The sequence below is a fragment of the Eptatretus burgeri genome, chromosome 17 (assembly GCF_056783735.1).
Source record: "Eptatretus burgeri isolate ZD-2024b chromosome 17, Ebu_testis_v1, whole genome shotgun sequence".
In the NCBI taxonomy this organism is placed as follows: domain Eukaryota; kingdom Metazoa; phylum Chordata; class Myxini; order Myxiniformes; family Myxinidae; genus Eptatretus; species Eptatretus burgeri.
In genome coordinates, this window is record NC_140977.1 from 36,969,021 (window position 1) to 37,075,463 (window position 106,443).

The window sequence follows — 106,443 nt, forward strand, 5'->3', positions numbered from 1 at the left end:
AAATGAATGGGGGATTTTCAGCGATTCATATTTTTTTCCCTAAAAAAATAAACCCCCTTTTTATCCCAAGGTATATTTATTTGTCTCCCCTTTTAACCTGGGGACACTTTTTTTCAAATGACCCATGCAATAAGATAAAGATTTGTTCAAGTAGCAAAGTAGTAATGTGATTTGTTAAAGGTGATTCTAAAGAAATATCTGAAACGTCGAAGCCTCAGGACACTTTATCAAATAACCAATGCATATTGTTTAGCTCACTCATTGAACCGATAAAGATTTGTTCATTCTCAAATTCCTTCAATAGTTAAATTTTCTTTGCACAATAATCGCTATCTAAAATATTGAAAAACAAAACATTTGAATCTTTATATTTTTTAAGATACCCCTTTTGTGCCATTACGAAATGATAAACTTCTCTTAATGCCCTTGTTTGACCACCTCCTGAGCCACATATCATTTTGAGATTATAGTAAATTGTTTTTTCATTGTTCAATTGATAACCATCAAAGTTTTCAGTCCATTCAAGGATATTCATTTTTTTCTTTACATCCTCTAACTTACTAGTTTTTAAATTGATTCGCTTATTTGTTTTATTTACCTTTGTTTTAGTTATTTTTTCAATAAGACTTATTTGATATTTTTCACATTCATTATGTTTTCCATTTATATACCAAGACTGAGATTTTCTCCACTCTTTAGTTTGATTAATACTTGGTTTGACCATTTATATATTGCGAAAAAACGCGGCGGAAGCCCTTAAAAAACCCTAACCCAATCTATTTTATACACTCTATCATACAATATCCATATGGAACACAATCTATTCCATTATCTAAAATAAATCTCTTATCATCAAAGGCTCCTAATGCCTTTTTATTTACTTCTTCACTATATATATATATATATATATATATATATATATATATATATATATATATATATATATATATATATATATGTTATGTTTATAACTCCTTATTGTATTCATTTTCCTATATTCTTTCTTATTCATCAAACAATTATAATAATTTCTAAAAGTTATTGATTTCTTTATTACACATTTCTTTATTCCCTTTAACTTCTTATCAATCTGATCACCAGACTTATAAGCATATGCCTTTGCTCTCAATCCAATAAACACACTCATGACTTTTCCACCCAACTCATCCTTAAACTTACCAATAACCTTTTCATTCTTTTTGGAAAATAACTCACTCTTCTTGCTGAAATTACTTTTATCATATACTCCAATAATTTTCTTCATATCTTTATAAACATCATCAGTTTTTATATCTAGGATAAAACTAGCAGTGTCCATATACAACAATGAAACATTTTCACCATACTCTTTCTTTAAGTCATTATACAAATAATCATACATCAATATCTTTGATAAATCAAGAACTGCTGTTCCAATATAAATTGGTTTATCCATTACAATACTTTCCTTTTTCATATGAATTGCAGAAAAGTTCTCTGAAAAAAACCTCTTCTCTCTCAAAACTTGGTTTATTTATCAATCTCGAAGCTTCCTTCCAAGATGTTGCGAATCTAATGTTTTGCCTGTTTCTAACATTTTCCATAGTCTTTCCAAATACAGCATTATTCATTAATTTATAAAAGTCCCCTTCAAATTTTACTTTTGTATTTGCTCTCATATCTGTATTGAATTGAATATACTTTTTCACCCAAGGACTTTGTTTAAATTTTAAAACTCAATGAATTTTAGCGACTCTCAATCCTTCTCTCATGCAAAACATATCCCTCTTTATCATAGAATGTTGTTAATAACTTTTCTGTTGATTTGCCTTTAATATTAAAACTTTTATGATAATCACTGAACCATTCTTTCTTTGGGGTTTCTTTCTCACATGCAAAAGGAAGGTCTTTATGCTTATTATGCAGATCACTCGGGTTCCTCAAATCAACTTCAAAATAATAACCTTCTTCTTCGTCATTCAATTCCTCTTGAGAAGAAATAACAATATTCATCAAAGCCTTTTCATAATCCTTTTCTTCCACCCACTCTAATTTACCATAAGGCAGAGATTGAGACATTGCCCATCCATACAAATTATTAGCATCAAAATACATCAAATAATTTCTCTCTTTTTCACTATCATAATTTGGAAGATATTTATTATTTGCTTTAGCATATCTTTTTGAACATACTTGTGATATTCCACCTCTCTTGGACTTCTCAATCATCAAAAGCATATCAACATCACTGATTAAATCTATATCTTGTTTTGTCATTTTCAACAATGCACTCCAAGCTAAACCAGGAGCTGTGAAATAGTGGGCAGGATCTAATCCATAACAATTTTTATTATGACAGAGTGATCGAAAAGCTTCAAACACATCAGCTAACAATAAAACATCTATTTTTAGATGTAAATCATGATATTCTCCAAGGTTCTTTATCTTAAATATTTTCCATATTTCTTGTGCGTGTTTATATTCCTTATCACTTATCTCTTCTTCATAAAGGTTATTATAGAAACTTTCTTTTGAAGGAAGTTGTGTTTCTTTAAATCTCATAAATGAATCCATATAATCATAAGGATAAATTCCCTTACTTGTAAGAATTTTCTCTTTACTTTGAATTTCATTCCTTGTTTGAATTTCCTCTCTCGTGAGAATTCCTTCTGTAATCAGAATTTCATCTTTAATCAGAATTTCCTCTTTAGTTCGAATTTCATTCATTGTTCGAATTTTCTTTATAATTAGAATTTCATCTTTTGTTAGAATTTCTTCATTAATTCGAATTTCCTCTTTACTTTGAATTCTCTCTTTAATCTGAATTTCCTCTTTTGGAAAGAATGAATTAAGATTTGGAAAAGAGTCCGTGGAGCTTAGATTTGATGCGAGGTAGGCTAGTGGTGTTCCCATAAACTTGTAAGAATCTAGAAACCTAATACGAGTTAAAGGTTTTGTGAATATCATTTTTGTAAATGAAATATACTTTTGACTTGTGTTTGTTATGGCAGAAATATTCCCTGGTGTTTTTGAAAGTTCATTTATAAATAGATGTGTATCATAGTTGGCGCTGTTGTGAAGAAAGACTGGAATAAAAGAAGGTAATTTATAATTAAGATTACAACAGGAATGAGCGGGACCTCTATATTTACCAGTAAGATGACAATGATCCCGAACTTTAGACTCCTTAATTTCCCCCTCACAAATATGACAGATATTGTTCTTTCTAAATTCTAATTTTTCTTCTTTGGTTAATTTCATCGGTTCATTTGTTTCTTTCATTAATTTAGTGAGTCTTATACAATCCTTTTCTAATCGTTTTACAAACTCTTGTGAAGCTTTTTTTCCACTATAATGTTCAAGTTTGTTATACTTTTCTCCAACCGATGATTTGATATAATAACAGAAACCACAAGGAATATGTTTTTGATATTTATTTGTATATGATTCTCTTGGATTAGGAGAAGCAGTATTTATCTTTTTAAGGATACACTCAAAATCAGCGTATATCACAAATGGGTGCATGACAGATTTATTATAATCTTCAAAAGAAATCTTTTCACCAGGTTTAGGCATTGTAATTACAGCTGATTTATGATTACTACAATATTTTGAATGTTGTTATAATCGTTCTTTTGTATGAAATGAATTAAGACATCGCTTACAAGGATATATTTTGTTTGCTGTTCTGAATACCTGAGAAGAGATTAATCTTGATAAATTATTGATGTATGTGTAATGTGAATTATTTCCAACACTAAAATATAAAAGATCAATGTGTGTTTCTTCATTTTTATAGTTGTTTGAAATTTTTCATATTTGAACTTTGTTTGTATCTGTTAATCCATATACATTAATAGAAAGATTATTCTTTTTCTCAAATTTAGGAATATCTGTGAGTGGCATTGGGAATTTAAAATCTTTAATGTCCAAGGTATTCTCATATTTCATATATTGTTTTACTCTTTCTGAATTACATTTTGGTCAATGAAAGTGAGCAAGAACAGACCAGAGAAAACATTTATTATCATTGTTCTTAATATTAACAACTGCCTTCTTTAGTTTTATTTCTTTTGGTAATTCAATATAAGAAGAAGCTTTAAGAGGGTTTGATTTTAGAATGTGTATATCTAAAAAGATGATTTTTTTTTAATATTGAATCCACTTCCTACCACTGTATTATCAACATCCTCCTCTTGTTTTGATAGTTCTTCATAAACCCCACTATTCAAAAAATCTTGAAATGTTATAAAATGAAGATCTGTTCTCATATAAGGAGTTTGCTCTTGTCTTTTCATATTCATTTTCACTCCCATAGAAAACTTTAAAGTTTTCATTTCTTTTAATGTCTTTTTAATAACTTTTTCAACATCAGGTTTCACTATTTCAATTGATTCTGCTATTGATGATGGACCGGGTTCTCCAAATTGAAAAATCCTTATTTTTATATGCCCTTTAAATGCCCCATCAGTGTTTTCAATATAATAGTCTCCCTTTACTTTAAACTCATTTTTCTTGTGTTTTTGTGATTGAAGATGTTGATTATAACTTCTCTTCAAAACATCCTTTGAACAGATATCACAATGTTTTCTTTCTAACTCAAAAGGAGATATTTTATGAAATAGATTAAATGTGTTTGTTGGTTCGGAGGTGTTTTCTATAATGTTTATATTCGTGATTACAAACATCGCAGTATGTTGTATTCACCATATTTATATGATAAATGTTTGCTTAAACTAAAATTTTCTTGATGAAAATTTCGTTTATTTTACAGGTGAATCTGTGCTTAAAACCATTTTATCCTCCAACTTTTTCACTTAATAAATACAATGTTTCAAGACACAAAAGACAAGTTTCAATCAATCTCTTCATTTGTTAAAGATACTGAGAAATATGTCAAGGATGTAAAATTGAACAAAGATAAATATAACAACTATTGGATAAAAACAATTATGGTGGATATGATGAGTTCTTCAATTTCCTTCAGTGGAAGGGCTTTTAGTATACCTGGTAGAACATCAATTAAAGTATCTCTAACAAAAGTTTCTCCTCTCCTTCTGGTAATATATTCAAAAGTAGAAAAAGCAATGAAACAAGAAAAAGTATCAAAAAACAAAAACCTTATGGATGAAACTTTAAAAAGAAAAGATAAGACCATCTGTAATATGCAAGGAGAAATTTGTATTTTTTTTTCAACAACCCCAAAGATGTAAATCCTGATGAAATAAAGGATGTTAATATATCAGGTGAAATGACATTTCGTTCAAGAATAGTTAACGATCATTTTAAAATTACCTTTAATATAAAAAATGTTGTCGTTGAATCTGGTAATGAAAAAAAGTATATCGATATCGATGGTAATATTATTAAATATGAGTCAATATACAACTGAAAGTATAGATGAATTTCAGTTTAAGTAAAGTTTTACTTTATAAATATGCTAGACTTTCCTGATTCTCCATATGACAAATTTGAGAATTGTCCTGCGTGTGAAAGATGGGGATTAAACACAGAGTAAAAAGCCTATAAACAATGTATATTCTGTGATTATCTTCTAATTAATGATAATCAAAAATATAAAAAGGAAAATAATTCTTTTAGATTTACACCAAAAATGAATTACTTTACAAGATTGATTAGAGAAATGAATGTAAAGTATGAGGGTGATAACACACCTTTCCTTACAAGGGAAGAAACTGAACGTATTAGAGAAATGTTCAAAGGATTGTTGTTATATATTATTCATGGATTTGATTTTCAGGGAAAATGGATGAAACTCTTATTATCTCAAACTCCACTAAAAAAGAAGATTACTTCAAGGTAAATGCAATAACTGGAACAGACTGGAATACGAATGGTCCAAAAAGTTTTGAAATAAATAAACAACAAACGTATTTGAATCTATCCGAAAGTTTCTTGTTGTGTAAATTTAAATTCACTACGGCTGGGAATAAAACAAACGCACACTATCAAACATTTTCCAGAAAAAATCATTTACGAGTGTAGCGTTTGTGTTATCAAAGATCAACAGGGAAATTTTCCTTTTCTTCATCATTCAAGTAGATGTGTTCAAATAAATCCTTTTCTGGAAATATTTCATCAAATTCTTTATTAACATTAATGCGAGTTGTAATTTCTTCTTCACTAATACTTGCATCTCTGCTTTTCATACGTTTGCGTAGAGTTTCTTCATCAACATCAAAACCGAATGATAAAATCTTCACTCCGCTCAGATGTTTAATAATTTGTCTCGTTCCTTCTGGATTAGTTTCTAATATCCCAAGACCACCAGATTTTAGTTTCCTCAACTCACTCTTACAATGTGAATATTTTGTTGTACCAAGAGAAACCTCCTCAAATATTTGACCTTCATTCCTCAATCGCATATGTTCCTCTACTGAAATATAGTGATAATCTTCACCTTTTACTTCTCCAGGTCTTATTGCTCTAGTTGTTGTTGATACAATGCGTATCACGGGGTGTTTTTTTAAAGTAAATTTACAACTTCTCATTTGTACTACACAAGAACCTTGATTTATGAAAGTTTTTTTTCCAGAAGCAGATTTACCCACAAGATTTATAATAATAGTTGTCATTTATATATGTAATTGTTTGTAAAACAAAAAATATATCCCTTAATATCTCATCTTGTTTCACAACAATATATTTATATTTTTCAGTCGTGTGCTTCATGTAATCCTAAAATTTATTTTTACTACATAATGTAGAACAATTCTCTCTCCAAAAATTATTGATATCTATTGAACTTAACTTGAATAAAATAAAAGTATTAGCATTGTTTCTGATGGAACGACGAGGAAGTTGAAAGTACGATTGACTAAGATAAATACAATTACAAGAAGAATGTCTCCCTCTTGTGTAGTAGCTGCCCATTACCGTTTGGTTTCTCTCATTAACACAATCAAAGATAACGAGGTTCTTTTTTGATTTATCCAAATCTTGGGGAGACGGTATATCATCCGTATTATCACTAAGAATACAAGTTATAGGATTTGATTTCTTTTTACATCTCTGTGTATCACAAAATAGTTGAATTATATCTTCAATGTTATAATCATTTAGGTTTTTTTGAAGTTTAAATAAACCGATTATATCTTCTTTTTGAAGACCAGCATTAAAACCTTGTGAGAGTAGTTGATACTCTGGTTGAAAACTCGACTTTGTGAAAATTATTAACCTATTAATTATTAAACACACCTTGTAAGGAAAGGTGTGTTATCACCCTCATACTTTACATTCATTTCTCTAATCAATCTTGTAAAGTAATTCATTTTTGGTGTAAATCTAAAAGAATTATTTTCCTTTTTATATTTTTGATTGTCATTAATTTGAAGATAATCACAGAATATACATTGTTTATAGGCTTTTGACTCTGTGTTTAATCCCCGTCTTTCACACGCAGGACAATTCTCAAATTTGTCATATGGAGAATCAGGAAAGTTTAGCATATTTATAAAGTAAAACGTTACTTAAACTGAAATTCATCTATACTTTCAGTTGTATATTGACTCGTATTTCATAATATTACTATCGATATCGATATACTTTTTTTCATTACCAGATTCAACGACAACATTTTTTATTTTAAAGGTAATTTTAAAATGATCGTTAACTACTCTTGAACGAAATGTCATTTCACCTGATATATTAACATCCTTTATTTCATCAGGATTTACATCTTTAGGGTTGTTGAAAAAAATACAAATTTCTCCTTGCATATTACAGATGGTCTTATCTTTTCTTTCTAAAGTTTCATCCATAAGGTTTTTGTTTTTTGATACTTTTTCTTGTTTCATTGCTTTTTCTAGTTTTGAATATATTACCAGAAGGAGAGGAGAAACTTTTGTTAGAGATACTTTAATTGATGTTCTACCAGGTATACTAAAAGCCCTTCCACTGAAGGAAATTGAAGAACTCATCATATCCACCATAATTGTTTTTATCCAATAGTTGTTATATTTATCTTTGTTCAATTTTACATCCTTGACATATTTCTCAGTATCTTTAACAAATGAAGAGATTGATTGAAACTTGTCTTTTGTGTCTTGAAACATTGTATTTATTAAGTGAAAAAGTTGGAGGATAAAATGGTTTTAAGCACAGATTCACCTGTAAAATAAACGAAATTTTCATCAAGAAAATTTTAGTTTAAGCAAAGATTTATTATATAAATATGGTGAATACAACATACTGCGATGTTTGTAATCACGAATATAAACATTATAGAAAACACCTCCGAACCAACAAACACACATTTAATCTATTTCATAAAATATCTCCTCTTGAGTTGGAAAGAAAACATTGTGATATCTGTTCAAAGGATGTTTTGAAGAGAAGTTATAATAGACATCTTCAATCACAAAAACACAAGAAAAATGAGTTTAAAGTAAAGGGAGACTATTATATTGAAAACACTAATGGGGCATTTAAAGGGCATATAAAAATAAGGATTTTTCAATTTGGAGATCCCGGTCCATCATCAATAGCTGAAATCAATTGAAATAGTGAAACCTGATGTTGAAAAGGTTATTAAAAAGACATTAAAAGAAATGAAAACTTTAAAGTTTTATATGGGAGTGAAAATGAATATGAAAAGACAAGATGAAGAACAAACTCCTTATATGAGAACAGATCTTCATTTTATAACATCATTTCAAGATTTTTTGAATAGTGGGGTTTATGAAGAACTATCAAAACAAGAGGAGGATGTTGATAATACAGTGGTAGGAAGTGGATTCAATATTTAAAAAAAAATCTTTTTAGATATACACATTCTAAAATCAAACCCTCTTAAAGCTTCTTCCTATATTGAATTACCAAAAGAAATAAAACTGAAGAAGGCAGTTGTTAATATTAAGAACAATGATAATAAATGTTTTCTCTGGTCTGTTCTTGCTCACTTTCATCCACCAAAATGTAATTCAGAAAGAGTAAAACAATATATGAAATATGAGAATACCTTGGACATTAAAGATTTTAAATTCCCAATGCCACTAACAGATATTCCTAAATTTGAGAAAAATAATAATCTTTCTATAAATGTATATGGATTAACGGATACAAACAAAGTTCAAATATTAAAAATTTCAAACAACTATAAAAATGAAGAAACACACATTGATCTTTTATATTTTAGTGTTGGAAATATTTCACATTACACATACATCAATAATTTATCAAGATTAATCTCTTCTCAGGTATTCAGAACAGCAAACAAAATATATCCTTGTAAGCGATGTCTTAATCCATTTCATACAAAAGAACGATTAGAACAACATTCAAAATATTGTAGTAATCATAAATCAGCTGTAATTACAATGCCTAAACCTGGTGAAAAGATTTCTTTTGAAGATTATAATAAATCTATCATGCACCCATTTGTGATATACGCTGATTTTGAGTGTATCCTTAAAAAGATAAATACTGCTTCTCCTAATCCAAAAGAATCATATACAAATAAATATCAAAAACATATTCCTTGTGGTTTCTGTTATTATATCAAATCATCTGTTGGAGAAAAGTATAACAAACTTGAACATTATAGTGGAAAAAAAGCTTCACAAGAGTTTGTAAAACGATTAGAAAAGGATTGAATAAGACTCACTAAATTAATGAAAGAAACAAATGAACCGATGAAATTAACCAAAGAAGAAAAATTAGAATTTAGAAAGAACAATATCTGTCATATTTGTGAGGGGAAAATTAAGGAGTCTAAAGTTCGGGATCATTGTCATCTTACTGGTAAATATAGAGGTCCCGCTCATTCCTGTTGTAATCTTAATTATAAATTACCTTCTTTTATTCCAGTCTTTCTTCACAACAGCGCCAATTATGATACACATCTATTTATAAATGAACTTTCAAAAACACCAGGGAATATTTCTGCCATAACAAACACAAGTCAAAAGTATATTTCATTTACAAAAATGATATTCACAAAACCTTTAACTCGTATTAGGTTTCTAGATTCTTACAAGTTTATGGGAACACCACGAGCCTACCTCGCATCAAATCTAAGCTCCACGGACTCTTTTCCAAATCTTAATTCATTCTTTCCAAAAGAGGAAATTCTCACTAAAGAGGAAATTCAGATTAAAGAGAGAATTCAAAGTAAAGAGGAAATTCGAATTAATGAAGAAATTCGAACTAAAGATGAAATTCTAATTATAAAGAAAATTCGAACAATGAATGAAATTCTAACTAAAGAGGAAATTCTGATTAAAGATGATATTCTGATTAAAGAAGGAATTCTCACGAGAGAGGAAATTCAAACAAGGAATGAAATTCAAAGTAAAGAGAAAATTCTTACAAGTAAGGGAATTTATCCTTATGATTATATGGATTCATTTATGAGATTTAAAGAAACACAACTTCCTTCAAAAGAAAGTTTCTATAATAACCTTTATGAGGAAGAGATAAGTGATAAGGAATATAAACACGCACAAGAAATATGGAAAATATTTAAGATAAAGAACCTTGGAGAATATCATGATTGACATCTAAAAATAGATGTTTTATTGTTAGCTGATGTGTTTGAAGCTTTTCGATCACTCTGTCATAATAAAAATTGTTATGGATTAGACCCTGCCCACTATTTCACAGCTCCTGGTTTAGCTAGGAGTGCAATGTTGAAAATGACAAAACAAGATATAGATTTAATCAGTGATGTTGATATGCTTTTGATGATTGAGAAGTCCAAGAGAGGTGGAATATCACAATTATGTTCAAAAAGATATGCTAAAGCAAATAATAAATATCTTCCAAATTATGATAGTGAAAAAGAGAGGAATTATTTGATGTATTTTGATGCTAATAATTTGTATGGATGGGCAATGTCTCAATCTCTGCCTTATGGTAAATTAGTGTGGGTGGAAGAAAAGGATTATGAAAAGGCTTTGATGAATATTGTTATTTCTTCTCAAGAGGAATTGAATGACGAAGAAGAAGGTTATTATTTTGAAGTTGATTTGAGGTACCCGAGTGATCTTCATAATAAGCATAAAGACCTTCCTTTTGCATGTGAGAAAGAAACCCCAAAGAAAGAATGGTTCAGTGATTATCATAAAAGTTTTAATATTAAAGGCAAATCAACAGAAAAGTTATTAACAACATTCTATGATAAAGAGGGATATGTTTTGCATCAGAGAAGCTTAAAACAGTTTTTGAGAGAAGGATTGAGAGTCGCTAAAATTCATAGAGTTTTAAAATTTAAACAAAGTCCTTGGGAGAAAAAGTATATTCAATTCAATACAGATATGAGAGCAAATACAAAAGTAAAATTTGAAGGGGACTTTGATAAATTAATGAATAATGCTGTATTTGGAAAGACTATGGAAAATGTTAGAAACAGGCAAAACATTAGATTCGCAACATCTTGGAAGGAAGCTTCGAGATTGATAAATAAACCAAGTTTTGAGAGAGAAGAGGTTTTTTCAGAGAACTTTTCTGCAATTCATATGAAAAAGGAAAGTATTGTAATGGATAAACCAATTTATATTGGAACAGCAGTTCTTGATTTATCAAAGATATTGATGTATGATTATTTGTATAATGACTTAAAGAAAGAGTATGGTGAAAATGTTTCATTGTTGTATATGGACACTGATAGTTTTATCCTAGATATAAAAACTGATGATGTTTATAAAGATATGAAGAAAAATATTGGAGTATATGATACAAGTAATTTCAGCAAGAAGAGTGAGTTATTTTCCAAAAAGAATGAAAAGGTTATTGGTAAGTTTAAGGATGAGTTGGGTGGAAAAGTAATGAGTGAGTTTATTGGATTGAGAGCAAAGGCATATGCTTATAAGTATGGTGATCAGATTGATAAGAAGTTAAAGGGAATAAAGAAATATGTAATAAAGAAATCAATAACTTTTAGAAATTATAATTGTTTGATGAATAAGAAAGAAGAATATAGGAAAATGAATACAATAAGAAGTTATAAACATAACATATATAGTGAAGAAGTAAATAAAAAGGCATTAGGAGCCTTTGATGATAAGAGATTTATTTTAGATAATGGAATAGATTGTGTTCCATATGGATATTGTATGATAGAGTGAATAGAATAGATTGTGTTTTAACGATGGGAAGATGGGTTAGGGTTTTTTAAGGGCTACCGCCGCGTTTTTTCGCAATATATAAATGGTCAAACCAAGTATTAATCAAACTAAAGAGTGGAGAAAATCTCAGTCTTGGTATATAAATGGAAAACATAATGAATGTGAAAAATATCAAATAAGTCTTATTGAAAAAATAACTAAAACAAAGGTAAATAAAACAAATAAGCGAATCAATTTAAAAACTAGTAAGTTCGAGGATGTATAGAAAAAAATGAATATCCTTGAATGGACTGAAAACTTTGATGGTTATCAATTGAACAATGAAAAAACAATTTACTATTATCTCAAAATGATATGTGGCTCAGGAGGTGGTCAAACAAGAACATTAAGAGAAGTTTATCATTTCGTAATGGCACAAAAGAGGTATCTTAAAAAATATAAAGATTCAAATGTTATGTTTTTCAATATTTTAGATGGGGATTATTGTGCAAAGAAAATTAAACTATTGAAGGAATTTGAGAATGAACAAATCTTTATCGGTTCAATGAGTGAGCTAAACAATATGCATTGGTTATTTGATAAAGAGTGTCCCGAGGCTTCGACGTTTCAGATATTTCTTTAGAATCACCTTTAACAAATCACATTACTACTTTGCTACTTGAACAAATCTTTATCTTCTTGCATGGGTTATTTGAAAAAAAGTGTCCCCAGGTTAAAAGGGGAGACAAATAAATATACCTTGGGATAAAAATGGGGTTTATTTTTTAGGGGAAAAAATAGGAATCGCGGAAAATCCCCCATTCATTTACATGGGGAAAAGTGAGCCAGAATCAGTATATTCACCCTACTTTCACCAAAAGTATTTACACCCTGGAAGATGTGAAGGCAGGAAAAAAAAAAACTTTGGATGCCAACAACTAGTTGATGTCTTGGTGGATCAGTGATGTGGCTGTACTTGTGAACGAGGAAAGGCAGGTCGATAATACCTCAATGACAAACACATGTTGGCAGAGCACATAAGCATGACATTATACATGTTATGCCGACAGTATCTGCTCTCCCATCTCCTTGAATACTCTGGGATATTTATCCGGCCCCCAAGCTCTTTCCTTTAATCAACTCCAACAGCCCAATTAATGTGAAAGGCATTAGCAACCAATGCTGGCAGATGGAACACCCAGTCTGACATCTATCCAAGGGACGGCACACACATTGATGAATCACCCTACCTGTGAAACACCCGGATGACAGTTTATAGCTGGGTTGGGATTCAAACCTAGGCTAAACAGTGAAGAGGCGTGCAAGTACCTCTCGGAGATCCTGCCAGCCCTTACCACATGGTAACAATTTTGTTTTAACTTTTAAAAATACATAGATTTGTCAAAAAACAGTGGTTGGAGACTAAATTGATCTGACTTTTTCTCAAAAGGGGATTCTTAATTGTGAGATGTTGTGAGATGTTCTGCCAATGTTGGCGTGAATGTTAAGTGTTTGTTTACCATGATAAAATTTGCATATTTAATTTATCAATCATGTTGGGGGCTTCAAATGCCCCCAAAAGCAAGTCATGTTAAACCCTAACAAGTCATGTTAAAACTTAATGTGATGGTTGACCTGGCAATGACTTCACAGCAAAAACATGTTTTTTGTTTTTTTTTACAAGGCTCCTTCATATGAGATCCAATACCTCAATATTTGGTTCCACACCACTGCTTATACTCTGATGTAAACTGCACAATCATTATAGTCCAGGGTAATGAGTGATCCAGAAGATCGAGGAATCCAGGGACTGCAGGTTCAAACCCTGACTCTGTTTAGAAGGTAAACAATTGTGTGCTCCGAGGCCTGAAATGCTTCAGCAACACTCAACCAGGCCGACAGACAGATTGAAGCCTTTTATCCAGCAAACCAACATTTGCATCAAGGTGCAATAATCAGGTCCTCAATCCCTCCATCCCCACCCAACTACTCAAAAAAAAAAAAGGGTAAAGTCAATGCCAAATATTCTTTATTTTTCTAACACACCAAGAAAAAGTTGGCTTGCTCATAAAGTACTTTCAAAAAAAATACAAACAAGGCCAATCACTGTGAACATTAGGAGCCCAGACCAAGCAAAAGCCAAGACACACTGAGAAAGTGAGAATATGGATTCAGATTGAAAAATCTCCACTTTTGGCAGCAGTATCTGCATGGGGCTGGTAGGCCATAACAGACTCTGGATGTAGTCCCAAACGTTCTTTGTAGATTCGCCTGAAAAAAAAAACATAGAATGTAAAAGTATAAATTTATTATTCCTTCTCCAAATGTTATTTTGACCACAAACAATAAATCAGCAAAAATGTACACAAATCATAACTACAATGGTACTTGGTAGAGCACATACCTTGCTAGGCTGAACAGTTTACATTTTTGTATCCCACTGATAAGCTTATCTGCATCCTGACCTGAGCCAAAATCAAATCAACTTGTTCTAATCACCAACCCAACTCATCCACCAAGTTTTGTCATAACTCGTCCCGAAGTTTTTGAAATATCATGCTATACATCATTTTGTCCCCCATCTCAATGGTGAAGAATCAGTTGATAATTAAAAAAAAAAAAATCTCGCATCCAGATCCAGATTCGGCTCTTCACCAAAATCTAATCAATTCGTCCTTGTCACACACCTAACCTATCCACCAAGTTTCACCGAATCCATCCATAACATTTTGAGATATCCTGTTGACGGCCAAAAAGTGGTGAAAGCACAACCTCTGTCCACCCTTGGATGTGGAGGAAAGAGCACAAAGCTCCTTAAAGAAAAATAGGAACACTGGACCTGTAGCTTATCAGGGTCCTGAACTAATGCTGCAACCTAAATTTGGTGGCATTCTGACTGGTGGGTCGAAAGAAGATTTTGGAAGCAATTTGCGGGTCCGCCATTTTGACACACTTACGGTAATGTGATCAGCATGGCCTCCGCAATTCAACATCCCTACCCTGGCCAAATGTTGCAACCAAAATTTGGTAGTCTTCCGGGTGGTGGGTATGGATAAAGATTTTTGAAGGAATTCACGGGATTTCCCCAAAAATTGAATAAGTCAGCCATTTTGACACACTTCTGGTCATGTGATCAGCATGACCTCCACAATTTAGCATCCCTGCCTTGGCCTAATGTAACCAAAATTTGGTAGCATTCTGACTGGTAAGTCTGGAGAAGAAGATTTTTGAAGAAATTTACTAAGTCAGCTATTTTGACCTACTTAAAGTCATGTGACCAGAACAAGCTTTACAAATCCTGTTACCAGTCAGGAGAGGAACGTTGCTGCAAATTTTCAGCCGGATCGGCCCAGCGGTTTGGCCGGAAAAGTCGAAATAGGAGACGGACAGACAGACGGTGCATGATGATTGACAATACCTTATCTGGAATTTAAATTCCAGATAAGCTAAACATTGACACCAAATGTGCAACACACCCATCAGCCCAAGTATTTGGGAATGGTGGTATGGACGAGACTCCAATGAGGTGATAAATACAAAATAAATAAATTTAAACAAAGATAAATCCAAATAAATTCAGACATTAAATGCTTCCTCTTCTCCATTGGCTTAATTTCCGATCATCAATTTGGTTTGAGACCAAATTGTGGTAGAGAGAGTGAAGAAGAGTGGTGTGGTCGAGAAGTGAAGAAGAGAGTGCAGGCAGAATGGAGTGGGTAGAGAGGAGTTTGAGGAGTGATTTGTGATAGAAGGGTATCTGCAAAAGTGAAAGGAAAAGTATATAAGACGGTAGTGAGACCAACTATGTTGTATGGTTTGGAGGCGGTGGCACTAGCAAAAACACAGGAGGCGGAGCTGGAGGTGGCAGAGTTAAAGATACTGCGATTCTCGTTGGGAGTGACAAGGATGGACAGGATTAGAAATGAGTATATTCGAGGGACAGCGCAGGTAGGACGGTTTGGAGACAAAGTAAGAGAGGTGAGATTGAGATGGTTTGGACATGTGCACAGGAGGGATGCAGGGTATATCGGGAGAAGGTTGCTGAGGATGGAGCCGCCAGGTAGGAGGAGAAGAGGAAGGCCAAAGAGGAGGTTTATGGATGTGGTGAGGGTGGCCATGTGGGTGGTTGGTGTGACAATGGAAGATGTAGAGGACAGAGCGAAATGGAGATGGATGATCCGCTGTGGCGACCCCTAACGGGAGCAGCCAAAAGAAGAAGAAGAAGAAGAAGAATTTCGTTTCAGACCAGGTCACTCTACTCTGGATATGCAGCTTCTGCTTTCCCAACAATGGATGGAGGTACTCAATGTCAGGCATGAAATCAGAGCCATATCCCGAGAGATATCGCGTGCTTTTGACACAGTCTGGCACCCTGCCCAACTCACCAAACTCTCTTCCTATGGTATCCAAGGCCATCTACACTCATGGCTCGCAGACTTCCTCTCCTGTTGCAGCCAACATCTGGCCCTAAATGGAGTTCTCTCATCCCCTCTTCCTGACCAGGCTGGAGTTCCTCAAGGCAGCGTTCTGGGCCCTGTTCTTTTTCTGGTTTTCATCAATGATCTCTCCGACTCTCTGGAAAATCCTCTTTATCTCTTTGCTGATGACTCCACCCTCTGCCGTACCATCTGTCATCCCTCAGACCAGCAAGCCGCAGCTTCTTCGCTCTCTGCAGATCTGGAGAAAATCATAAACGGGTCCAACACGTGGAACATGTCTTTCAATCCTGACAAATCTCACACTCTCATTATATCTCTCCGAAAGGACCGTTTTAGAACCCCCCCCCCCCCATCTACTTTCTCAACAATCCTCTGGAAGAAGTCCTTTTATTCAAGCCTCTGGGTCTCATTATCTGCCATGATCTTTCCTGGGAAAGCCACATTTCCAACCTGGCCTGCAAAGGGAGTCTCTGACTGGGAATCCTCCATTGTGCAAAGTCCTTCCTCGGCCCACCTGAGCACCTGACCACATAGAAAGCTTTCATCTGCAGCCTGATGGAGTACTGCTCTCCCCTCTGGGCTGGTGCTCCTGCCTCTCACCTTTCTCAGCTTCACGCTGTGGAAGCCAAGGTATTCAGGATCATTGGTATCTCCCACGATGAGGCTGAGTCGTTGGGCCTCTCACCCTCTCACCATAGGTAGGTCAGTGGTGTTTCTGTCTTCTACCTTCTCCTCTCTGGTCCCCCCCATCCCCCTGCTCTGTCTGAGATATGTCCCCACCATATTTCCGCAGGACACTCAAGGTCCGCCAACAACCCCCTTCTGGTAAAACTACCAAAATCACGAATCACTGCTCACCTTCACTCTTTCATTCCTCTTTTTTCCCCACCTTGGGAATAAACTCCCACACTCTCTTCAAAACCCATTCTTCCATCCAGGCCTTCAAAACAGCTGTTCACCACCACCTCTTCTCTTCCCCCTTCCAAATCCTCGATCTTTTCTACCCCCGTTAATCCACCACAAACCCACCTCCTTCAAATTCCCTGCTTTCCTTCCTGAAAGTCCCTGTAATGTCCATTTTGTATACCCCATGTTCCCCGACCCATCCCTCTCCCTTCCACAGATCTCCTAATGTCTCTGGTCCCCACCGTTTTGTCCTTCCCTCTCCCACCCCTCTTGTCCCCTTCCCCCCTTGCTGTGTGTTGTGTGTTCGCTCTCACATGAGCCTCGATAAAGTCTACAAAAAAAAATTAAATAAATTGTAGGCCTCATCTGGTGACATGCAACTATTTTAATGAATACCTAACACTGAGAATTAAGATTTTTTTTGGAAAAATAAAATAAACGGATGGATGCACAAAAACTTTGGGTGCTGGCATCTTAACCAGTGAAAGAAACATTGGTTAGGAATGGCATACTTGGATGAAGGTGCCACACAGGGGTGACATATAGGACGAGCAGAGTATTTATAAACATCTCAAAAGAGACAACTGTAGCAATCGTGGATTACTTCCACGCAAGCAGAAAAAAGATAGTCATAAATGATAATAAAATGATTATTTTTTTTTAATGATACAGAAATTGGTCTTGGGAACAGTTTCTTATTGGGCGAGGCATGATACCCTGACATCCGACAAAAACAGCAATATTTATGACCACTTCCTCCTTTTTGTCCCCTGCCCCTCTGACAAGGTCAGACGGGAGACATTAAAATGACCTCAGTCCAACCAAGCGACGAATTATCCATCCATGTACTTTTGTGTACACAAGATTTCAGAAACCGTTGAACATTTAGCTTTCATATTGCAGATATCTATTCCTCATGACAATCTCAATCTGATTAGATCACAGCTGAATTATGCTGCAATGGCAACCACCTTGGTAACTTGGCTTATGGATACGATATTTCAAAAAAAACAAAACAGCCAATGTTTAAGATTTAGCTTTCATATTACACACACTAATCTCCATATCACCAAAAAGGCAAGGGGGGGCCTAGAATATCAGCTCCTTGTTTCAGAAGCATTGATTGAATGTGTGACCTATTGATTGAATGTGTGAATGCTCGAGAGTCAGGGCTCGTCCGCGCCCCCGACCCCCGGCCCATAACAATATAAGAGTTGTACTCTCAGTCTCTACAGTTGGTCGGCATTCTTCCCAACGGTTCTATTCATTATACGAGTTTTGCGCAAAAGTCATATCCATCCATCCATCCAATGGGACCATACTCTGTGCAGAGCGTTGGTGCTGCCGAAGCAGTCTCCTTGGCTATTGGGCACAATTCTAGAGGTGGTCACTGACACCACACTCATATCCATGCCACCTGAAAAGGCACATCAACAGAAGATGGTGTCTTCTGTTCATGTGCCTTTTATAACCACAAGTTTATTCAACTGCCTCAATTACTCACCGATATATAGCTCAGAAACAAACATTATGGATGGGCAAGAAAAGGCCGCAAATTGGCCGAGCGGTAAAAAAAAAAAAAAAAAAAAATTATATGGAATTGGCTTTTAGAGTTCCATACAAAATATTTCTGAAGTTGCTCTAACCAAGAATCATCACTCACCCCACAGTGAGTACAGCATGCCTCTTCTCTGCGTCACTTGTCCACAGCGCGATACGATCTCCTTTGCTCCTCACACTCAACACAGAACCACAAATATCTCCGCTGCCTTCCTCGAACGCCTCCCCAATGAGACACAACAGCTGAAGACATGGAAACTCTTTGTCCAAAAATACACAATGTATCAATCGAACATTTTTTTAGACAGCAGATAAAGCAGAAGTGAAAATATAATTTAAAGGTGATTTTAAAAAATAAATAAATGGAATTAAAAAAAAACAATGATGGTGGATCAGCATGACATGCAAGTTTATGTCCATGCCACATTAAGACATCATTGGTCCATTCTTATGGACAATCAATCCAAGTTTTAGATATTGGGGTAGTAGGTGCGGATAAAGCAAAAGGAAGAGATGAAAAGGAGGAAGTTGTGAAAGGAGGTTGGAGAATTACATGAGTAAGGGATGTGAAAGCCAGGCAAAAATGTTACAGCTCGAACTATAGTATATGAGAGTTGTACTCTCATAGGACAATAATATATTGTTACGAATGTGGAAGCCATTTGCACACAAACAGACAGCAGTCCCTAAGCTTAGTTATTTCAATATGTATGTGTATAGTTAGATTCCTCCCTATGTCGAAAGGGAATTACATGTGTGCACTGCGAAGTTTCTTTCTGGTTAGATTTTTGGAATACCCAACGCCAACAAATCAATCCTTCACTTCTTTGCACCATCGACACCATTGCCCACGTGCGTTCGACCACGGACGTGGGTGGATGTTTCCTCACTTCAGAACACCGACCCCGCCCAGGAAAGGAGGGTTTCCCCCCTGTCCAATCACGGATAGCCAGCACATCAACCCACGAAACACTGTCCAATCAGGGCAAAGATTACCTCAGAGCTCCGACTCCGCCCCAGAAAGGCAGGGTTTTCCCCCTGTCCAATCAGAGGGGGACAGATATCACCCCACGAAACCCTGTCCAATCAGGGCAAAGATTACCTCAGAGGACCGATCACCCCACCCCACCCGGGGGAGGGATAAGAATCGCCGGGCTCCCCTTAGTGCTCGCTGGAGTTGGGTTGGGATTGTCGGAGAAGAAAGGGGTCGCTGTTGCTCTTGGTGTGCGTCATTGGTGGTCGTCGTTGCCGTGTCTCAAGCTGGTCCTCTGACTATTCCACAGCCGTCGACTTCCATCTCTCATTTTGTCGAGCAATAACCCGGAGTCTGAACCAGGAATCTCCACTGGCCCTCTGTGAGGAGCGACCCTGGCCCCCACCTGGACCCTGCTATACCGTGTCTGGGATCGCCGACGACCCCGAGTTTCACACCTGCAGTCGCGGGCCAAACCGCATGAGGCGGCCAGGTACTGACCAAACTCTGACCTCCAGCCTGTCTATCCCCTTGGCTGCGAGGGTCGAAATAAAGATAATCCGGGTCCATTTTCTTTTGGTATGTGTGTGTCTGTGGTGGCACCGTCCTTTAAGAAGAATTGTTAAGTGCTTTTGCTCACTGTACATTGCCTGCATATTATAGTCGTGATAACTCTGCTCTGTGTCTCCCTCCCTATTATAAATAAACCCATGTTAAATGTTCCAGTTCGTTGTTTGCGCTTTCTTTCATTGACCCAGTATGGTTCGGGCTTGAGAGTCAGGAAGGCCGATTGTGCCGTAAATTGACATTTGGACCAGTGCGGCTTTGGTAACTCCCGCTCGGTTACGCTGGATCCGAGTCAGTAACAGCGACTCGGTTTGGACAAAGTCAGCCGAGGGTGTGGCTTCCCCGGAAGCTAGACCGCGCAGCTAATTAGGTAAATTGGAGTCAGACAAAAAGACCCTAACTGCGTGGTTAAGATATTGGCGACCACGGTCCTTTAAGTGACCCATCAACTCCAGAGTTATCCGGGGTGACGACCTTCAATTCCGGGTGTTCATGTGGAGACGGCCAAACTGCTCCGTCTAGCAGTCACGTGCCCCCGACCCCTGGCCCACAACAATATAAGAGTTGTACTCTCAGTCTCTACAGTTGGTAACAGGTTCTACTACAGTCGTCTGCAGAGAATTACTACAGGAAAGGAGTGCTATTTTTGCCTGGGGGAGAGTCAAATGAATCATAGTTTGTGTATGTAATACGTAGATAACATTTAATATGACAAAAGCAGAACCACAGCAGTGGTATTGGACCCACTGGAAATCTGGGCATTGAAAGAAAAGTCCTTGGGGCTGGGTGTGATGGGTATGCAGGACCGACTGTACATTTGAAAGGCTGGGGGTTGTTGGAGGGGAGGATTTCCAACAATGCAACCCCATACCTTGCAGATATCAAAACAACACGAGTTTAACGAGCTGGCCCCGATTTGACAGTCCAACACAAGCACTCCTTCTGGGATCACAACTTCAAATCCTACATGTGGTTATATTTTGTACTTCCAGTCGAGGTGCGAATCAGCGATTCTTAGGCTCGACACTGCCCGTGTGTCGGTAATACATGTACGGTGCCTTCAGAAAGCATTCACAGCCCTAGACTTTTGTCACATTTTGTTGCGTTACAGCCCGAATTTAAAAAGTATTAAATTTAATTTTTTTGTCACCAATCTACACATAATACGCTATCATGACAAAAATGAAAACATGCTTTTCGAAATTTTTACAAATTAATTAAATAAATTACACAAACTGAAATGGCTTGTACCAATAAGTATTCAACTTCCTGAATCAATAAGTTGTAGAAGTGCCTTTGGCAGTGATTACAGCTTTGAATCTTCTGGGGTATGTATGTATATAGGAATGTATGTATATATGTATGTATGTATGTATGTATGTATGTATGTATGTATCAGCTTTGCACATCTGGATTTGGGAGTTTCTCCTATTTTTCCTTGCACATTTGCTCCCAGGCAAAAATGCTACACTTGCAATGATAGTATATGAGAGTTGGACTCTCATTTACTACAGTAGTTTGCAGATAATTACGACAGGAAATGAATGTTATTTTTGCCTGGGGTTGCAAACTGTCAAGTTGGGTGAACAGCAATATTCAAATCTTTCCACAGATTCTCAATGGGATTCAAATCTGGGCCTTGGCTGGGCCACTCAAGGACTTTCACATTCTTGTTCTGAAGCCATTCCAGACTTGCTTTGGCTGTATGCTTGGGGTCATTGTCCTGTTGGAACACAAGTCTTCGCCACAGTCCAAGGTCTTTTGCACTCTGAAGCAGGTTCTCCTCAAGGATTTGCTTTTATTTGGCTCCATTCATTGTTCCCTCGATCCTTGCAAGTCTCCCAGTCCCTGCCGCTGAAAAGCCTCCCCATAGCATGATGCTGCCACCACCATGCTTCATGTTAGGAATGGTGTTAGATGGGTGAAGAGTTGGGCTCGGTTTTGGAGTGTCATATCAAAAGGGTTGAATACTTATTGATTCAAGACATTTCAGATTTTCATTTTTAATTTGTAAAAATTTCTAAAAACACATTTTCACTGTCATTATGGGATATTTTGTGTAGATTGGTGACCAATTTTTTTTTTATTTAATCCATCTTAAATCCAAGCTGCAAGAACAAAATGTGACAAAAGTCAATGGGTGTGAATACTTTCTGAAGGCACCGTATGATGTCCAATTTTCTCCAAATTTCCCTCAAGTGAATATGAAACAATGCTCGCGATCATTAAAAATAATATTATGCATAAAATAAAGGTGGCAATTGGGACGCAAGTGTGCTGGGGGCAATATCAGATCGCACACTAGAAACCATGCCTGGAAGAAATCACATATGAGGCCCCAAGATAGAATTTATAAATAAACCATGTTTAACCTGATGGCTAGAAATATTGGACAGGCAATGGAATACATCATTTATGAAGACTCATTGAAGCACCTTTATTCGCTAAAGATCATTGCAGCCTTCCTAGAGGCCCAGCGAGCCAAGGCGGTTGAGGTGATGAGCAGAGAATGCTTCAAAAACGTCGGGTTTCCTCAATGTCTTTCAATCTCGCGTTAAACAAAATTAGTGACCATTTAAACAGGTAATCATACATTGGACGGAATTATGCCTGGTGTTGGCTTAATGGTTAGGGTGGTGGGCTTGGGATCCGAGGATCCCGAGTTCAAATCCCATTTTTCTGTTGAATAAATACCAGGTGGGGTTGACTCTGCCTGTCATCCTTCCGAGGTCAGCAAAATGAGTGCGAGCTTGCTGGTATCCTGTGTTGGAGTGGCGACGTGTCCAGCATTGTGTCCAGTATCCAAGGAGACTGCTGGGGCAGCATCAATGCTCTGTACAGAGTATGGTCCCAATGGATGGATGGACGGAATTGACAAGTTTGTGTTTACAAGAATTTTTTTTAACTTCTGGTAGGTGTGCCCCACAAAATGCCACAATAAGCTAATTTACACTTTAATAGGGTGTTTTTCCAATGCAAAAAAAAACCTCCTGGGGGAGGGGGGCAAATGAAGTCACTACAACCTCCATCATGTGACACTTCGTCTCACTGTAAGGTTTGGTTGAGATTGGATAAGTAATGACCAAATAGATTGCAGTCGTACAGACAGACACCAAATTGCATATTTTAGCATGAGGTTCATTTGAGCAAGCCATATTGAGTCCAGTTTGTGGTCCTCTAAGGGCTGCACATCTCCCAAAAGTAACCCGTTGCAAAGAAAGTGAAATGCAAATGTTTAATACTGTGCAAGACAGGAGGCAAAACATGAATGGCAAAGAGGCATTAAGTCTTCATTAGAGACAGTTGTACACAAAAGGTAACCAGAGCCACAAAGTTATTTTTACAAATAATGGAAATATATATATATGTAGTTGAGATCTCACCGTTTCCAGCCAGAAAGAGTCAAGCAAGAGGTGCCGTTGTTGCCGACTCAGCATGACCAACCAGCGTCCCCCCATACGGTTCTGAGCATCCTCCCACATGGGGGAAATGCCATCCTGAATGAGTGCCCGTGGCAGTCATATTAAAAACCATACAAATGCAACTATGATAGACAAGTGCAAATGTGTGCTTACCACCAAAGCTCACAATTCTGTACAAACCTTGAAAACAGAATAGTCGGACCCAGAGAGCAGGCGGCTTGCTGGCTGGATGTGGTTATAAAGTCTGTGGAGATGCATCATAATCATCAACAACAACAGCAAATACAGAGATTCGGTGCTGCCGAAGCAGTCTCTTAGCAATCGTGGTTTGCCGTTGCCTTTCCAGCACTCAGAGAAGGAATTTGCAAAAAGAAAAAAATTCAGGGTGCCGATGATAACTTGCCTAATCTGCGTCGGAAGACGGTGGGATCTTTATCGTCTATCTACAACCAGTCATGGCAGACAGGTCATCCAGCTTAACGTCCTTCTGATGGACGGCATGCACAATGATGGCTCACCCTGCATGAGGACCATCAGGATGACAGTTTATAATTGCATTGAGGATTGAACGCACAGTAAGACAACTCAGAAGTGAGTGCACATATCTCTTAAGTTATCTTGAAGGTCAAGGATATGAAACGATGCGACCAATCAGAGTCAATTCAAAGAAATTGCAAGACAACATTCAGGTGAAGAAAAAATAAAATCAGAGGCTCCTTTCAATTGACATTCAAACATTAAATCCAAGAGATTTCAGTTCAACTCCAGTGTTCTGAACTTTAACATGGCATTTATAAGCGTCCGATTTTTGGTTTTAAATCATATATTACTAAAGGAAGGGTGTTCGGATGCCCGATGCTTCATTTTCATTCTAAAGTGTTCCTGCTGCCGTAGAATCATAAAATACAACACAGGGACAATACCCCTGGATGCTGCTACAAAACATAACTAGGGGAACTACTGGTAGGCATGGATGACCCACAAAATATGTAACAGGGAAGAACGTAAATACGTATGGATTTTTTTCTAATGCCATGAACAAACTTTGGTACATACACAGTCGTGAACATTGTGGTAAAGTTTCATCAAAATATAATTTGTAGTTTCAGAGAAGAGGTTGAAAGCATTTGTGGATGGACTGACGGACGACGTGCCATCCCATTAAGGTTCCCGGAACTACGTTCAAGGTAAGCTAAAAAAAATGGTGCCGTTTGAAAGCCAATTACATCTACTTAGTTGCAAAGCTAATAATCGATTTACTTGGAACAAAAATTCGTGTATATTTAATGAAAAAGATTCCCGTTTTAAAAGCCATCTTTCCAGGATTGAAAAGACAGGAATGGGAACTTAATGCAACGGTTCCAACTTTAACATTTATTCTTCAACAACACCAGAACCCTTGCGAAGGGCACAGAAGAACACACACACACACACAAAATTATACATCATAGTACTTGTCCAAGCAATAGAAAAAAATATATACACAAATATATATATATACATACATACATACATACATACATACAGAGAGAGCACACAAACACCACCAACTCGGTGTTCTAAAATATCCTTTTTGTGTGTTTCACTTCACCTTACATCCTCATTGACACTCACAGGTAGTCCACAAACTAATGCCGGCAGACAGGACCAGTTTCCTGCTTGGAATGATTTTCAATTTTGTTTGACTACCAGACAGGCACATGGAGATTGCTTTACAGCATTGAGATGAGACGATACAATTTGTCAAATTCATACTAAAGTAAAGCTAAACTACAGGTTTGTGTTCCAATTAGTGATCTTCGGTGTTCAAAAAGGATAAAATTAAATTTTAATAAGTGGTTCCTCGATCATCGATGGACGTCTGTCAGACAGAGAGAACTAATTGCTTAACCCTGTTTTACGCTACGTCCATAGGGTAATGACAAAATGGAACTGTAGCAGACATGTACCAAGAAGAACGGACAACAATTACAAACAGAAACAAGCAACCTAGAGAACGCCCTGAAACATGCTAAGGTCTACCAAAGATCAGATGGAGATTAAATTAGAAAAACAATTTACTGGAATGAAACAATCAAAAATGTCATTGAATGGAACCAGACGGTTCCATGTTGAAGGACGCCCGAGCCCCTAATCCTGCAGTGAACTAGATAGGCTAGTCAAAGCAAGTCCAAGTCAGCACACACCCTCCTAACCACAAATGCAAACAATTTATGAAACCACATTCAATGGAAAACAAACAAATATATGCACGCACGCACGCACGCACACCATTCCAAACAATAAATGCACAGTAAGAAACCATGACATAAAACAAAACAACAGAAAACTCACGCCCAGAAATCTTCTACAGTATCAAACTTTGTCACAATGCGGAGGTTGTCCGCCCATATACGGCTTTTTTCATTCCTGAGGAACCACAAACACCAGCTGAGGAACAAGCAAAGAAACAAAAAGTTTTAGTAAACTGCATCGGAAGGGCAGCGAATGCATCAATCTTTAAGTGTTAGATAACTGTACAATCTCACCAGTTCTGAAGAGGGTGCTTGTGGCTGAGAAATGATATTTGACAATCCTTCTTGCATTCAGCATCATCGTGGTCATCCTTTACCACTTTGGGATTGGCCATCTACAGGACAGGGTAAGCAAGGATGAAAGGAAAAACGAATGAACGAATGTTGCACAAAAGCAGGGCTCACCCAGAACATGTCGTTCCTTCCAATGAAATCTGAACTCTTTCAAGTCTCAATCCTCCAAGATCTGGTGGCAACTTTAGAAGAGCGACGTGTTCCACCAAAATGCCCTACTTACAAATCTACAGCAAGTATTGTTCACAACAAGACTGAATGCCCAAGTTCTGCTTTGTCCATGAAGCTCATGTCCCCCATCCATCTTTACCAGAACCTTCCCCACCCCTCATACTATTGTAAGCATTCATTTTTCCTATCAGAGTAGAGAAGCTCATGGTTTGTCTCAACATCAACAACTGGACAAAGAGGTGGTTAGTGCTTGTATCCTTGTGACCTACTCTGCTGAAGTTTCTCCTCCTCTATCCTCCACTCAATGTACTTCATCTCAAATTGTCCATCTGCTTGGAAAATGGCCAGTTATTCCAAATAGAACACTCAGTGGAGCACATAGCTCCACCAAGACGAACAGTTCACGTTTTGTATCACACCGACAGACCGGATCTGAAAACAGAATCGAATCCGCTTATCGTCATCAAACCAACTCATCCACCCAGTTGTCAGAGCTCGTCCACATCCTTTTGAAATATCATGCTCTATATATATCGTTTTTTTGGTCTCATCTATCAATGCTGAAGAATCAATTTGTTTGCCAAAGTTAAAAAAAAATTCTCACATCCGGACATAAATTCAGATCTTCACCCAAAATCGAATCAATTCCACCTCATCACGCACCCAAACACGCTGTAGTTTTTAGCCAATTTTGTTTGACTTTGTGCACTGATTAGATCTACTTAGTTGCAAAGCTAATAATCGATTTACTTGGAACAAAAATTCGTGTCCATTTAAACAAAAAAAAAAGATTCCCGTTTTAAAAGCCATCTTTCCAGGATTGAAAAGGCAGGAATGGGAACTTGATGCAACGGTTCCAACTTTAACATTTATTCTTCAACAACAGAACCCTTGAAAGGCACAGAAAACACACAAAAACAACACACACACACACAAAAACACACACACACACACACACACAAAAACACACACACACACACAAAAACACACAAAACCACACAAAAACACACAAAAACACACAAAAACACACAAAAACACACAAAAACACACAAAAACACACAAAAACACACAAAAACACACAAAAACACACAAAAACACACAAAAACACACACACACACACACACACACACACACACACACACACACACACACACACACACACACACACACACACACACACACACACACACACACACACACCGTTTTTAGCCCAATCACTCAATGGTGACTAATGGGTTTAAAAAAAAAAACTTCCCGAATCTGGATTTGGCTTGTCACCACAATCGAATCAATTCGTCCTCGTCACACCCAACCTGTTCACCACATTTTGTCAGATTGCGTCCATCGTTTTTGAAATATAGTGTAAAGTGTATCGTTTTGGCCCATCTCTCAATGGAGAAGTCATTAAAAATATATAATTTAAAAAATTGAAAAAAAATTTCTAGTATCCATATCCAGATTCAGATATTCACCCAAAACCGAATCGAATCGTGATAGTCATACCCCCAACTGTGCTACATACGTAGTTTTAAGCCCTACGACTCGATGGGGAAGGATGTCTTTAAAAAAAAAAAAAATTCCCCAAAATGGATTTGGATGGTTGCAAGAATTGAATAAACTCGTCCTGGTGACACAACCCAACCTGTCCACCAAATTTCGTCCGAATCCGCGCACAACCTTTTGAAATATCGTGTTCACAAACAAACAGCCAAAGTGGGAAACACAACGTCCTCCCACCTTGGGTGGTGAAGGTCTTTACGGTTTAAAAACAGAAAAGGAAAAAAAAATCATAATCAACTCGTGAATCAACTGTTTCTGAATACTTGATTAATATGTATACACAACCTCGTAAACTCGAGCCACCAAAGTTACAGGAACTGAAACAAATTAAGAAAAAGAAACAAACACGGGGGGGGGTGGGGCGTGTGTCTTTAATAACGGCAGCGTGTCGTTCGGTGTGTAAAATCACCGCGAACAACGAGCCGACAGTGGGATCACCTGTGGACCTGTTCGGTATTTTCTCCTAAACGATAAAGGTAATCACGGGATGGTACGGTCCGATCGTGTGATGGTACGGTCCGATCGTGTGATGGTACGGTCCGATCGTGTGATGGTACGGTCCGATCGTGTGATGGTACGGTCCGTCCGTGTGATGGTACGGTCCGTCCGTGTGATGGTACGGTCCGTCCGTGTGATGGTACGGTCCGTCCGTGTGATGGTACGGTCCGTCCGTGTGATGGTACGGTCCGTCAGTGTGATGGTACGGTCCGTCCGTGTGATGGTACGGTCCGATCGTGTGATGGTACGGTCCGATCGTGTGATGGTACGGTCCGATCGTGTGATGGTACGGTCCGATCGTGTGATGGTACGGTCCGATCGTGTGATGGTACGGTCCGTCCGTGTGATGGTACGGTCCGTCCGTGTGATGGTACGGTCCGTCCGTGTGATGGTACGGTCCGTCCGTGTGATGGTACGGTCCGTCCGTGTGATGGTACGGTCCGTCAGTGTGATGGTACGGTCCGTCCGTGTGATGGTACGGTCCGATCGTGTGATGGTACGGTCCGATCGTGTGATGGTACGGTCCGATCGTGTGATGGTACGGTCCGATCGTGTGATGGTACGGTCCGATCGTGTGATGGTACGGTCCGATCGTGTGATGGTACGGTCCGTCCGTGTGATGGTACGGTCCGTCCGTGTGATGGTACGGTCCGTCCGTGTGATGGTACGGTCCGTCCGTGTGATGGTACGGTCCGTCAGTGTGATGGTACGGTCCGTCCGTGTGATGGTACGGTCCGTCCATTCCGTTTACACGTTGCATCCTCCGTCCGCCTGCACGTATCACGACGATCTCAAGTCTCCGTGTTGCTGCAATTTCACAAAGAACATTCAAAACGTCAACATACAGTAATTATGTGTAAATGGGTCTGTGGGGAAGAGCATAACGTAGGAAGAGGACATGCGGACCGTCACACCCGTATCACATCATCACTGAAGAAGACGCAACGTCGCAACTACACCTGTTGAAGTGTCACGAGTTTAACAAAGTTCTGTTCAACAACGAAGATTAACGAACACGACCTCAGTGGCGCCGATTAGGGGGGGGGGGGGCATGCGAAGTAACCACCCCGGGGCCCTGAATTATTTCTTCAATTATTTTGTTTCATATAAGGTAGTTTGTGAATGATAAAACACCGGGGGTAGCTCGGTTGTGGTGTCTCACTCCGATCTACTCAGGGAGATTCCACGGCGTGGACAGTGACATCATCACTCGCAAAATAAACGATTGAGAACAATTTAACTCATGACAATCGCCGTAATGACGTAATGACGTCAATGAACACTGGAGTGTTAACCACACCCCATCCGGATGAAGTGTGTTAAACGAATCTGCATGAAAGAATAGGAGGATAAAACCCCCAATTTCCCTTAAACAAGGGTTGGTATTTTTCTGACGACGAAAATCTCCATATAGAATATATATATATATATATATATATATATATATATATATATATATATGTCTATGTCTATGTCTATGTCTATGTCTATGTCTATGTCTATGTCTATGTCTATGTCTATGTCTATGTCTATGTCTATGTCTATGTCTATGTCTATATCTGAAGGGGGCTTGGATAAAGTTGGCTCCACACTTAGTGTTACCCCAGAGCCCATTCTGGCTCCACTCTGTACTCTAACATACCCGACACGACCCGGGCATGAAGGACGGTCTTTAAGTACAGTACAGTACAGTACAGTACAGTACAGTAGAGTACAGTAGTTCTCTTAACTTGTTTTCCTCAAGTGGAAATCAAATCTAAAATGCTCGAACTACAAGGAAGCTCCTTCTCACACCCGCCCACTCCACAACCACCATTACCCCTTGACCGGCCCCGAATTATTCCCACCATCCTTTAATCGTTGTGGGGTTTAATGGACGCTCAGTTTAACACCCTCGCGACTGTGCACTCAACTTTCTCCCTCCAGAAACATCAACCATACAATTTATAATCGAACCCAGAGTACATAAATCAAGGGAATCTGGGAGGGGGGTACGTGTGCACCATTCTGTCGGACTCTCCACCCCCCCCCCCATCCCTCAATCAATGGTGTACAACGTCGTCCCTCCTTTAGTTCACTATCCTAAACATTTCCCATTTGTAGTTCCTCCATCGACGTTCTACCGTCTACAAGGAACCCTCAGGTGTGGACATTCAGGATATAACCAGGACGGATGAGGTTCTGCGGGAGGATACCTGTCACTATGTTACAAGAGAGGGGGGTGTTTATGGTTAGTTTTCAGAGGAGGGGGTCTTTACAGGAACAATGGGTGTTTATGGGAGCAATGGGTGTTTATGGGAAGAGAAGGGTTAGATTTGGGGGGTTGTAGTAAAAGTGGGTGTTGATGGTAAAAGTAGATGTTTAAGATAAAAGTGTGTGTTTATAGTGAGAGAGGGTTTAGAGTAGGGGGTTTATGTTAAAAGTGGGTGTTTGCAGGAACAATGGGTGTTTATGGTAAGAGAAGGTTGAAAATAGGGTGTTTATGGTAAAAAGGGGTGTTTATGCGAAGAAAGGGTTTAGAGTAGGTGGGTTATGGTAAAAGGGGGTATTTATGGAAAAAGTGGGTGTTTATAATAAAAGAGGGTAGAGAATAGTGGGTTTTATGGTAAAATTGACCAGAATATAATGTAAAATGTACCCGATCAGTTGTATTAAAGCGAAAGGATGGATAGTTTAACACTTCCACTAAATATCTCTAATCGCAGATCAAACTATGCGCTGACATTGCAGCATGAAGATGTTTAAAATACCTGTATCCAAATACCTGCATCACTCGGATTACTTAAACGTGAGTCATGTCACAGGTCATTCAACCTGCAATCATACCTGTGCTGTGTCCTGAAACGATCATTTATTTAGAATATCTGCAATATTTATTTTCTGATTTGCAGCGTCCATTTGATCATCATGTGCTGGACTCTTCCAATCGAGATACTGTATGTCGGTACACTTGATTACAGCTCGGTACACCTGATTACAGCTCGGTCCACGACTACAGGTCTGCACACTTGAATAAAGGTCGGTACACCTGATTACAGGTCGGTACACTTGACTACAGGTCTGCACACTTGAATAAAGGTCGGTACACTTGAGTACGGGTCTGTACACCTAATTACAGCTCAGTCCACAATTACAAGTCGGTACACTTGATTACAGGTCTGTACACTTGATTACAGGTCGGTACACTTGATTACAGGTCTGTACACCTAATTACAGCTCGGTCCACAATTACAGGTCGGTACACTTGATTACAGGTCAGTACACTTGACTACAGGTCTGTACACTTGAATAAAGGTCGGTACACCTGATTACAGGTCGGTACACTTGATTACAGGTCTGTACACCTAATTACAGCTCGGTCCACAATTACAGGTCGGTACACTTGATTACAGGTCAGTACACTTGACTACAGGTCTGTACACTTGAATAAAGGTCGGTACACCTGATTACAGGTCGGTACACTTGACTGCAGGTCTGTACACTTGAATAAAGGTCGGTACACCTGATTACAGGTCGGTACACTTGACTACAGGTCTGTACACCTAATTACAGCTCGGTCCACAATTACAGGTCGGTACACTTAATTACAGGTCGGTACACTTAATTACAGGTCGGTACACTTGATTACAGGTCTGTACACCTAATTACAGCTCGGTACACCTGATTACAGGTCGGTACACTTGACTACAGGTCGGTACACTTGATTGCAGGTCTGTACACCTAATTACAGCTCGGTCCACAATTACAGGTCAGTGCACTTGATTACAGGTAGGTACACTTGAATACAGGTCTGAACACTTGAATAAAGGTCGGTACACCTGATTACAGGTCGGTACACCTAATTGCAGCTCGGTCCACGATTACAGGTCGGTACACTTGATTACAGGTCTGTACACCTAATTACAGCTCGGTCCACAACTACAGGTCGGTATACTTGATTACAGGTCAGTACACTTGATTACAGGCCTGTACACTTGATTACAGGTAGGTATACACCTGATTACAGGTCGATTCTAGACCTGATTGCAGACTCGACGATTGGCTTTGACGTCCTATGGTACATTGGGAGTTTGCGACCATGTATTAATTAGCAAATTGAAGGAGAGAGAGAGGGAAATGATCGGGTATTGATTGGGTAGTGTGGAAGAGGGTAAGGGACGGTGACGAAGAACCTGGCAGGAGGAAAGCAAAGAAAGGGCTCCACCCATCCCATTCCACCAACCTCACCGTGATTCATCTCATTTGTTGCTCTTCGAAAACACGTTTTGAGGAATTCCGTTTTGAAACGTCCACATTCCAGCTGGAACACGTGCGAACAAAAGGAAACTTGTTAAAGTGACGTACATTCTGTTCCATGACGTCATAGTGTCAGCAGTGGTGGACGTGCAGGTTATCTACCAACCGGTTTGACGGGTGACATCACGACGCTTACACCGCAGGCAGGGGCAGTGATCCCCCAGTGAGCACCTGGGGAAACTGTACTAAATTTAGCAAGGTAACAGTCAGGAAAGGATGAGGCTTAACTGTTATAATGACATGTGAACGGGTGGGTGATCAGACTGAGACAGGTGGGTGATCAGACTGAGACAGGTGGGTGATCAGACTGAGACAGGTGGGTGATCAGACTGAGACAGGTGGTCCATTCGCGTATAAAGGTAAGTTCCGAATGTGGAATGAAGACGATGATACACAGCGTACGTGGATGGTGGGACCTGTTTACTGATTGATGACAACCACCAGGTAGGTACCTCTCATGCAAAACAGTGGTCTCAGGACTCATTGTGACAATATAAACGTGTACCGTGCCTCCACACCACACCACACCACACCACACCACACCACACCACACCACACCACACCACACACACGTTTATGGTAAGATTATATATATATATATATATATATATATATATATATATATATATATATATACACTCTATATGGTATGGCTGGCAGGATGGCCTAGGCCCCTCGATGTATGCACACACTCGCTTATAAGTCATCTATCCTGGGTTCGGATCCCTGCCCAGCTATAAAGTCATCCCGGTGTTTCAAAGGCAGGGTGATTCGTCGATGTCGAATGGACGTTAAGCCGGGTGTCCTGTCTGAATTCGTTGGTGGACGTTAAAGATCCCACAGTGTCCTTCGCCAAGAGTAAGCGAGCTATCGCCGGCACCCTGAACAAATTACAAATTCCTGCCCGAACGCACAGGTGCACTGCATCAACGACACGTCCGTGCACTCAGCCAATGCTGCCACCCTGCAGCCTCGTGTGCCGCATACGAAAGAAGAAGGAGACCGTACAGTGTGACATCTATTTATTACGTACGCAGATATGGAAGACATTTTCTCTCCAAGTATGATATGCAAACTCATAATGTCAGTCATTACTGAGCTTTAATGACATGGAACGGTCATCTGCAAACTTGTACTGTATGCAGATTTGTCTTGGAGAAGGGTAAGGGAATGAATTGGGAAGAGGGGTTGAGTGAGGGCATAAATGGGGGAGGGGGTTTAGAGGGAATGAGAACATGTGTGACATTCATGTAAAAGTGAGGATGGAGGGGCAGGAGATCAAAACGTGATATTAAGGTAACTCATAAACAGCTGTTTATGTAAGTTCTGACTGGTTGTTCTGCCAGGTGATCGTCGCTGGACCCTGTGTTATCTTATCGACCAGGTGTACCCTCCCCTTGGACCTTGAAGAAGGTGTGATGATGGAGTCACAAAGTCAGCGTGTGAAGCTGCTGGTCCTTGGAGATGCAGCCACGGGGAAAAGCTCCCTTGTGCGGAGATATGTAAGAGAAGAGTTTGGGGATGTAAGTATGAAGTCAAAAAAAAGTTTGTTCCTTAACAGGTATTTGGGGACAAATTAATCCCTTATTGTCAACAGTGTCTCAGGCTTGCGGAGGAGCTTGTGGAGGATGCGTATGTGGAGGAAGACATTAAGAGATATGATTGTACTTTTACCTTTTACCTGAACTGACACGATTAGGCAGGCCAATCCAGAGTTGGGTATAGTTTGGGTTGAACCTGAAGAAAGATTGAGTGAAAACCTTTGATTTGTTTCACCATTACCCCAGCAATCATTTCGTTTGCCAACAGCAACAGCATCATTTTATTTACCACCTATTCCTGCTGATAGGCAGACTCCTTGAATTTGATTCATGGCCTCTTACGGTCAAGGGTGCTGAGCAAGGCTCTTCTAGCACTGCCTATCTCGCTTGGCTCAGATGATCTGGCAGACCTTATCAGCCCTTAGTGTGAGCCTCTTCCTGTTTTATGTTTTACATAAACAGCTGTTTTATGTTAATTCTTTAATTTCCTTAAAATATTTCAAATCATTGCAGTCCTCCCCCTCCCCCCCCCCCTCATGCTTCTACATCCCCCTTTCCCCTTAAACTTCCTCCCCTTGTCTCCTCATTCTCACCAACCAACTCTCTCCACCATGATTCTCCAAACCTCCTTTTCCTCTCAACGATCCTTTCCACTTTGCTTCCTTTTTTTTGTTTATATTTCATACGAGGAAATACAACCCTTCGCTTTGCTGATGAGAATATGAAGGGGAGGGGGTGGAGAAAGAGAGAGGGGAAGCAGAGAGGATGGAGGGAAGGAAGGGGAGGCTGAAGAAGGGGAAGCTAGAAAGGGGGAGAAGAGCGAAGAAGGGGGGTGGAGTTGGGGAGAGCAACACCACACAAAATATTGCTATACACTCTGAGAAGGAGGGGTGAGAGACAGACAGAGAGACAGAGCAACAGAGGTGGGAGGAGAGTGCTGCATTATATTCAGAGGGGGAGCGAGGAGGGGCCAGACAGAAAGAGTTGGGGAAGGGGGGAGGTGGAAAAAAAAAGAGAGATAGGTGAGGGGTGGAGGTGGCATTAGCAAAGAGAGTGATGTGTTATGCTCGATGACCGAACACAAATAAAATAAAATAAAATCATGTCAGAACAGCTGTACACATAATGACACAACAGACTTTGTAATGTTAACCACAGGCACATTTGCAAAAAAAATTGATATCCCAGTTCGAGAAAATTTGTGGGAACATTAACCAAATGCATGGACTGAAAACATGGAAGTACATACCGCTCACATACGACCGAATGATCCCTCCTCATCAGGAGGAGAGCCAGGAAACAACATCTTTCTCATCTCAAGTTGGAACTCTCAAACCTGGCTCCCTCCTCCATATCCTGGTGGCATCGAATCAAATCTGTTTCTGGTGTATGTTCCCCCTCCATCCCCTCCCTTACCTCAAATGGCCGCACTGCTCATACCACACGTGAAAACGCTGAATGCCTGAACTCGGTGTTTGCATCAAAATCTTGTGTCCAAAACCCATCTCTTTCTGTACCCACCTTACCCAGTCGCACCCAACTGTCCCTGGACTTTGTGTCATTTTCTCCCGACAAGGTGGAGAGTTTGCTGACAAACCTCGACTCGGATTCTGCAACCGGTCCAGATGGCATCAGCCCACGTGAGCTAAAAACCTGCTCATCTGCTCTTGCTCACCCTCTACACCCTCTCATTTGCTCAAGGTCATCTGCCATCTGCTTGAAAACCAGGAAACATGGCTGCCCTGCATAAAAAAGGTACAAAAACAGATCCCTGCAACTACAGACCAATCAGTCTTCTCCCAATCATCAGCAAGGTTATGGAATCCATCATTGCTTCAGAGATCAAATTCTTCCACTTCTCCAATGGCTTGATTTCCGATCATCAATTTGGTTTCAGACCAGGTCACTCTACCCTGGATATGCTGCTTCTGCTCTTCCAACAATGGATGGAGGTCCTCAATGCCGGACATGAAAATAGAGCCATATCCCAAGACATATCGTGTGCTTTTGACATGGTCTGGAACTCTGCCCTGCTCATCAAACTCCATTCCAATGATATCCAAGGCCATCTCCACTCATCGCTCGCCGACTTCCTCTCCTGTCGCAGTCACCATGTGGCCTTAAATGGAGTTCTTTCATCCCCTCTTCCTGTCCAGGCTGGAGTTCCTCAAGGCAGTGTTCTGGGTCCTGTTCTTTTTCTGGTTTTCATAAATGGTCTATCGATTCTCTGGAAAATCCTTTTTATCTCTGTGCTGATGACTCCACTCTCTGCCGTACCATCTGTCATCCCTCAAACCAGCAAGCAGCAGCTTCTTCGCTCTCTGCAGACCTGGGTAAAATCACAAACTGGTCCAAAACATGGAACATGTCTTTCAATCCTGACAAATCTCACACTCTCACTGTCTCTCGGACCGTTTGGACCCCACCTCCCCCACCCCCCCACCCCCCCCATCCACTTTCTCAACAATCTTTTGGAAGAAGTCCATTCATTTCAGCTTCTGGGTCCCACTATCTGCTGTGATCTTTCCTGGGAAAGCCTCATTTCCAACCTGGCCTCCAAAGCCAGCCGCCGACTGGGAATCCTCCGTCATTCAAAGTCCTTCTTCGGCCCACCTGAGCTCCTGACCACATAAAAAGCTTTCGTCCACAGCCTGATGGAGTACCGCTTTCCCCTCTGGGCTGGTGTTCCTGCCTCTCACCCTTCTCGGCTTCACGCTGTGGAAACCAAGACATTTCGGATCATTGGTATCTCCCGTGATGAGTCTTTGGGCCTCTCACTCTCTCACTGCAGGCAGGTCGGTGGTTTTTCTGTCTTCTACCATCTCCTCTCTGGTCTCGCCCCCCCTTCTCCCTTGCTCTGTCTGCGATTTGTCCCCACCATTTTTCCGCACGACGCTCAAGGTCCGCCAACAACCCCCTTCTGGTAAAACTACCAAAATCACGAATTACTGCTCACCTTCACTCTTTCATTCCTCTTTTTTCCCCATCTTTGGAATAAACTCCCTCACTCTATTCATTCCCATTCTTCCCTCCATGCCTTCAAAACAGCTGTTCACCACCATCTCTTATCATCCCCCATCCAAATCCTCGATCTTTTCCACCCCCTTTAATCCACCCCAAACTCACCTCCTTCAAATTCCCTGCTTTCCTTCCTGAAAGTCCCTGTATGTCCATCTTGGATACCCCAAGTTCTCCACCCCATCCCTCTCCCTTCCACAGATCTCCTAATGTCTCTGTTCTCCACTGTTTTGTCCTTCCCTCTCCCGCCCCTCTTGTCTCATGCCCCCCTTATTGTACATTGCGCATTAGCTCTCATACGAGTCTCGACAAGGTATACAAAAAAAAAGCATTGCGACCAGATATCAAACACTAGGTACAATAAACAGAGAAGAAGGTATTGCAAAGTGAGGTGTTAATACCAGTGATTTTGGACAAAACGATGCAGAAATCAAGAAAATGACCAAATACCAAGACCTCAAGAAGGAAGTGAAAAGATCCTGGAAGCTGAAGAATGCCAAAGTTGTAACATTGATAGTTGGAGCTTCGGGAATGATGACAAAGAACCTTACAGAGATAGTAAAAACCATCCCTGGGAATATTATTACAAACGAACTACAGTTGGAAGATGTCTGGGGCTCACCTACAACAACAGCAACTTTCACACACACACACACACACACACACACACACACACACACACACACACACACACACACACACACACACACACACACACACACACACACACACACACACACACACACATCAAGTAAATAAAAACGACAAACACAAAAACTTACCTTGAAACAGGGTTCTTTGAAAGAGGATTTAAAGTGGTTAATTGGCGAAATTCAATTAAAAAATGTACCAAGCCAGAGAACACAAAATGTCGATCTACACTCTCTGCCTTCACAACAAAAACAAACATGGACAACACCTGGTCGGATGGACCTTATTGGTTTTAGCTCCACCACCGAAGGTGAAGCAGGTTATGTTTTCACACCTTTCTTTCTGTCTGTCTGTTTGTGTACGGGATATCTCAAAAATTTGCTAACAGATTCAGATGAAACTTGGTGGACACGTTCGGTGTGTGGCAAGGAAGACTTAATTCGATTTTGGTGAAGATCCGAATCCAGATCTGGATTCGAGATTTATTTAATTTATAAAGTGATTCTTCACCATTGAGAGATTGGCGCAAAAACGATAAAGTACAATATTTACCTATTTAATCATATATTTTCAAAAAAAAGATAGTACTATATAGCATGATATTTCAAAAATGTTGACATGTTCTCGTGGATCAGGCATTACGTGGCGGAAGTATGTGCCCTACCGAGGGCCATTCTAGTTTTAATATGTATTAATGTCAAAGTGAGAGCTGGATTACAAATGGAGATTGCACAAATTTACAAATTACAAATGGAGATGTCCAATAAAAATATAATTGCACATTTTCAGTGAATGAGGTACCATCCGAGGCACCCACCACACAGCACCGCGGGACCCAACAAAGGCGGAAACGTACGTCTAATCGATGTGACATTGAAAGCACGTGCACTTTTTCCTGAAACGAACAACCAAGCAGCTTGGAAAGCGTTCGCCAACTGGTTTAAGCATTCAAGCAAGTACTCCAACGAAACGGTGGATAATAAGAAACGGCTACCTTGGCACGCAATAAGCAATCACCGGATCGTCGTATTAAACATACACCTCCCCGAGACGCCCGGAATGTCACATATGTCCGAATTGGACAAATGATCACTTTTCTAGGAGTTGGAACTGCTTGTAAGTTCGATTCTGGAGCTTAAATTTCGTAATTCTTTTTAGTTTAAGAGATGCTCGTGGTGATCACATCTGCTGAAATGGAATAAAACAACGAACGCTGATGTCTCCGGGTGTTTCTAAGCATTGCAATGCACGTAGCTATGATGAACAGCTTGCTCCAAGTCAAGGTAAGGGGAGGTTGAGTAGGCCAAAGAAAATGGCGGCTTCAGACCCCAGCAAGGTTACCCAGGAAACGCCTTAAGACTTGTGGTGGAAAATAATTCAATTTCCACAAGTTGGATCAGCATAGAAACGGATAATCTTTAATTTCGTATATATGGAGGAAGAACATTCAATGACTCACTGAAACGTTCAAATGGACTTCACTGAAACAGAAACCCAAAGCAATTCCCTCTTGTACACAATTTGACATTCCAAAGAATGGGAAGGTGAGACATTTGGCAATTCAACCACAGGATTAGCTGATAAGCATTAGGAAAAATAACTCAGGACCGCAATACGTGGCCACTTTGGGTGGGAGGGAGAGAACGACACAATCATGGCACAAATTGCAGTGTTATCAACCAGGTCACCCTGTTTCTATGCAGCGAGAAAGACCTTTTTTTTTCATTGTAAGATATTCCTTTTATCAATATGTAGGTCAAAAGACTCTTGGAAAAAAGGGAAACATTACTGACAGCCAATTCGACTACAGTACAAAAATCACATTTGTAAAGTACCAGCAACAATTCAACAAGTGAATATAATTGAAAATACATGAATATAATTATTTTTCTTCATCAACCCAGACAGTCAGGTAGCCAAGGATCACCTGATGAAGGATATAATGAAATAAGACCATTAATTATGTTTAAAAGGAATGTTTTAATTAAACCAAACACCCAATTTTCACTCTTGCACTTCCTTGGAGTTTTCTTAGTGTGTATGCAATTTCAGGCTACTTGGTTTTATCGTTTTGGAGTTATGGAGGACACACACACACACACACACACACACACACACACACACACACACACACACACACACACACACACACACACACACACACACACACACACACACAGCCTTTTATTTTTTATAGATTCGTGGATCTTCAAATGAGTAAGACAAAGTGTCGAATCGTAAAGGATATCACCGGATTTTTAAAAGCTGGCAGTTTTAATTCATTTATCTTGAAAAATCTCCCTATCCACCTCATTAGTAACATTCAATCCCCAAATATGGATGCCAAATTAGATAGAACATTAACGAGAGTAACAACCTGATAACTAGAAGGGCACTTGGGAGAGCGCACACCTCTCGATATACTATGTCCACTGCTATTCCCTCATCCACCCAATCAGACACTGATTCATTGAACTCTAATAAATCTGTTAAACATGATCTCCCTTTGGTGAATCCATATTGACTACCTTTAATAAGTTAGTATTTATTTAAATGTTTCCCTATTTGTTCCTTAATGTCTCCAACCCCTTCCCTACTACTGAAGTCAAACTAACAGGTCTATAGTTCCCCAATTCTTCTCTGGATCCTTTCTCATGTAATGGTGTTACATTTGCGACTCTCCAATCCTCCGGTACCTGTCCTGACTCCAACGGGCTGTTAAAGATATCTGCTCACACCGGAGATTGGTCGTCTCTGCTATTAGAAGTTCCCCTGTTTACCTCTGCCACCAAAGGTGGATGGAGGTTATAACTTCACCTCTGTTTGTTTGCTATCTGTGAACAGGATTTCCCAAAAAGTTGTGCGTGGATTCGGCCGAAATTTGTGGACATGTTGGGTGTCTGACAAGGATGAAATTATTAGATTTTGGGGAAGATCCGAATCCAGATCCGAACACGAGAACTTTTTCATTTTTCAAGTGATTCTTCACCTTTGAGAGGTAAGCCTGGTGTTGGCTTAACGGTTCGGGCGGCTGGCTTAAGATCTCAGGGTGTTGAGTTCAAGATCCTGTCATTCCGTTGAATTAACCCCAGGCCCGGTTGACTCAGCCTGTCATCCTTCTGAGGTTGGCAAAATGAGTACCAGCTTTCTGGGATAATTAGCAATTTGAGTATCCTGCGCTGGAGTGGTGACCCTTCCAGAATTGTACTCCTGAGCCAATGAAACTGCCTTGACAGCCCGATGCGCTTCATGGCATGAAAGCAATGTTTATTAGTCCCCCTTTCATTGGAGGGGACCATAGGTTTGCTTTCTGTCTGTCCGTCAATTTTTCAGAGTTGTGCCCTTTTTAAACTTAGAAAATATCACATATTTTACATGGGTCAGTTTTCAGCTGGCCTGACTTCACTCCACCACTTTACACCTACTGGCTGGACAGCTGGCCTGACTCCACTCCACCACTTTACACCCACTGGCTGGACAGCTGGCCTGACTTCACTCCACCACTTTACACCCACTGGCTGGACAGCTGGCCTGACTCCACTCCACCACTTTACACCCACTGGCTGGACAGCTGGCCTGACTTCACTCCACCACTTTACACCCACTGGCTGGACAGCTGGCCTGACTCCACTTCACCACTTTACACCCACTGGCTGGACAGCTGGTCTGACTCCACTCCACCACTTTACACCCACTGGCTGGACAGCTGGCCTGACTCCACTTCACCACTTTACACCCACTGGCTGGACAGCTGGCCTGACTCCACTCCACCACTTTACACCCACTGGCTGGACAGCTGGCCTGACTCCACTCCACCACTTTACACCCACTGGCTGGACAGCTGGCCTGACTCCACTCCACCACTTTACACCCACTGGCTGGACAGCTGGCCTGACTTCACTCCACCACTTTACACCTACTGGCTGGACAGCTGGTCTGACTCCACTTCACCACTTTACACCCACTGGCTGGACAGCTGGTCTGACTCCACTCCACCACTTTACACCCACTGGCTGGACAGCTGGCCTGACTCCACTTCACCACTTTACACCCACTGGCTGGACAGCTGGCCTGACTCCACTCCACCACTTTACACCCACTGGCTGGACAGCTGGCCTGACTTCACTCCACCACTTTACACCTACTGGCTGGACAGCTGGCCTGACTCCACCCCAATAATATCATGTGCCACCATTACATGAAGCAGCACATTTCAGTATGCTTCATGTGTGTATATCAGGTTATTTTTATTATTATTATTATTATTATTATTATTATTATTATTATTATTATTATTATTATTTTTCGACACCAATACGCCATTATACATTGCCCAAATAAAGGCATGTGTTTACTGGTGTGAAAAATCCGGTTACAAACTAAATTACACCCAAAAAAACTTCATTTATTTCGCTTTTGTGGCCAAGTTCATTTGAATGGCCAACAGTTCTGCACTCTCACCTCTCTGTCTATTCGGCGTTTAAATCCTGATCCAGCTCCGAACTGTCACCCTGGTTAGACGCATGTTTTTGCTTCATGTATGTGCATGAGGTTATTTAAAATATCACATTGGTGGGGGACATGTATTGCAAAGCAATTGTCGCTGTTGTTGAGTATGTATGTATGTATGTATGTACATAGTATGTATGTATGTATGTATGTACATAGTATGTATGTATGTACATAGTATGTATGTATGTACATTGTATGTATGTATGTACATTGTATGTATGTATGTACATAGTATGTATGTACATAGTATGTATGTACATAGTATGTATGTATGTACATAGTATGTATGTACATAGTATGTATGTATGTACATTGTATGTATGTACATAGTATGTATGTACATAGTATGTATGTATGTACATAGTATGTATGTATGTACATAGTATGTATGAATGTACATAGTATGTATGTATGTATGTACATAGTATGTATGTATGTACATAGTATGTATGAATGTACATAGTATGTATGTATGTATGTATGTACATAGTATGTATGTATGTACATAGTATGTATGTATGTACATTGTATGTATGTATGTACATTGTATGTATGTATGTACATAGTATGTATGTATGTATGTACATAGTATGTATGTATGTATGTACATTGTATGTATGTATGTACATTGTATGTATGTATGTACATAGTATGTATGTACATAGTATGTATGTATGTACATAGTATGTATGTACATAGTATGTATGTATGTACATAGTATGTATGTACATAGTATGTATGTATGTACATTGTATGTATGTATGTACATAGTATGTATGTACATAGTATGTATGTATGTATGTACATAGTATGTATGTATGTACATAGTATGTATGAATGTACATAGTATGTATGTATGTATGTACATAGTATGTATGTACATAGTATGTATGAATGCACATAGTATGTATGTATGTATGTACATAGTATGTATGTATGTATGTACATAGTATGTATGTATGTACATAGTATGTATGTATGTACATAGTATGTGTGAATGTATGTACATAGTATGTGTGAATGTATGTACATAGTATGTATGTATGTACATAGTATGTGTGAATGTATGTACATAGTATGTATGTATGTACATAGTATGTGTGAATGTATGTACATAGTATGTATGTATGTACATAGTATGTATGTACATAGTATGTGTGAATGTATGTACATAGTATGTATGTACATAGTATGTGTGAATGTATGTACATAGTATGTATGTATGTATGTATGTATGTATATAAACAAAATTGAGACTCGTGGAAGAGCGAGTTGTCAAAGGGTAAAAAGTTGACAGTGATGGTGGAACCATCGTTGGATACAATAAGCAAGGGAATGAACAAACAGGAGAAAAGAAGAAAGGGAAGAAGGGGAGGGTGAGGGGAAGGGACACAGTGACTTGTAAGAGGTATGGGTTCATGGAGGTAGAAAGCGTGCAGGTAAGGACAAGAGATGGTGGTGCACCACGTAGCCATCTCGTAAAGCGTGCACATCAAATGTATTTTTATGACATCTTATAGACTGATACCTGTCTATTTTTCTGTCCAGTGTTACAGGCAAACCATCGGTGCGGATTTCTGCAGAAAGTTTTATGAGGATGGAGATTTTAAGGGGTGCAGTGTGGAGTTGTGGGACATTGCTGGTAAGGATAGAGGAATGGAAAGGTGAATGCATAAGAAGTGGGTATAAACTTGTAAAATGGAGGGTTAGGTGAGTAATATTCATGTTTGTCTTTTAATCACAGGAGGGGGTCACTATTTGATTCCCCAAAAAAGTTTTTTCACTCTCACAGGTTGAAATAAGTTGCATCCAGTATCTGGAAAATCTCTTTTTGGAGAAGTTTTTGTTTTTCGTTCTGTCCGGCATTCTGTCCAAAGGCAGGTTCAGTGCCACCAAATCAGTCCCACAGCAAGGATTAGACTGGGTGGTTTGCCTTTGCTTTCTAAGTGGTTCTCATGGTAGGAATTTGGAATTTGATTCAGCGTGCCGGCGAAAACTGAAAACTCGCCTACTGTTCGTGAAGGATCTTTAAACGTCGATCAACTAATGCTGACAGATGGGATGTCCAGTTTAACATCCATCCGAGGAACGGCGCACACATTGAGGAATCGTCCTGCATGTGAATCACCAGGATAGCAGTTTACAGCTGGGTTGGGCTTCCAACAGATTCCAGCAACAAAGAGGAGCTGATGATTCAGGCGTCAACTCCCATCTTGCTTTTTTGCTCCGACGAAGGGTGAACGCCCGAAACGTCAGCTCCTATTTGCTTGTCATGGCGGTTGGCATACCGTGATCAATGTCCTGTTGATTCCATTGATCGTTCTACCTGTCCGGAGATGCAGATTGATAGTAGCCTTCACCTGCATGATTAGTTCTTCACTGTATATACATAGAAACCTCTCATTCAACTAATTATGACCCTGCAACTGGAGATACTACTTAAAAAATACAGATAATTATATAACTAACTAGAACAGCACTTTGTAGAGCGCATACCTCCACCAGGCTGAACACTTAACGTTTTGTGTGCTCCGGATAGGCCGGATCTGCTGACCTGAACCAAAATCGAATTGGCTTGTTCTTGTCATCAAACTAACTCATCCACCAAGTTTCCTCATAATACATCCACAACATTTCTGATATCGTGCTACATATTGTTTTTTGGCCCCATTTTGCAATGGTGAATATAATCACTTATAAAAAAAAAATATTTTAAATTCTCGGATCCGAATCGGGATTCGGATCTTCACCAAAATGTAATCATTTCGTCCTTGTCACACACCCAAACTCCTCACCAAATTTTGTCTGAATCCGTCCAAAACTCTTTGCGATATCCTGTTCAAAGACAGACGGACAGACAGACAGACAAGCCGGTAGGCGACATGGGTGGTCGCTACATAATTGCATACTCGTCATACAGTTTTTAACGGATCGGGCTGAACTTTTTTGACAAAGAGGTTGATTATAGTGCGCATAAAAGCCTGGAAGCCGATTTTTGATTTTCGAAAAAATATATATATTTTAGGATTTTTCAAAAATTTCAAAGTCCCGTTACTAGGCAACGGTGGTGTCCATAGCAACGGTGCTCAAATGCATACAACTAGATGCTGGTATGAACCTACCTGTCAAGTATCATCAAAATCCGTTGACTCCTCCGGCCTCCAGAGCTGTCCATTACATACAAACAAACAAACAAACAAACATACAGACATACGGAATAACTGAGAATAAGGGTACTCAAGCGACCACCCAACAGCTGTGAAAACATAACCTCCATCCACCTTACGACGCCGAAGGTAAATATTGCATTGGTATGTTTTTTGCAGTGCTTGTGAACCACACATCGGCAAAGGATTAAAACTTTTTTTTTACTTTTCTAGTTTATTTAAAATTTATAAATCAAAGCTTTTCTTTCATCAAGTATGCCACTAACTTCCACCACTGTTTGTATGTATTCCCTCATAGGGCAAGAGCGCTTCGCTCGTCTCTCTCGGGCTTTTTACCGAGATGCCCTTGGAGCTGTTGTGGTCTGTGCTCCTTCCATCTTTCCTGATTTTTTAAGCACATATTCGGAGAAATCAAAAGCAATGGATAATGTTTTGATAAGAAGGATGAAGGAGAACGGAATGGAGTCCAGGGAACTTATGCAGATCAACGGAGAATCGAATGACCAACTTGGTGATGCATGCAAAAGCAAAGAGCCAATGGGAGACGTGGATGTTGATGAAAAATCCGGCAAAATGGCAAGAAATTCTGAAAAGCTTGAAAGTCGGATGTTGTCGGATCGGCGTCGCCGACTTTCCTGGAGTGCTTGGAGCTCCAGTTTAGAAGGAGCAGCTTGCTGGAAACACGAATTAGACTCTCAACAGCAAGGGCATATGCTTCCTGCTGTTCTCCTTTTCAACAAGTGTGACTTGTGGACCAATGAAGGAGAGCGAGAAGGGGAGCAGCAGTTCGTGCATGAAGGAACAGATGAAGATGAGAAAATTGAAGAAACTAAGAACAGGGAAGATGGAGGAAATGATGCCGAGAAGTTAAGCTCAACGGACCTTGACAATAGTCTCAAGAAGAAGACGAGCAAACCTCAGAAAGAGAGACTGCTTGGGAGTGGTTTGCCCTTGGAGGCAATGGAAATGTTCTGCAAAGACCTTGGATTTTCTGCCTGCTTTGAGACATCCGCTAAGGTGAGGCTTCGGAGGAGAACCTGAACATGTAAACTAAGTTCACGATAAAAGTGAAAATGGCAATGGTGAGTTTGAAGATTTTAGAAAGCGTGCAACAATGTCATAGCACTCAAAAGTTTTGCATGAACAGGTGATCATGTAAAGATCATCGCCCAATACTTTATACGCGTTAATGAAATGTGTTGCTCCGCCATCAACACAAAACCCTACTGGCCGACCATTCTTTTCGTAACTGCGTATTGTTTGCTGAAATTTGTTTGAAACCTTCTCGAAGACATGACATGTCCATTTCTTACCCTCCTTCTTCCTCCCCCCCCCCCCCAGTGTGATATCAACGTAACTGAAGCATTTTCCTTCCTTCTTGAAATAATTGCCTCCGATCAAAACAAATGCAACATGACCAAGCCAGATGGAGGAGCTTCTCTTCAACCCGCCGAGTCACAACCTTCGCAGAGGAACAAATGCTGTTCATAGGCAGCATTCGACAAGAAGAACAAACGGTGGCGTTTCTGGTGGCCAGTTGGATTTGGTGACAGTTATTCACAGCACCGGGACATTCAGCGTTGGAACAAACTGAATCTTGATTTTACAAATGCAATCAGTCTTGGGTTATTGGAAATGATAGCTTTCTAATTGACTTTTTTCCTCCTCATTTTAAAACTCTGGGGGTCCTTCAAATTGTGCATGGACCTTCGTTCTCATAACCCGGCTTGTACGTCCTGTATGTTCTAAAAACTACATGAATTGGATACACATAATAGTAAGTACCGTTGGAGCGGAAGCTGTCATATTGTGTTCATGGAGAGTTCGGTGGAGCGGATTCTTTTTTTTTTTTTAAAGCTTTGTTTGTCAGAGAAGTCTTGCCCAAAAGGTGTTGTTCCAAGACGGATGTCCTTGAAAATAAATCCTCACCATACCGAGCAGCCAACCATCTGTAAATTTGAACAGGCTTCATGTTTTCGAAGACGAGAACAATTTACTCATTGTTCCCAACAACCTCTCCATTGTCTAATTTGCAGCCATATTGACTTCCGGCATGTGCATTAAAGAGGGAATCACGTGGTTACAAGTATCGGTTACCAATAGTGTCAGGACAGAAAAATCCCACCCCCCCAAAAATTTTTTTTTAAAATTAACTTACATATATTGTTATGCCGACTGGAGAATTTCTTTGTGATGTCATTTTTTTTTGACAATAAGCTGATACACTCGAATCTTCCTCATAACAATTGGAGTCTTTGCTAAAAATGCGAGTTTTAGAATGAATAGGCATGATCGGTGCATCCTCCAACATGAAAAGCAACAAGTACACCGTGTCGTGGAATTTGTCTTTAACCGACTCGATGTAAATCCTGTTACTCAATTTGTACTCTAAACAATTAATTCACTGTCCACAACGGAAAGTACATTTGATCAGAGGACTTTTATTAATTTAACATGGTACCAAGGAGTTCAAAACACTGAGATGGTGAACATCCATAATGATTTGCACTAAGCTAAGATTACATTTTCTGGCATTTATATGTTCTTAGCAGGGAGTGGAGGGGGCTGATAACCATTAGGCAAAATAAATCCAACTGCAATATGTGTCTACAAGGTGAAAAGCGAATGACGTAATCATGGCAAAAGTTGCAGCGTTATCAACCAGGTCACCTTGTTCCATAGCAAGACATTCCTTTTATCAACATTTAGGTCAAAAGACTCTTGGGTAAAGGGAAGCATAACTGACAGCCAATTCGACTTATGGCATAAACATTAAATTTATAAAGCACCAGCAACAATTATAATTGAGAGTACATTAATATAATTATTTTCTTCCACAATTGCCATGAGATTACATCATCACAACGTCATTTCGGCCTCAGCTCAATACAGCCTGAACGGCTCCTCCCCTTTAAATGAGCCATTTCCAAGAAGGAATAGCCCTTTTGTCCAACGAGAAGCTTTGGGGAAATTGATTCGCAGTTATCTCAGGTGAACATGAGCCATGTAGTTATCATGACCAACGTCTCGTGACAGTCATAATCAGATTTCTCCAAACATCGCTGTCCTGCGTTGCTTCCTGAAGCTCTGGCAGAGACAGTTTGGTTGCAGCATTTACTTCATCCATCTAGTGTATAGATGGTCTTCTTCTCAACCATACCCTGCGTAGTTGATTTCTCTAGACTTTCGTTTTCTGCACGCATGATGAGTCCAAAGTATGACAGTTTCTGTTTTACAATCAGTGCTTCCAATGTACATGGTGGTCTCATCTCTTCAAGCACTGCTTTGTTTGTTCATGTTGGAGTCCATGGGATTTTTCACGTTCGACTCGCTTGACACCACATTTCAAAACGGTCAATCTTGTTCTATTTTTTCCACTCTCCATGACTCGCATCCATACATTACAACTGGAAATACCAGAGCATTCACCAGCATCTTCTTGGCTTCTATTGTCACATCTTTGTCAACCCTGACCGATTCGTAATTGCCCCAGGTGAACTTGGCCATGTAGGAAAGGGTTAATCTACTTGAGTCGAAAGAGATTGTTACTTTGTCTCTTATTGTTTATCCATCCTTTCTATGATGCATTCATCATTTGTGATGCCATTTATGGTTCATTTGGTTATATATTAGTTACACTGTGAATAATATAATTAGCAAGGTGCACCCAGTCTAATGTGGATCTGAGAGATGCAACCAAAGTCACTCTAAGGACCTGCAACAGCACACCTTTATCTTCTGGGTGTGGGACCTGTGTTACATCCACAGTTTTTACCTTTTGTTGTCTTTTTGGATTATGGAATTAGGTGATATCTGTCTGGCAAATTGATCAATGTGATAGAAATTGTCCTGCAGATTGCTGATCAATGTGTTAGAAATTGGTTACTGACCTTTCCAAAAAGTCTTGATATATATATATATATATATATATATATATATATATATATATATATATATATATATATATATATATATATATATATATATATATATATATATATATATATATATATATATATATATATATATATATATATATATATATGTAGTAGCCTGGTGTGTTGGCGCAGTGGTTAGGGCAGCGGCTTGGGATCCAAAAGGTTCTGAGTTCAAGCCCCGTTGGGCCACTGAATTAATACACCAGGGGGTTGACTCAGCCTGTCATCCTTCCGAGGTCGGCGAAATGAGTACCAGTATACTGGGCCGGTGTATACCCCGGTTAAAATAGGTGTACCATATCCCTGTGTCGTAAGAGGCGACCAGGGTTGCGTCAGGAAGGGCATCCGGCGTAAAACCTGTGCCAAATCACTATGCGGATCACACGGATGATCCGCTGTGGCGACCCCTAACGGGAGCAGCTGAAAGAAGAAGAAGACGATATATATATATATATATATATATATATATATATATATATATATATATATATATATATATATATATATATATATATATATATATATATATATGTAGTGGCGTGCGCCTGTAATCTGGCTACTCGGAGGCTTGGGTTGGAGGATCGCTTGAGGACGGGAGCTCTGCGCTGGGCTGCGCTATGAGAGGGTGTAGGGCAGCCCGTAATCATGGCGAAACCCAATCCTTATCCCTGTGTCGTAAGAGGCGACTAGGGTTGTGTCAGGAAAGGCATCCGACGTAAAACCTGTGCCAAATCACTATGCGGATCATAACGGATGATCCGCTGTGGTGACCCCTAACAGGAGCAGCCGAAAGACGAACAATATATATATATATATATATATTGTATTTATATATATATATATATATATATATATATATATATATATATATTGTATATATAATTAAAGGTTGTCAGTGTCAGTGAAATCACCTAATATGTGTGTGCAATAAAATGACAATGCAACTCAGAGGTAACCGATTCACCTTGAAATTGTCCACTCTGGGATCCGATTCCTGGCCTCACACTGTAAACTGTCATCCTGGTACTTTACAATATTCCTTGTCTTTATTCCTCTCAAAATAAACCAACGAACCTTGGACCACACACAGTGATATCCTGAGCGGAGTATATACAAAATCTTGGCTCTTGGAAGAGCAAAGTAACAAAGGGTGAAAAGGAATTGTACTGATTAATAGGCCGGTGGAGCTGCAGTTGTACATAACAAGCAACAGAATGAATGAAAAGGAAGGAAAAGGAGGGAAAGAAATATAATGGCAGATACATCCAACAAGATCATGGACACAAAGTGTTGAAATATCTCTACACAGGCTAGTTCTGCAAAGAACAGAGCTTAGGTGTGAGACGAACAATCAGCTTATATTTTGAGAATGGGCGATGATGTGAACCATCAATAACCTGGGATAGACATTGGTCTTTTTAGAATTAAGGTGCCAGAGAATTTGCACAAGCTGTAATAAATTCTGCTAGAAAGCTCATCTCTTCAAATACTATGTTTTGCTTCAAATTTGGTGCATGGACAGCAAAATGAGAACCAAAATTTAATCGTTGTCTGACGGAGCAGAGCAAGGGTCAAAATTTCATAACGCAGCTGTCTAACCACGACTCGCAACATCAGGTGGGTTTTATCGAGGAGGTGGGAGAAGTTGCATCTGAAGGTGACTCTGTGAAAGAACATTCGCTGGAGTGGGGGGGGGGGGGGAGCAGCAGAGACACTTGGAATGATCAGATACCACAAACCTCATCCCCCAGAGAATGTAATGTCACCCTTGGAGTCCACACCCCAGGACAGCAGGTCGGCTTTGCTTCGCCTTTGCCCCCATTAGGTATGGACCAGTTGGCAATGATGTTGAGCCACATGATGAATGATATGCGAGCTGGACGGGCAGAGGCTGATGGGTGGGCACGGGTACCAAGGAAGAGGACACAGAGCACACAGGTGGGCTGAGGAAGGACTTTGCACGACGGAGGATTCCCAGTCGGCAACTGGCTTTGGAGGCCAGGTTGGAAATGTGGCTTTCCCAGGAAAGGTCATGGCAGATCATGAGACCCAGAAGCTTGAGTGAAAGGACTTCTTCCAGAGGATTGTTGAGAAAGTAGATGGGGTGGTTTCTAGATGGTCCTTTTGGAGAGACATAGTGAGAGTGTGAGATATGTGAGGATTGAAAGACATGTTCCACGTGTTGGACCAGTTTGTGATTTTATCCAGATCTGCAGAGAGCGAAGAAGCTGCTGCTTGCCAATCTGAGGGATGACAGATGGTACGGCAGAGGGTGGAGTCATCAGCAAAGAGATAAAGAGGATTTTCCAGAGTCAGAGAGATCATTGATGAAAACCAGAAAAACAACAAGGCCCAGAACGCTACCTTGAGGAACTCCAGCCTGGACAGGAAGAGAGAATTACAATACAGCAGCCAATCGGAGTGGCTGGATCTCGGAAGATGAATGTGAGAGACGACTACAACAGAGTCCACAACAGTTATTTTCAGGACTCGCGCAACACGCAACTGCACGTCTCATCTGCACCTCCCACTCACCTGTCCATGAGCCGTCCGGCTCCCGTACGAGTGAGACTGGGAATGACGCCATACCCCACCTACTTCGCTCCTCTGTCTATCAACCTTTCTTCTCTCCTTCTCCCAGAATTCTTGAACCACATGTTTGTGTTGAAAGTTGTGATAAGATGACTGATCACGAGGGCTTATGTGCTTTGGGGTAAGATCTTTTCTCTTGTGACACTGTTTTGCCTTGTACATGCATGCTTTTGCTAATTCTTGATAAACTACTTTCTAAACTGCCCGATCATTCCTTTCAATTGGTTAGACAATAGTGTGTAACCATTGACAAGGAGTTCTGCGCTGCCCTGCTCTTTTGTTATGGTTAGACGTTTGCCAGAGTTACACTAATTGTATCACTCAACCATCCTGATTAGTAACAGTGGAGCACTGGGAAGCAGAGGAGGAGGAGATTGGGACCATACTCTGTGCAGAGCGTTGGTGATGCTTAAGCAGTCTCCTTGGCTACTGGGCACAATCCTGGACGGGTCGCCACTCCGACACAGGATACCAGCATGCTGGCACTCATTTTGCCGACCTCAGAAGGATGACAGGCTGAGTTAACCCCACCTGGTATTAATTCAACAGCCGAGTGGGATTTGAACTCAGGACCCGAGGATCCAAAGCCCACCCCCCTAGCCATGAAGCCAACACCAGGCATACCGGTGAAATGAGTACCGGTGTACTGGTAGAGGGGCAATCTTCAGTACAAGTTTCCAGATATACAGCAGGAGTGTTCAAGCAGAGCTTACCATGCCAAACAACAACAAACAAACACCAACACCAACAACAACACCACCACTCTTTCACTCTTACCAGAAATTAAAGTTTTCATGGAGTGAAGAAACGAAGATACCACCCAATTATCAAACATTTCGTGAATGCTCAATTTGGCATTTCTAACACGTGATGGAAAAATTGAACGCCCTGCACCGTGGATTACAAAGGAAGCAGAAGACAATTGCTGCCATGATTAGTGCAGTGAAAGCTTTCAAGTCTAAACTTCATCCTTCTGACACAACAAGTGCACAAATTGAAAATGCAACATTTTCCTTATACCTATGCTTCAAACGTTAGCAGAAAACGAGGTTTCTATGGGAATTGTGGACATTGACAAGTACAGCGGTTTCCTACCCATGCTTGGCCAAGAGTTAAATGACAGATTTAATGATTTTGAGGAGATGGAGCCCTGTCTGATGTCCATTTCATACCCCTTCATGGAAGTTGATGTTGGTGACATTTCTGAAGAAATTGGTGTGCTGTTTGACCTTGACCGTGTCCCTTTGGAAATGGAGATCATCAGCCTTCAAAGTGACATTCAGTTGAAACCAAGGTAATGTGCCACAAATTTCTGGATTCTCATGGACACCGAGAAGTACAGTAACATCCGCAAAGTATCAATGAAAGTGGCTTCCCTATTTGGCTCAACATTTCTTTGCGAATCAGTCTCTTCTTGCATGAACTAAATCAAATCTAAATTTCAAACCCGTCGAACGGACGAGCATTTGGAGGACTCCATCACCTGATGACGAAGTACTGCTGGACAGCATGCAGTGTCAAGTTCCACACTCACGTGAAGGTGAAGATCAATTTTCCTTCACTTTAAATATGTATTGTTGTAAATTAACTGCAAGAGCTAAATTTGAACCCCTATCAATTGATATTTTAGTAGCTCTTGAAATATTTCACCAATCAAAAGTAGCTCGAAGGTTGGCGACCCCTGCCATAAGCCGTGCTATACCGCGTCTTGTATGTGGAACTTATTCGTGAATTTTATTTGTTGCAGTGAATGTGTGTGGAAGAAAAAGTCAATCAATAAAGACGCGAATGAAAGATGTGACATCTGCTTCGTCAGGGATCTTTTATTGCAGCATTGAAAATCGTCCTGGGGGTGATTAGCCAATTTTGGATGGGGAAAATCACATCGTTGAAAGTTCGTGAATCCCCATAACAAGTATTTGGTGGAAGCACCTTTTGCAGCAATGACCGATACGAGTCTTTTTGGGCGTTTCTCGACCAGCTTTGCGCACAGATGGTGAAATCTTTGCCCATTCTTCACATGCAAATTGCTCTACTTCTGCCAAGTTTAATGGGGATCGTCAAATCTCACCTTAAATGTTCAGTTGGGTTCAAGTCAGGACTTTGACAGGGCCAATGAAGAACATTTATTTTCTTCTTATTCAGCCACTCCAGTGTGGCTTTAGCTTTGTGTTTCAGATCATTGTCCTGCTGAAATGTGCATCTGGATCCTGATCTTCACCAAAATCTAATCAATTCGTCCTTATCGCACACTCAACATGTTCACCAAGTTTCATCTAAATCCGTCCCCAACTTTTTTGAGATATCTTTCTCACAGACAAACAGACAGGGATGAAAACACAACCTCTGTCCATCTTTGTATTTGACATCTTTAATGTATGATAAAAAAAAGAGTAGTGAAACCAATGCAAGCTCAAGAAAAGCAAAACTGATTTTTCAAATACAAATAAGAGGATTATGAAGTCCTACAAAATTTGATACCTTAAATACACTTCCACCCAGAAGCAGAGTGATGAAATGAATAAACATGGAGTACCGTAGATATTATGCATACGATTGCAGACAGGTAAAATGGAAGAAATAGGACAATTGGATTACTCTGTGGGTATTGCAACAGTAGGAGCTTCCTCCACTTCCTTGGTTGTCTGCTGGTCCTTGGAGTGTATAAGTGTTTCCGGTGTGCTTGGAGAGTTGTAAACACGGTAGTTAAGCAGAGATAACAGGAACATCTCTATCACCAACAGTTGTGCATTCATCTCTGCGGGACAAGGAAGATGGAGGAACAGAAACCCACGCAATCATTTCTGCCAACAAAATCTACATAGTTCATCTGGCAGCTTTTGTCAAGTGCTTTTTAATTCCACTGGGTTTTGCATCACTCTGAACGAAAGACACAAATTAGTTAAATCACATGATCAAATGTGGGACCACCTGACGCACACCTGAAAGCAGGATGCTATAAATGGAGGACAACAAATTGATTTTAAAAGGGACACACTCCAAGTTGTATCCAGTTTGCGGATCAACCCAAACTGTCCACAACGTCAAATTCCTCGTGTAAACAAATATGAAATGTAATTTCTGTTGAGCTGTGCTTCAATGGAGAAGATCAGTTTTAATTCTTGAAGAATATGAAACCGATGATGTCACTGCCATCAGCTCAGGTCACGTATGGGAGCATGCGCCGGAGAAGCACATATCTCGCCTCCATAGCGCCTCTGTCTGGCCATCCCCCCAGGCAGATGCCTGGCCCATCCCGATCTCCTTGAGATGCGGATCAATCTGTTGCAACCACGAGGTACATGGTCTGCCCATTGGCCTCCTCCACTCACGAGGCTCCCTCACCGAGAGAATCTGGTGAGCAAGACCAGTGTCAGGAAAACGAGACACGTGTCCATACAGCCACAGCTGACGCTCACGGACTATGCAGGTAACAAATCTCATTTGAGTCTCTCTCAGCAACCGCTCGTTGGACACAAAGTCCGACCAGCGATAACCAAGGATTCTCCAAAGAGACCTGGTACCAAAGGAATTCAGTCGACGTCTCAGATCCTTGGTCAGGGTCCAAGTCTCACATCCATAGAGCAAGACTGGAAGCACCAAGGGCCTGAAGACTCAGACTTTCGTCCTCCCATACAGGTACCGACAGAGCCACACCCCATGATCCAGTGAATCCATGACTCCCCAGGTTCGACCCAGACGTCTATTGACCTCTGGCTCACAGCCAGCAGAGACATGAATATCACTGCCAATGTAAGTGAATCTCTCCATAACCTCAACATCCTCACCACAAACAGGTACAGACAGGACAGCAGCATCCATGATGTCAACGAAAGCCTGTATCTTAGTGTTGACCCAGGAAACCTGTAATCTCAGCGGCTCTGCACCTCAAGGGTGCATTCATTACCTCAAGGGCCCTCATTCATTCATCACCTCAAGGGCCTCCTAAAGGATTCCAGAGACTCCGCAAAGATGACTGCATCATCTGCAAAATCAAGGTCAGAAATCTTGACATTCCCAAACAATGCATCAAATCGAGATCTCCTCGACATCCTCCCCATAATCCAGTCCATACAAGTGCTGAAAAGTGTGGGGGCCAGTACACACCCCCTGACGAACTCCAGTAACAACTGGAAATAAGTCAGAGATGGTACCACCACATCTCACGGCATTCTCAGTACCAGAGTATAGTTCAGACATCAGATCGATCAGTTTTGGTGGCACCCCACAAAGATCAAGAATCATCCAGAGGACATCCCGATTCACTGAATCGACCGCTTTACAGAGTGGTACTCCCACTGTGTGGGTTTTCAGATGTATTTATGCTTTTAGTATGTTTTGCGGAATAAAGGGTTTTACGGTGGCCGGAGTGGAAATCCTGCCACCAACCTCTGAATAAAACGTAACGCAACTGCAGGAGGACATCCACAGACACAGTTGGTCACTAGATATGGATGGCCGTTGGCTCACAAGGAGCTCCTCCACCCTTTGACAGATTTTGTTTTTAATCCTGCTGGGTGTCCATATCATACACCCTCCTCACCAAGATACTTGGTCGGGGAATCGGTTTAGTTGCCGACAACCCGACCATGAAACAGGTTAGTACAGGTTTACATGGTACCTGTAGGAAGTCACAGATCTAATCTTGCCTGACCTGACCTGACCTGACCTGACTGCTATCGAGCACATGGGTATCCAGCCGTGATGATACAACCTTCTCTGTGTGTGCGGGTTGTGCGAGTTTTGAGAAGGTGTCTCGTGTTCCGTTTTTCCTCGATGGAGAGAAAATATACTCTGTGAATCATTTATTCAGGAGGTACTCACACGAGATCATTGGCGTGATTGGTCCCATCGGCCATAGTATGGGTGGGCCAGTGGGTGGAGAAAGGCAAAGTCTGGTCGAATTATTTTAACCGCAGGTTTCTATTTAATCGGATGTAAAAAAAAAAAAAGGCAATTGATAGTTTACCGTGGCATCGCTACATCTGGGACGTTCGCTGGTGGACCTTCATTTTGGAGGAGACACGCGAAATGAACAAAAGAACGAACAAAAATTATCATTTTGTGTACCAATACACCCACTCCCTATGGGAGCTCCCGGGGGGGGGGAGGGGAGGGGGTGGAGGGTTGTGAGGGCAGGGTATTACATGTACGTGTGCACCATGTGGTTGGGGTTTTGTTTATTTTCCTCTGATCGTTTAATGGCCACAGTTATTCCCACGTTAAGGCCCTGTCACACCTTGACGATTTAGCCAGCGTATGCCTGACGTATGAAAAATTTGTCTAAAACGCTGGCACACGTCGAATACGTTATGGGTAAGTTTGTGTACGTTAAGAGCACGCTGGCATATGTCGTAGTATGCTGGCATTCATCGTAGTACGCTGAGCTGTTAGACAAATTTTCCATGCTTGAAATTTTTTGACGTATGCAAGCGTATGACTCACACATTCCACATAACGCTGGTCAGGTCAGGGTCCATAATGAAACCCTGGTCAGGGTCCAAGTCTCGCATCCATAGAGCAAGACTGGAAGCACCAAAGACTCGAAGACTCAGAATTTCGTCCTCCCGCACAGGTACCGGCAGCACCACACCCCATTATCCAGTGAATCCATGACTCCCCAGGCCCGACCCAGACATCTATTGACCTCTGACTCACAGCCAGCAGAGACATGATATTCACTGCCAAGTAAGTGAATCTCTCCATGACATCAACATCCTCGCCACAAACAGACACCAGGCGAGACAACTACGAGGAGAGTGTGCATCGCTCTCAGCCATCCTGCTCACCATCGTGTTAATATTATCATTATGCCATTATCATTGGATGGAATTGCCGTATCATTTGTGGTTATAGTAATTTTTACAAATAATCGAACTTGGATGACATAGATGATGGAGTCGGGATTGGAGGAAGATGTATCAACAATCTATGGAATTCTGACGCTACCACTATGTTGGCTGAAAGTAAAGAGGACTGGATGAAACTGCTGCAGACAGTGAAGAAGGAAAGTGAAAAGACTGGTCCTTATTTAAACCGAAAAGATATTTAAATCTTGTCGACCGAGAAGATCGACGTGTTTAGAAGGGATGCGTTCCATTACCAATCAGCTTGTAGAGAGCTTGCCAAATGACTCGCTTGATTTTAAGCACCCAAGCAAGCACTCCAATGAAACAGTGAGATTTACACGATGGAATGTGGTGCATACAGTACGGTTCCATGGCCACCGTAGTTGCGAACACACCAAGAGGACAGCAAAAACAGTGGAAAGTGGTCCAAACATCGGTTCAAAATCCAAGAGACTAAACAGCGAGGAGTTCAAAATGAAATAAATTGCTGAAGGCAAGTGCAATGCCTCATTGTTATACAAGTTTAAGAGCTATTGTGATGTCACTGCTGTTGTGGTGTCAGCCTGAGATGTTTTAACTGCAGTAATTATTACGTCTCGCTCTGGCGACCGAAGGAAACGGTGGCAAGCATGGCACGTGACCATTTTTGGCAAGCATGGTGAACACTGCGGTCTGCAGCTTCATCGTGACGAGGGTTAACTGCAATACAAAGAGCAATTTCAACAGAATCACAATAGACTGGAGCAGCACAAACTATAAATAAAATAATAAAATGCACATCCCAAGTTCGAGTAAACACCACAATTTGAAGGAGAATACATGACAAAGCACAGGAGCCTAAAACGACTGGTCACTTCAACAGAATAATATCCTCCACACTCATAAGTGTTTTAACTTGAGGCCAAGTGGTGAGTACAATACTAAAACAGCTCGGTACTATTCCGGAGCTTGTGGATACAAATCCAGCTGAAGGCAGCAGTATGAAGGACTTGGAACCTAAGCTTCTGGAAACTAAGCTGGTCTCTGGGAAACTAATAATTTGTCACAATCATATTGTCAGGAAAAACCCAGCTGACTCACCAATGACCTTCACTAACGAGTCATCCGCCTGTACTGGTCGCCAAATGTGCTCGTCTGCACATCATTATAATAATCTATATATAATGGAGCAAGTGTTTGTATGTATTTTTCGAAGTAAGTATCTCTAATTTCCTCGGGTGTGTGCCTGATGGCACCTCTAATGTTTGCGTAAGATAAGAATGTGTAAGTTTTTTTTTTTACGTCACTTTCTTTTGTTGCACCCCATGAATCCTTTGCTTTCCCTGCTGCACATATTGCTGAATAAAACCCTTTTAATTATTGTACACATACTTTTCCTAGCCCTGATTAATAAATTGCTTATGTTGTGAATGTACCCAGCTCTTTTCGTCTTTTCCTTCATTGTTCCAGCACGGTCTGCACGTTCGAAGAATTTGGCTCGGTAATTCAGAAAACGCATCAATATGACAAACGGCTTGGAAATTGGGCCTGATCAAATATATTTTCCTGTGGAACTCACAAAAGGGAAACATGTAACTTTTGAAAAGCAAACCCGATAACCAAATGCTTTAGAAACAGGTGCGAGGACAAAGGAAAACTTGAAAGAACCTCCAGAAGATACGGGATGAAACTTTGCCACCAAGGCATGCATAAGAGGTATGGCATGGAGTTTGTACAGATCCAAATCTACCCATATGTACCACGTCCGCATGCGCTGTATACGTACCTCTACGTTGTAGTAACTGTCGACTGTACATCCCGATCGGGACACAAACTGTACCGCTATTGACTGTCGGGCGCTTGGCAAGTGGCTTAACCACTCGAGCAAGCACTCCAACGGAGGAACGCCTGGCTTGACAAGTGATTACCAATTGCCGTCGATAAACCCATGCACTCGATAACGCCCAAGCAATGTCCAAATTAGACAAATGAACACTTTTTCTAGGAGTCGGAAATGCTGCCGAGTTCAATTCTGGAGCTTAAATTTTGTAATTCGCCTTAGTTTAAGAGATTCACCAGGTCATGGCATGTGTGGAAATGAGATATAGCCACAAGCGCTGGCATCTCTGGACGTTAATAAGCATTGCAACGATGAACAGGCATTCGATAATACGAGTGAGGAAAGTGAAAAAAATAAAAATAATAAAAAACTATCATTAAGAAATCGTTGCGGCCTGTTCCAAGTCAAGGCATGGTTGAGCAGGCCAAAAAAAAAAACATGGCGGCTTCAGACCCCAACGAGGTTACCCAGGAAACACCTTAAGACCCCAGAGAGCGAGGTGGCTGAAAATCACCTGATAAAGGATATAATTAAATAAGGCCATTAATTATCTTCAAAAGGGATGTTTTAATTAACCCAAACACCCAATTTTCACTCTTGCACTTCCTTGGACTTCCCTTAGTTGCATAAAATCTTCCTCTTCCTGTGCTTCATTATGTATCCTGCCAGCTTTATGAGAAGTCATTCATAACTCTACTTCTTGTATCCTCATCACTCCCATCCACATCCTTCATTCTTAATGGCCCGATGACTCCCTGGAAATCTCAAGGTCCCTCTTTCTTTCCGTAAACATAAACTGCAATACAAGAAGTGACATTCGAATTCATTACACCTACAAACTAAACGTATTACCAAAATTAAATAGGCAGCCATCTTTTGATGATCCCTTAACCCAAAATCCTGCATCGGTTGACCGAGGTAGTCACTGGAATAATTATCTCACAATATCCCCTTAAATTGTATCTCACCTGATTAAGAGCATACTTGGCTGGTTGTTTCCCAGCCCTTGGATGGAGCTTTGCCTGAGCAAATGTGAGACCCAGAGGATACAATGAAATCAACATGGATACGACCAGAGTGAGATTCAAAGCGAGCGGTAAGTCCTCCAGCTCTGGCTGAGAAAGAAAGGAAGAACAGGAAGACATGTTGCGCATGAAGAAGATGCAGGTGAGTAAAAACAAACACACTGAGATTGTAAGCACCATACAATGTACTACAATTACATCATCATGGAAAATTATCAATAGTATCGTAGCGTCGACAGCTTGCCCAATGTCGCGCTTGTCGCAGCAGGAGGGTAAAAACCCACGATGCCCGAGCAGTTCAACTCCCGAGGAGACGTTCCGAATTATAGTGGACAACACCACGCACGTGGGTCGTGAGGAGAGACACGAGAAACATCGCTCGTGTAAAACCGAAGGGTTTATTTCCCGAACCACAACCAATAAAAACCAGGGATGATTGAATCGCGAGGAGATGACGGTGGGTTGGGAGGGAAGGAAGTGAATGCAAGTAATAATTGTGTACAATGAGGAAAAAATTAATCTAAAGAAACTATGGTGCCTCACTCCGATTCGGTCACAGACAGGGGGGAAAGGGAACAAAAACCGGGGTCTCAGCTCTGGCAGCGGCGGGGACGAACAGGCGATGAGGAGACAAAACACGTAGATAGACGAAATAGGCAAAAGCAGGCAGACAGGACAACCTTCTCTGAGCTCTCCTCACTCTCACCAACTCCCAGCTACCTTCTCCCCAGACCAACTGCACAATTAGCTCCTCCCTCTTCTCTCTCTGGGAAATGCTCCACCCCTCCCAAGAGATCCATCACTCCGCCCCTCAGTTGGTGTTCATAGTCTCAGACCCCCCCCCCCTTTCGTGCTGTCTCCTGGCACGCCCCTGGTAAAGGTTGACATAGAGGTTATATACACAATTTCCTCAACCACAATCCCTAATTAACTTTCCACACACCACCCCTCGTATGGTGCACATGCAAAAAGACAATTTTCAAGCATTTCCCTACTTATACATCGAGATGGCGAAGTACTCGTACACGGACCATGCTACTCTATACATTCCTATCTGCTCCATGGTGAAATTGAACCACCTCCCCCCCCCCCTCCACCCCACCCCCCCACTCTCCCTCCCGACAAATGTAACAGAATGTCGAGACTATCAAAGTTAATCAAAATAAAGACCAGTTGCTGCACCGTATTCCCAAGAAGAAAGCCAGACACACACAAACACACACACACACACAGGTAAGTACTTACAAAAGCTATTTTATTTGAAGTTATAACCTTAACCTATAAGCAATTTACTGATTTCCCAACTGCCCGAATCATTAGCTGGGCATCGTTTTACATCGAGGTTTCGATCCTTTCAGCCCAGAACTTCTCCAAATGGCAGATCCACAGCCCTGGTCGCAGGTACACATCAGTAGGTTCCTGAATATCAACGCCAACACAGGTAAATTATTTTTCAAGACCTGGCAAAAAAAGCTCAGAGAAGTATTACAATACACACAGTGGCCTGCAAAAGTATTCACTCCCCTACAAAGTTCACATGATGATGCCACCTGAGCTTATTTCAGGATGCTTTCAAATCAAACTTAATATATAGAGGTTTCATGAATTACTCCAAAGTGATAAAGCTAAAAAAAATGCAGATAAAATGTGAATAAGTTATATTAACAGAGAAAAAATCAGATGATTGAATAAGTATTCAAACCCTTTGCCTAATTAACCCAAAATCACTGCAGGAGCAAATTATTTGTTTGAAAGGTTACAAGATAAGTATAATGGGTTTCACCTGTATGTCATCAGTGGATTAACTTAAAAATTAAGCTCCCCCACTTATCTACAGAGTTTTAAGGTGTAACTCACACGGTCAACTAACAAGGCAAACATGAAGACCAAGGACCTTTCCAAAGAAGTCAGACACAAAGTGGTGGAGAAGCACCGTTCAGGAGAGGGTTATGAGAAGATTTCAATCACTCATTACCCCTTTGAGTACAGTGAAATCCATCATCAAGATGTGGAAGATGTAACATACCACACAGACTCTACTCAGATCAAGTCACACATCCAAACTCATCAGCAGGGAAGCAGGAAACTGGTTTGGGACGTCACTGTAAATCCAGCAATGACTTTGAAAGATCTGCAAAACTCAATGTCTGAGATAGGGGTCAGTGTTCATCAATCAACAATATCCCGTTCCCTTCACAAAGCTGATGGACAGGTTGCAAGAAAGGAGGAGAAGGAGGATATTGGGACCATACTCTGTAGAGAGCATCAGGAAGAATGCTCTGTGCAGAGTTTCACCCATCAGGAAGAAAGGGATTTTGAAGAACTTGAAGACTCTGCAACAGTTTCTGATGCTGAAGAGAAACGTAAGCTTATGCACCTCACATGATCACCTTTTAAAACACAGCCCTGTTTACACTCCAAAAGGATAGAAAAGGAGGGAAAACTAATTCTGCTCATCTTGCTTTCACCACATTGAGACACCAATGCTGATGGAGGAGATTGGGACCATACTCGGTCCAGAGTGTCGGTGCTGCCTAAACAGTCTCGTTGGCTATTGGGCACAATCCTGTACGGGTCGCCACTCCGACACAGTACACCAGCATGCTGGCACTCATTTTGCTGACCTCGGAAGGATGACAGGCCGAGTTAACCCCACCTGGTATTAATTCAACAGTAGAGCGGGGTTTGAACTCAGGACCCTCGGATCCATAGCCTGCCGCCCTAACCATTAAACAAACACCAGGTGTGGTGGCCAACAAGAAAGAAGCAATTGCTGAAAAAGACGCATCTAAAAGCTCATATGGAGTTTGAGAAAAAGCATCTTCATGATACAGCAGGCATGTGAAGAAAAGTGTTGTGGTCAGATGAGACAAAAATCTAACTTTCTGGTCTAAATTCAAAGCGTTACGTCTGACGCAAGCTAACGCTGCACATCATCCAGTCAACACCATCCCTACAGTCAAGCACGGTGGTGGTAACATCATGTTATGGGGCTGCTTTTCATCAGCAGGGACTGGCAAGCTTGTCAGGATAGAAGGGACAATGGATGGTGCAAAGTACAGTACAAGAGAATCCTTGATGAAAAACTGCCATAAATCTGAAACTGGGTAGGAGATTCACATTTCAGCAAGACAATGATCTGAAACACAAAGCTAAAGCCACACTGGAGTGGCTGAATAACAATAAAATCAATGTTCTTGAGTGGCCCAAAGTCCTGACTTGAACCAAATTGAACATTTATGGCGTGACTTGAAGATTGCAATCCATCGACGATCCCCCCCTCCCCCGCCCTCTAGACTCCTTCGGGTTATGAAGGTTGTGATCAAGTTTCATCACAATCGTGGGTGTAGTTTTGGAGAAGAGAGCAAATACCTTTTTTGGGGGTCAACCCCCCTCCCCAGTACACCCCATTAATGAGTGCATATTTTTATGTGGTCAATAAAAATTCATTAGGCATCAGATATGAAAGTTGTGGCCAAATTTCATCAAAATCGTGTGTTTGGTTCAAGCGATAATGACTGACTCACTGACTCGCTCACTTACGGACACTGCTCCATCACATAAGCTCGCCTGACTAAAGTCTAGATTACCTAAAAACGATTCTGGATGAACTGATAATTTGATCAATTTACCTGGCCGAGGCATCAATGTGTGCACCGTCCCTCAGATGGACTTTAAACTGGGCGTCCCAACTTATAACATCACACTTGGTGGACTTTAATGATTTCATGGTATCTTTTGTGAAAAGGTGAATTATCAACATGCCCGAAACAAATCAGAAATTCCTGCTCTAACTTATGGGGGGCACTGCATCAATGACACCCCCAAGCAAATTATGATACCCACAGCCACATGCTGCATATGAAAGAAGAGAATAGCTATGAGATAAGGAAAGACAAGTACTTATGAGGTGTCACAAACATATGTCGTTATTTTAATACATATCACAAGTAGTAAACAAATCACATTCAGTTATGTTTTATGAAACAGTAGTGTGCAAAAGTTTGGATTATTCAAATGACATTCATACTTTCAGGTAAATTGATCAAATTATTACTGATAACAGTTATATGTGTTCATTATTGTAAATTAACAGCCTTTATAAATGCACATGAAACAAACAAACTGTTTAAATAAATAACAAGAATATTGCTATTCCAGAGTATCCGTCAATACTTTGTGCGTCCGCCCTTCGTCCACTTGAGTGCTGTCACTCTTTTACCCCGTGCTTCCTGCATACGACTGGAGGACTCCTGCAGGATTTTGTGCCAAATATCCTTTATTACATTCCAGATATCAAGATTAGTTGGGTTCCTCTTATGTTTTTTTTTTCTGTTTCTTATGTTTTTTTTCTGTTTCTTATGTTCACATGGCCTCGATGGGATTCATATCCAGACTCTGGTGTGACCATTCTAACATTTGGAGCACACTTGCTCTAACCTTGCTCTCCAAATACTGTTTTACTGAATTGGAAGTGTGTTTTGGATCATCATCTTGGAAAATTAATCTTCTTCCCATTAAACGATTTCCACAAGGAACTGCATGGTGCTGCAGTATCTGCTTGTACTTCTCTTTTTTTTTCGCGTCCCATTGATTTTAACAAGTTTTCCGACACCAAAAGCTGAGTTGCAACCCCAGGCGGTCACAGAGCCTCCCCCATGTTTAACAGTAAGCTGCAAACATTGTGTGTCGTGATGTTCTCGAAGTCTTCAGCGTACGAACTGTTGTTTTTTCGATCCAAAACATTCAAACTTTGATTCATCAGAGCAGATTACCTGATTCCATTGTTTACTCACCCAATCTTTGTGTTGCCTTGCAAATTTCACTCTTTTTGCCTTATTCTGTAGTCTCAACAGTGGTTTCTTTGATGCAATTCTGTCATGGAGACCTGCTGCAATAAGCCGTCCTGTGCACAGTGTTATACATGATGTTAATGTTCAGGCCTGCTCTCATTTCATTTGTCAGCTGCTGATTTGATTTTCTTCTGCCATGTAAGTTGAGAAACTTTAAGTGCTTGGCTTGCCTTGGAGAGGTTTTTCTGGGTGTTCCTGGTCTTTTCTTGTCTTGTACTGTGCCAGTTTCTTTCAGGCGATGCAAAATGCACCTCACACTATTGATGGAGATCTTCAGCTTTTCTGCTATTTTCTTTATGGCTTTACCTTCTTTTTGCAGAAGTTGGATCTTCACACACCATTCTGTTAAAGGTTGCTGCTTGTTTGGCTCCATTCTGAACCCACTCATATACATTCAAACAAAGAAACTTTTCCAATGAAAACTAATTTCACATATTCACCAATTTGCAACTTTTATTGTGGTTTCTTGCAATTCGCATTAATTCTCACTTGTGTTGATTCCGTCAATGATTTATTATTTACTGTACAAAAATCCACAAACTCTTTCGTGCTTTATTACGAGCACATCATAATTTGTCACAAAAATAAATATATATTTTTAATTACCTAATTTATTCTACATACTGGTATGTACTTTCATACACAAACCTTCATAAAAATTCGATTTCCACAAGGAACTGCATGGTGCTGCAGTATCTGCTTGTACTTCTCTTTTTTTATTTAGCATCCCATTGATTTTAACAAGTTTTCCGACACCAAAAGCTGAGATGCAACCTTCCCACAAACAGTGAATGGGGAATAGCACCAGAAAATTGAAAAGAACCCAAACTTTTGCACAGTACTGAGTACTGTCTGTACTCCTCTGTCATTTTGTTCGGTACAGTAGAGTGAACATTTTCCATTTGTTATGGACCAGCACTGTATAACATGTAATTGTGCTTTTGTGAGGGTTACAGTGGTATTAAATTTCCTGTTAAATCACAACAACACAGAAGTAAAAAGGCACCTGCAATTTGGAAGGAGAACAGAAAGGCAGAAGGACAACAAGGAGAGAAGGGCATGGACACATTCTCTTGAGCTGCCACACTCCGTTTCAAGCAGTGCATATCATTTTAAAACCAGCATACCCAGTGAAGGAGGAATCGGGGGTGTTCTGCATGTGAACCTGAAAGGTTCAGTGACTCACCTATTCCCTGACTACAACGGATCAACTTCAACCCACAGTGATTGGTCGTTGGAGATTTAGCTTCGCTTTTTATATCATACCTTGTGAGGTATTCTCTGAACTCCCTGAACTCATGGAATCTACCTGTCAGACATTGCACTGCTGTTATCTTGGCGATGATTTCAAAGCCACTCCTGATTCTGATTGGGTGTTTTATGTGCACCCTTCACATGGCTGGTTGACTGGAGCATACCCTCGGAGCTTATTCGTCCCTCCAACCTCTCCTTCAAATAACACGTCGTCCTTTACAGCTTGGAGTCCCCATCTTCACAATCTGTGATACAGCTTTACCTGTGGACTCGGGTTCTTCTCCGTGCTTCAGTGATACGAGGATTTCACCTTCCGATGACTTGGAAAATGCGATTGTTCAATCGGCTTCAACCTGTGCGCACCCTCCGGACTAGCTCCATTCAACTGTGTCACGGCCGACCTTTCACCCAATTGTAACCCGCTGGGGTTTAATGTATGAACTGCTTGCTTGAGATAAGTTGCCACATTGAGACTTGTGATTTAACTTGTAGCTCAATTGTTATCTGACATTTGTACGTATTTAATTTGGGGATTCTGAGGAAAGTCATTCAAAATTACATTTAATTAATATCATTGTGCTTAAGGTAGACACAGCAAGGATTAAGGTCTGTGGTCGGGAATGTAGACCGATAAAATCAGGAGCTGGTCAAACATATGCAATATGTCATTCCATTCCAACAATTCTCACATTCTCACTCTGTCTCTCTGGAAAAGCCATCTGGCGAACCCTCCCACATACTTCCTTAACAATCCACTTGAAAAATTTCACGCACTCAAAACTTTTGGCTTCAATATCAACCATGATCTTTCTTGGGCAAACCACACATCTAAGATGGACTCCAAAGCCAGTTGCTGACTGGCATCCTCTGTCATGCAAAGTCTTTCCTTGGCGCACCTGAACTTTTATCCACCTGCAATGCCTTCATCAATAACTTGGTTGGGTACCGCTCTTCCCTCTGGGCTGGCACCGCTGCTTCACACTTTGCTCAGCGAGATGCCGTGGAAACCAAGGCCTTCAAAATCATTGGTATCTCCTGCGATGAAGCTGAGACTCTGGGACTATCACTTTCAAATGGCAGACCAGTCTGTGGTCTCTTTGTGCTCCACCGCTTCCTTGTTAAAGTCCAAAAATGCAGACTCACTCTCACCTCCACTCATTCATTTCTCTTTTTTCCCCCGGCCTGTGGAACCAACTTCCTCAGTTTCTTCAATCTCATTCTTCGCTCCACAACCATGATCTATTGAACCCCCGTTAAAGCCCCCAAAGCCCACTTATTTCCAGCTTTTTCTTTCACGTCTATGATTTCGAGTTTTCAGCCATGTCCATCTTGTTTACCCTGTGTCCTCCCCTTTGCTCTCATTCTTCCACACTAACCTTCCAATTCTCCATCTATTGTGTTCCTCAACCCTGCTGTTGGTGTGTTCTCTCACCCCCTCTTCCTCATGCTCATTTCATTCTGTTAAGCCAGAGTCCATTCTGTGCTCCAGCTCATCCTCAAGTCTTCAACACTGTATACGATGAAAAAAATTAAATGTTGTGAAATGGAGAACAAATCACAAATGTCGGTGAAGAGAAATGCGTGCTGATGAAATGAGCAACTTTGTTTTAAAAACTAGAAAAAAAAAGTTGACGTCATAATATCGCCGCTAATGGAAATCGCCGATAACATTATCTCCGAAACTAGGCAAGCTGTTTGGATTTTGTTTGCGGGAATCAATCTGTTTGAATTTTGTTTGCGGGAATCAAGCCGGGCATTAGCACAGATAATTTATTGCAAACCTGATACATCACTATGACATCATATCAATTTTTTATGACGTCATTCCTATTTTTTTGACTTTTTTTTCACAACCCAGAGTTTTCATCGGATCTTCGTGAAACTTGACATGTATATGCAGAAAGCCCACGCACAGGCAGGAACCATCTCCAATATGTGCGGTAATTCATCTCTGCTAATGCCCCGTTTGATTCTCGCAAACAGAATTCAAAAAGCTTGCCTAGTTTTGGAGATAATTTTTTAGGCGACTTCCATTAGCGGAGATATTTTGACGTCATAACTTTTTTTTCTCTTGGAGGAATTTTCAAAAGCGGAGATGGTTACTGTCTGCACAAGGTATTTTTACATATGTATTTGCCAAGTTTCAGGAAGTTTCGATGAAAACTGTTGGCTGTGAAACAAAAAAGTCCACAAGAAGAAGATGAAGAACAACAACGTGAGTAAGACTTAGAGATCCTCCACGAGAATCTAATAAAGAAGCAAACAAACAAACAACAGAAGAGGAACAAAGGAAGTGTGATTGGAAATCAGAGGAAGAACAAAGAAAACGCAAATTGAAACAAAGGCTTAACAAGAGGTTTGTTCTCTCTTCTTCGGGCCTAATGCAGTCCACTGCAGGTTGAAGGTCTCCCCTGAGTTTCTTGCCAAGCCACACTTGACAAGTGTGGTGACTATGCCAAATACTCATCGACAACAGTTGAGGAAGGAATGAGCAATTTGTCCATGGTACCGGCAATAACTTGCCTCCTCTTTGTCAAAAGACCTTGATATTCTTAATGTCCACCAACTGACATAAGTAGTCTGTATCCCGGCTTCATGTCCATCTGAGGGATCTCAGATTTAGATAATAGAAAGTTTTAGATAATAGAAAGTAAAAGACCAATTGCATAAAGGACTTATGAAGTTAAGGCAGGAACAAGAAGCAAGTCATCATTCATATCCAGCATGTGGCTACGAGTTAGCATTCGTTCTCGCAGGGGTGTGGCAGTGCTGCTAATGCAGTGCCCCATGGAGGTTAGAGCATGAATTTGGAATTTGGCAAGGATGGTAGCAATAGCTTGCCTATGTATTCTGAAGGACATCGTGAGATTTTTTTAACGTCCAACTCATGCTGGCAGATGGAACACCGTTTAACATCCATCCGTGGGACAGCGTACACACCGATGCCTCACCCTGTTGCAAAACACCACAATGACAATTTATAGCCGGGTCGACATTCAAATCTAAGCTAGCAGATCAAAAGTGAGTGTGCGTTCCTTTAGGGCTCAGGCTATCCTTCTAGCCCCTGTTACCATCAATAGCCACTCAAGATGTCTGAGTAAAAATAAACCTCACAACTAGCAGAAAAGAGAACCGCCGCAAAAAAGAGCAGCATGGCACACCGTCAAAAACAGCAACAGTATCCAAGGAGATCACTCATCTCTCGTCTGTGTTCTTGCATGAAAAGAAAAATGAAGAAGATAATCCAGAAATAGATCAAACAACACAAAAATGCATCAGAGTTTCAGCAGAGGGGCATTGCAATCAAAGATCATGATCAATTAATGATAGTTAAAGGTACAAACCAAATCAAAGATCACATATCACATAACGGAAACACTTTTCCACACGGTACTCTACTTACTCACATATTCGTGATTGAACAACGCTGGATTGGCTTTCCAAAATTAACAAGTAAGATATTTGTCTGCAAATGCTTTCACCACAAACTTCACGCAAACAAAGCCAGGAAAAAAAAAAGCACTAAGTATGTAAACTTCCTTCCAGTTGATTAGTTCTATCACACCCCTCTCGTTACCTAAATCTTTACCACCAACATATTCAACGAACATCATCCCCCCCCACTGCCAGTTACCCCTCATACCCAGTTTGCAAATTTTGTTGCGTCACATGCTATTCCCTATCACTTTGTCCATGAATAAGTGGTTCCTAAGAGTTTGTACCTTGTCTGCACAGATGGATATCCAAATTAACAGCAAGACAGGATGCAGGATGGCTCCTTGCATGGTGAGCACCCATAGTATGGATATTGTTCGACTGTGCAACACAAAGAGACAACATCCATTTGTACAACAATCGACCTCCATTTCAACATCAACGCACAATTGAAAGTTATTTTGTGATCACGAATGCTCTACAACCACCACTTGGGGTTATTTGTAAGCACATGATACCACCAACAGTTATAGTTGATTTCCTGTCGTTCAATTCAGAGCAAGCTCTTTGCCTTTACCGTTCGTTGCCTGTAGTTTCCCAGGCCTGTAGTAATGTTTATGACAGTTCATTTTTACAATTACCGTGAAGGTTGAAATGGTCCTCATGGAGGTGACCACTCACTGACAACCACATATCATACCTCATTGCAACCATAGTAACTCTTTCCTTTGGGGCAAGATGCTGTGAAATTCAGCAAATAACTACCATTACCATTGAGAGTGGAAAATAAATGATCATACAAACTTGTAATTGTACAAACAATTATAGAAACTCTGTCACTGTAGGTCACTTTGGTCATATTGAGTCACTGAATTGGTTCACCAATCAAAACATCGAAGTGTATTGCTTTTGAAGTCAAAAGCTCAAAGGGTCAAAGGTCAAGGTCACATAAAATCATCAATTTTCATTCGATTGACTTGAAACCTGAAGAGGGTTTGCATCCTGGGTCACTGAGAATCTCATTGTTTTGAGGTCAAATGTCAAAGGTCATATAAAATCATCAATTGTCATCCAATTACCTTGAAATTTGAACATCATTTGCATATTGGGTGACAGACCTGGTTCACAAAAAAAAAAAAATCATAACAAATGATTTAGCCCTTCTGACATGTCAATGGTTTCCATGACAACAATTTCACCCCATTATAATCAAATGGACTTTTCGTGAATACGATTACCAGACCTTAATTTTTCAACACATCAAGTTGAAACTTACACACCTTATTTGCATATATATGTAAAATCTGGTCAAAATTAATGAAAGGTCAACGTCAAGGCCATCCAAAACATGCAAAACACCTAGTAGGCCGCAATTAGAAAAAATGTCTGCCAAATTTGAAAATGTAAAATAGGCCATAATCTGTTGGTCTGAGAGTGTTCATCACTTGCTACCGACTCGGGAAATAGATTTTGATGATTGTGAAGCATCGATCAGCTCTCGATGGGCCTCGATCGCAGCTTCCGCTTGCACGATCGCATCTCGGGAAGATATCCGCAGGCCAGGCACTTAGAACTGTTTCGATTTGCCGCAGAACACGGCGGAGCACCGCTTTTGCACTATTTCTAGAGATTTCCGCAATTCATCCACGCCGACAGCCAATCAGATCGTGAGTTAGAAGACGACGTTTCGGTTTCACTTTTCTATTAGTCTTTCTCATGCTTCTTCCAAATTTGGGCCGACAAGTAATTACATTTACCGCAATGTACACTGCATAATACATGTGGAAGGTAATACAGGAGGAAAAAAAATCGAAAGCATTCAATCAGAAGACATGGTACTTATTGGCTGCAATCATTCGTCAAGAAATCGTCTCTTTTGGATGTCGAAGGTCGACAATAAATCATTGTTGCCAAATCGGCAGAGCTGAGAACGGGCAAGTCTGAGCAACGTGCCGTAACATGAATCTGTACATTTTCAACTTAGCTCCGTGCATCATTTTCAAGGATTTCTTCACAATTGTTGGTGTGATCAGTGTGAAAATTCACCAACATCGTCGTCAGTCAGGTCTCTTTGCAAAATTTAGTCCATCAACCAATATAGGCCAACTACTTCTCCCTACCCACGGCTGGGGTATAGGAGGGTAGGTAGGACTGTCTGTGTCCGTTTCATAGATAGATCTCTGGCCTACTGGACATGAGTGGAGGAGGGGATCGTGGTGGCTTTGAGAAAGAAAAATTGAGCAATCGCTTCTGAAATTCGGGCAGTGTTCTAACTGCCGTCCCTATAAGGCAGGTCAGAAATGGGTTGTTTTTGCCATTTAAATGATCGAATTTAAAACATCTATCAATTTATTTGTTTCAATCCCTATTCCGGATGCTGCCACTACTGGCTACCGTTTGAGGTATTACGCTAGGTTTACAGACAACCAGTGTGTCAATCGAGCACAAAAGAGCTACTTGCGGCAAGCAGAGCTTACAGCATCTGAGCGTGAAGAGGGGCCTGTTCATGGACAACCATCTCCAGCAAAATGCTTATGCTCCCACACAGCAGCAGCCACTGATCAGACCAGATATGTAAATATACGACCACCTATTTGCATAATCTGTGGGAATTTGGAAAGATGGCTGTAGGTTTGAGGGAAGTGGCAATGGGATACATTGGCAGCATTAGAAACATTGATAGTGCTAAAGAAAATGAGTATTAGTAATTCCATACCTAAATCTGTCCCAAATATATACTTGTTGGGATTTTGAATTTCACTATCTTTTAATATTTTCTGAGCATTACGTACTTGAGTACTCTCAAGTCCCGAATTAGCGTGCGTGCGTGCACGCTTATTTTTTTTTTTTCGAAGTGAAAATCCCCCCGACACGGCCTCTATTCGGGTCTACACGCTTATTAAAAAAAATCGTTCTTGCCACCCTCAGGTCATATTTACACCGGCGAGCGTGTAGGGAGACAATGTTGTCCCGTCGAGAGATGTGTCGTCTTTCCTCCCAAAATTCCTTCATCTGCCACCGATCTCCGCCATGGGTCTGGGTACTGCACGGCGTCAATGCGGGTCCCGCCGGTCGATTCGTTCGGCTGCCTGAGTGTGGCGCCACTGACTCTCCCATACCGGAGAAGTACTGTACTTACATCGCGGTTTACTTGTATTTCAATCGTTTCGTGTCATTGAGACAAGATGGAAGAAGAGCCTGTCCTGACGGATATTGAAATGGAAGGAGGTGAATAATTAGACGAGGCATCTGCCGATGTCAGCGGTGGAAAGGGTGAAGAGATATCTGCCGATAGTAGTAGCACTGGAAAGGATGCATTCAGGGATCGTAAGCGACAGTACACCTTCGAAGAGAGAACTTTGTCATAAATTCAAAGCAGACTTCGACCGCGAGTACGCAGCAGGAAAGTTGATGTATGACAAAAAGAAGAAGAAATATGTACGGCCTCTCCCAAAGGAGGGGTGCATCTCCAGAGCTGTCCGTGAAAAAAAAATCCATCGTTGAAAAAGACGCCATCATCAGATCGTCGATTTAGAGCGGCTCGTCAAGTAGCGGGTCGTGCCTATCATCAGTTTGGAAAGAGCGAAACCGAGGTTGCATTATCCAAGAATTCGTTTGGAGCCCCTGGTGCTGGTAGGAAGCACAAAGCCCCAGAGGTCCGGCAGGCCGCATTCGAGTAGTTCATCGATGTCCGAGGAAGTCTGATAGGTTAGGCTTCCAAGGTTTGTCTTCAAAGGAAAGTTCCAGGAACTGTACGGGAAGTGGCCGAATGCACAACCTGAAAAGCCACAACAATTACTAACTTTTTTCCAACCATTGGATTCTGGACTGGATGAGAGAATATCGTGTAAGCCTTAAAAAGCCAAATAAACGTTTCAGCCTCTCACGCGACGAAAGAACCACAAGGACCATAGAGTTCTTGAAGAACATCTGGCGTGTACGAACATCAGTGAGGTACCATGAGATGAGGGTGTGGAACTGATGGATTGTGAGGGAGAGGAGTTGACTCAAGAAGAACTTATGCAAGAGGTGGAGTCCCCAGATTCAGATGAGAACGAAAGTCAGACAGACATTGTATCAATTCAAGAAGACCTCCCGTCTACCACCACTCTCTAACGCGAAGCTGCGGATGATGAAACAAAAAGCGGACCGTGCATTCCTTGATGACATCCAAGCTGCGATCGACAAACATTCGTCTTCCACATCCGAATTCTTCACTCCACAGTTCAGCAGATTCAAAGCAATCAAAGCAAACGCCCGAAGGAGGGCGAAGAAGCGCTTACAGATTGCCAAAGAAAAAGCGTAGAGTACAGTACGCATTTGAACAATAAAATCCATGTTCTATATTTGTCACATTTCTGGTTTTTCCACGCTGCCCTCTTATTCAGACTTTTTTTTGGGGGATTTTCCACCCTACACGCTTATTCGGGACTTGAAAGTATATTGTACTCCAGATTTTCGGGATTATTATTAGCTGCTATGCAGCATCCAGGTGGTCCAGACGAAGAGATGCTGTGCTAAATCAGAGATAAAGACTGCATTGCCATAGAAGTAAAGTATCATCATACTTGTTACCACCAATATACTCGCTTCCTGAAGTGTGACCTCTACTGAGGAGCAAATATTATGATCTTATTATGAGCTCCATCCAACATTTCCATAATCCACTCTTGCACACCAGAATCAGAGGACTGATCTGAATTGGAAAAATTCGAGTTTATTGCCGTCATTAACCAAACGTGTTCCAATCGGAATAAAATTTTGCTTACGTCTGGAACTTCATCTTCTTCCAGGAGCAAACACAAAGAACAGCGAGAGAAATTCCACCTAGGAACTTTACCACCGGAAGGAGTCGGACATCGATGTTGCTGGGTATCGAAGCTTTTGTCTTGGGCCTAAAGATGACGACCACAGTCTGCCTTCAATGAAGGACACCTCGTTTCAGCACTCTCTTGGCAAAACTAAAAGTCTGCCGTGCATCACCGCTCATTGAATCCTGTTATGAATATCCTATCCCCGAAAGGCCATGGCTGGATGATGCGAGATGCTACGTCATCAGTTATTTGGATGCTCAAAGATCCGGCTCCGGAGGAGATAGTGAAATCAATTCATCGTCGTTATTCACAAAGCACCTGCAAGAGTAAAAGATGTTGCTGCCTGGCCAACGGTGTCTCCCTGTTCTAAACTTTGCGTATGCTAACAGACCGATCCGGAATCGCCACAATATTGTCAAAAAAAAAATTCGATTTTGCAGGAAGAACTCAAGGCGGATGAAAATCCTGACAATGGGAGTGGCAGCGACAAGGACGATGATACTGATTAATGGTGCTCTTGATGTTGTACCCTCGTGACACCTCTACAGCTGTACTTTATTGTTCCTTTCAAGTGCAAGACGAATCAAAATATCCTGGTCCTTAATTTTAGGTATTTTCATAATTATGGTTTATTTATTTATTTATTTATAGCAGTCAATCCAATGCCTCAATTTAACTGCAATTTGTTTCGAAATTTATCAAAGATCAAAATGCTAATTCCAATTAATTTTAAAGAAAGTGCACGGCCTTCCTTCTTTTTTTTGAAAATATGGGATATTTCGATGCATCTTTGCAGTTTAACCGTTGTGTTGCATCGGTTACTCTGTTATATGAAGTTCTCTCCATGGATACGAGAAGGATAAGTAGTGTAATCATTGATATTTTTCTCACTTTTGTGTGTATTATGCTTTTGTATCGCAAAAGGGCTGGTTTCTCGAAATATCTTAAGAATGATCTCAAGACTTCATCTCAAGATGTCCATTTTGTCATTTATTTGTCTCACACGGATGATCAGTCAGCCTCTGATCCTTATATTGGCATTAGGCCTACATGTACAGTATTTGATGGGACCAGAAGGTTCGCTGACATCATTAAACACATTTTGTTCGAATTTTCCTTTGTCTGTCTACATGGAATAGGAACGCAACAGGACAACACTCGGCCCCTAGGATTCGTTGAACTGAGGTTTTGACTATCTGAGAAAGACTTTTGTTTGAGGTGTACGCGAGTGGCAACTGTACAGGTTTACCACCTGCGATATTTCCTTCCCATAAAGAAATATCGCTTGTCGGAGTGCATTTTAGGATTCAGCGCATCAAAATCTATAGGTATCACCAATTTCCATGTATGTCCCGAGTTGGTAGCATATTAGTCTTTTTTTTAGCCGTTTCCAGACCGATAGATTACGGCCTAAAATACTTGGTGGGTCAAATTTTCGAAATTGCCATTTTCAGAGCATCTATTGCTTATTTGGATTTCGCAAGTATCGTGTCATGCACATCATCTTTCTTGTTTGTTAATTGCCAGAATCCTTCGGATTTTGGCAATTATGTTGGTCGGTTGTGTGTGTGTCATTGTGTGTGTCTGTCTGTCTGTCTGTCTGTTTGTTTACCCTGTAGCAGCCACACCGTTTCAGCAATCATGACCAAACTGGGTACAGACGTCGGCCATGGTCCAACTTAGACACTTGTCGTTTTTGGTGAATGTAGGTGAAAGGTCAATGTCAAGGTCACCGAAAAACCAAAATTCTTATTTTCGCAATAACGTCCGCTAAAATGGTCGTATCGACTTCAAACCAAATCCAAAATGTGTATCTTCCAATTCTGCATCCAACCATATGTCTAATTGGGGGTGTCACACCAACACCCTTCTTAGCAGTCGGGGGTCGAATGTCAGGGGGGGGGTCAGGTCAAAACTTTAAAATTGCGATGAAAATGCCATTTCAAATCCGATTGACTCCCAAGTTATGATCATGACCAAACTAAGTGCTATAACTCATTAAACAGGAGCACTGTCGACTTATAAGAACCAAATTGATTTCCAGGTTTTTGTTCTTTCAGAGATCATGGAGATATGACAAAGTTATTCTGGCAATTCCTTGCTCAACGAGCAATTTCAATTGTTTGTTTGTATGTTTGTGAGTAGGATATCTGAAAACATTATGGATGAATTCGTAAAAAAAAAAGAAAAAATTTTACTTGGTGTACAGGTTGGTTGTGTGACAAGGACAAAAATGATTACATTTTGGAGAAGATACAGAACCAGACACTAGAATTTTAAAATGATTCTTCACCGTTGAGAAATAGAGCCAAAAACGATATGTAGTACGATAGCTCAAAAAAGTTGCCGATGGATTATGACAAAACTTGGTGCAGGAGTTGGGCAGGTGACAAGAAGTCGATAAGATTTTAGTTGAGGTCCTTATGCAGATACGGCCTATCAGTGGGATACAAAACAAACTGTTCAGCCTGCTAGAGGTGTACACTCTATCGAGTGCTGTTCGAGTTGCTATATGCAACCAGTTTCCTCAAAACACTTCTGGTCATTTCAGGACAACAATGGCGCTGCTCTCTGTTGTTGCTCAAAACCTCCCGTCTTGTGACTCAGATTCGCCTACGTCTTTGAGCATATTCCATATATCCGACATGATGTGGTTACAATCTAAAATAATGTGCCGAATTTAACATGCAGCAAGTGGTTCAGCGAATCAGGGTCAAATAACAGGACGGAAATGTGGTTCAGGTCCACATCTTGGCGATACCCCCATGGATATGTCATGTCTATCCAACATCTCCTTCATTAAAACTTGCTCTCCATCCACAGCATAATTTATCGCAGCTAAGAAAATCTTTTCCATCCATTGTGCTAAATCGTGTAGTTGAATATCCATTGTCATTGTGTTGAGTTATTGGAAGCTCCGATCTGACTCTCGAAGCCGATTCAAGCTATAATGTACGCAGGTTTGAATTGTCGTATGCTGCGCAAGAGAAACGATGGCTCCAACTATAAATCATTCAACATCACACAGTATTTGATTTGGTAAGAATGGAGAACGTAATCCTCTATTTGAGAAGATGGTTTGGAATTGGCAAGAGTCCATTGTATGTCTCTTTAATAAGAGTGACTAAAGATGATGTCACGCTTAATGAAAAGATTACGTTACTCCGAAAGTAGCTTTCAAAAATGATCAAGTTTCTGTTTCAGCCGCAAACACTCTATCAGAAAGTTCACAAGGAACATTCCTTGCATTTTACAAAACAGATACGTGTCTCAGTTATGTGGTAGTGAAAGAAGTGCTTGCTCCCACTGATGTAGCTTTGGCAGACATATTTTCAGAGAGCATGCGACACACCTGATAATCCACATGCATTCACACCCTTACGAAAGCCTGATCCCAACCGCATCCGTACATCGTTAGAGGTGCTTCGGGCAAGAAGCGGCAAAAACAGCAGAAGGGTCCGGTGTTGAGGTGCATGGTGGCACCAGGTTTCTTGCTTAGGAATTGCATCTGTTGCAACAGGAATAGATGGATGACAAATGAGAAGTACCTGCAGACGAACAAGGAAGAGAGATTAGATTGGAAGCATTTGAAATAATTTTTTTTTTATTGAAACAGAAGTTTGCAGAAAGCAGGAAGTCAAAAGGAAAGGGAACAAAACCCAAAGGGAAATGAAAGAGAACTGGTAAAGTTTAGATTGTAATCAATACTCAAAATATTTATTGTATTTATTGGTATTCCTATGTGCAAACCAACTTCCATTAACATCTAAACTGAGCAGGATGCATTCCAAGAGCAAAAGTGCAGGAAAGCAAGACTTGACAGGAACGTTTCAACCTCACTCCACCGGTGGTCCATTAAGAGCAAGAAGTACAACTCTTGGTGTCTAGTTGGTGTGAGCTTCCAAAACGAGCATCGCGTGTATCAATTCATCGAAGTATTAGGGTACTACACGAAAGTATAATCTTTTCAAATCCTTGATAAACATTATCTTAAAAGCGTTAAATGCACTTACACGTTAGTCACAAAATCATTGAAGAGAGCAGATCTTGGAATCCAAAACCCGATGCATGATGTCATAGCAATAAGCTTGGGATGTGGAGGAGGAGAAGAGGGATTGAATAGACAGATAAAAGACACAGACAGAAATATGTACAGATAATTGCTTGAAATTTTCATTTGAAACCACAACAACACTCGGTAGAGCACATACGTCTGCCAGGCTGAAGAGTTTACGTTTTGTATCCCACTGATGTTGGCCGGATCTGCATCCAGATCATTCGTCCTTGTTACACACCAAAATGTAATTGGCTTGTTCTTGTCACCTTCTAGCTCATCCACCAAGTTGTCATAATCCATCCACAACTTTTAGGAGGATCATGCTAAATATCGTTTTAGGGTCCTGTGTATCCCCTATGCGTCTTCTGTGTCCAACTTGTTTACCCCATGTATGCGTGTTTTGCCTCCTGTTTTTGTCTGTTAAGTCCTGATCCGTTCACTGCACTGGCTTTTCCATGAGCCTCGACTATGCACACAAAACAAAACAAAAAAAAAATCTCACAATGGTAAAGAATCACTTAAAATGTAAAGTTAAAAAATTAAAAATTCTCACATCCAGATCTGGATCTTCACCAAAATCGAACAAATTGGTGCTGGTCACACACCCAACCAGTCCACCAAGTTTTGTACGAATCCGTCCGTAACTTTTGAGCTATCATGTTACATATCATGTTTGTCCCTATCTCTCAATGGTGACATTTCATCCTTGTCAAACACCCAACCTGTCCACCAACTTTGTCTGAATCCATCCACAAATTTTTGAGAGATCCTGCTCACAGACAAACAAACAAACAAACAGACAGGTGTGAAATCAAAACCTCAGTCCACCTTTGGTGGTGGACGTAAAAAAAGCAATTCAACAGTCACATGGATAAAAAAAAACAAAAGTCTCAATGCAACAATTGGTTTTGAAAAGTTTTTTTTTAACCAAACGGTCTGACAAAATACTCATACATAATCAGATGTAAGTGCCAGTACAAATCTCAAAATTTGAGAGGATCATTTGAGAATGTTATGCAGTCGAAGTACACGAATAGAAAGACATAATCTGCATGTAAATAGTTCAAGCGGATACAGAGAGACCTGTTATATGCTGCCTACTTCCGTTTATGCAACGGTGCCCGCCTCACACGCGATGGGAAAGTTTCGGTTCCGGAAACTCCTTTCAGCGATCCGAAGGGAATTGATGAAAGGGCGAAATTTGCAGTTTCTGCCTCCTTTGTGTACGGATCAAAAGGTCAGCATAGATCAAAAGGTCAACAACTCAGCTGGAATTTCTAAAATCCTCAATTTTCATCCGATTGACTTGAAATTTGAAGAGGATTTCTATTTTATGTCAATGAACTCAACCAGCCACTTATTTTTGAGGTCAACATCGACTAAAAGGTCAACATAGGCCCAAGGTCATCAACTACGGCGGTATTTCTAAAATCTACAATTTTCATCCCATCGACTTGAAATTTGAAAAGGATTTAAATATCAGGTTACTGACTTCAACCACCTATTATTTTTGAGGTCAACATGGGCCGAATTTCTAAAATTATAAATTTTCATCCAATTGACTTGAAATTTGAAGAGGAGTTGTATATTTGGTCATTGAATTCAACCACCAATTATTTTTGAGGTCAAATTTGTTTTTGGAATGAAATGCGTTAAAACTTAGTGGTCATAATCAGGTGGGCATGTGGCTCACAGGTGTACATGGAAACATTCTACAAAGTTGGGATGGTTATCTCCAACTTGGAGTTGCCCCTGTCCCTTAGTGCTGCTCCAGTGTGTTTCTATTAATAATAATAATAATAATAATAATAATAATAATAATAATAATAATAATAATAAGTGCCAATAAAAAGACTACTTTTACATTGAACTCAGGTTCATTGAAGAGGTTGAAAATAAATAACCTGAAGGACAGACCTCAGCACTTTAAGGACATTGCAAGACAAAAGGCCAAATACAGTACATATGGACATGGTATGTGGGGTTTTGAACCTGCAGGGTTCCCAGCTTCACAAGCCATCGGTTCAGATGAGGATGTGAAACAGGGCAACCTGAATATGAAGTACAATAACGTTTCATTACTTTATCAACATCTTACCCCAGGTGTTGCACGGATTGCCAATTCCCGACCCCTCTGAGCACTGATAATAGCGGGAGCTGGAAGGGAGCAACATGCAGGATCAAAGAGAGAGATAAATGCAATGCCTGGAGCGACAAGCACATGCAAGGCAAGTGCGGTCACTGCCATGATCGAAAGGATTGAAAGCTGCACCATGTCCACCACGTCCAGTGCTGCGGAGGAAACAAATTGGATAAAAGCCACATGGAAAGTTAAACTTGTCGATGGATTAAAGGTAGCGGAGCACAAGAACTCCATTCTGGTGCAAGCAAGATTATTTTATCACAGAGTAAATCTTTTAAAAAGAGTATTGGGAATAGTAATGATCAGGTAACTGGTAACCTAAGCAAATTCTAAATTTGTGCCAAAACTTAAAGTAGCAGTGTACACAGCTCATGCAACCAACAGAGAGAGAGAGAGTGTGTGTGTGTGTGTGTGTGTGTGTGTGTGTGTGTGTGTGTGTGTGTGTGTGTGTGTGTGTGTGTGTGTGTGTGTGTGCGTGTGTGTGTGTGTGTGTGTGTGTGTGTGTGTGTGTTTCGTTGGTTGTTATTTCCATATGCAGCTTTCAGAAGGTGGAATGGAGTCCTCCCAGGTCTCAAGGTATCCACAAGTTTCTTCTTTATCATTCCAATTGCTCCATTTATCACTGTTACAATTTCCGCATTCTTTATCTTCCAAGACTTTTTCATTTCATTTTTGAGGTCTTGATATTTGGTCACTTTTTGATTACTGCATTGTTTCGGCCAAAATTGCTGCATACTGACCCCTCAATTAGCAATGCTTTCTTTTCCTTTCTTTGAACGCTATCTGATCGCAATGCTTTGTTTTCTATGTTCACACTCGATGGGATCATCATGTCATATGTGAGCATTATTTCCTTGTTTTGAGTGATTGCTTTTGGTTCATGTTTTTATGAGTTTTCTGGAACTGAGATTTCAAAGTTTATGCAGACACTGTTGTACCTTTGTGTGTCCAGCTGCTCTGACATGAGTTGTTGATTTTTTACATCCCGCTAGGAAGTGGATCATGCTTTGTTTCTACCTTGCAGAGTCTACACTTCTCTGATAAAAAAAAAAAATGGTAGAACTGAGTCAAAGCCATTCGTGTCGTGTTCTTGGTTTTGGGTATTTAAAGCGATTCATTTTCCATCCCAGTTGAGCTGACCTCTTAGCCATTCCAATGAGCCTTCTTTGTTTATGCCAAATCTGTCCAACTCTCTGTCGTTGCTCTTTCTTCCCTGCTCTTTTGTCGTTCACCCACTTGTCAGTGTATGCATGTTAGTATTTCGCTTTGTATTTTTCAGTCTTTTCTGCAGTCATTGGGGCTGTATTCATGTGACATCTTTTGCTCGCAAGTGTCTTTGGAATTTTTGGGTGAGGCAGGTTGGGGATACCTTCTCTGGCTTGTTGTCTTCATGTTTACGTACAAATTGGATTTGGTAGTCTGTTGCTATTTTCATGCCCTCAGTCAATCCTACTGTTGTCACTCTATGCACTTGGTTGAGTTCCATAAAGCCACTACCTCCTTCTTGTCTTGGCAGGTACATCCTCGGGATACACTGATTTTTGGAGAACATTTTGTGCATGGTGAAGTGTTTCCTCGTTTTGATATTTCACTTATTGTGGCCAGTTTATTATTAACCTCCGCTATCGAAGATGGACAGAGGTTACTGTTTTCACCCCTGTCTGTTTGTTAGTTTGTTTGTTTGTTTGTGAACAGTATTACGGAAAAACTGCTGGACGGATTTCGATGAAACTTGGTGGGGGGATTAGGTATGGTCCAAGGATCATGCCATTAGATTTTGGACTTGGTCCAAAGTCCAATATGGCCGCTATGGCGGCCATTTTGAAAAAATATTTGAATTTTAGTTTTGCATTTCTACATGTTTTAAGTGATTTCCAACCCCCCCCCCAAAAAAAAAATTGTTAGAGAAAAAAAACGAACAAATTTTGCACCTTTTTTTTCAAAAAAAATTTCGATTTTCTTTTTTTGGCATTTCTACATGCGCGTCTATCTAGTTTAGTTTATTCAATCGTGGTTCAGTAGAGTCTGATCCGTTTTGACCTACAATGAAAAGGATATCAGGTTCACTTAAGTGACCCAGCAGTATTGGCGGTGGAGGTTTTGCACTCTACCGAGTGCTCCCCTTCTAGTTTTTTAGCTGCATTAGAATACTGGTATTGTAAGTTGGTTCATGTCCATGATTTTGTTTCTTGGAGAGAGATATACTTTCAGAATAAGCCTCGTTCTATGTTGGTATTCATTGGCAATTGTTTTTTTTCCACATTTGTTTGAGACTGTTTTTGTGGCCCTCTTCTAATCCAAGGTATTTGTACGATACTTCGTTTTATAGTTCCTGTGTTGTTGTAGTTGTGTTGATTTTTTAGCATATCTGGAATTTAAATTCCAAATAAAGTATTAGCATCGCGCACTGACCGTTCGTCTCCTTCTTCGACTTCTCTGGCCAAACTGCAGGGCCGATCTGGCTGAAAATTTGCAGCAATGTTCTTTTCCCGATTGGTCACAGGAATTACAACGTTCGTTCCAGTCACGTGACTTTAAGTAAATCAAAATGGCCGACTTAGTTAATTTCTTCAAAAATCTTCTTCTCCAGACCCACCAGTCAGAATGCTACCAAATTTGGGTTGCAACATTAGGCCAAGGCAGGAATGTTAAATCGCCAATGTCATTCCGATCACATGACCGGAAGTGTGTCAAAATGGCAGTCACGCAAATTCCTTCCAAAATCTTCTTCTCTCAACCCACCTGTCAAAATGCAAAAAAGATTTGGGTTGCAACATTATGGTAGAGTATGGATGTTAATTATATTGTGGAAGTCAAGCAGATCATGTGACCAGAAGCGTGTCAAAATGGCCGACATTGTCAACTTTTGGGAAAAAAACAATCGCATTAATTCCTTTAAAAATCTTCTCCTCCAGACTCAGCCACCCATCAGAATGCTAACAAATTTTGGTTACAACATTAGGACAGGGTCGTGATGTTAAATTGCGGAGGTCATGCCGATCACATGAAATGTGTCAAAATGGTGGACTTAGCAAAAAAATTTCGAAAAATCGTATAAAAATTCCTTCAAAAATCTTCCTCACCAGATGCACCAGTCAGAATTCTACCACATTTGGGTTACAGCATTAAGCCGCAGGTCCAGTGATCATATTTTTATGTTGACTGTTATTGTTGGTCTACCTTGTACACTTGGAGGCCAAATTCTATTTGGATGTTGTCAGAGTACCATTTCACTAATTGCAGTTGTTCTGCCAATTTTTTGTCGTTTGGAGCAAAGAGTTTAGGATCGTCCATTTACAATAGATATCACCCTCCCTGTCTCGTTGAACATTATTTTATATCCATGTTCTTGTTCATTAATGAGTTTGCTCAATGGATCAAGATCAAGGCAAAAGAGGGGGGGGGGAGGAAAGGCTGTCTCCCTGGACGATCCTGCGATGTATCTTCACCCCAGGTATTTCGGTCTATTCCTTCTGAGTGCTGTCATATCAATATGGTATTCCATAGATCCATTGCTTTCTCAATTAGTTTGATTACTTTTGGGTTGATTTGGTAAAATTAATGCATTTTATCATCCATGAATATGGGACACCATAAAAAGCTTGATTGCGGTCTCTCCTTGCTGTGAACAGTTTGGTTCTTATTGTTATACAGTTTTTGATTGTCATGTATTCATGGATCAGATCAACCAGAAGAGCGGTCATCGTGAGGCGGGAACATAGCGGCGCACGACGAAGCTGGGCGCATGGATGGTTCTGAGGTTTGTATGTGTGGAGCATAATAAAAGATTGATGGTGCATTCAAACTGCTTTCCCTGCCTAACACATTGCATGGACTCTGGTCTTGTTTTGTAGTAGGTGGTCCATTGTTCCATAGCATCCTCTCTTACATGCCTTCTGTTCTGCCTCTAGGCCTCCTTGCATTAGGTGGTGGTGCTAGGGTTAGGGTTAGGGAGAACAATAATTATCATAACCATTTGAGCTTTTGTCATAAAATCAAGGAGTTTTTATAATGAGAATATAGAGAATACCAATTCATAATTTGCTCAAAACGCCAAAGGGCAAAGCGACAGAGTAAAGATAGTTCTTATTAGCCTGTCGTCACTACGCAATGTGAGATGGCCTGCTTTTATAATCACTTCCGTGTTTCTTTATTTATTTACTATTTGACATTTTGTCATAAAATTTTCAACAAACCCTTATAATGAGAATATTGGGAATGATAATACTGGTCTGCGTCATTTCAGAGGTCTAGGTTTTCTCAACGGCTCCCATATGCTGTTTGCATGCTGAATTCAGAAATGTATCTCATTTCGCTCAATCAGGTCAAGTTTTTGTACATGCTATCTCAATTTTAAGGAAAAAAAAATCCATTTTTGTTTTTTTTAATTCAAAATCAGACTTCCATTGACAGAAAATGTACAAACTATATATAAAATGACTTTGTGACTAAAGATGGTAGTTAAATTGATGGTGCATTCAGGACGCCGAGGATGAGGCTGACATCCTGATACAAAAACTTGACCTGATTGAGCGAATTAGATACATTTCTGAATTCAGCATGCAAAAAACACATAAGAACAGTTGAGAAAACTGAGACCTCTGAAAAAAAAATATTTCAAATGCAACCCAGTGTAATTAATCAGAATTGTTTTTTTTTAGCTGTTGTTTTCGGCGAGTTTAGTTCGAGTATAAAGTGGACACGGACGGGCTTTCCATTGAGAAATGGCTTCTCGTTAAATATTGCAACTGCTATATAACCTCTCCTGTGTACAGTATTTACAGTAACGTTCCACAACATCCACAACCTGCCAGAAAGGCAATCGACATTGGATTTAATAAGAGCTGTTTGCACTTAATTTTTCAGGACCTCAGCTGAGAGGAGGAGCCACTTGGCTCAACCTCTTGGTCCTGGTTAACCATCTGTCTTCGAGGGGAATGCAATCACTCACCTCATTCAGCATTTTTATGCCTCCGCCGACGAAGTCGCCGGAGGCATTGTGTTTTCAGGTTGTCCATTCGTCTTTCACCATAGGTGCGACTACTCATCTACTATATAAATGGCAGTCCTTCTGTCTGTCTGTTTGTAACCAATAAGCTCCTAGACCAGTGAACCGATCTTGATGAAACTTTACATACATATAGACCTAACATTCAGCTCCAGGATGCACTAAGTGGCTTTCCATAAAAATGAAAAAAAATTATACCATTTCCATTAAAAAAAAGGCTTTCGAATAGTGTGCCGGCGTATTAATCATAACAAAAGGCTTCATGGTTAAAAACGCTGGAGTTTTTTGAAATACAAAATGTTCGTATTCATTGACTTTTTAAACATACACATTCTCCTCCTGTTATTTGAATTCTCGAACTGCACGCGCACGGCAACAGCTAACTGCTGATAGATCTGCTCATGAAAGAGCCAGGCAAGGAGAGAGAAGAGAGAGAGGAGAGAGAGGAGAGAGGAGAGAGAGGAGAGAGAGGAGAGAGAGGAGAGAGAGAGAGAGAGAGAGAGAGAGAGAGAGAGAGAGAGAGAGAGAGAGAGAGAGAGAGAGAGAGAGAGTCGTCCTACTGCTGATATATCTGCTCATGAACGAGCCAGGCAAGCAGAGTCGGCTGCAAAGATAGAGAGAGAGAGAGGAGAGAGAGGAGAGAGAGAGAGTCACACCGACGGGCGAGAGAAGCACAAAACTCACGTTCCAGCTTTCTCGGTCCGGGTTTTGCCAGGACATCAAGGACAGTTGCCACTGCTGCTAGAAACATTGAGTGGCTCAAGGCCGCCTTCAACTATGACCTCTCTGAGGATTACGGCAGCATAAAGCCTTCCTTCCATAAATCTGAGGAATAAAAGAAGCCTTCCTAATTTTCTCCAGACAACTAATGCCTTAGTCTAACTCGCGTGAGGAAAATAGGGAAAATTTCCCGGGTATTACCGGGTACTTCAGCTAGTGTAGAATATTTTGATGGTCATGACGTCATAGGTTACGTGGTGTGGCATCCGTGTTTGGAAAAAGGAAAAACCTTTGGACCCATGCATCTCTGAAACCACTCCATGGAAAAAAAATGAAACTTGGCACATGTGAAAACACACACACACACACACACACACACACACACACACACACACACACACACACACACACACACACACACACACGTGAAGTTTCCCCATCGGAAACAAGTGTGATGTTTTTTTTTTTGATGATGTCATCGGTGGCTTCGTCATGACATCATACTTACATGCGTTGAGTGCTTTTTCCGATCAGTATGAAAAATGTTGAGGGTCATATCAGCCTAAATTGTATTGGGGGGGGGGGTGGGGAATTGATGGCGGGTGTTCCTACTAGATCTTGTAGATCTGTCATTACCGGAACTCTACGTCATTTCACTTCTGGGATTATTTAATTATAAAAGCCATTGCTTTGATTATTACATGGTGGCAGCGGTGGCCCTAAAGATTGATTGCATGCAACTATGGAACTTCTCAAGCCACCACAATACCTCTCTTTGGACGCCACGAACCTTAGTCAGAAATGGCGCCGCTGGTCCCAGCAATTTGAGCTGTTTTTGGAGGCGTCAGTGCAGGCCTCCACACTGGAGAACCAGAAAGTTGCCATTTTGCTCCACTGTGCTGGAGTGGAGGCAATTGAGGTTTACAACACGTTTGTGTTCGACCACACGTCAGACAGTAAGGGACTATCAGAGGTGATAAAACAGTTCAATAATTACTGCAACCCTCGGAAGAACCTGGTGTATGAACACCACAACTTCTGGGAGACCAAACAGCAGGATGGGCAGTCAATTAGTCATTACCTGATGGATCTACGAATGTTGGCCACATCATGTGAGTTTGTCAAAGTGGATAACATGATTCAGGATAAAATTGTTTTCGGAATGTCCAATCTGTGGATTAAAGAGAGTCTTTTACGTGAAAAGGAACTGGACCTTGCCAAACGTTTGGATATCTGCCAAGCCGCTGAGGCAAGCCACACACAAATACAGTCGATGTGTAAGGTGCCACTGGAGGTAAATGAGCTATGCAGGAAAGTCGTGCGGTTTGCAGAATGTGCTGCTCATGATAATGGTGCGGTGTTTACTACACGCAATGCTCATGGTAGGAAAACCCGCGATAATGCCAATCGTGCTATGGATCAACAGGATGTTTGCCCGATATGTGGATACCAGTGGGGAAGGGACCATGACTGCCCTGCCATTGGCAGAGAATGTAACAAATGTGGATGGAAGGGTCATTTTCAAAGAGTATGTAGAACCAAACACAGGCAATCTGTCCACACAAGAGATGGGCGATTCGGTCGACAAAATAGATCAACTGTGCAATGATGGCTTTGATTCGGTAGCACCAGGTGAGAACTGCTATGCATGCACATCAATAGAAGGAGCTGAAATGAAAGTCAAACTGGATACTGACGTGCACACATGTGTTACGCCTTTGTCCCTTTTCAACAAGTTACCAACGAAGCCAGAGGTCCGGGAATCTTCTGTAGCTTTGATTGCAGATGGAAGACATGAGGTGACCGACAAAGGCAAGACTGACTTATTTTGCAAAGCAGGCAGCAAAGAGGGGAATTTTGAGCTCTACATTGTTGAGACCTCAGCACCTCCGATTCTGGGGTTACAAAGCAAGTGCTGCCCTGGATCTTCTTCAACGAGGTGCTAAAAGGCCTTTGTACGAGGTCCATCTAAAAAGTAATCGGACTGACTTCACAAAAAATTTTATTCCAAAAAAAATATATTGAAATCACAACTTGTCCCTTTCAAAATAGTTTCCCTCCGGTCTCACACACTTGTCAATCATCTTCTTCCACGCTTCGATGCACCCCCGGAAGACTTCTTCTGGAATCCTCCGGAGCTCTGTCATGACCCTTTTGATGGCCTCCACATCAGGAAATCGGGTTCCCTTGATCACCCTCTCGAGCTTGGGGAAAAAAAAAATCACAAGGGGCAACGTCTGGCAAATTCGGGGGTTGCTCCAGAGTTGCCATGTTCCTCTCCGCCAGAAACTGTCAGATGCTCAGGGCATGGTGAGCAGGGTCGTTGTCATGGTGGAGCACCCAGGCGTTGTTCTCCCACAGATCCCTCCTCTTGTCCCGGGTTGATCTCATGAGGTGCAGAGGATCTCCTGGTACACGTATTGATTCACTGTTTGACCCTGTGATAGAAACTGAAAGTGGACAATGCCCTTGATGTCAAAAAACACGATGAGCATCACGTTGACCTTCGACTTCGACATCCTTGCTTTCTTTAGTCTTGGTGATGCCGGACTTTTCCACTGACGACTCTGCCGTTTGGTCTTGGGATCGTATTCGAATATCCACGATTCATCACCAGTAATGACTCTCCTGAGCAGGTCTGGATCATCCTCGAGGCGCTCGATAATGTCTCGACAGACAGTGACTCTGCTGTTTCTGGTCCTCAGCCAACAGCTTGGGGACCATCTTTGCGCACACCTTGTGCATTTCGAGATTTTCAGTGATGATGCTCCAGACAGTGTCCTTGTTGATGGGAAGTTCCTCAGCAATCGTCTGTACCGCGAGTCGACGATCTGCGCGCACCATCTGCTCGACACGTTTGATGTTGTCTGTCGTTCTGCTCGTTGAAGGTGTTCCAGACCGTGGATCGTCTTCAACCTCCTCCCATCCCTCTTTGAACCTTTTGTGCCATTCAAAGGCACATGTACATGAGATTGTTTCTTCCCCATAGACTTGCTGCAGCATTGTGAAGGATTCAGAAGGTGTTTTGTCAAGCTTGGCAAGAAACTTCAGATATGCTCTCTGCTCACGACTCAAAGTGCGACGACTCAGACTTGACAACATGTAAATCACGACCTGTATAAAATCACACAATGAGCGCAGTCAGGCCTAAGTCACATTTGCCACGGCGGCTGTGGGGTCTACAAAATATACGGCCACTAGCAATTATAGGGCGGCCGCAGTATTTCCACGGTCACACAATGTAACAGTCACATATGTTTTTATTTTTCGGGGAGCCGCACGGCGTGTTTATAAATTGTGGAGACTGAAAATGTGGGGGTGCCGTACGGTCTTTGATTTGATGTCGCACGGTAACCTTAGGGCGTTCCTGCGGCGGCCATAGAATTTAAGGCAGACGCAAGGTGCCCGCAAAGCGACCACAGCGGGACCGCAGGGGGTCCTAAGGTGAACGTGCAGCCAGACGGACGGTAACGAGTGGGTTCTTTTTTTAATTTTTTTACCAGTTTTTTTTTTTGGGCTTGTCGAATTTCTATGCCGAACGTAGAAATGAAAAAAAAAGTTATAACTCCGCGTTATAATTCCACGGCGACCTTACGACTTGTAAAATATAGCCAAACGGCGTAGGGCCACCCTGAGGCCACCGCAGAAACTCTGCGGCCGCCGCATGTTTCTGTTAATTCAGAGGGCGTACGGCCGCCGTATCCTCGCCATAGAGCAAATGTGACTTAGGCCTCAACCATCACCAATCATATATATTGTTGCGAAAATGTTGCGGAATGTTGCGAAAGACTGTGACGCAACCCGTTCATTCAAGTTGTGTAAGTGGAGCACACAGCAGGCTCAGTCCCGTTACTTTTTAGACGGACCTCGTAAGTGTATGTTCTGTTCGTGCTCACCACACCACTCAAGCTAAGCGAAGTCACGCTTGATTACGCAGATGTGTTTGTAGGTTTGGGTAGGTTTGTTCGCCCATACCACATCCGATTAAAAGATGGAGTTTCTCCACTTATAGAGGCTCCACGGAGAGTACCCCACAGTTTACATGCGTGCCTCAAAGAGAAACTCTCTGACATGGTGGCTCGGGGCGTAATATCTCAGGTTGATGCTCCAATGGATTGGGTACATAATTTGATTATCGCTGAAAAAAAGAAGAGAAGTCTTTGAGGTTGTGCCTCGACCCCCGTAAGATGTGAGCATCACCAGATGCCAACCACTGATAATGTAATCAGCCAACTGGGAGGTAAAAGGTTTTTCTCAATCTTTGACCAGAAAGATTTATGCTGGCAAGTGGTGCTTCATTCAGACAGTGCTTTGAAATGTACTTTCAATACCCCCATTCGGGTGTTACCGTTTTAACCGAATGCCATTTGGCCTTTGTTCCGCAAGTGAGGTGCTGCAGAAGAGGAATGAGTGTACTTTTGGAGATATTGAAGGTGTACACTTTATCGCCGACGATATGATCATCGTGAGCACTGATGAAGCTCAGCGTGATGAGAGAGTGCGGAAACTCCTTGACCGGGCCAGAGCGAGTGGAGTGAAATTTAACCACCAGAAGATCCAATGGAAGGTATCAGATGTCAGGTTTATGGGACACGTTCTCTCTGCTGACGGCTTAAAGGCAAACCGAGAAAAGGTCCAAGCAATTGCGGATATGCCAACAACCCACAAGCAAGGCTGAGTTACAGCGTGCGCTGGGTGCGATCAACTACTTATCGGGTTTCATTCCTGACATGTCGGTAATCACGACCCCGCTTCGGCATTTGCTCACGAAAGACTCACATTGGCAATGGCAGCCAGAGCAGGCAGCAGCATTCAGTAAGCTAAAAGTAAAACAAGCCATATCGTCTGTGCCAATGCTCAATCAAATTCTTTGACCCGTCAAGACCATCTGTTGTGCAAGCTGATGCATCATCAACCGGTTTGGGAGCCTGTCTGCTGCAGGATGGCCGGCCGGTCGTATGTGCTTCTCGTTCACTGTCCGCTGCGGAAGAGAACTATGCCCAAATTGAGAAAGAGATGTTGGGGTGATATTCGCCTTGGAGACGTTTCACCACTATGTTTACGGATACAAGACTCAGGTGCAGACCGACCATCAACCTCTCGTGACAATTGTCAAGAAACCACTGTACAGAGCTTCACCAAGGCTTCAGTTGATGCTACTTGGACTTATGCGTTATGACGTGTTTGTAAAATACGTTCCTGGGAAGCTGCTGTTCATTCCAGACACTTTGTCAAGGGCACAGAGTGGCTCAGTCCTGATGTACGACACCATTTTCGAGGACATGCAGTTGAGGGTGCATCAGCTAATGACCCATCTGCAAGTCAACCAGAGCAAGCTGGATCTGTTGAGTGGTGCCACTGCGGACGACAACGATTTACAATTACTGGCCGGATACATTCTGAACGGCTGGTCAATGCACTAGACCAACCTCCCCGTGTCCAGCAGAAGTTTCTGGAATCTCAGGGATGAACCGCACATGGCAAATGGCATGGTTTTTGTTGGTGAGCGTTTGGTAATTCCTGCCACACACCGGTCTGACATTCTGCGGCAAATACACGAAGGCCATTTTGGGCAAGGAAATGTAAAGCCAGGGCATGCCAAGTGGTCTTTTAGCCAAGTATCAACTCAGATATACAAAGTCTGATTGCCAAGTGTTCAACTTGTGCCAAGTTCAGACCAGCTAACGTTAAAGAGCCACTTTTGCCATATGGTCTTCCCCTGGGGTCGTGACAGAAAGTGGGAGCGGACATTTTCCACTTCGCCGGAAAGCATTTCCTCCTGATTGTGGATTATTTCTCCAAGTATCCTGAGGTTATAAGCATTTGTGGACTCACATCAAAGCATGCCGTTGAAGCTCTGAAGTCCGTGTTCGCTAGACATGGCATACCCAAGGAATTAGTTATGGACAACATGCCATTTGCCAGTCCTGAGCTCAGGAAATTCGCCTGAACTCGGGGCTCTGGAACCACAAGTTCCAGTTGATGTTCGACATTTGTTGGTGCAGCAACAGCAACGTGCTAAACATTTTTTTTTTGACTGGGGTGCTAAAGAGCTAATGCCATTATTACTGGAGGACAGTATAACAAGACCTGGGAACCAGCGGTCATTATGGCTAAACACCAAACACCACGTTACTACGCCATCACCACTCCGGAGGGGCACGTGTACCGGCGAAACTGTAGGCATCACCGCAGCATGGATGAGGCTCCTTCGCCCGATGCTACACCCCTGGAGGAATTTCAACAAGAGGAGACCATTTTGCTACCGGAGTTTTTTCCCCGCCAGAAACACAGCAGCACACTCCAACGCACTGTACTTCACCACACACCCGAAGCTCTTCTCGCATCACGATACGTCCAGAGCATTTCACAAACTATGTGATGATTGATTGATTTCCAGAACTAATTTGGATGCTGATGTTTTTGTTTTTTGTTGTTGTTGTAGTTTTCATGCTTCTGGGGTTATATCCATTGAAATGGTGATTCATATGTGCATTGGATGGGAAGGATGTTGCGGGTGTTGCTACTAGATCTTGTCAATCTGGCATTACCGGAACCATACGTGATTTCCCTTCTGGGATTATTTAATTATTAAAGCCATCGCTTTGATCCTGCGCGCTGGTGTGATCATTACAATGTCATTGGTCACGTGGTTTGGCAGCCATATTTTTTTAATGTGGGCGAAGGCATATCTGGTGACGTCGTGACGTCAGAGTGCCCTTGTAATTATTTATTTATTTATATGCAGCCTATGGCTGCTGGCTGCATCTTTTTTTTTTTCTGGGGACACAGCCGAGCCATTGATGCAATGGTACTCATTTTTCTGACCTCGGAAGGATGGCAGGCCGAGTTGACCCACCTGGTCGACGTAAAAACATGGGCTTTAACTGAAAACCCACTGAAGACCCTAGGATCTAAAGCCAGCCACCTTAACCGTGAAGCCAACACCAGGCTTTTTCTGCATTGTGTGGCCGACATGAAAGCCGCTCGTTTAATGTTCCACTCATGCTCTTCAAAAGCACAACAAATGGCACCATATTGTCCCCATTGCCTTATACCGTTCAAGCTGGTGACATTGTGCACCTCGTGACGACAATTTACTACATTGTGAGTTTATAACGCACAACTGTCATCTAGAAACCGCTCGGCATCGAGCAATGGTGGAAACGTTTGTGGCTCACATGCTCTGAACTCGGCTCTGCCCGGTGTCTCCCCCAAGCATCGTGACGTGATGTTCAATCTCTGCAGCTCAATCACCGAGATGTACTTCGACAGGATTGGCTCCCAATACATTTCACCATCAGCCATCCTTTGTCGTCCTCTCTCTCTCTCTCAATTCCTGAGATGAAAGTACACAAAAACATCTTGGTACTCCATTGCTCACACAATATTTTCTCCATCTTTCGATCCACACCCATTTTTTTTTTAAGTAACATCATATTTTAGTTACCATAAGACTATGGGGCTCAGAGGTGGCGTTCTCGAATTTGAGCCGTCTAATCTGGGTTCGAGACTGGTAGGATGGGTCTAGAGGTACGCACACTCGCCTCTTAGCTGCTGGCTAGTCTGGGTTCGAATCCCAACTCAGCTAGAAACTGTCATCCTGGTGTTTCATGGGCAGGCGATTTATCAAAGTGTGTGCCGTCCCTCGGATGGACGTTAAGCAAGAGAGGACGTCCCATCTTCTGGAATCAGCCGGTGGACGTTCAAGATCCCATGGTGTCCTCCACCTCCATGAAGAGTTGGTGACCCACCGCCGGGACCCTGGAACAAATAACAAGTTCCTGCCAAAACCCCTGACGGCAAGGAAATGGTTCCCATCATGTGCTGCCTTTTTTGGCTGCTGGTTGCCTCATTGGTTAGGGGCGCAGCTGTGCCGCTGATGCAGTGCCCCTCTTACCAGTACTCCGGTGCTCATTTTGCCGACCTCGGAAGGATGACAAGCTGAGTCAACCCTCTGGTGTTAATTCAGTGGAAAACGGGAAATTGAACTCAGGAACCCTCGGATCCCAAGCCACCATCATAACCACTAAGCAAACACCAAGCAAGGGCAATGGCAAACCACCTATAACAACTCGACAAGAAACAGCTTCGGCAGCATCGACAATCTGCAACAGAGTATGGTGCAAATCATAATCACAAGAATCTGGATTCGATTCCAAAAGTAGACTATGAACTACCTCCCTGGTACTTGGCATGCAGGGCATTACATCAATGAGTGTGCCGGACGTTAAGCCGAATGTCCCACATTCTGGCGCAAGTGTCGGCCATTGTGTGCTGGCCCAAGTTCTAAATTCCCGCCCAAACCTACCTTTTGATGACGTCGCGATGGAGCGGTCACGTGATTCTCATCCAGCGAACGTTCAACGTTTCTCAACCAGCGCTCTGTAGTGAAGATGTTGGCGGCTTACATGTGACGACGGTAATAACGCCAACGGCAACATCTGTGCAAAACATTCGCTGTGCCCGCGTGATGGCCGAGGACACAGGTGTGGCGTTTCACACCTTTCCCGAACACCATGCTCCACGGTGCAGCACCCGTTGTTAGCGATCCACCAGGACCGTGGTTTTGTTGATCCGACCCAATTACTCTCAATAACTAAGCACAAGCTGTTTTGCAACTGGGAAGACATTCGGTTAATTATCACGGGGCAACAACAACAAAAAAACTTTTCGGCTGCTTCTTAGGTAAATGCAGGTGGGTGGGGTGGTGTTGGTTAAATCTGAACCGCTGATTTCAAATCTGCAGTTATAATTTAGTTGTGCACTAATTCCACGTACTGTTCAACTCGATGGTTCCCAAGAAAGTTGTGCACAACCAACACAAATGCCTTCCCATGCTGTAATCTCAAGTGGGTTCAGTTTATTTTTGAACTCGGGATCTCACATCAGTTCTCGGATCTGGGACCCAATGAAAATGCCTGCTTTGAGTTTAGCATCAGTTTTCTCTGCGTCAAACTTCTTGATGAGATTTGTTTTTTTTTTTGTTGTTGCTCATTGCCCATGGAAAGTGGAGCCATCTTGAGATTGTGGTCACGTGACCGGCGCCATCTTGGTTAGCACAACCTGGCTGACTCGTGTCGTGGATCGAGGTTGTTTTGAACGCGTGGAAGATATTGGAAGCCATTACCGTCGTGATCCAATGCCTTTTTTAAAAAGTTTTTCATAAGGGTTGGCGTTAGTTAAAAATTGCAATGTCACGTGGAAAATTTTACTTAAAAATTCATAGCTTGGTCAATTTTTATCCATTTTTAGATCCTCGTGGAGGATCTCTAAGTCATACTCACGTTGTTGTTCTTGTGGACTTTTTTGTTTCACAGCCGAAAGTTTTCATCGAAACTTCCTGAAACTTGGCGTATATATGTAAAAATACCCTGCGCAGACAGTAACGATCTCCGATTTTGAAAATTCCTCCGAGAAAAAAAAGTTATGACGTCAAAATATCTCCGCAAATGGAAATCGCCTAAAAATTATCTCCGAAACTCGGCAAGTTTTTTGAATTGTGTTTGCAGGAATCAAACAGGGCATCAGCAGAGATGAATTACCGCACATATGATACATCACTATGACGTCATATCAATTTTTATGACGTCATTCCTATTTTTTGACATTTTTTGTTTCACAACCCAGAGTTTTCATCGGATCTTCGTGAAACTTGCCATGTATATGAAAAAGTCCACACGCAGGCAGTAACCATCTTCGATTTTGGAAATTCTTCCTAGAAAAAAAAGTTGACGTCATAATATTGGCGCAAATGGAAATCGCCTATACCATTATCTCCGACACTAGGCAACCGTTTGAATTTTGTTTGCGGCAATCAAGCCGGGCATTAGCACAGATAATTTATCGCAAACCTGATACAACACAATGACGTCATATTCGTTTTTATGACGTCATCATTAAGAAGACGAGGATCTTAGCTCATTTGAGCTTGTTAATAATTGAAAGTGCATTCTAAAGCTAATTTTAGGAGAAATAATATTCTACAACAGTTGTGTTGCTGCAATTGAAACCAAAAATACAAAAAAATAATAATTTATGATCACTCAAAATCACCCACCACATCAAGCAACCGTAAAAGGTAATATGAGCATATGTATAACTCCAAATCCTGACGTGGTGAGAAAAATCTGATTTAAGATTCAGAATCAGCATACTCGATTTAGTCTGGGACACATGTTTCCACCCCAGTAGCGAAATCTTTATTGTCCACTGTTATCCATCCATCATAGCATCCTTTATACAGTTTGGCAGAGTCTCAGTTTTCTATTCCCTCACTCCTCCCATCCTGGGTCGATTTGGCAAAATAAAAGGAACAGCAATTTTCATTTACTGATATCTTTTATGGACTAGAAACTAATAGAGATAACGATGATAACAAACCGGAGATAAAAATTAGTTTGCTTTATTGCATGCTCGAGCCGATACCAGAACCAAAATGAAGAAGAAGAACCTCACCAGCGTGTTTCGTTACCTGGGATCATGCCAATTGCCCTGGGCCATGGACTAACCCAAGCCTAAGGCCTAAGGCCTACCAATCTGTGCTGCTTCATAACACGATGTACGTCCATGAAACTGTGCTGTATGTAGATTGTGTAAATTACTGTATGTCGAAGCTTGAACACCACCTGCTGGGCGGTGCATGTTCGGAACCACTACTAATAAAGCATGGTCCATGCTTGTGCCTCGGGCCTTGTCTCGTGACTCGTATTGTCAGTGAACACCAGAGTTGGCAACGAGGATGGCTGACAATCGAGTCAGTATTCACGGTAAAGTTCCTGCATTTAGTGGTGACGAACAATTGAACTTTTTACTAAACAATTGGAGTTTATTTCATACAAATGGCCTGGACAATGAAACCACAAGGAAGACCATTCTTCTTTCTTTGCTATCCTCGGACAATTATCGGCTTTTGTGAGACTCGTTCGCTCCCAACAAGCCGAAATACGACATCTTGACGTTCCAGTCTATCGCCCAGAGGATGGAGGAACATACTGAGCCTGAAAAATCGCCACAACTAGCGAGGTATGAATTCGATAATTTGACAATGAACTTGGAAGAATGTGTAGCTGATTTTGCGGCAAGACTGAAACATGTCTATCTGTCTATTTATTGCCAGTTTACAAGATCAGAAGATGGTTTCTGCAATATTTCGCATCAAGTTTGAGGACATTACATTCACCAATGCAGTTGAGACTCCATCGGCTGTGGAACAGTCGCTCAAAGATGTACGCGTCATCACCCATCAGACCGTGGAGGTCGGCACAGGAATCTACAGGGTGTCCGGTTCACCTCAGACTCCAAGAACAACATTTTGTAAGAAACAACACACTGGGGGAATACCGTGTGCATCTGATGGTAGTACCCCTTGTTACTAGTAAGCTGATACTCATTTTGCCTCCCCCTCCCCCCCCTCACAAATATGACATGCTGAGTCAATTACATTGCAACCAACCTGATGTTAATTAATGGAATGACGGGCTAACATAAGACCCTAAGATCTTAAACCAGCCACTTTAACCGTGAAGCCAACACTAAGCTTTCCTCATAAGTTGATTCAAGTGTATATTGCCTAACTTGCTTGACTTCATCCCAGTCGCAAGATGTAATCCTCAGGGGGTTGATCAGATAAATTACAAGGACAGATGCTCAACTCAACAATGACACCGTGTGGAAAGTCCACTGCATTGTAAATAAAAATAATATTAAATTGAACTTTGGCAAAGTGTACATTCTATGACATGGCTTGGGATTCTCAGGGTCCTGAGTTCGAGCCCCGCTGGCCGCTGAGTTAGCATCAGGGGGGTTGACTCAGCCTGGCATCCTTCCAAAGGTTGGTGAAATGAGCACCAGTATACTGGTAATTATCCTTGCAAGGTCAAAGGTGACTAAAGGGTTGGCGTCAGGAAGGGCATCCGGCCGTAAAAAACATTGCCACAAGAAAGGGTACCATGATTGGAGCCCGCAAAAATCTGACCCCTGTTCAGGGATAAAGGCTTTCAAATGGAGTGATGATGACACTCCATGACATGGTACCTCATACCCCCCCTCCCCTTTCACTCATTGTATGCATGGGGGTCCGGTGGCGAGAACGACCGCTAGGTGGGGAAGGTTACGTCATCTCCCACCAGACTCTGTAATTGGAGGCCTTCCCTCTCAGATAACTACATGAGGCGGCGGGTCGCTTAACCGACCGTGGACGCCAATACCTCCACCGCATAGCGTAGGGTATTTTTGGCTAGAACCAATTTACCTAATTAACCACGCGGTGTCGTCTACTGGGGAACCACGCCCTCAGTACGCCTTTCCCGAACCGGACCACTCTACCGACTACCAACTGCCAACTACCTTTCCGGTTCGGATGCAGCGAGCGGATCTGCCAAGGTCGTACCGGCTAGAATGAACGGATTTTCGGGTATAAAAACACGCCTAAGCTCAGATTCGAACCTTGCTGGACGAATGGAGGAAAAGACGAAAACGAACTGGGAACATTTGTGCAATTGTTTTATTTACAATGGTCGTGCAGCTCGGCCCGCAGTCACACGCGTGGGGCTCGTGTCCGTGGAGGAACCCGAGTGGAGTCCCAGGGCAGGGATCAGGGTCGCGGACAGGACCCAGCGAGAGACCCGGTCGAGTTCGGGTGTCCTCGGTCGTTATCGGAATTGACCAGACGGATCGATCTACCAATGATGAACAGCCATGCACCACCACCCACAGACTCCTGAAAAAGCTCTCAGTCTGTCAATCCTCCTCATACACCAAACTCAAGACTCCAGCAAAACTCCAACGAACACCCCAGCGAATGCAGAACTGAACTGAGCTTTTTGACTGAACTCCCACGAACGCGCGTCTCAGAGGGTCCTTTTGTAGTCCAACGACCTTCCTCAGCGGGGCGGGGCCTTGGTCAAAACTAACATCACTGTCCACCCTGATTGGACAGGGCCTCCATGGGTCCGCCCTTTCTTAGCAGGGCCTCGGCCAGGCACCGACGAGGCCCGCCTACTCCACGCATGTTTGGGGAAGGTGAATGATGGTACAGCCACACTGCGTACGTTTGGGGAAGCCGAGAAGGAACTGGAATGGCGAACATGGAGATTTTACCTCGGAAAAACGAGTCTCTGTAGACAGCGGGTGGACAGTGGTACGCTGTGGCCAGCGAACCGAGGGCTGCAAGCACTAGGAAGGTACCGTGGTTCCATAAGAGGAGAAATAAAATGATTTATTAACCGAACTAAAAAAAAACATCGCAACGCACCCCTTCAAAATCCCACTAAACACAAGGAGGGGTTCTGTCTACACATATACTTAACGGCATGACTAACTTCGGAACAACTGTATGTTTTGTATGCATATGGTTCCTATAACCGTAACAATATATATATATATATATATATATATATATATATATATATATATATATATATATATATATATATATATATATATATATCTCCATATTTTCAATGTTCTTATCCATTACACCAGACTCCCGATCACAGACCCTTATGTTCTATTCCTCACCACTCCAGCAAAGGCAAAAGTCAAGATAGATAATTAGGATGAAAGAAAATATCTGGTATCATGACAAGGAGAAGGGAGACATGAAAATAACAAGGCAATGCAATTTAAATCCCACGAACGGATATGATTCCTTACAAGTCAAAGAAGCCTCCACTGCCGAGTCTGGGAGATGGAGTGCGAGTGGCTATATGGTACAAGGTTTGGGTTGGACGGGGATTGGAGACCGAGATATTACGAGAGGCATGCACGAGGTAGTGCGAATGGAATGGAATGAATGGCACAGCGACCAAAGGTTGCTTTTACCTCTACGTATTGCTACTCCTCACTATAAATGGTCCCTACCTCTGCCACCGAAGGTGGGTGGAGGTTATGTTTTCACCTCTATCTGTCTGCCCGTTTCAGGATATCTCAAAAAGTTATGGACGGATTCCGACAAAATTTGGTGAACAGGTTTGATGTGTGACAAGGACGAGCTGATTACATTTTGAACATCCGGATACTAGAATTTTTTTAAGTGATTCTTCAGCATTGAGTGAAAGGGCCAAAAATGATATATAGCACAATGTCTCAAAAAAGTTTTGGATGGATCATGACAAAACGAGGTGGATGAGTTGGGAAGGTGAAAAGAACAAGCCGATTCGATTTTGTTTCAGGTCCGAATCCAGATCCAGCCCGTCAGTGGGATACAAAATGTAAACCGTTCAGGCTGTTGGAGGTTTGCACTCTCTCGAGTGCTGTTCTCGTTTCCATTGCCATGACAGCAAAGGTTTCCTCACCTTTTATGATCAAGAGTGTTTGCATTGGTAGTGTTGCAAAAATCACATTAGTTAATCATTGAGAAAAGTAATAAATCCGTTTTGAATTCAAATGATCTACACCATACTTTAGTATGTAACTACTGCTAGTCACAAGACAACTTATCAACTCGATCCGTTAAGCCTACTTGCTCGTCTGTAAAACGATGAAAGTTCAGAAACTTCGCTGTCCACTGTGTAATACATACAATAATGATCAATAGAAGGCCGGTAGTCATTTTGCAAATAGTATTTATTTATTTTCTGAATCATCATCATATAATGGGCGTAAGCTTGGAACTTCTAACAAACTTTTCTCCGAACATATTCTGTTAATACTTCCGAAATCTTCACATTATGTGTTCCATGTATTTACGCAGGTGATAACTGATTTAAAAAAAATCGAATGTAGATAGAATTTTCAAAGAGGGAATCTATGACGTCACAATCAGCAGCGTTCGGCGGCAAATCGACAGCCGGGTCCCAGACGACGTGCTTTACTTAACTACGTCCATGAGTTCAGGACGTTTGTTCAACTCAACATTTATGACTTTTACCCTGCCATGTTGTTAATGTGTTGATGGAGGTAATATAGAAACGATGAATATGTCAAATCGTTCGTGTTACTCATCCGGCACTATGTGTCAAGGCCAACAATCGAAAGCGACCGGTCTCAAACGCTACCTTGGGCACCCAGACACGCCACCAATATGAACTGAGCCGTTGAATGTGGCACAAAACATCCAAAGAAACTACCGTAACAGAGTATTGTGATCCGTCCTGTCCCCCATACCCGTCGTAGACCGGTATCTGCTGGTTAACAAAATAAACTCAAATGACCGTGTCGTGAAATTTCTCCACCTTTATATAGAAATAAATTATTAATGTTAAACAAAATGGCCCTCAATTTTTGTTTTATCTTCGAGGTAGGGCACTCATGTTTGAACTGTCTGGCCTGGGTTCCAATCTCGACCAAGATACAAGTTAAACTGTCATCCTGGTGTTTCATATACAGGGTGACGCACCGGTGTGTGCGTAGTCGATCCAGGATCACTAATGCTCACCACTACACATTAGTTCCTCTTTTTCCCCACCTATGGAACCAACTTCCACATTCTCTTCAATCTCACAGCTGTTCACCACAATCTCAGCTCATTCCCCATCCAAAACGATATTTTCACCCCCCCCCCACCCCATTAACCCACTTCCCCACCCCAATCCCTCCACCTTCCAAATTTCCAGTTTTTGCTTCCTAAGAGTTTCCTTCTGTATCCATCTTGTCCACCCCATGCATCCTCCAGTGTCCCTCATTCCTCCCCACACCTATTGTTTGTCCAAATCTCCCACTATTTTCTCCTTCAACCCTGCTGTCTTGACTGTGTATAAAAAAAGAAAGAGAGGACCCATCTTCCAGTACAGGTCGTTGGTGAACGTGAAAGATAGCAGGCCTTTGATGAAGAGAATGTCATTTACTTACTTGGATTTACTTGGATGGAGAGGCTGGAAGCGATGCTTATTTGCCCCTCGTTACTGCGCTGATACATGTATTCCTCTAGTGGGGTTGGCACTTCAATGGATGATTTGCCCTGTGTACTTCAAATACAGGCTTGAACTGGTTGACCATTTTTGTGTTGACTGCTCTCTCAGGTCGAGTTCCAGTTGTCAGGGGTGTTACCAGTTCCAGATCTTTTATCGATTCCCAGCTTCATATTAGCTCTCTTGGCAGCATCAGCAGCACGAGTACTGAAGGTTACACTTTCATTGAATCCACAGCATCCTGAGCAAGTTACTAAACACCTACTGGGAAGGAAACAACAAAACACTCAGCATAACCCGTGCTAAGAGACAGCTTCGGCAGCACCAACGCTCTGCAAATTGCATCACACCTTCTGATTCTGATGTACCATACTCTGTAACAGAGCGTCGGTGCTGCCGATGCTATTTGTTGTCAATGGTTATAATGGGTGGTTTGCAATTGCCTTCCCAGCAGGAGCTGAGGCAAGAATTTGTCATTTGTTTGTGCTGCCGGTGATAGCTCGCCGGCTCTTCGTGAAGGACACTATGGATCTCTAACGTCCACCAATGAATGCCAACAAGCCGGACAACCGGTTTAATGTCCATCTGAGGGGTGGCACTCACATTGATGGAAAACCCTGTCTGTGAAACACCAGGATGACAGTTTATAGCTGGGTCAGGTTTCAAACCCAGGCTATAGACAACTTAGAGGTGAATGTGTGTACCTCCATCTTTCCCTCTTCTGTTGCCATTCTTGGCAGTTCTGATTGGCTGTGCCCTCAGCATTTCCATTATCATTATTACTGGCATCTAAGACCCATTGCTTTGCTGATGGGAAATACCAATCTTTGCTGTGATGGCTAATCTATGGGGCAAGAACAAAAAAGGATTCATGGGAGATCCTGTTCCCAGCATCACAGAAGATTTTATGTGAGGATAACCAGCGTCACAAGTTTGCGTTTGCAAGTTCACCACGTCTACCCATGGACCCATACACAAACCGTCCTTTATTTTATTTTTTGCATCTTCCTGGGAGTTCCCTGAATCCACCGTCATTGGTTTCATTGAAATCCATTAATCCGTTCACAAAAAAATGGATTCCTGGGAGATTCTGTCCTCTGTGTGGGAATAACCAGTGTTACAAGTTGGCATTTGCAGTTGCCACGAGTAACTATCGACCCATAGACAAACATTTGTTTTTTCTACATCACAAACCTGCCTGGGAGTTCCCTGAATCCACAGTCGTTAAGGCCCAGTCACACCTTGACGTTTTAGCCAGCAATGGCAACATATCAAAATGTATGTAAAACGCTGGCTTACGCTGAACTTTTGATGTTTTTTTTTAAAGATTCGGACGTATTCATAACGAGTGGTTGTATGCATAACATATTAGTAACGGACACAGAACGTTTCGTTGTGTTATAGATAACTTATACCAACGAATGCTTAGCCTGTTGTCAGCGTTCACAACCTATGCCCAACGATAGTCTAACTTATGCATAGCGCGCTGCACGTATCGCCTACGATCACGTGGCGTAGCCTGTTAAAAGGCTGCCACACAATGATTCAAATCATAACCGCAGGAGAAATGAACGTGTCAACATCGCAGTCACACCTTGGCGATCTTGCCAGCGTATGCCGACCTCTGAAAAATGCGTCTAAAATGCTGGCGCACGTCGAATACGGTATGGGTAAGTTTGGTATCCGTGAATAGAACGCTAAAGTACGCTATCGTACGTCGTATTAAGTGGAGTACGTCTTGTAATTATAAACGTGTTAAACATTTTACGACGTACTTGCCGTATGACACACACTCCGTATGCGATGGGAATAAGTTGTACGCACGATATGCGAACGTTGGCACACGTTGACAAAAAGGTTACTTGTAAGGTGCTCATAAGTCGAAACACTCAAGGTAATGGTTAGCGTCAGTGTTCCAGACTCCCTGTTTTTATTTATTTATTTATTTATTTGGTATGACGGTGATGTCGACACGTCGATTTCTAGTGCGGTTATGATTTAACTCGTTGAGCGGCAGCCTTTTAATTATATTATATTATAACCGCACTAGAAATCGAAGTGTCGACATCACAGTCATACCGAAGAAGAGAGAAAAAAAAACCCCAGGGAGTCTGGAACACTGACGCTAAACATTACCTTGACGTGTTTTGACTTATGAGTTACCTTACAAGTAATGCGTGTCGACGTGTGTCAACGATCGCGTAACGTGCCTACAACACGTTACTCATAGGTTAGAAATAAGTTTCGGGTACGCTAAACATTACCTCGGCGTGTTTCGACTTATGAGTAACTTAAAAGTAACGTGTGTCGACGTGTGTCAACGATCGCGTAACGTGGCTACAACTTATGGCCAGCGTTATGCGGAACATGTGAGTCATATGCTGGCATAAGTCTTAAAATTTCAAGCATGGAAAATTTGAGGACAACCGAAAAGTACAACGTTTAAAGCCAGCGTACTACGACGTATGGCAGTGTTTTTCAGCGTGGTCTCAATGTTATCAAAACTTACCCATAACGTATTCGACGTGTACCAGCGTTTTACACATTTTCCAAAAATCGGCATAAGCTGGCTAAAACGTCAAGGTGTGACTGGGCCTTTAGTTTCATTGAAATCTGTTAATCCATTCTCAAGTTATAACATGACAAACAGACAGACAGACACAGCTCCTTTTACAATATCGATGTTCTGGTCTTTCACTGGCATTCCTATTCATTCATTTTCCAATGTGTTTGTTGTATCAGGTGTGTGGATGCATCAAAAATGGTCTGCTAATGAAGCATACAACAATCCAAGCTACAACAACTTTATCTTTCAACCACAAATTAGATACATGAGGTCTGACAATGAAGTTCCAGGACTAATGTTTAATTCTCGGCAGATGGCAGTACTGACTTGGGTTTTGTAATCTTCCTGTCAGTACTGAGTTAAAAACAAGTAATCACAGAGAAAGTTAGGTCAATCCCACTTTCCAAATGTCAGCGTGTAATCAATAACTTCACCCGTCATGTTCAAATCTGCATTCAGCACATAGGTGGACATTTGGAGCATGTGATCAACCGAGTAGCAAGCTAAAGTCTAACAAGTTATGGTTCTGATATTTTGTACACCTGTGTCACTATGTTGACTTCCAAATACACCCAAGCCAGTGTGGAACCAGTAAGAATATGATAT

The 106,443-nt window shown here is 41.4% G+C and overlaps 3 protein-coding genes across 14 annotated transcripts; 1 reads left to right on the top strand and 2 right to left on the bottom strand.

The window, feature by feature from the left end:
* Nucleotides 1-14,056: 14,056 nt before the first annotated feature.
* On the bottom strand, nt 14,057-29,749 carry LOC147009769 (eukaryotic translation initiation factor 4E-1A-like). 4 transcript variants are annotated; one of them, XM_085860882.1, is made up of 7 exons: nt 29,688-29,749; nt 26,440-26,540; nt 26,246-26,341; nt 24,092-24,155; nt 23,873-23,986; nt 19,053-19,192; nt 14,057-14,315 (listed from the first exon to the last, which is right to left on the bottom strand). In XM_085860882.1, the coding sequence occupies exons 2-7, from the start codon at nt 26,538-26,540 to the stop codon at nt 14,216-14,218; spliced, it is 615 nt and encodes a 204-aa protein (XP_085717008.1). In that variant the 5' UTR covers nt 29,688-29,749; the 3' UTR covers nt 14,057-14,215. The 4 variants fall into 4 exon arrangements, with proteins under 4 accessions (XP_085717008.1, XP_085717006.1, XP_085717007.1 ...); XM_085860880.1 differs by lacking the exon at nt 29,688-29,749 and adding an exon at nt 28,516-28,599; XM_085860881.1 differs by lacking the exon at nt 29,688-29,749 and adding an exon at nt 28,408-28,538.
* LOC147009770 (ras-related protein Rab-32-like) lies at nt 28,589-49,802 on the top strand. Of its 6 annotated transcripts, XM_085860829.1 has the most exons (7): nt 28,630-28,706; nt 31,434-31,516; nt 31,620-31,746; nt 34,371-34,547; nt 44,295-44,388; nt 46,212-46,930; nt 47,255-49,802. In XM_085860829.1, exons 4-7 carry the CDS (start codon nt 34,443-34,445, stop codon nt 47,402-47,404), a joined length of 1,068 nt encoding a protein of 355 aa, XP_085716955.1. In that variant the 5' UTR covers nt 28,630-28,706; nt 31,434-31,516; nt 31,620-31,746; nt 34,371-34,442; the 3' UTR covers nt 47,405-49,802. The 6 variants fall into 6 exon arrangements, with proteins under 6 accessions (XP_085716956.1, XP_085716958.1, XP_085716955.1 ...); XM_085860830.1 differs by lacking the exon at nt 31,434-31,516 and having other exon boundaries at nt 28,589-28,706; XM_085860832.1 differs by lacking the exons at nt 31,434-31,516; nt 31,620-31,746 and having other exon boundaries at nt 28,628-28,706.
* Nucleotides 49,803-54,925: 5,123 nt separating this feature from the next.
* LOC147009771 (organic solute transporter subunit alpha-like) lies at nt 54,926-101,234 on the bottom strand. 4 transcript variants are annotated; one of them, XM_085860837.1, is made up of 9 exons: nt 101,077-101,234; nt 94,602-94,759; nt 81,648-81,841; nt 79,506-79,579; nt 78,903-79,040; nt 70,966-71,059; nt 61,080-61,226; nt 58,886-58,991; nt 54,926-55,201 (listed from the first exon to the last, which is right to left on the bottom strand). In XM_085860837.1, the coding sequence occupies exons 2-9, from the start codon at nt 94,726-94,728 to the stop codon at nt 55,038-55,040; spliced, it is 1,044 nt and encodes a 347-aa protein (XP_085716963.1). In that variant the 5' UTR covers nt 94,729-94,759; nt 101,077-101,234; the 3' UTR covers nt 54,926-55,037. The 4 variants fall into 4 exon arrangements, with proteins under 4 accessions (XP_085716963.1, XP_085716964.1, XP_085716966.1 ...); XM_085860838.1 differs by lacking the exon at nt 101,077-101,234 and adding an exon at nt 95,732-95,868; XM_085860840.1 differs by lacking the exon at nt 101,077-101,234 and adding an exon at nt 95,728-95,847 and having other exon boundaries at nt 94,602-94,751.
* Between the last annotated feature and the right edge of the window lie 5,209 nt (nt 101,235-106,443).

Excerpts from the sequence above, each read along its gene's own strand:
- LOC147009771 (XM_085860837.1), bottom strand. The coding sequence starts at position 94,728 with ATGGCTGATGGTGAAATGTATTGGGAGCCAATCCTGTCGAAGTACATC. Across the intron at positions 81,842-94,601 it reads CAGAGCCGAGTTCAGAGCAT|CACTGGACGTGGTGGACATG; the intron begins GTGAGCCACAAA and ends TTTCCTCCGCAG. Across the intron at positions 61,227-70,965 it reads TATCCATCTGTGCAGACAAG|CCAGAGCTGGAGGACTTACC; the intron begins GTACAAACTCTT and ends TTTCTTTCTCAG.
- LOC147009770 (XM_085860827.1), top strand. Across the intron at positions 34,548-44,294 it reads TAAGAGAAGAGTTTGGGGAT|TGTTACAGGCAAACCATCGG; the intron begins GTAAGTATGAAG and ends TTTTCTGTCCAG. Across the intron at positions 46,931-47,254 it reads GCTTTGAGACATCCGCTAAG|TGTGATATCAACGTAACTGA; the intron begins GTGAGGCTTCGG and ends CCCCCCCCCCAG.
- LOC147009769 (XM_085860882.1), bottom strand. The coding sequence starts at position 26,540 with ATGGCCAATCCCAAAGTGGTAAAGGATGACCACGATGATGCTGAATGC. Across the intron at positions 26,342-26,439 it reads AAGCACCCTCTTCAGAACTG|CTGGTGTTTGTGGTTCCTCA; the intron begins GTGAGATTGTAC and ends CTTGTTCCTCAG. Across the intron at positions 23,987-24,091 it reads CCGACTATTCTGTTTTCAAG|GATGGCATTTCCCCCATGTG; the intron begins GTTTGTACAGAA and ends GCACTCATTCAG.